General features: G+C 45.3%; 1 protein-coding gene across 6 annotated transcripts; it reads left to right on the forward strand.

Moving 5' to 3' along the window:
- The first annotated feature begins 26,175 nt into the window (after positions 1-26,175).
- On the forward strand, positions 26,176-85,462 carry FERMT2 (FERM domain containing kindlin 2). 6 transcript variants are annotated; one of them, XM_080917004.1, is made up of 18 exons: positions 26,176-26,298; positions 26,577-26,743; positions 51,625-51,858; positions 63,510-63,644; positions 69,819-69,851; positions 70,141-70,366; positions 70,557-70,659; positions 72,385-72,492; positions 75,490-75,624; positions 76,354-76,403; positions 77,096-77,220; positions 79,307-79,413; positions 79,532-79,753; positions 81,093-81,116; positions 81,594-81,614; positions 82,090-82,214; positions 82,465-82,606; positions 84,044-85,461. In XM_080917004.1, exons 2-18 carry the CDS (start codon positions 26,587-26,589, stop codon positions 84,215-84,217), a joined length of 2,121 nt encoding a protein of 706 aa, XP_080773130.1. In that variant the 5' UTR covers positions 26,176-26,298; positions 26,577-26,586; the 3' UTR covers positions 84,218-85,461. The 6 variants fall into 6 exon arrangements, with proteins under 6 accessions (XP_080773130.1, XP_080773132.1, XP_080773131.1 ...); XM_080917006.1 differs by lacking the exon at positions 69,819-69,851 and having other exon boundaries at positions 84,044-85,462; XM_080917005.1 differs by lacking the exon at positions 81,093-81,116.
- Positions 85,463-135,006: the final 49,544 nt, after the last annotated feature.

The following is a 135,006-nucleotide window of genomic DNA, read 5'->3' on the forward strand; positions in this document are numbered from 1 at the left end:
GAGTGGCTAATCTCTGGGGCAGGAGGAAGTCAGGTGCTAGTCACAAGACTAGGCCGGAGTCCCAAGCACCATCTTTGGACTGCCGCCACACCTGCTCTCCACACCTCTGAACCTGCAAGCCGGCAACAATTAAATATTGTCCTTATAAGAGTTGCATTGGTCATGGTATCTGTTCACAGCAGTAAAACCCTAAGACACCTGTATTGTATTCCAGCATGTGGATATGACATGATTAAATAAAATTAAGTAATTAATTAAATTTATTGAAAAACATTTGAATTCTTTTCAGTGTTTTAAAAATAGTGATGCCCATTTATTTTATATAGTCTTAAATGATTCAACATATAATTTTCTTTTTGTTACAGGGTTTCCTTGTGTAACAGTCTTGGCTGTCCTGGAACTCAACTTGTAGGCCAAGCTGGCCCCCAGACACTCAGAGATCCACCTACCTCTTCCTCCGAGGTGGGATTAAAGTCATGTACCACCGAGCCTGTGTGGTGTTCTGTATATGTATGGGCCATAGGAAGTGGTACTGTTAAGGGGTGTGGCCTTGCTGGAGGAAGTGTGTCACTGCAGGAGTGGACTTTGAAAGGATCCTACTAGCTGCCTGGAAGACAGTCTCTTTCCTTAGGTGTAAGACATAGAACTCTCAGCACCACATCTGCCTGGATGCTGCCATGCTTCCTACCTTGATGATAATGGACTGAACTTCTGCACCCATAAACCAGCTCCAGTTAAATGTTTTCCTTTATAGGAGCTTGCTTGTTCTTCACAGCAATGGAGGCCCTAACTAAGACACCTGGCCACATAGATCTTTTAACCTCTAGATTTAATACTTACTTTCAAAAATTTTTTCATCTCTAAGCCAACCAATAAATGATATTTACTAAAGAATAAACTCACGTTGAATCATAAATCAATGGCCTAGAAATTATTCAACACTGTGAGTTCATTTCTGGGCACGGGTCCATAAGAATATTGGCTGACATAGTAAAACATGAGTTCTCAACTGAGCAGGCAGCCTGGTGTAAACGCTGCAGGGTTCGCCAAGGTCATTTGGACCAGGCATTCTGGAGTTTCCCCCAGAAGATGTACGATCGTTCTGGTCCTTCTGAGCATCGAGGATAATTTTACTCTTGCCTAAATGCTAAAGCAGCGGAGTCTTTAAGGCTCATGTCATCAAGTCTATGTGTTCTGAGAGAGACGTTTCGAAGCTGGAACTGAAGAAACCATTCGCAATCATCTCAGCCCATGGGAGGCAGCAGGAGGGGAACACAGAGTTCAAGGTCACACTGGGCCACACAGGAGTTTCAAGGCCAAACTGACCTTCATGAGACCAAGTTTCTAAATACCCTCTCCCCAACAGAAAATAAAACTAAGGTCCTTCTAGCCAAGAGAACAATGTGTGGGATCCTCTGAGTTAATCTTGCTCATGTCTGCTGCTGGTGACTGGTGCTCCATCTGGCCCAGGGGGAAATTCCACCCAGCTGTCCCCTCCCAGGAAGCTGGGTTGGCAGGGGTGCCTAGTGAGAAGAACTCTTAGGCATGGCAAGTCCTGCACTTGCCAAAGGACAGAGCGTCCGACCGCCTGGCTGGAAGGGGCCAGTTTAACTGTCTGAAACTTACTAAAGTCTTTGTAAGATCGCATCTTTCTTCATGAAGAAAGGTCTTCAGGTCTTCATGAAGCTCTGCAGCCCGGACAGGACCAGATTCAAAACAGAACCCGTAAGACACAGAAGCTCTGCAGTCAGAAAGGCTAGACTCCATACTCTGAGAGGTGGATCCAAGTGAGCATGCTCAGTGTAGAGGGTCCGAGGGGAGAAGAGACAAGGGAAAGAAGGAAGGAGGGAGGAGGAGAGAAAGAAAGAAAAGAGGGAGGGGCAGAGGAGGGGGAGGAAAGAAGGGGGAATGAGTTGTTTTGATCCTCAATTATTCTAACCCTTTCTGAGTTTCCAGTAATGGTAAACATTGTATGAGCTTTATGGACTTCCAGAAGGTTCTCCAGTTCAATCAGTGTGGCTTCTTTCCAGTTTACCAGCCATTAGTTTGGAAACCCCAAAGTGGATGAACATTTAGGATGGTTATTTGGTCAAATTTTTGAATGACACGGCCATTCTCATGTGTGGTTCTTCCTGTCCCAAGTGACCCATGAGCCTCTTCCAAGAGTACCCCAGTACCACTTCTGTGGGGGCAGAGCCATGAGCCAAAACAAAAGATGTACGTATGGTTCTGCCCATTTCCATGTGGAAGGATGGAGTGTGGGTGAGCCACTCCAGTGACCAATGGTTGAGCATGGGTTAGTTTAATGAGCTATCGCTGGTGCTTGTCTGGCTTGTAACCCTAGTGAATTCCTGTTCTGGAGAAAGGTGTATCTGATATATCTGACACACATTAAGGCCTAGCAGGTAGATATCTTCTTCCCTCCCTCCTCCTCTCCTTGTCTTTATCCCTTCCTTCGTGTGTGTGTGTGTGTGTGTGTGTGTGTGTGCATGGGTATTCATCCAAATACGAGGAGTTAGCCAGTACAGAGCCTCCCACAGTCAGTCTCCCACCCAGAAAACTGTCACTGTCAAGTCCCTACCACACCTCTGGCAACAGCTTATGTGCTCTCAGCTTCAGCCTTTATGCACGTGTCTATTCCTTGGGACGTTTTCAGGTGCCATTTTACTGTCTGACATGCTCTTTCCCAAATGTCTGCATGCCTCTCTTTCTTACCTTATAAGGCCCCCTTAAAACCATCTGTCTGAATCATAACTCTCACCCATGTTTTATGGTTGTCTCGAAACCCACGTGTTTTTTTTTTTCCATACTTAGCATCATTCTAATGTTTCCTGTGTACATTTCTTTCTTTCTCCTTTCTTCCCCCTATCCTTCCCCTCCCTCCCCCCTTTCTCCCTTTCTGTCTCTGGGAAATACTTAGTCTACATGATAAGGATTTTAGTTGTTTTGCTCAGGGTTGTATCATGGTACCTGGAACCAGTCCCATAAAGGTGCTCCCCAGTGAGGGTGCTCCCCAGTGAGGGTGCTCCCCAGTGAGGGTCCTCCCCAGTGAGGGTGCTCCCCAGTGAGGGTGCTCCCCAGTGAGGGTGCTCCCCAGTGAGGGTGCTCCCCAGTGAGGGTCCTCCCCAGTGAGGGTGCTCCCCAGTGAGGGTGCTCCCCAGTGAGGGTGCTGTGCTTAAACCCTAGAAGTACTTATCATGTGGTTGGCAGTGATTTCTCTTAGAATTTAATCCCATCAGTATATCTGCCTGCAATAATTTCCTCTTGTTTAAAACTATAGTGGGAACAAATGGAAGTTTGGGGTCGTTTTTTAAGGAAACGTTTTTATTTATTGTTCCCCTTCCTTTGTGGGGACTTCTGCATCTGCTTAGAGAACAGAAAAGCCAGGCACCAGTTGATTTTGAAGCCCTGTCCTGTGCTTGCTGAGTCGTTGCACTGAGCTTTGGAGCATTCCTATAAGCCTAAGAATTCAAAAGGTCACCGTGTGGAGTGGTCTTTATCAGGTCTCTTCCTCAGAGGCAGCCTAGGAGCAATAGCTTCCTTACCTGCTGTCCATATGAGGCAAATATGAAATCAAGCGCTTAGGTGGTCCCTGGGTCTGTGAGGAGAAAGTGCTTCCTGGGAACGCACTGACGGCAAAGCCGGCTGGTACAGCAAGGGGCTCTCGGGGCGAGCCTTGCCTTCTCAGTGGCATTAAGTGTGTGTCCAGCAAAAAAAAAAAAAAAAAAAAAAAAAAAAAAAAAAAAAAAAAGAGGATGGGGGAATGATTCAACATGCATTTGCAGGCTCTTTGTTTGAGTGCATGTTTGTGTCCTTATTGGGAAGGCAGCCTTGGTGGCCCTTTCCAGGGGACAGCATCTCCCCTTGGCAGCTGAGCACCTGCCTGCCCAGGTACTGTGAACAAAACCAGTCCAACTTCTGGACCTCTGCCACAGACTGTACACACACATGTACACACACACACACACACACACAGAGAGAGAGAGAGAGAGAGAGAGAGAGAGAGACAGAGACAGAGAGACAGAGAGACAGAGACAGAGAGAGAGAGACAGAGAGACAGACAGAGAGAGAGAGAGAGAGAGAGAGAGAGAGACTTCGCGCTCTAATAGCTGAAAGTAAATACAATGAGAGTACTGATGGATAATACTTTTAATCCCTGTATTCCCAGTTTTTGGGAGGTAGAGGCAGGAGGATCACAAATTCTAAACTGGCCTAGGCTACATAACAAAGAAACTACCTCAAGCCAAAAAGTAGCAAAACCGGGCAGGAAACGTTGCTCGGCTAGTGGACTGAGCGCCTAGTACACACAAGTGCCCCAGCTCCATCCCCAGGCGCGCACCAGTAATCCTAGCACTGAAAGAGAAGGAAGCAAGATCAGAAATCCAGCAAATCTGAGGCGAGTGACGCCTTGTCTGAACAACCAAGGAATGTAGCTAAAGCCGAGCTAAACAGATTCTTGTCCCTGTTCCTGGCACGTGTCACCCAGACATACTAAGAAAGAACCATGTTGCCCAGCGTCCTCCCTAAGCTTCCGGCAGGCCTGCCCCGAGCTAGCTCCCCCTACTGGTCAAGTTAGGGACTACTGGTACCAATCAGAGCTGTAGTTGCTCGCTTGCTCACTCGCTCTTTTTCTTATAAAAGACATTTAATTGGGGCTGGCTCACAGGTTCAGGGGTTCAGTCCAGTATCATCTGGCAGGAGCATGGCAGCGTCCAGGCAGGCATGGAGCTGGAGGAACTGAGGGTTCTACATCTTCATCTGAAGGCAGTTAGTGGAAGACCCACTTCCAGGCAGGTAGGGTGAGGGTCTTATAGCTCATGCTCACAGTGACACACCCACTTCAACAGGGCCACACCTTCTAACAGTGCCACTCTCTGGGCCGAGCATATACAAACCATAGACTTGTCTATGGGGACCACACCTAAACATAGCACAACGCAAAATACATTTAGTCCAACGCCAAAAGTCCCCATAGTCTATAGTCTCAACAATGTTAAAAGTCTCTTCTGAGATCCATCCAATTACTTAACTGTGATTCCCGAAGCAAGACAGGTAACCAGCTGAGCAAACTCCATACTCTGGATCTCCATGGCTGATGTGAAAGCCGCCTTCAGACCTCCATTCCTTTTCATCTGTGTTGACTACAACACACTGATTTCTCCTGAGCTGATTCCATTCCTCGGCACATATCCCATGACTCTGGCATCTTTAATATCTTGGGGTCTCCAAGTCAACTTCACAGCCTCCTGTTCCAGTGTCTGGGATCCACACACGATCTTCTGGGCTCCTCCAAAGGGCTGACATCACTTCTCCAGCTCTGCCCTCTGTAGATCCAACTCTGCTGTTCTTGGTGATCATCCCGTGGTACTGGCATCTCCAATACTCTGGGCTCTTCCACTGCAACCAGGCTTCACCAATAGCCTCTCACAGGCTCTCTTCATGGTGCTAAGCCTCAGCTTCTTTACATGACCCCCTCAGTCCCATCAACTGCAACTGAGGCTGCACCCTCACCAATGGCCTTCCCTGGCCTCTCGCAGTGCCGAGCCTCAGCTGCTCTTCATGACCCCTTCATGGTGACTCTTACACATTACCAAGTCCAGCCACAGCACGAGGTGCAACTTTGTCTATCTCTGAACACAGCTTCTTTGTGCTCTCTGAAAACACTTCCCAGAGGATTTCACCTCAGTGACGCTGATCTCTGCTTCATCACCACAAATTTCTTAGCTCCAGCCGACCAGCATCAATTGTCCCAGTGTCTCCTTCTCCTCCTGAATATAAAGCCAGAGCCACATGGCCGAAACTGCCAATTTCTGCTGCTTGCAGGAGCTGGAACACCCCCCCCCCCCCCGCCCTGGTTGAATCACACCACACAAAATGCAAACTACTAAATGCAAAACAGGCGACATTCTCACAGCATCTCCTTCACGGTGCTGCTCAGTCAGGTTGGTGCAGCTCATGGCTGCCTATTATTTACCAAGAGGCGCTCTGCGAGCCTCGGCCCACTCTCTGTGCTGTTTAGTTTCATTCCTTGGCCTGAGTCAGCTGTGAAGCAGGAGCCTCGAGAGAAAAGCCTGTATCCGTTGGCCTTCCGCATGTCTGTAGGACTTCTCTTCTCAGGAGCAGGGATGTTGAGACAGGGTTTCTCCCTGTAGCCCTGGCTGTCCTGAACTGGCCTGGAACTCAAAGAAATCTGCCTTCCTCTGCCTCTCAAGTGCCAGAATTAAAGGCATGCACTACCGGCCCAGCATTATTGTTATTATTGTTGTTGTTGTTATTATTATTACTATTGTTATTGTTGTTGTTATTACTATTGTTATTGTTGTTGCTATTGTTGTTGTTGTTATTATTACTACTATTGTTATGTTGTTAATATTGTTATTGTTGTTATTACTATTGTTATTGTTGTCATTATTATTACTATTATTGTTGTTGTTGTTGTTGTTGTTACTATTGTTATTGTTGTTGTTATTATTAATGATCTAAGTGGGAAGGCCCACCACCACTCCCTTTGGGCAGTGCCACCCAGAACAGGCAGCCCTCACTGGGAAGAAAGCCGTCTTCCTCAGTGCTCCCTGCCTCAGCTGCAGCTTTTCAGGCTCAATGGACTAAGCTGTTAACTAAGAGTCACCGTCCTCCTCGAGTTGCTTTTGGCTGATGTTTTATCACGGTGACAGAAAAACTCACTGGACACTTTCCAACAGTGTGGGAGGCTGTGCTAAATAAACACCAGTGCCTTTACCTAGGTTTGGCACCAGTGTGCACTGAACACAGGCAGGAAGGTGCACAGGTAATGCTGTGTCTCGAAGGCCCACGTTCACACAGGGTTAGCATCCCCAATCTAAAGATACAAAATGAAAAATGCTCTGAGGCTTGAAATTTCATCTCAAAACCAAGTATTCATGATCTTATTCCAGGCGTGGGAGGTGCATAGGGATAGTCAACTTGTAAGCAAATGTCTCAAAATCTAAAGGGGAGAGGAGGGGAGAAGAGGGGAGGGAGGGGATGGAAGGGGAAAGAGGGGAGAGGAGAGGAGGGGGAGAAGGGAAGAGGAGGGGAGAGGAAGGAAGGAGAGAGAAGGGGGAGGAAGGAAGAGGAGGGGAGGGGAGGGGAGAGGAGGGGAGAGGGACAGATGGAGAAGGATGAAAAGGGAAAGGGGAAAGGAGATGGGGAAGAAAAAACGACAGGAGGTGGAGAAGCAAAATATCAAAGGCTTTGGTCCCAGACATTTCAGATAAGGTTTTGAACTGTTTGTTGAAATGTAATCCACAGTATGATAATGTGAAATGTGCCTTTAGGAAGTAATTAGGTCAGAAAAGGTCCAACTTAATAAATGAGGTTGGTTTAGTGCCCTGTGAATGAAGTTCCAAAGGGCTCCTTCATATGTCTTGCCCAATCGCAGTCCCACATATGAAGAATGGGACCTGACCAGACCTCAGTTCTGCTGGCACGCTGATCTTAAGACTCCCATTCCCAGCTATGGGCAATAGAATCCTGCAAGTAAGGCATTACTCAGTAGGAGGACTTTGGGGCCCCACCCGAGTGCTCGGACACAGAAAGCAAGCAGAACTTAGAGCACCCTGGGGACCTGGATTTTTTTAAAGCAAGAGGATGGCACGCAGCTGTCATGACTCCTTCAGGCCCCCACACACTCCGGAAATCTTCACTCCTTGGGTCAGACATGTTCCTGTTTCCTTGGATCCTCTGATCCGACCTTTACTTGTTGCAGAGCCTCATGGCTCTTCTCCATGTAACTATTCTTTCCACCTGGGCGATCTCTGTCTTTCATTTATTGTGTGATATTAGCATTACCAAGTTATTATGTCTGTATCATGTCATTGTATGCATGTGTGTTTATGTGTATGTGTGTATGCACCTGTGTATGTATGTAATATGTGTATATATATGTATGTGTATGAATGTGTGTATGTATATGCGTATGCGTGTGTGTATATATATATGTGTGCATGTGTGTACAGATGTGTGTATGTGTATGTGTGTATGCATGTGTGTGTATATATGTATCTGTGTATGTATGTGTGTATGCATGTGTGTATATGTGTATGCATGTGTGTGTATATGTATGTGTGTATGTACCTGTATATGTATGTATGTATGTGTGTACATATATATGTATGTGTGTATGCATGTGTGTATGTATGTATGTGTGTATATGTGTATGTCTTTATGTATGTATGACTCACAAGTGTGGAGTTGCAACCCTGCTATGTCCTTAAACTTCAGACCTACAAAGACAATGCCTCCTTTTGTTCTGAAACTTGAGGGTCATTTTACAGTGATTTGAGAGAAAATTAAGAACAGTGCAGGCAAGAGGGAAGTGGATTCAAAGAAGAAAAAACACTAAGACTCACGCCCTTCAGTGAAGGGTTCAAGAGGGCTGGCAGGCTGGCAATGAAGGTGGGCAGCAGTGGCCTAGGGCAGAAGGGGGCGTGAGGAAGTCTCAGGCTCATACCTCACAGTATGCATGCTTATGATTGGTTATTATATGTAAGTACACTGTCGCTGTCTTCAGACACACCAGAAGAGGGCATCGGATCCCATTACAGATGGTTGTGAGCCACCATGTGGTTGCTGGGAATTGAACTCAGGATCTCTGGAAGAGCAGTCAGTGCTCTAAACCACTGAGCCATCTCTCCAGCCCTTCTCAAAGTCTCCTTAACACAGGGGCAACTGAGTGTTTCTAAGTCATCACCGTAAAGTCAGCATAACAAAACTTCAAGTTCTTTCTCAAAACCCAATGTAGGTCCTGATACCACTAACAGGCCTTCCCACTTACCCAGATATCCTAGCTGGAAGCTATGGTTTAGTTCCATTTCCACATTTTTAAACATTTATTTTATTTTTATTTGTGTGTGTGTGTGTGTGTGTGTGTGTGTGTGTGTGTGTGTGTGTGTGTGTGTGTGCTGTATACGTGCTATTACCCTCAGAGGCCAGAAGAGGGCGTCAGATCTCCTGGAGCTGACATGCCTCGGATAGGTTATCTAATCTGCCCATGATGTCTGTCACTTCAGCTACACAGGGACCAAACATCCTCTGCTCTTGTTACTATCTTGTCTCCTCTGCACAGACGTCCATCTGGGTTTCCTACGGTCTCCTGCCACAAGTCAGCTGTAGGCACTGGCACAGAATGGCCGTTCCCTCGGTCACCTCACGGGGCTCGTGAATGAGCGCGGGCTCTGTGCGCCCACCCCTCGCTCTCACTATCCAGACGTTCAGGCTTCTCTGAAGCTTTCACATTGCCTGTCCCAATTTGTACAACTCTCCCTTCTTCATTTTCCCTATTGTCGTCGTCGCTGTTGTCGTCATCGCCAATGTCGTCATCGCCAATGTTGTCATCGCCATTGTCGTCGTCATCATCGCCGCTGCCGCCGCCGCCGCCATCATCATCATCATTAGGAGGGAGGCTGGGAGGCAGGTACCATTACCTGCTAAACAATCTTTCTGGTTCATACCATCTCTTTTTTGTTTAATAAGAAATAATTTTATGAAGATAATAAGAGACTAGAAGAAAACTACAGGCTTGCAGAAAAACAAAGAAAACCATTGGTTGGAGATATTAATTTCTTTTTGCAGACTTAAGGAGATAGGCTGCCCCTTGGGGAGCTGCTGTATACTAATACCATATTTGGAAATTTTTACCTTTCTCTGAGAGGAACTTCATCTCCAAGAGAACAAAATAAATTTAAACATTTGGATTGATTACTGGAAACACTCCCTATCTGGGAGAGAAATATTGAATTATGAAATGGCCTCTGCAGACTTGTGAGAGTCACCTTCCAAAATATTAAAAATTAAATCAGATAAAACATTAGCTGGGCCTAATGTAGGAAATGATCCTGTTCTGGTTTGGGGGAGACAAACTGGAGACCTATCAGACCTATCAGAGCTTTTCTATTATTCATTGCAAAGGTTTTTGCCAAGAATCAAAACCCACGCAGCAGGAACTCCAACGTTGCCATTCAGAGCTCCTGAAAAGCCAGTTCTGAGAGGCTGTGAGTGAGCTCTGGGCTACGTTCATGGTGCCTCACAACCACCTATAACTCTGGTTTCAAGAAATCCAACTTCCTTTTCTGGTTTGCTACAAATACATTTATGCAGATATACCCTCATGAGCGCACGTACACACACACACACACACACACACACACACACGTTTTAGAAAAAGGAAGCTTTGTTTTTAAAAGACAGGATCTTGCTATGTAGCCCTGCCTAGCCTGGAAATCACTCTGTAAACAGGCTGTCCTTGAACTTGGGACAATCCTGCTTCTGCAACCTAAGTTCTGATTTGAAACTTCTCTATAGCTAGATTAAAAAGGCAAATGTTTGGGTTGGAGAGATGCTTTAAAAGATAATTCCATGGAGCTGAAGAGATGGCTCAGCTGTTAAGAGCATGTCAAGTTGCTCTTCCAGAGGACCTGGGATTATGCGGTGCTCAGCATCCACAAGGCAGCGAACTAGAGACCTCGTCTGACTCCAGTAGGCTCCAGGAACATACGTGGCACACACACATAGGTAAAGGCGGAGTGCTCACATAAAATAAACAAATAAATCACACAGTAAATAAACTTGAAGGGAGAGAGTTAAATAGAGAGAGGACCAGAAGGGAAAACGCCATCAAACAGTGCGAACCCTCAGGGGTCCTGCAGGAGGAACAGGTGGTGTTTGGAGGATTGTGGGAGCTGAGAACCAGACAGTGGATTCAGGTCACTCAGGCATGGGGGCCATAAGATTCTGATCTTTCTCCCAGTAGACTTTAAGTTCCTTGTCCCCTGTTGGGCTGCAGTGTTGAAAGCAGCAGAGCAAGTATGGGGAGTCTGTCAGGTGCTAGAGAGGAAGAGAGAGGGACAGAGTTGGCAAAAGTGTAGACGACAATAGTAATAGTGGAGTAAAAGAGGCAAGAGGTATAGATTGCATCAGCACCAACCGAAGTATACGGCCTGGCCTCTGACCCAGAGCTGAGTCGTGTGTGTGTGTGTGTGTGTGTGTGTGTGTGTGTGTGTGTGTGTGTGATGAGTCTGAGGCTCACGTGGTTCATACGGAACTGAGTGTGTGCTCTGGTTAATCTCACCTGCTGGTTTACTTTGGGGAATGGTTAACAGAGCTGGTGTTTGGTACCGTGGGATGACACTCCTAGAAAGAGTCCTTTGAGTGACAAGACAAGGAAATCTTTAGACTCAAGGACTCCAGCAAAGCTGTCACAATGAGGAAAGGGCCTGCAAAGGCAAGACCATATGGTGACACTGGAGACAACAGACGGCTGTGAGGAAAAATGGCTTTCTGTACCAAAGGTTGCCAAAAGGTCCAGGAAAATGAGAGTTGAAAATTTCCTTTGCCATCCTCTGGGAAAAGCCACCATGAGGTTGGCGCCGACACTGGCTATAACTTTCCACTGTGTGCATGCAAAGCATGCTGGGAGAGCAATGGGGCCGGGTCAGCGTGCCAAGGTTGACTGAAGGGCAGTGGGGGAGACTGCAACACAGGAGCCATCAACCGCACATCATTCAAACTGTTGGCTGCTTTCATGGGGTTCATGATGTGTCTGAACATGCCGCCCCCAAACGTGCTGTGTTGACAGCAGGGTAGTTTGAAATAATGGCAACTGAGTCTCAGCAGATGCAGGGAGAAAGTTCTGTTTCCACTACCTACCGAAAGTTGTACACCTTTACCAGGGAAATAAGAGCTCACGAAGATGCACACAGGTAACACAGTCCTTACCTTCTGTCAGCTGATGGCTTCCGTGACTCCTGCTCATCTGAAGCCTGTTAAAGAAATGCAACACCATTTTAAAAAATTGCTTAAAGATTGTATTAATCAGGGCTTTCTAGAGTAGCAAAACTTATAGAATGAATCTCCTTTTCCATACATATACATATAGAAGCTCTTATAGGCTGTGGTCCAGGTAATCAAACAATGGATGGCCAAGAATGAAAAGTCCAAGAATTCAGAAGTTTTTCAGTCCAGAAGGCTGAATGGCTCAACTAGTCTTCAGCAGACACTGGAATTCCAAATGAATGAATGAATGAATAAACAAACAAACAAATAAATAGACTCTAATGCCAGTGAAGAACTGGACTTTCTGGCAAGGAAAGAGCAAGTGAGAGAACAGAAGCTCCCTCCTTCTATATCCGTATAGGTTTCTAGCAGAAGGTGTGGCCCAGGTTGAAGGTATGTCTTCCTGACTCAAGATCTGGATCAAAGATGTGTTTCACCCTACCTGCAAGGTGAGGACTAAAAGTGAATTCACACACTTAAAAACAAGGGGGGGGGGGGGCTCTCACAGGTGTGTACTCCATTTCTGGATTATAGTTCATTCTAGATGAAGTTAAGTTGACAACCAAGAATAGCCACCACAAAAATGTAATATTTTTTCTAGAACCCCTTCAAAAAATGTTAATGTCACACTTCAGTTTGACTCATCATCATCATCACCATCAGTGCAGAGGATTGAACCCAGGGTATTCTACCAACGGGAGATGTCCCAATTCTAGAGTTGCTTGGATGGGGCTAACTCATGGGGACTTTTCGTGCCAGCTTACGTCAACTAGTGGTTACTGCTGAGTACGCTATTCCCAGAAAGCTGGTCAATTTCAAGGTTGACTGCGTGGCACCAGTTCCAGCAACTGCACTCTGGTTTGATCAGGTCAAACAGGGGCTTGCCGTAAACATTGCTTCACCACCTCAAATTTGTTTCCTCAGATGGGAAGTGCCTGTACCTAGCCTCTGTGATTTACAACCTGCTGTAGCAGTGAGCCATCTTCTGTGACACCCTCTGTGCCTGTGACAAAAGACATCCTTTTTTTCTTCCTTCCTTCCTTTTTTTAAAATATCAATTATAGTGGCTTTTAGGCAGTTCATGATTCCCCCATTAACTATGTCTGTGGGGCAGGAAGGAAGCTGATTCAATAACACTAAAACAGTGATTAGGAGATAGAGGTTCGGGGTGCAGACAGAGCTGTAATGTCTCTGGGAAGTTTGACTCGGAAGAAGTCAGCTTCGAGGAAATGGAAAGGGCGGGGCATCCGAGCCATCCTCCACCTGGTGCAAATAGAAAGATCCAAGCATCCGAAATACTGTGAGAGATCTCCAGGCGAAGGGACTCTGGAGTTCTGAAAAGCAGTCCGGAATTCATGAATAGAGAGCAGGAGGGAGTGGGCTACAGCTAGAGGTACACTAACTTCTAACGAAGACATGGATGCCTCTGCGCCGTGATCCTGAAGGGTCTTGAAAAGGAGTTGGTAGAGCAAGGCAAAGGGACTACTTCCTGAAGGCTTCAGTCAGCTTCCATGAGGCGCAGAAGACATTGAGGGGCAGCAGTAGGTGGGAGGGGCCAAGGCTGACCACAGAAGGGCAGTGGAGGGGAGGGTTACAGAGCCGTACCTATGAGGAGCTTAAGGCAGTCTACAGTAAAACCATCAGAAGCAGCACACTTCTGAAAACCCATGTGGCTGGAGAAAGGCAACCACATTTCTCTGTGATGTTTATGTTCTTGGTTCTAATGGTCCTGTAAGAGGGTTTAAGTTTCTTGGAAGCATAGACCCAAAGCAAGGCACACAGCGGGGTTCTTTTACTTCCCCTCTTTGGATCTTTTATTCATGCAGTAAATATTTATTGAGCACTAGCTGTGTGCCAGGCACTGTACTCAACTGAGATGTGGCTATGAACAAGGCAAGAATGGTGCCTGTGGGTTGGATCCAGCATTTCCTTCCTTTTAGGAGCTCACATTATGGATTCAGAGGGGACCGGAGTGTTGTGGAGATGAGTGAGCAAACCAAGTGTGATAACGGCATAGTCGTCTAGGACAACAGAGGTAGATGGGGAAATATAAGGTGAGCAGAAAGGACTTGCAGCTCCTATGGCTTCCAGAGCCGACTCACGGAGCCACAGATCCCAGGAAAGCCGCAGGCAAGGGGATGTGGAAAGACCGAAAGACGAGGAAGCTCGTGTGAGGCCTTTCCAACTACGGCTCTCATCTGAAACATGACAGAAGGCGGTTACTGAGAGAGCTGCAGATTGGGAGGATTGTTCTGGATACTGCCTAGAAAGGAAACTGGAGGGACCTTGGAGAAATCACACAGGAGGCTGCTGAGTGCATAACCACAGAGGGACTGCGGGATGGAAATGGAGACTCACAGATGAGCAGTTAAGTGTCACTGTAGAGGGACAGAAGATGGGAGCGGAAGACCGAGCTCACCACACGTGAGTGTAGGGCACCATTGACGATACGAATGACACTGGTGACAAAGTCCAGAGTCTCACCCTGAGTGTAGTACTCTGAGGTGTTTCACATGAGTCCATGATTCTGGAGCACCAAGAGCAAGTCTAGACAAGAACCCTGAGGCTTATCAACATGGGGATCTTCAGCCTCAAACAAGAAAGTCATCTGGAGAGAAAATTTGGCAAAAGAAGATCACACGCACGTGTGCACACAGATACACACACACACACACACACACACACACACACACACAACTGGAGCTGGGTGTGGTGTTGGGCACACCTTTAATACCAGCTCTTGAGAGGCAGAGGCAGGAGGATCTCTCTGAGTCCAAAGCCATCCAGGTCTACATGGTGAATTCCAAGACAGCCAGAGCTACATAGTAAGGTCCTGCCTAACAACATGGAGGTAACAGGTGACATGGAAAACAGTTTCAGTGTGACAGTTGAGACAATTGTCCAGGGGAAAGACTTTTTCCATAACCCCTTGTAGTTCTTGGCTGAGACAATAAAGACTATCAGAAAGCAAAAACCAACTTCAGAGCTCTGGCTTATACAGCAACTTCAAGCAAGATCAAGAAATTAGAGTGAGGTGGTGGAATACACTTGTAATCACAGCCTGCATACATAGGACAGTGGTGTGTGCCACATAAGGGACAGAGGTAGGAGGATTGTGAGTTAGAGATCAGCCTGGGCTACATAGCCAGATCTTTTCTAAATAAACAAATAATAGGAGTCAAGGGATGGCAGCATTTACAAGCACTGCTGCTTTTCCAGATGACCCATGTTTAAATTACAGCCTCCACAAAGTGGCTCTAACTGTCTTAACTCCAGTCTTAGGGTGCCTGATGTCCTCTTCTGGCTTTCATGGCCACCAGTTACACACACGGTGCATGTTTACATGTAGGTAAAACACTCACACACACAAAATAACATAAGGAATAAATTATACAGCTGGGAATATGACTCAATAATAGAACACTTGCTACTGTTCTCAACACCTAGGTTCAACCCTCAGCACTGCCAAAAAGAAATAGCAGAGAAATGAAATCACAAAGAACAATCTCAGGCTTCCAAGGGTCCAAAATAGTGGGAAGAAATGAACAAATAAAATGTATTGCACACTCTTCTGTTTCTGAAAGACCAGGATAAATCCTGACCCCCAAACAGGTAAAGTAGAAGACCCCTAGCAGGTAGAGTAGAGTCAAAAATGTAGGATAGCCCGTTCAGTGACTTTGTTCCAGGAACTAACTGACCATAAAAGTTACAGCCGGTTCAGCAACTCTGTTCTAGGAACCGGCTGACCATAAACAGATTAAAATCTTGTGAACAATCTTGAGAAACCAGGTGTTTCCCTGGCGATTCTTCACTGGTATTTTTGGCATTTTCCAATGACGTACTTCCTCCCGCCTTGGGTTGTGGTTTTTGCCTTTAAAAACCCCTTCTCCCAGCCACTCCGGGCCGAACTCCTTTCCCCTACGTGAGTCTCGACCCCAGCGCACTGGTTTTGTTAATAAACTTCATGTAATTGCAACAAGGACAGTCTCTCGTGAGTTCTTGGGGGTCATGTTTCCCAAGACTTGAGTGAGGGTCTCCCCTCTGCGGAGGTCTTTCACTTCCAATGTAGAGTTGTCACCTGGACAGGGGGATTTGTGTCCTGCTTGTGTTCTGTCTCCAGACAAAAGGGAGCGGCTCGAGCCTTTCTTCTGCTTGCTGTTTCCTTCTGCTAGAAAGAAAACTTTAAATCAAAGATGATTCGTTTTGGTTTCTTTGGAGCCAGTTTGGGACAGAACTGTGAAAGGTAATAGAACTGCAGGGCCCGGAGATGGCTGAGCAGATAAAGGCACTTGTCAAGCCTGACAACTTGAGTTCCATCCCTGGAACGCACAGAGTGGAGAGAGAGCCAACTCCTGCCAGTTTTCCTCTGCTGGAAGTAGAGGATATGCTCACACACACATGGGGGTTGGGAGGGGATACAGTGAGAATAGATAGTTCTTAAAGAATTGAGAAAGTAGAGATGCTACGTTCAAGCACACCATTGAAACGGTTTCATGTTTAAGGGAACATTATCTGTGACTGAGGCCTGGAAGCATATGTGATCAAGACATATTTTCGCTCCCTGCTTTTCAGCTACAGATGATAGAACCTGCACACACAGCAATGGGGACGATCAGAAGCAGGAAACACCAGCCATGGGGGCAGGTCATCCTAAAGGGAGAAGTTCATCTTCTCCCAACCTTTGTTACGGTAAAATACATATAACACAAGCATCTCCATCTTCTCTGCTTGGATTTGTTTGTTTGTTTGTTTGTTTAGGCTTTTTGAGGGGCTAAGGTTGAAGGGGTTGCACAATCCGTGGAACACTGGGAGGCCAGAGAACAACTTGTCAGTGGGTGGAATTTAGATCATCAAACTTGATGACAAGGGTTTTTACCTGATGAGCCATCACACCAGTCCCTAACACACACACACACACACACATACACACACACACACACACACACACACACACATACACACACACACACACACAGGAGGGGGGAGGGAGAGAGAGAGAGAGACATTCTATGTAACCTTGGCTGGCTAGGAACTCTCTATGTAGACCAGGTTGGCCTCATAATAATCTGCCTTTCTCTACCTTCCAAGTGCTGAGGTTAAAGGCTATGCCACTACACCCTTTGGCTAAATTCCTTGTTAGTTTGATTGTTTGTTTTTAATTTTATGTGTATGAATTGTTTTTGCTGCAGTATGTCTGTGCACCACGTGCATGTCTGATGCCCACAGAGGCCAGAAGAGGGCAACGGATCCCTTCGAACTGGTGTCTCGGTTAGTACTGAGCCTTCACGTGCTGAGATTAGTTCAAAAACGAGCAAAGCTGCAAAGTGACACTTCCCAGTCACCAGATGGCGATGTTCAGCTGCTGGGACGTTCTCTGTCACCTGAGGAGCCTCCTTACGTCCTAGCAGATTAAAAACAACAAAACACTTTTGTCCTTGTAATTTGGCCTCAGGGCAGTTGGATTCCAGGTGACTGGCTTGGCTTTCAGTGGCCCTGCAAATCCTGCTCTGGGACCAACAAAGGGTGTATGTGTTTGCAGAGGATTCGGTGATAACAAAGGACTAAGCCATAGACCATTTTCTCAGAATGGAAATTTAGGCCTGCCACCCAAACTAGGAGAATCTGACTGCACCATGAATATCTTTAGGAAAGAGGGCAGAGCCTAGCTCATTTATTAAGAAACACCCCTAACTCGGGTGCAGTTCCTGTTGTAATGTGAAGGCAGGTCCCTAAGCTCCTAATCAGACACAATAGGAGCCCTACTCACTGCTTCCCAAGCCAGCTCCCGGAGGCCAGGCACATTTGCATGTGTGATGTCACTGCCCGCTTTTCTTTACTGGCCTCTGTCCTAGTTGTGCTGAAATAATCTTTCAATCACATCCTTCCTTCCCTTCTTACATCCCAGCCCAGCTCTGACCTCCTGGAGGAAGTCCATCTGAGCCACACAATGGCCCAAGGAGCCCCACCCTCCCACTGGCTACTGGCCACTGGATCTGTTTAAATGTGTTTGTTCTCTGGTTTGCTCCTTTCCACTGGCAGAAGTTATTCAGAGCCCTCCGGCCAACCAGTCTTGTTGAAAGTTTGTATGTCACCTCTGGCTTGCCAGGATCTCCCCCTAGTCTTCCCTGAGCCTTAACTCAAACGCAGGCTTCTTTTGAAAAGGCGTTGTTCACTCCTGCTCTGCTCCCACATCCCCGTCTTACTTCTTGCTCAGCCTTTCCAAACAAATCTCTCTTTTAACATTTTGCTTTTCTTCAGTTGTCTCTCCAGTTGTCGTGGGCACTGTGCCGCTTTCTCCGAACCTTGCAGCATCATTTGAAACTGCAGATGGCCTTTCCTTTCCTGAAATGAATGCTTGGTTTATACTTCCTTCTCTCCGTGCGCCACCCCTACCCCCAAGCCTGACATTAGACTGACCTCCTTCCCCAAACCTTTGTCTTCAGTCACCTTGAATGACTCTTCTATTTTTCTGCTTCTGCCTTTGAGAGACCTGTTATTCAAGGAGCGGTGTTATTTAGGAAGGTTAAGTCGTCCATTACGGCTCACCTCTACCTTAATGAATACCTTAATGAATTTCTTGTGTGATTTGATCCTCTCTCAAGATCTAATTGCCCTGCCAAATTTCTCACCGGATATAATGCTTTAACCTCAAGACAACATTTTGTGTGTGTGTGTGTGTGTGTGTGTGTGTGTGTGATTACTTTATATATCTATATGTTATATCTGATTACATAGATATTACTTTATGTGTATATACTGTCTGCATATATGAATGAGCACCAGATACGTTGCTGGTCCTGCAGAAAGAGGTCCTCCCAGTGTTGGGAATCCAAGTTCCCTGCAAGAACAGCTCTTACCCATGAGCCACTGCTTGAGCCCCCAAGTTTAACATTTCTTCTCCTTATGAATTCCCTTCAGCTTTCCCCAACACCCTGAAGTTTCTCTCAGCATCTTTCCTTCATCTACTGCTCTTCTCATCATCCATGTGTGAGCACTCTGAAGCATTTTTATCTTTTTCAAACTTCAACTCCATTTTCAGTTCTTCCCATGTGGTCCAAGGTGAGTTGTGTAGGCAGGTAACCTATCAGGGTATGAAACTTTTAAGGTGGGGGAGGGAAGGAGGGGGGGAGAGAGAGAGAGGGAGAAAGAGAGAGAGAGAGAGAGAGAGGGAGAGGGAGAGAGAGAGAGAGGGAGAAAGAGAGAGAGAGAGAGCACATATTATACTCTGTGTATGGGAACTGTCTTTTCATCTTACCTACTAGTAAGAAGATCTTGAGTTCAAGTCCTACCTGAACTAGAGAACAAGTTCAAAGCCAGCCTGAGAATTTAGTATGACTTGGACTCTAAGTTACAAAAACAACAGCAACAACAAAGAGGAAGCTGTGGATGTAGCTCAGTGGTAAAATGCTTGCATGTTATGTCTGAAACCTCAAGTTCAATCCTCTGGATGGGGAGGAAAACATCAGGTTATTTGAAGGAATGTTTCAAATGGCTTCCACCGAGGTTGTTTGTCTCTGTGGGGTGCCCCTGTTCCGGATATTCCATGTAAAAGGAACCATGTAATAGTCTTTTGTATGTGTCTGGCTTTATTCGTTCAGTGTGATTCCCAAGCAGCATGTATCAGTGTTCCGTGTGTGTGTGTGTGTGTGTGTGTGTGTGTGTGTGTGTGTGTGCGAGTGTGTGTGATGACCAAGGTTACATTAGTCACTTTCATGTCAGTGTGACCAAAGTACCTGACAGAAACCACTTAAAAGAGGATTGAGCCTTTTTAAGCGTTGTTGTTTTAATGTGTAGAGGTGTTTTGTCTGCAGGTGTGTCTGTGCACCACAGAGACTCCCTGTGCTGGAGAAGGCCAGAAGAGAACAGCAGGTCCTCCAGAACTACTACATAGTTGTGGACCTCCGTGTCAGCACTGCCAATTGAACCTGACCCTCTAGAAGGCCAGTCTATACTGGGCCATCTCTCCATCACTGGGAAGGATTAATTCTGATCAGAATTTGGAAGTGTGGGGAAGTCTTGGTGGACATCGTGGTGGTGGTGGCAGTGACTGATGCAGTTGTGTGTGGGATGAAAACAGGCTGGGGCTGTGTTTGGAGGCCCACCCTTAGCGGCTTACATTACCCAGCTAGGCACTATGACCTCAAAGCTCCACAACATCCCAAATCAAGTACTTAAACCTATGAGCCAACAGGAGACATTTTATATTTAACCTGTAACAGGGATCAATCCCAGGGCCTGAAACATGGCCGACAAAGTGTTAGATTGTTTGTTTGCTGTTGGCTTTGTTTTTGCTTTTTGTTCTTTTCTCCTTAGGTTGAACCATATTCCTTTTTAGTTCTGAAGAGTAGCCACTGGTGAGTTGCTACCGTCCCACAAACAACCCCTTACCCATGCTCCTATAAATGACCCTGGGAACTCATTGGGTCACACAGACATGTTTCCACATGGAAGTAGAGGGGGCATAAGTTGGGTAGATTAAGGAGTGTCTGAAGTAAAGGGGACAAGATGGAGTAACATGCCTGTTGAATACAACCAAATTACATTGTGTACATGCATGAAAATGTAAGCCACTATCATCCATAACTAATATATACTAATAAAGACATCAAAAATATGCCATTGCCTGGATATACTGTCTTTTATGTATAGATTCATTATTTGTAAGGCATTCAGGTTATTTTCATCATTTAGACATTGAGTATTCACATACAAGGTTTTTCAGATTTTCACACACCCACACACACAATTGTTCCCATTGCTCACGATTGAAGGTAGAGCTCAGGAAACGCAAAGGCTAAAGGCAAACACACAGATGCTGAGCCACACACCCAGGCTATAGAAGACCCAGTATGTTTTATATAGTAAGTATTTTATTATATATCCAGGAGTAGACTTTCGGGCTTCTAAGTGTCTTAGGCTACTTGGACTACCAAGTACCATAATGAGGCAGCTGATAAATAAGAGGGTTTCTGGATGCTGGAAAGTCCATCTGAGTGCGGTAAGAACCCCTTTGTTTCATAGATGGTGCATGTATAAGAGCCAATGATCCAATCAAAGGGAGCCCTTGTGAACCCCCCATTTCAGCACCACTACTTTGGAGGTTAGGGTTTCAACTTAGGAATTTGGTGGATAGCTTTCAATAAACCCGCGTTTAACTTTTTGAGGAATTGCCAAATTGTTTTAAGGCAACTGGCCATTTTGTATTCTTTTCAGCTAAATGTATGAGCAGCAGTTTCTATAGAGATGGGGTGGGAGCTGTGAACATAATGACAGTAATTGTGCTTGCCTGCAGAGGCCTGCATCAGCGGCTGGAGAGATGGCTCCGAGGTCCTGAGTTCAAATCCCAGCAACCACATTGTGGCTCACAACCATCTGTAATGGGATCTGAAGCCCTTTTCTGCTGTGTCTGCAGGGAGCAATGGTGTACTCTCATACATAAAACAAATAAATAAATCTTTAAACAAAAAGATCGAGCCATCAATATCCCATCAACAGTCTTTGGACTTGGACCATCAGGGCCTATTCTCAGATGAGGTACTATTGCCAAGAGATTTCTAGGGAGATTTTTCTTTAGGGTGTAGCTACTGGTAAGCTGCCCATGATCCAATAAATAACCCCACATGCATGCACATTCAAGCAGTCCTACCTAGACTCAGTAAGAGAGTAGAAGAAGTGCCCTGCTTCTCAGAAAGCAGGAATTTCAGAGGGAGTTGGGGGAGATGAGAGAAGGAAAAGGGGTAAATGTGATCAACCAATGTTATTTAGACGTTGTCAGGTGTTCTATACACAAAGGCTTTACGATGTTTCCGGAGCCATTACGTCCCATTGCCATCTTCTCAATTGTAATCCCGTACTAGGTGTGAAGTATGGACTCGGTAGCTCTCTCTGCTTTGCAGTTCCCTGATGACTTAAGCATCTTCTCGGGTATCTGTGGCCATTCGTAAATCTCCCGAGTATTAGTGTCCCTTGCTCATTTAAAACTATTTATCTCTTTCCAGGGGTGGGGGCCGTGCACTCAGGAGCAGAGGCTGGTAGAGCTCTGTGAGTTCCGGAGGTCCTGAGTTCAATTCCCAGCAACCACATGGTGGCTCACAACCATCTGTAATGGGATCCAGTGCCCTCTCCTGGTATGTCTGAGGACAGCTACAGTGTACTCATATAAAATAAATAAATAAATCTTTAAAAAAATAAAAAGGCCAACCTGGTCTACATAGATAGCTCCAGGTCAGTCAAGCCTATACAATGAGATTCTGTCTAATAATAGTAGTAGTAGTAGTAGTAGTAGTAGTAGTAGTAGTAATGATAATATAATACAAAATAATGATAATCTATTTGTCTCATATTATCGTAACAGCTTTCTGTATATTCTAAATAAAATTCCTTAACATATATTATTTGCAAATATTTTATAGAGTTTGTTCTCCACATTAAAAAATTATTTTCTGTGCCCACCTCTATGCCTGTTCCCCATGTGTGCCGGGTGCCCACAGAGGTCAGAAGAGGGTACTGGACTCCCCAAAAGCAGAGCTGCAGATGGTTGTGAGCTGCCATGTAGGTGCTGGTAATTCAACCTATGCACATGCTAAGTGGTGTTTTGCCACTGACTTACTCCAGCCTGTCCCTGACATTGTGATAAAAGCCAACAAGCTATTGCTTGTCTTATCCAACATGTTGGAGGTCTGGCGTTGTGAAGGTTATAGTTCGATGTTATCGTTTTGGAACTTAAATTCAAGTCTACAATCTATTTCAGTTTGGTTGACCTTTGGTGTGAGGTCTATCAAAGTCCATGACCTATTCTGATGCTCAAATACTTAAACTCTTTCCTTCCTTCCTTCCTCCCTACTTTCCTTCCTTCCTTCCTACCTTCCTTCCTTCCTCCCTACTTTCCTTCTTTCCTTCCTTCCTACCTTCCTTTCTTCCTACCTTCCTTCCTTCCTTCTTTCTTTCCTCCCTTCCTTTCTTGTGTAGCCCTGGCTATCTAGAACTCACTTTGTAGACCAGGCTTGCCTCAAACCTGCCTGCCATGATAATCTCTTAAAAATGGAAACAACGACAAAACCTCCTTAAAACAGTAAGTGCAAGGACTGCATACTTCTTGGCATGGCCACCACAGGGCCCTTCGTTTGTTCCGTTTGTTCCGTTGTGAAAGCTTCTACATTTTTTCTTTGCTCCATAGCTTCCTGGCCTTTTGTGTTCCCCTCACCCCTCTCCATACCTCCTCTCCCACCTCACAGGGCCTAAACACAACAAAACTGGCTGTAACTTCTTCCCAGCTACTTTCCTCTCTTTCTGTCTCTTTGGTAGCATTTCATCCCCGGCAATCTACTTACCTGGCACGCGATAGAATAATTCATTATAAGCCATCTTGCTGGCTTCATTTAAAATTTAAGCCTCATCTTACACATTCATGCTTGAAACCTCTCTCCTTTAAACCCCATGATTATGGTTTGCATTAATCTTTTAAAATAACTTTTAAAGTACATCATAAGTAGGTCCAGAGAAAGAGCTGAAGTCAACCTGAGGATTACCAAGCCCGGGGCTGGATCTGGTGACAGAGCTGTGAGGTATCATTTGGTCTAAATCTAAGTCCAGTGCTTGGTACCTTATTTGGATATTGCTGCTTTCAAAGCCTGAGCTGTTCTTCCAAACACTGGAGTTCTCGGCTCCTTTTCCGTGTGATGTAAGTCCCACAAGTATTGAGTTGTCTTAGAGGTTCTAGCGGGGAATTCAGATAGGAGCCTACATTTAAATGCATTAGAAAACATTAGGGAGAAGCAAATATTTAAGAAATGCACTTGAAGACCTCACTTGATGAACTAGAAGGGGGAAATATCCTGGTTTCAAAGGTTTGAAGTTTGGCTCCTCTTTAATTTTCAAAGCAGCAACAGCTTGAAATCCTCAGAGCCAAGGCCTAAAAGAACAGGCTGCACCCACCCTCAGTATTCTTCCAAAGGTATTTATCCAAGGGTCTCTGCCTCCAGTGCTCCATACCACGCAAACATACTACTGCCTTAAAAAGCCAGTAAAACTATAATTGCATTAGGACAGTCATTTATAATATTAACCCCCTGTCCCCAGTAATTGTGGGAACCTTTACTGAAGAAGATGAAAAAAACATGGCTGCCCAAGCCGCAGGCGCTATAGTGGAACTTTGCTCAGAAAGTAGCTCACTTGGAAACAGCTACAATGTGGAGGCTTAAGAGACTATGAACCCACCACACTTGGTTTCAACAAGTTTGTCTGAGGACAAAGAATATTCAGAAAGGACATGGATATATTTGTATGCTAGAGAAGCGCTGGGCTTACTGGAACACACTCGCAGGTCATTAGGAATAATTCCCGGCCTCGTTCTGCATTTTATTCAAGTATATCCCCTACCCCCTAAGCCTCTGCTACACATCTATCTTGTTTTCAGCCACTTCTAACGTTTCATACCTCCTGGCTTATGCATCCTTTTACATTGCCACGGACCTCTTGGAGATCAGGTGAGGAAACAAACAGATGCAGAAAGTGTCACGAAGAGATTTCATGGGACAAACCCCCGATTCTTTAATATTTGTTTTTTATTGTTACTAGTGTGTTCTCTGTATGTTTTGCACCAACCTATTTGTAAATATATAGATAACATAAGGTATAGTTAACTTTGGAGATGCCAACACACACACACACAGGAAAACAAATGCAAATCCTGCCCACAAATCTGGAAGCTGCTCTGTCCAGTCTGTCCAGTCTGTTGTGGCAGTAAACGCATTTCTTAGTAGTGCCAGAAAAGTCCAGGATGTGGCAGGTTTTGAGTTGGTTAGAAAAAGATAGACTAAAGCCAACCAATCAAAAGAAAAGCCCTCAAGACCACAACACCCAATAACTAATATTAATTTGGGGAATTTCCTTCTAGTCTTATTTTTAATCTGAATATTTTAAAATGGGTGAGTTCTTGATTTTACAACGGCAGTACAGTTTCCTACAGATTTTTGTTCATTTGATTTTTTGAGACTGTCTAATAGCCCAGGCTGTCCTGAAGTTCACTATGTAGGCCTGGCTGGCCTTAAACTCAGAAATCTGCCTGCCTCTGCCTCTCAAGAGCTGGGATTAAAGGCATGCACCACTATGGCTGGCTGGAACAGACCTTTCTACCCAAGCAACTAATTCTCTACATTATTAAAAAATATTCTTCTATATTTTCCAACAACATAATTTCATCAATGCTGTTTCCACCTTTGAACAACACTGCTTCTAAGTAAACCACTCACAACGTCTACAAGCAGAAACAGCTGGAGAGAGACATCAGTTTCTCCATGATGACTAGCTAGTGTTAGTAAAGTGGTTTCCCTTTTTTCCCCCCACTCCCAAACCTCTGGCATTTGACTAAGTTTTCCTGCTTTCACTCCCTTTCGGGTGTCCACCCCTTTCTGGAGGCTGTGCTTTTTTTGTTTTGCGGTTGTGTTGATGAACAAAGGTTATTTGGGCGGTAGATTTCCTCTTTGAAGTGTCTAGGGCAGTTCAAGAAGTCCAAGACACTTTCTTAAAACCAGGATTTTTTTTTACGGTGTCCTTATCTGCCTCTCCCTGACTTGCTGATTCAGAACAGTTCCTTTAACAGAGTGTAATAGTTAACAGGAACGTGGAAGTGGGCTGTCGGAGACCGGTCTCGGTCTCCATCACAGCCAAAGTCTGTAACAGGTAAAGTGCTTTCCTTTACACCGGTTCAAAGCTACTTAAAAGGAGTGTGTCGGAGGGTAAGGAAGAGGACGTGCGTGCACCCCAAACACCGAGTCCTCTAAGTTGCGGAGGACAAGTCCCAAGTACGCGCAAACATTTGGCGAGGGTGGAGAAGCGGTCTCGGGTAAACCACGGCCCGGGGCGCGGTGGGGGTCCCCCTTCGCCAGCAGGAGCGCATGGGCCACGCGCTTGCGTCGGCAGGCAGTTGGGTCCGAGGGGTTAGTCACGCTTCGGTTCGGTGCGGGACCCCGCTTGCCAGGCAACTTTGGTGGCTCGTCGCCCCTGTCCTTTCTCCTACTTTTGCGGGATGTTCAAGGCAGACGTCGTGAAGTTGCTGCATCCCAACTTCTCCCCCTAGCTCCCCGGCGCACACGCCCGGGGCTGAGGCTGCTTCCCACGCGCCGGCCCGGGACCCCGCGGCAGGCGCCGCCTCGGCCCCGCGCGCCCCCGCCCCCCTCCCCAGCTCCGCAGCCGAGAGCCCGGATGTTGGATTCCATCCCTGCGTGGTCCTTCATTTCCATAAAAGGGCAGCTCCGCCGGGCCGAGATTGCGGCCGCCGCCTCCCCCCGCGGCGCTCCCCCGAGGCGCACGCCGCCCGGGCCCCAGCAGAGCGCGCGCCGCCCCCGCGGGAGCGCGGCCCGAGGAGAGGCGGGAGGAGGGCGCGGAGGCCGGCTGCGGGGCGGGGAGAGGGGGTGGGGCGGGGGCCGCGGCGCCGGGCCTCCTCGAGCCGCGGCGGGAGGCTTCGCTTCCCTCGGAGCAGCGACGCGGGAGCCGGGCGGGCGCAGCGCGGTGAGGGGCGCGCGGAGGCCGGGGCGCGGGGAGGGCGCGGCGGGAGGAGCGGGGCGCAGCGGCGGCAGGTGAAGGCGCCCCGGTCCGCTAGGCGGGCGCGGCGGGCGGAGGCCACGGGCCGGGTGCCCGGTGCCGGGGCGGCCGCGCTCGCGCCCTCGGGGGTGCGCGCGTGGCCGCGGCTCCTTCGGCCTGGCCGGGGCGGGCGCCGCGGACTCGGTGGGGTTTGTCTTCCTTTGGGGGAGTGACGCTGACGAGAGCCATTTCCTCCGCGCTCGCAGGAAGGGAGCCATGGCTCTGGACGGGATAAGGATGCCAGATGGCTGCTACGCGGACGGGACGTGGGAACTGAGCGTCCATGTCACGGACCTGAACCGCGATGTCACCCTGAGAGTGACCGGGGAGGTGCACATCGGAGGGGTGATGCTGAAGTTGGTGGAAAAGCTCGGTGAGTAGCGCCCTGATGCCTCCAATAAAGACTTCCCAGAATGAGAGGAGGGGGTGGGGAGGAAAGACGGCGGGGGGAGGGGTGGAAGTGGGAGAGCCTAGCAGCCGGCGTGTGCTGAGCCTAAAACGCGAAATCTGTTGAAATTAGGGCGCACAGACTTGCTCCCCTCTGCGTCCTGTTTGTTATTTTGATTTTTACATAAGGTAGTGATTCCAGCCGACCAAATTCTTAGCTGCGGGTTCCCGGGACGACTTGTTGAAAGCCACTGAGTATGCTGTTGAAAGTTGTGAATGTGGTCTGTAGGTGTTACCACCTCTTACCCTCGTTGAACCTGGATGTTTGTGACGGTGTTTACTGGGGAGGGTGAACAGGCAGCCCGGTCTGGAGAATGTGCACCGGCGTCGGTCGGTATGCAGTTTGTGTAGCTGTACTACGTGATAGAGTGCCCTGAAATGTTCCACTCGGCCGCCCTTCACACACTTGGTATCTGTATTCTGACTTGGAAGTAAGCTATTTCGAGCATTGAGAAGCCAATGAAAGAATTTCGGGGTTTTTGTTTTGTTTTTTGTTCTGTTCTGTTTGATCTTTTAAAGCAGACACTAAACTGAGTTGAAGTTGACAGTATTTATTTGAGTACATATACATATATATATATACTAGATTGATTCTGACTCGATTTTAAGTAAGGACTGTCACTCAGGATATTCGAGGAAAGTGCCCTACGAAGTTTGTGATAAGGCAGACCATTTTCTGTCGCAGAAAGACCCGGCTAGATAAAGCTGGATTTTATCTGGAGACTTTTATCGGAGGAGCAACCTTCTAGCCAGCAAGGGGATGGCTCTTTTGGCAGGGTTAGTTGGTTTTAATCAGTATTCATGCTGCAGGCCATCCTGGAAAAGTAAGGAATATCTGTGTCTCAGAAAATGTATTTCTTATCAAGGGGGAGGGGGAAGTGCATATTTACACTATAAACTAAATGAAATCGTCTGGTACAGTTTGGGAATTAGACTGAATTCATGTATTAGGCGAGTCTGCTTTATGCCCCTGCAGGGAACTTAATTATTGGAGGACTGAGGAGCTCGTTGTGGACTGAGGAGCTCGTTGTAGGCTCCGTACTGGTCATTGTTGATCCTGAGACAGCCCAGAAAGAGCCCCAACCAAGTAACTGTTTACCTTTTTTATTTGATTCACGTAAATCAATCACTGTTGGTAAAATATTTACCAACCTTTTTTGCCAGTTCCACTTGAGGATGAAAACTATCCAATATGGTTCCTGTTTGTATCAGATTGGCTTATATGTGATAACTGGGTCTTACCAATACGTTGTAGTACTTAATCGTTTTTTTGGTTAATTGTTGGTTTTGTTTTCTGAGACAAGAGTCTCACTATGTAGCTCTGGGTGGCCTTGAACTTGCTGTGTAGACCAGATTCCCAGAGATCTCCCTGCTCTGCCTCTTGAGTTGAGGGGTTAAAGGGTGCCCTCCCCATGCCCAGCTCTACATTGTAACCTTTCTGAAGTAATGCAGTGAAAGGTCTGTCAGAGGTGATTTAGAGGAGTTGGGATTCTCAAAAAAAAAAAAAAAAAGGCATTAATGAATAAATAATGATTTCTACCATATTTACGGCACTCCACTGATTTATGAAGTCACTATTATAAATAGAATTGTTGGGGGGGAGCTGTTTGTAGACAGGATTGTTGTTACTTTTGAGTACTGTCTTATAATGCTGATGTTAATTACATAGAACAAGGGGAGAGGAATGTCTTTCTGGGTGGGAATTTGTCCCTGTCTTCAGTTGGACCAGTTCTCTCGAGTTTTAAGTTCCAAGTGGAGGAGGCGTTTTTCTTCAAGCTTTTGACAAGTGTAGAGTGTGGGATTCCATTTAACATGTCCATAAACCGGACTAGTCAACTTAGAAAGGGATTTTGTAGTCCTTTAGGTTTGTTCTAACATCGGAATGGGCTGCCTTCTGAAGCCCTACATGTTATCAGCAAAGGCATTAAACGGCCAGCTTGATAACTTGTCAACAGTGGCGGACCAGATCAAAGTGAGTGCTTCTGGGATGATGCCTTCAGATTGCACTGCAGTACTGGGCAGGTAGCAGAAGCATTGGCCATAGAGCATCAGTGACACGGTACTGCAGGCAGCCTTAACCTGTGTGTTCAGCGTCCCACCATCTGCATGAAACCTTTCAGCCTCATGGGAGGGTACAGGATTAGCAAAGGCTTATGATTCAAAGCTATCGTCCCCTACAGTATCTGTGGCACCCTGTGATCCTCTAGCATTAATAGATCCCAGGTTGACCCTCCCCTTCATGCCTGAGTGTGGGAAGCTCTGGAAAGAGGGTACTTTTGCTGTCATTAGGTCCTCAAAGATGCAGGTGGGCAGCCATTGTGTACAGTAGCTTTTATTGTACAGCTACGGTGTCCTAGAGCAGACCAAGTCAGAAGCCTTAATGATGCTTTCTTGGTGTATGTCAGCAGTATCTTTGTATTTGGTTTCAGTCTTTTATAAAGAACATTTGCATTTTCAGGGAAAGTTATCAAAACCTGATTCTCAGATTTATTACTCTAATTCCAACATCTGAAAAGTCTCTTACACCTTAGTGTGATGTACATTTGTCGCTCTGCTTTAGACACTAAAAGAAAACAAGAAGTGTATGCTGTGAACATAATATGGGCTTTAGGGACTTACAGCTTGATAAACTGTGGGCCTGTGCGGGCAGATTGTAGACAGTCTCATTGCTGTACATCTCCGTGTGCCAAGAATTACTATTTTTTTCATTCTTCTTTAAAAGCTATATAGAACACTTTAATTAGAGGCTTTAAATATTAGTCTCTTTTTTTAATAGTAAAATGTTAATGGCCAGCTGTGGTGGGCACACCTTTAATTCCAGCACTCAGGAGGCAGAGACAAGTGGACCCTTTGAGTTTGAGGCCAGCCTGGTCAACAGCAAATTCCAGGACAATCAAAGCTACAGAGGAAAACCTAGCCTCAAAAAACCAAAAACGAATAAGTAAAATGAACATTTAAATGTGCATAGTTTAAATTTTTTGTATTGTGTATGAGTGGAGCTGTTGTGTGAGGACGATGTCATACGAGCCTATGTCATGTGGTTAGCTTGTTCTGAAGCAGCATGTCCCCGAGCTGGCCTGGAACTCACTGTACAGCCCAGGCTGCCCTCCAGAGCACGAGGGTCCATGTAGATTCTTGCACGTTTGGTTGTATAGTTTGGGTTTTGTTTGTTTGTTTTTGAGGTTTTCTTGTTATTTTCAAGAAAAGAATTAAACTTATATCAAGGATAAGCATTATAAAAAGATGAAAGGATTCAATTTAAAACAATTATACCTAAAAGTAGATTTTAAAAGAAGGCTTAATTGGCTGGGATTCCTCTGGAGATCACTGGAAAGCAATTACAGAGCAAAAGACCTGTGCGAGTCAGGGTTCCATCAGCATTGAGGATTCTGGGGAGCTAAAGGATGCTTAAATGATGTTGCATTTGGTTTTTCCTTTTTTCTAGGTACTCTGAGCTAATCCTATCCTGAGCTTTTGTTCACTCGGTTTTAGAGTCACTTTTAGGTGACTTCTTACAGCTCAATTTGTGTCTCTCTAAAAATACTCATTTTCAGTGGTAAGGAATTTATAATAATCGTGGAGCCTAATGAATGGAAGGCTCAGCAGCCAGCTCTGTGAGCAAGGAGGGAGGAGTCCACTATATGACTGATTTCTTCTAGCTCTGAGTCCGAAGTTAAATCATATCGGATAATAGAGATCCAAAGGGAAAGTTGTGAGATTCAGTTACAGCGAAGAAGAAATGAATGGAGCTGACTTAAAATCTGCCTGGTAATGCACACCCTTAGTCCCAGCACTTGGAATGCAGAGGCAAATGGGTCTCTGAGTTTTGAAGCCAACCTGGTCTATGCAGTGAGTTCTGGGTTGACCAAGGGTACATAATGAGGCCTGGTCTCAAAAGGGGGGTGGGAGTGAGGATCCGTTAGGGTTTGAAGTTAGTTATTCACAGATTTCTCAATGTGATCTTTAAGTGTGTATTTATTATACCTCCCAGGAACGCAGGTAGCAAGTTTGAACTCCAGGAACTCTAAAAGCAAGTTTTTAGTTGAGTGCAGGGTGAAGGTGTTGGCACACAGTAGGGGCTTTCGACACTAAGCTGAGAGGCTGACGGCATGCACAGAGGGAGAGAGGCCACAGAACTGGACAGCGCTCTTTCCATCTCCACGCAGAAAGACTGCCACGGTAGAGCGGTGTCCATGCTGGGAAAATCCTCTTTCCCCCTTTGAAGTCTCACAAGTGAGTTTGTGGAAATTAAATGTCTGGATAATGCATCACGGACTCCAGCTGAAGGGTGTTATGAGGCATAACAGTCTTTGGGTGATGAAGCTAAATCTGATAGCAAGTTTCCTAAGTTTCTATACTGTGACTGATCCGTGGGAATTTAGTATTGAATCTTACCTGTTTCTTAAAAAAACTTAGATCATCTTTGAGCAAGAGAGATGGTTTACAGTAGGGAAAGTACCTGCTACCAGGCCTGAAAAACGACAACCAGGGTTCAGTTTAGGGGACTCCAGCGGATGTAAGCCATCAGAGGAGAGAACTCTTTTAAGGTATCCTTTGACCTTCGGACATGTACTGTGGCACACACCCCCCAAACCAAGATGTTTAAAAAGTATATGTTAATTATATGTATATATATATTATATATAGTGGTTTAGAACACTGGCTGCTCTTCCAGAGGTCCTGAGTTCAATTCCCAGCAACCACATGGTGGCTCACAACCATCTGTAATGGGATCTGATGCCCTCTTCTGGTGTGTCTGAGGACAGCTGCAGTGTACTCATATATAATAAATAAATCTTTAAAAAAGGAATGAAGGGCGGGTGTCAGTAGGTAGACCGTGCTGGCCTGGTCTACTCAAGGAAATCTTCCTGACTTTGTCTTCCTGAGTGATGGGATTAAAGGGGTGTCTTTGCTGTCCATATTCCTCTCTGCCATGTTTTATGTCCCAGTTGCCTGCCCCTCCCTCAACGAAAAATTTTGTTAGATTCCAACCAGAACTAAGTTACTTTTAGGGCAAAGACTGCCTTGATTTATTCGGTTATTTACAGAGGACTATGTTAGGTGCCTTTGTGTCATATGATAGAAAATGATGGGAAGTTTTAACTTTAATCTTCAATTCCTCTTTAAAACTACACTGAGCTGTGTGGTCTGGGCAGAGCTGCCTGCTTTTCCGCTCGGTCTCTGTCAGCGCTCACTGGACGGCTCGGCTCAGGGCTGGTTGAGCGGGTTGTTGTCATACTCAAACACAGACTGCCTAAAAATGAAGGTTTCTCTCTTAGACAATTGGATTACATTTTTTATCACATTCGGGGAATTTCATATTGATTTAACACTGTCATTTTTTACAAATACATACTCAAATGCATTCAGATTATACAGTTGTCTCAATGTTGATGGCAGCCAAACTGGCCTGTTACTACTTTAGTGTACAAACATATCTAAGTGCAGAGTTCATAGAGCATGTAACTAAGATGCCAGTAAAATGAGGGTCTTTTTCCAGACTTCAGCGATACACTGTGAAACAGTCCTTGTTAAAGACATCTCTTTTCCTTTCGAAGCAAAGTTATCAATGTGGTACTCAATATTTTTGTAAGTTCTCTTTCATTGACTGCATTGATTACTTGAACTGTTGGGAACATTTTTATTTTAATATTCATTTTGTGATGGAGTCTCCTTAATTTGCTCAGGCTGGTGTGGAATTCCTGGGCTTACGTGATCCTCTGGCCCAGTTTGCACCCTGCACTGAGCTATATTAACAGCATTCTTAGACCTTATTGGCTGTAGATTGTCCCTAATGTTAGCTGTCCTCATATTACTCTAGGTACTAATGGATACTCTGATCAGTAAGAAAAAGAATGTGTTGTTTGTCTGTCAGCAGATAGGATTTCAGCTTCTCACCTCTCTTCTTCTTGGTTTGTGATCCTTGAACAACCAATCCAACCTTCCAAGTGACTTAAACAGAAGTCATTGTGTGTGTGTGTGTGTGTGTGTGTAATACTGTAATCAAGGCCAGAGTTACCTACATAGTGAGTTTGAGTTAGTTTGGGCTCCATGAGACCCTGTCTCAAAACAATATGCAGGGCCTTAGCTTAGCGGGTAACAGGCTGCCAAGCCTGACATCTGAGTCCAGTCCACAGGACTCAGATGGTAGGAGAGAGCTGACTCTTACAAGCTGTCCTCTGACCATCATACATGCACACACCCAGCACACACATGTGCACATGCTCAAGAATAGTTGTAATAAATCGAAAAGACAAGTATCATGGGTTTTGTTGAGACTGGAGTTCATATTGAGGTGCTTTGTATAAACTATTAGCACTATAGAAATACAATGACTGTACTTTGTCAGCATTGGAGATGTCTGGGTATATCCTGGCAGAGAAGGAAGGGTGTCTAAAGAACGGTGGAGAATACTATTTCCTCTCGTGAGTGCAGAGTTGTATGCCTCGAAAGGAGTTTAGCATGGATTACCATGTGTTTCCAGCCACTAGACATCAACAACTTTTGCTTTTGTTTTGGCTTTTCCCTTTACTTTGAAACACATACCTGCCTCTAATGTAACAAAGAGCTATTTAACCACTGTTTCTCTGAGATTTCTGAAATGCAGTTGACCAGTAAGTGGATGGTGGTATTTCAGAGATTTGAAAAATTTGTAGCCAATGTATATTAATTTCCTAGTTAATCTGTTTTAAGAGCAGTGCTTTATGTTCATTTATAATAAAGGAGTGAAATAAGATTATTTCTTGGCACATGAAAATATGAGCCTATTTAGAAAGTCATGAAAATACTTTGAGGGAAAAAAAAGTTCATGTATTTGGATTTCTTGTTTATTTTTGTTACACTCAAAACAATGGCTTCACAGATGCTAACTGAGCAAGAACTATGCTCCTGAGCCAGACCCTCAGTTGAGGGTAAAGGATGCTTATTTAATAATTGTACCCAATTAAGAGTAGTAATACCTGGTGTGATGTAAATATTATGCAGGGCGTTTTTAAGTAACTCCTTCTTAAAATATTTTATTTTATGCATATGAGTGTTTTGTGTACATTTGTGCACATGTGTGTACCTAGAACTGGGTTTGGGGACAGTTGTGAGCTACCATGTGGGAGTTGAACTTTGCTTCTCTGAACCAGCAGCCATTGCTCTTAACTGTTGAGCCATCTCACAAGCTTTCAGCTTTTTGTTCTAAGATGGGAAATTTTGCACTTGGATTTGTGACTCCAAATTCCTACCTATTGTAATTCATTTTTGAAACACATTCAGTTTATTATCAAAATTACTGTATTAGCTGGGTGTGGTGGCCCATGCCTTTATTCTCAGCACTTGGAAGGCTGAGGCAGCTGTCTGTATCTGTGAGTTAGAGGCTAGCCTGGTCTACAAAGCAAGTTCTGGACAGCCAGGGCTACAGAGAGAGAGAGAGACCCTGTCTCATCCCAAATAATACCAAATAGTCTGTAATCACTGCATGTTTTCAAATTTCTACAGTCTGTTTGTCTTAGGTAGTGTCTTGTTTAGCAGAGACTGTCCTAGAACTCTTGTGAAGGGTGACCTTGGACATTTGATCCTCCTTCCTCTGTCTCATGTGGAATTACAGACATGCATCTCTATGTCCAGATTATGTGGTGTGGGCTTCTGCATGTGAGGCAGTTACTCCACCAACTAAGTTATCTTTCCAGCCCTACTGTTTTTCTTAATATGTGCGAGTGTTTTTCAGCAAAAGTAGTTGCTGAATGTAGTGTTTGGCATTGTGACAGACTTACAGTCATGTTAAGCTCTCATAATCAAGAGATAGAAGGAGCCCAAGTTTTTTGTATTCCTCCATAGTCAGCCTAGCCCCCCAGCTCTGGTTTAAGCCACTGCTGGTTTGCCTTTCCTGGGCAGCCTTGTTAGGGGAACATACTGATGTTTGAATGTGGTTTCTTGATACACTGACTCATCAGTTGAACATGTCAATAGTTCTTACGGTGGAATGTTAGATTATGGGATGGATATGTACTCTGTGTTCCTTTGTGGGGGAGGAGATGGGAACAACAGGGTTTCTTGAGTAGCCCTGGTTGTCCTGGAACTCAGAAGGCTACTTGCCTCTGCCTCCTGAGCGGTATTAAAGGTGTGTGCCCCCACCACCCAGCTTGTACATGTACTATAATTTTATCAGTAATTGAAGACATTTGAGCTGTTGTTAGTTTTTGGAGATTATGAATAATGTTGCCATAAAAGCATGCAGACATAATTTCCCATTTCTTTTTTATAAATACTGAATAGTAGGGTAGCTGGGCCTAAAACATAAGCCTAAAGTTGTAAGAAATGGCCAAGTTTGTTCCGAGTCTTTTTGCCTTCCATTCAGCATCGTATAGGAATTTTGGCTAGTCCCTCTGCCTCTGCAGTACTGTCAGGGTTTTCTGTTTTCACGTAACCTGTTCTGATAACCGAATAGTTTTACTTTGGGGTGGTGTGTCTAGGATGATAATAACATTGATGTGCTTTTCAAGAGTTTATTTGCTGCTGTGTATATACGTGACCAGCAGAGAGCCTGGCTCCCACTCCCGGGGCTAGGATGAAAGCGCACCGCACCACACTAGCTGCTTAAGTGGGTGTTTACTGCAAGCATTTTACTGACTGAGCTGTCTCCTCGGCCTCTAGATTATTTTGGATTTATTTTAAAGCTTTCCTTTATTTTACTTGCGTAGAGCTGTATGTGTCTCTGTGTGGTATGTGCGTGTGTCAGTGTAGCGGCCTGAGGGGTCTGGTCCCCATTGTGGGCCACCTGCATGGGTGCTGGGAACAGCAACTTGGGTCCTGTGCAAGAGCTACTATGTGGGTGCTGAGGTTCAAACCCTGGTCCTCTGGAAGATTAGCTAATGCTCTTAAACTCTGAGCTGTCTCATATGTCACTCTGTAACCAAGGTTAATATGACTCAGGCTGGCTTTGGATGCATGGAAACCTGCCTTAGTTTTTTGAGTGTTGGGTTTATAGACGTGAGACCCAGACCCTGCAGTGATTCAGGATTGAGACCTCTCCTGTCTCCATGCATAAGGATCAGCCCAGGGTGACCTCTAAAACTTGTCTAGGTGACCCACCTGAAAAAAAGCAGCAGGAACATTTGCTCTAAAACTTACGATCTTTTCTCAAATTATATTGTAATTTAAAAATACATCAGGTATTTTACGGTTGACATTTAAAGCATATGTATAGTGGTGTTTTTGATATCTTTTTCCATAATAGAACACCCAGAGTTAGGAGTAAAACACAAAACAGTGCCGGGTTAATCGATTGTAGGTTTCTATTGGATACGTGCCTTCTGGTGTCATGTTTCTTAATGTAATTTAAAAGTTTTATAAAGCTTAAAAATAACTTGGAAAAAGGCAAGCGATTGCTGTATCAGTTTGAAAACTTTGTTTTTAGTGTGGTGATAAGTTCTGTTGGCAGGCTCCTGACTGCCGTAGACGAGCTGTAGATCAGATAGGGTGATCTGTAGCCTCACTGACAGTCATTGAAGGGCCACGTTCGCAAACATGGGCATTAACAGAGAGGACACTTTCTGAAGCAGAACTGGAGAAGTAGTATTTGTAGCAGATGAAAGATGTCTTTTACAAAGTTAAGTCAACTAGTACTCATTTGTTCTCTACCATATTGTAAATATAGTGAACTTTTTGACCACCTTGTATCAATATTGGTAATATGAAGAGTTAAGAATGAAGATGTTTTATAAGCGGCACATTTTATGCTTCAGTATGGGCTGTCTGGCATAGAAGGTATTTATATAATTCTGGCATACTGGCTAGACAAATTCTTTTGTTTACCAGCAATTAAGAACTTAGTTTGAAATGTTGCCAGAATTGTTTTGTAGACTAGCTTTATTTTATTTTCACTTAACTTAGATTCGTCGCCTATTTCTTAAAGTCAGTATTTTGACTAAATATCTCTGGCAGTTAGTAGAAAGTCGGTTTTATTCCTGCGTTTGGAAGTCAGAGGCCTGCATATACTTGTTCTGGGTCAGCCAGCTCTCCGGAGAGAAGGGAACCAAGTGCAGCAGCCAGGACGGCCAGAGGTACAAAATGTCAGTAACCAAAATGGCTGCATTGTATAGGGAAGGGCAACTGGGGGAAGGGCAGCCTAGCCCCCAGGGCTGGTTAGGGCAGAGGGTGGAGTATGCCAGGCATACCCCGTAACTGAGAGATGCAAGGAGAACCTGGAGGCCAGGTCATATGTAAAATAGGCCCCTCAGCTGTTTGTCTCGTTTGAGACCCAACAGAAAGACCTCTCAAAAAAAGTTATTCTTTGGGGGCTGGAGAGGTGGCTCAGTGGTTAAAACCTCTTCCAGAGGTCTTGAGTTGAATTCCAAGCAACCACATGGTGGCTCACAACCATCTGTAATGAGGTCTGATGCCCTCTTCTGGTGTGTCTAAAAACAGCCACAGTGTACTTACAAATAAAATAAATAAATCTTTAAAAAAAGAAAGAAAAAATATTCTTTAATTATTGTGCAAACCTAAAACATGAATGTGAGAAACAATTTAAACTATTCTAATTGTGGTGTTTAGTCAGAAATCTTTGATTTAGTTGTTCGTCCAAACCACTTTGGAAGATTTCCCCACCAGTTCTCTTTAATATGTGACATCTTATTGTCTTACTACCACATGTGTTTGGACACTACTTGACATCATGTATGTTTTATGGTCTTGTGCTAAGTTTCTTAGTGTCCATGTGCCTTGATTGTCATGTGAGTGAAGTGTGGATAGTCATAAGTTAACCTCCTTGGGGGCGAGCAGTTCTGATATACATCCAAGTAACAGCTATCAGAGGTGGGTGTAATTTTCTCCAGGGTTATCTTGAAATCCAAGAGTGAAATCCAACTTGTGATTGCAAACAGGGATGTTAGGGTGGGCTAGACAGTTGTGTATACATGCTATACGTTCATGCCATGGCTCTGTTACAGAGCTGCGTAGTCTGAAACATGGAGTGAAGAAGTGGGTGCTTCACCTCTTCCCAGGAGCAGTAGCAGATGTGGAGGGAAAGTGTTCTTTTATCCGTCCTTCCTGTTGCCGCTGAGAGCTGCTTTCTGATAACAAGATGAAATAAATCACTTTGAGTTTGGAGTTGGTAGATTGGCTAAGGAATAAATGCTAAATAACCTTGCCATGGCACAGGAAGATGGTGGAGTCTTAGAAGCATAACTGATGGCCAGCCTTAGGAGGGTCCAGTGGAAAAGGTAGACGTTCTGGGTGGGTGGGGACTGCAGCGTCCTGTGTTGTAGCCCGTCCTAGAGGAGCAGGCTTATCAGAACTAGGACTGAGGGCAAAGCCACCTCACCCTTTGCTTAGTCTTCAGTCGCTCACTCACTGTTGGAGTGAATAGAATCCACTCAGGTTTTTACTACCGTCCCACTTGCAGTCATGGGGAAGATGCTCTTTACATAGTAGTTACTAAAATGTAGCAAAAGTCTGTGTAAGTAAAACAGAATTGTGTAAGGAGAACCTGACCCAATATAGGACAGGGTGTGCGGAGGGAAATGACTTGGAAGCTCAGACCTGAATGTATTAGAATTTCTTAGTATTTTCTTTTGAGAGAAATTTAAAATGTCAAAGCTAAGAAGTCTTATTAAATGATCTTTTGAACTAATTAGCACCTCTGACCACTGTTAAAAAGACCAGTGCATTTAATTTTTGTGAGTTGAACATTATCTAGTATATTCTTTTGAGAAATTGTACGATTTTACTTTGCTTTACTCTGACCTCTGACTTCTAGGAACTAAGCCATATTAAATAAGTTAGCAGTAAGCCTTCAGTGTTGGGTAGAAAGTGACCCTCCCTCCAGAAATAATCATTGTGTAGTATCTACTTGTGTACTCTGTACTTGCATGTTCTGTTTCATCTGAGAAACTTCTCAGCCACCTTGGGATAGTTACATCATAATTAGAAAAAGAGAAATACAATGAACGGACACAAGTTTGTATTTGTACTTCAAAAGGTTATTTGTTTCTAGGTTTTTGTTGCTTGGCTTTGTTTGATTTTAGATAGGGTCTTGCCATATTTAGGGCTAGCCTAGAACTCACTGTCTAGCCCAGGCTGGTGTTTTAGTTAGGTCTTGTTGCATGATAAAACACCATGACCAAAAACAGCCTAGGAGGAGAGGGTTAATTTCAGCTTACAACCCATCATTGAGGGAAGTCAGGCAGGAACTCAGGGTGGGAACCTGTGGAACTAAATGGGAGACCTAGGTTGCTCCCTGCACTGCTGGTTTGTGTGTCAACTTGACACTAGCTGGAGTTATCACAGAGAAAGGAGCCTCCTTTGAGAAATGTCTCTTTGAGATCCAGCTGTAAGGCATTTTCTCAACTAGTGATCAAGGGGGGAGGGCCCAGCCCATTGTGGGTGGAGCCATCCCTGGCCCAGCCCATTGTGGGTGGAGCCATCCCTGGGATGGTAGACCTGGGTTCTATAAGAAAGCAGGCTGAGCAAGCCAGGGGAAGCAAACCAGTAAGTGACATCCCTCCATGGCCTCTGCGTCAGCTCCTGCTTCCTGACCTGCTTGAGTTCCAGTCCTGACTTCCTCTGGTGATGAACAGTGATATGGAAGTGTAAGTTGAATAAACCCTTACCTCCCCAACTTGCTTCTTGGTCATGATGTTTGTGCAGGAATGGAAACCCTGACTAAGACTCCCTATGTGCATTGATGTTTTGCCTGCATGTATGTCTGTATGAGGGAGGATGTTGGATATTCTGGACCTGGAGTTACAGACAGTTGTAAGTTGTCATGTGGGTGCTGAGAATTGCCAGGTCATCTCTCCAGCCCCATAGAATACTTTGGTATTTTTGTTTGTTTTGTTTTGTTTTTTTGAGACAGGCTCTCACTGTATAGCTCAACTCACTGAGATCCACTTGCCTCTTCCTCCTGAGTGCTGGGATTTCAACCTACTTTCCTATTGTACTGAGAACTTTCTACCATATCAAGCCAGGAGTGGTACCGCCCACGATAGACTGTGCCCTTCTACATTAATCGCTAATTAAGAAAAAGTTCCACAGACTTGCCCAGATGTCAATCTTACAGACACACTTTTTCCGTTGTAGTTTCTTGGATAACTCTAGTTTAAGTTTGAGAGGAATGGGGAAGGACATGACAACCAGGACAGCAGGCCTCCAACTTGTAATTTCAAGTGCTGGGGTTACAACTTTGTACCACCATTCCTAACCTTTATTCATTTTGAAGAGTGAATTCCAAATTCTTGTTAGTTAAGAAGAAATACTAGTTTTTATTTGAAGTTTTTTCTTTTTTGCTTATTATTAAAATTATTCTAAATCGTGTGTCTTTAATAAGATTTAGTCCTCACAGTTCTGGTGACAGAGAAGTCTGAGTCAGCCTGGTCTGTTTGCCCTGGTGGGAGGAATGCCCAGCTCTGGCTTGACTCCTGAGGCTTCTGATTCAATTAGCAGAACTCTGCCCACAGCCCTGCTTTCTTCCCCGAAGCCACTTCACACTGGGGAATAGGGTGGCCACATGTGAGATAAAGGTATCCACATCCTCATCTATGGCAGTTTCTAAATATTTCCCACCCTGGGACACAGACCCCATCTGTTGTGGTAAATATTAAAAAGTTCTGTTGTTATCAGCCGCAGTCTCACTCTGGTCTCACTTCGTGGGAGCCATCCTAGTGCCAGCACCTGGGCTCTTTCTCTACCACATGGTCCCCACACCGCCCTCTCTCAGCTCTCTTTCTTTTAGTCTGGAACCACACTGAAAGCACTCACCCCGGCTGTTCCTTTACCAGCCGAGAACTTAACTCATATTCTCCACAGCCTGGTAAAAACATGACTCCACATCCATCAACTTATCAAACAGGTTTATATGTTAAATTCTCAATCCACAAACCCTCTACACAATAAGCTTACAACCAGTGGACAAAGATGTAAACTTCCCATCTATGTGAGGTAAATGAGACCCATAGAAACCCTTAGAAATAATCATGACAACCTCAAGCTAGAGATGCAATGAAACATGCACATCTGCTTCTATCTCGTCAGTCCTCACCTCCTCTTCCGCTTTTCTAGACTTTCCCCGCCTACCTCTCTGCTGTCCACTCATATACCGCCTTAGCATAAACCTACACCCATCAGTTAACCTAAGAAGCCTTAATGTAAACTAATAACATCTTTATAATTGAATACCTTACTTTAATTGAAACACGTTAGCAATTTGAGCAGATGTAAACTTGAAACAGTTTGTGTTTCTGTTAATAAGGTAGCATTTTAAAATAAGTCACAGAAATTTCAAAACAATCTTTGTTGCTGTGACTTCAACTGCACCAGTTGCCTAACAACACACTCTCTGTGACTGATAAGTACAGTCTGTGCCACTAACCCTTAGCTAGAGTAACTGATCTCAGTCCACACAGTTAACAGTGTGTCTTGTGATGCTTCTGGTTCCAGGTGATAAACTCCCAGGATCTTTTATCAGAGTGGAAAACTGAGAGAGGGAATTGGTTGATGACGATAAAAGAACAGACGGTATCGAGGGAGATGCTCCGTAGTGAGGTTCACATCTGACTGGAAAACTGCTTAGCTCAGCCCAGTAGCCTGGGTCCCAGTGTCACTCAGGACACTCAGATGTGGCCGGTGAGACCTGATAAAACTTGCTGACACAGCGAGAAGGTGATCTCGGAAATATTTCATGACACTGACCCTTCCGACTTAGGGATTGCGCCCAGACCCTCTAACTGCTAAGCACGCCACGGAGCAACCCTTTAAAAATGCTTTTATTTTGACAAATTGTTGTCAGTTGTGTGGGCAGCCTTGGATTTGTGATTCTTCTGCCTCAGCCTCTAAGTACCTGTGAATGTAGGTCTGTGTCACCAGGCTCAGATGACAGTGAAAATACAGAGCAGCATTTAGGAGGCAGAGGCAGGCAGACCTGTTTGTTCAAGGACAGTCTGATGTATATAGGAGATCCAGTCCAGCCTGTGCTGCAGTGAGACCTTGTGTTGCAGTAAATATTAAAAAATAAAAATGGTTTATCTGTTTTCCGGCCTTCTCAGGCCGGACCCTAATAAGAAACTGCACGCACCTCTGGCGCCTGGTCCGAGCCACCATGGCCCAACTTGTCTATGAAACTCCCTTCCCTGTCGGTTTTCTACCGCCTGTTCTCTGCCTCTGTCCTGGGGAATTTCTGTACCCCAAAATTCCATGTAAATACAACCCTACAGCCCAATAGCTTTTCATACAGGTTTATATATTCAACTCTCAATTCACAAACCCTCTACACAACAAGATTGCATCAAATAGACAAAGATACAAACTGCCCTTCTATATGAGATACTAGACCTATAAAATCCTTAATGTTTGTAGCTATTTAACGCCAATTAATATCACCTGGGTCCAGCTGGTCCTTGGGAAACTCCATGTTCCCACAACTGGTCTCTCACCTCTGACCTCTCAGCCCTCTCCACCTCCCTCACCCTGCCCAGTCACTGGCTTTCCTTTATTTTACTAATTAAAATGGGACTGTTCCGTTGGAGTCACTTGATTTGACTAGGTATCACACACACACACACACACACACACACACACACACATACAGAGAGAGAGAGAGAGAGAGAGAGAGAGAGAGAGAGAGAGAGACGCAGGCAGGCAGACAGCCATTAAGATACCCTTGTGTGTACCCACACAGAGACACCTACACATTTGTGCTCACCAGGCTCCTAGTGGACTGCAGTGACAAGATGGGTCACAGGAACACAGGAATGCTAAGGTGTTGACTAGTGGGAATAGAGGTGAAGGCTGAGGACACCAAAACCACCTTGTTCCACAAATTGGGCCACAGGCCTGGGATGGAAGAGCCCTTATGTTGACTTTAGATTGGTATGACTCATGAAGGGGGTCAGATACTGCCTGTGGAGACTTTACAAACAAAATGATGAAACTTGCATTGTAAAAGTTACCTAAGGGAGATAGTGAAAATGGGTGTGTAAACTGGGCTTGGTGTGATACAAACCTGTATTCCTAGCTACTAGAACATTGTTTAAATATTTGAAAGTTCAAGGTCAACTGGAGCTATCTAAAGAGATCCTTCTGAAGCAGTGGAAGGGGCTGTGCTATGCTCAGGTAGTTGGGTGCCTTCCTGACCCTTCAGTCTCCAGAGTTTCGGGGGAGCTAGAAATGTTGAGGAAGGAGGGAGGGTTGGAAGTGTGAGGAGAGGAGGGGACAGATATCAGCAGCTGAAGTTCTCTGTACACTTGCACAGAAAAAAACAGAGGAACAGTGAGAGCTCTCAGGTTTCAAAAGGGAACTATAGGCTAATATGAGCTCGCATACCCATGTCGATGACTGTTTTGCTAGGTGAGGTGACAGATTGGGGTCAGTGCTGTCCGGTATTCAAACGCTTGAATGGTAATCCTTCTCATCTTACTGCTAACCGTGCTGTGTGCCAGGTTAAGTCCTAGCAGAATTCACTAGTTTAAGTTCTTGTGTATTTTTTGAAAACATCTGTTTCCACAACTGTTTTTGGTACATTTATAGAACTATATTATAAAAACTTGAGTTCTATTTCTTTAAGGAGCATTCTTCTAGAACAAGATTAATTTAGGAATTTATTTTAAGTCAGTCTTTCTAGAATAATGTGGTTACTGATGAGCAGTCTCAAGGAGTGACTCGTGTGTGTGTGTGTGTGTGTGTGTGTGTGTGTGTATACTTATATATATAAGGATATAAATATATACCTATAAACTAAAAGTAAGTATATATTTACACAAGTTTGTGTATATATGTATACACACAGGCACACATGATGTGTATATATATAAAGCATACACACTAGAAATCCAATTTCTAAGATTAAAAATAGAGCTGACTACTCAGCCAGGTATGTGCCAGTCCCTAGTCACAGCGGCGTGGAAGGTGAAGATGGGAGGTCTGATGTCCACTCTGTCTCAGCCCTGAGATCCTATCCGGCTTGAAGCAGCTGAGGTTTTGTGCATATGCTGCCCCAGTGTGAGTTCACACGTACTGTACTGTGTCACTGACTCAGTCTCCCACCTCTCGTCTACCTCTTGAGCCCTGGGAGGAGCTTTGATGGAGACATTTCGTATTTCACTGAGGACTGAATGCTCCAGAGTCTCTTCCCCTCTGCACTGTCCAGTGAGCAGAGCTTCTCAGGGCTGCGGAAGCAGGGCTCTGAGCACAGCAGTGAAGGCCCCGACAGCTCATTCTCAGGCTGGAGTTCCATCTCTCAGTGGGCCTGAAGGCCAACCAAAAAGTCGCGGTTACTCCTGTATTTGAGCTACTGTTGTACCGGTATATCTTTTTGGTTTTCTTTGGGGTTGGTGTTTTGTCTTATTTGGTTGCTGTTTTGAGACAGGATCTCACGATGTAGCTCTGTCTGTACTAGAACTCACTGTGTGGACCAGGCTGCCCCGCCTCCTCAGTGCTGGCTTTAAGGGTATGTGCTGCCAGTGCTGGTCAGCACCAGAACATTTTCCAGGAGGCTGCTGGTTATAAGTTGCAGACTTTATTTAATTACCTTTTTTTCTCTGAAGAAGTCTGGCTAATCTTTCTCACTCCTGAGTGGCTCCTATTTTCTGTCACTGGGAGCTTTGTGGTTCTCCCCCACTCGTAGCTGTCCTCTCCAGTCAGCAGTAGATATCAGGGAGACCAGTTGTCAGGCCTAAAAGAAACTCCAGTTCCCCAAACTCTAAAGGGCAGTGCATATGGCCAAAAATGGCAGCCTTGACCCAATTGAAACTACTACAGAAGGATTTCTGTGGTTAGCTAAGATAACATTCCTCGGGAGCTTGTGGAGCGGGTCACCCAAAAGGAGTCACTTCCCTTACCTCTGGCAGAAGGGACATATATGGCTCTTCATGGACATATATCTTTGATACCTATCTGAATATGAAAGTCAGCGTTAATTTCCAGGCTCCCTCAGTCCCTCTGTTCACAAGTACTTGGAGTTTGAGGAACTGGAGTTTCCTTTGGACCTGACCTCCCAGCCGCTTTGTTGATAAGAGAGGATAACCTCTAACTGTTGCACAGCTGGAGAGGCCCGGAAAGTCTGGATGCTGGTCAAAGGTGAGGGGGGAGGGGAATCGGGTAATGAGATCTGTGGAAATTCCATCAGAAGTATCTGGCTTTGTTGACCTAGCCTGAGGAAACCCACATTGGCTTTCAGTGCGATTAGGGCTGCTGGTGGGTTCTGTAGTTGATTCCTGGATGCTGTCAACTGAGTGGGACTCTTCAGTGACACACACACAAGGCATGATCACTGACTGTAATGGGCCCTAAAGCCCTCATTGTAGAGTAAGCAGCAACAGCTGAACTACACTCCGCCTCTGAGCAAAACAAAGCCTGAAAAGCTGCCAGTGTGATAAAAGCATACATGCTCATTAGTACTAGAAAATTCTCAGCAGGGAAAAATCAAACAGATGCTTTCAGCACTGGGAAACACTTTTAATCTCTTTTTAAAAGATTTATTTATTTATTATATATAAGTATACTGTTGCTGTCTTCAGGCTCACCAGAAAAGGGTTCCTCAGCATAGCAGAATGTCAGACCCAGATATCTTTCCCACTGCCATTCCCTGACCCAGCCATCAGCATTCAGGACATTTCTGGGCTCTTGCTCACTTTGCACTCTCTCAGTAAACACGCTTTGGGACTATTATGAAGTGCAGATCACCCTGCTGAAAAACAGTCCTAGACCTGTTTTGACATAGTTGATCTAAGGTGGTGGTAGGGGAGACTCAACTTTATCTCTCCACCCTCAAACAAAACTCCAACCAAATACAGACATTTGTCCACAAACAAAATAGCTCTGGTTTACAGATGGGTCCAGGTATCAATATTTTTAAAATACTGCTTACTGCTTAGAATTTAAAAAAAAACAAACAAATGAAAAAAAGACTTTTTTTTTTTTTTAATGCTGCTCAGGAACTCACAGTGCTGACCAGACTAGAAGTCACAAAGTGCCTTATCTCATACTCAGTTAAGTCTGGACAACTCTCTACAGCAGACAAGGCTCCTGACTGTCCCTGGAGTGCTCACTGACAGCAGTCCCACCAGCCTCCTTCAGGTGCCCAGTCTGTAGCAGTGGGGCAGGGCCCTTTGTTAGGAAAAAGATAAAGAGTGTGGGAGGGGGTATGGGGCAAGGGGAATGCCTCTGATGCATCCCTTCCCCCTGAGGGACCAGCCACATGGTATAGAATAGAGTTTATTCAGGGCATGGGGAGGGGAGTTAAGAGGGCAGTGGGGGCAGAGAGAGAGAAGAGGAGTAGAGGAGTGGGGGCAGGCCATGAGCACGGGGAGGAGGGGGGAGGGAATGGTGAGAGGAGGGACAAAGGGAATAAGGGCAAGAGAAGAGAGCAGGAGAGAGAGGAGGGGGCAAGCAGCTCCTTTTATAGTGCCAGGTAGCTGTGGGGGTGGAGCATACAGAATCCCAGCATTCCCCCGTTTGGGTTTAATTAAAGAGAAAAATTAAGGATGATGGGTGGAACAGGAACAGGGTCGTCATGATCTCTGACTGCTTCATGCTCGCTTTGGGGCAGTGTTTCTAGAGAGTCTAGAAAAGTGGGAGTGGGGATGTTTGCCCAGTCTTAGAGTTGGCTGTTTCCTTGTTGTCCAGGGTCTGTGGAACCGTCTGAGGATAGGTCAGAAGGAACAGGTCCAGTTGAATCGTCTGTGTCTTCCAGAGAAGGCTGAGGTATCTGCAGGTTGTTCCTCTGGAGCTGTTCTAGATGTAATGAGCGCCTGGACTTGACAAGATGCTGGAACACACACACACACACATACACACACACACACACACACACACACCCATACCCTTATACATTATAGGTAGAGATTAACTATGTTTGGAAGAAAGACAGTTTTGCAGGAGTGGTCCTAGTGCTGGCCCCTGGCATGAAGTTTAGTGCTATAATGAACTGTTTGACCCTCCTGTAGCAGTGACAATAAATGCTGTGGACTAAGTTGGTAGCCTGTGCTACTGGAGGGGCTGGGGAGACGGCTCCATGGGTAAAAATACTGTGCAGGCATGAGTTGGATCCTGGGGACACACAGAAAGGCAGATCCTTGGTTCCATAAAGTTGTCATGTGAGTCCCACACAAATGCTGTAACTAGAGTGCTCCTGTAATGATACCAGAGTGTCCGCTGTTTACACACGGGCTACCGGCTCCATACTCCCTCACCATTTTTCTTTAGGTAGTGTGTGTGTGTGTGTGTGTGTGTACATGCATACACATGTGCACCAGGCATGTGCTAGATGTCGTATGCATGCCAGATGTTGATGTCAAGTATCTTCTTCCATTACTTTTTTTTTTTGAGACAAGGATTCTGTGCTGGCTAAAGTTACATCAACTTTTAACACAAGCTAGAGTCATGGAGAGGGAAGTTCAATTGAGAAAATGACTTCATAAGATCAGGCTGCAAACAGTCCTATGGGGCATTTTCTTAGTGATTATGGGAGGGCCCAGCCCATTGTGGGTGGTGCCATCTCTGGGCTGGTGGTGAAAGACCCCCGAATTGGGGAAGCCCCCACTCTAGTACCGGGAGAACTCGAACCCAAGAACTCACAGAGACCTATCTTGCTGCAATCAGGCAAGAGGTTTATTGGGGGGTAGGGGGAGAGGCCAGAGCTCTGGGGACGACACATATCTCATGCAGGAGATAGAGGAGTCAACCCTGAACTCAATTAGGGGGACATATTTATAGGGAAAATTACATAGGCAGTTAGCAACAGGCACATAGCAATTTCATTGGTTTATTCAAATTGGCATTCTCTGCCTATGTTGGACCCTGTTTTGGGGCACACTGACCTTCATACGAGTTTTTCTCAGGACTGTGGCGATGGGCTGTAAATGTGGAAGTTTAAGTCACATAAGCCCTTTCCTCCCCAACTTGCTTTTGGTTATGGTGTTTTATCATAGCAACAGTGACCCTCACTAAGACCGTCTCTGTGGAGCCCCAGCTGTCCTAGAATGGAGCTCGCACGTAGGCTGCCTTCCCTCTGTCGTCCAGGTCCCAGGATTAAATGTGTACACAGCATTCTTCACCTGGTACTTTTCATCTTTTTCTAGACGCCTTCTCACTGAACCAGAAATTCATTGAATCCAGCAAGAGTGGCTGGCCAGGGAGCTCCAGGGATCTGTTTCTTTCCCCCACAGTCTCCACATTAGGTTTCTGCTGTGGACCTCTCCTCTTGCTCTGGGGATTAGAGGTCTAAGCTCCGGCCCTTTTCCTGTGGATGAAACACGGTAGCATGGCCCTGGGGGAGGCCTTCTATCATGCTGGGGAACAGAGTCCTCCCTGCGTTGCAAGTGGTTCTTGTTCATGCTCATCCTTGTAAGCAGGCTGCTGCTTCGTGGAAGAGAATAGGATTGGCTGGAAATCAGGCTTTAAAGAGAAACAGCAGCAAGCACTGTGGTTTATAAGCTTGCTGGCCAGTTCTGGTTTTGGGCTGCCGTGTGAGCTGTGTCTCTTTCAAACCGCATCACAATGTGCTGTGTGTGTCTGATGGGAAACAGGAAGCAAGGAAAACGGGCATCAGGGAAGGTCCTGGGCTTGAAGTTTGTTTAAGGAAAGTTGAGGATTTTGTGGTGAAGGGTTATTTTTTGTGTTTTTGTTGCCTTTGTTTTTGCTTTTAGGAGGCTGGGTTTGTTTTGACCCATTACAGGGTACAGACCATTATGGCAGAGATATGGAAACATGAAACTTCATTGCAGTTACCTGAGGAGCTTTCTGGGGAGTGTTCAGAGTCCCCACATGGAGGGCTGCAGTGTGTGCCAGGGCGATGCTGATGTTGGGTGTGGGCCTGTGCCTCAGGAGTCCTTATGAACATGGAAGCCTGTTAGCTCCTGGAAGCACTAAGAAGCCAGCAGATGGTGTATTAGACCCTTGTACTTCACTAACCCTAGTTTTACATCTTATTTGAGGTTGGTTTTCCTTTCCCTTTCTTTTCTTTTTTACTTCAAAATGTGGTTTTGTTTTGTTTTTTGTTTTGTTTTTTTTTTTTTTTTGACCACTTGTAACTTTTGTGGGTCTGGAGCAAGTCGACTGTCAAAAATCAGGGGTAGCTTCTGCTTCAGATTGTTCTCAGGCCTCTGTGCAGTACTTACTTCTGGACCACATTTCCCATGAGTCTGCCCTTTGTTAGGGCTGAAGGAGTCTCTGTCCTGCTGCTCCAGTCAGGCAGCTGCTTTTCACACCAATCAGCATTTCTTTCTGTCTGGGAGCAGGTGCTAAGGAACCACCTCCACTCCCACTTCACCTTCAGCTGTGGGCAGATTCCTAACATGCCTGCAGCTTGTGCTAAAGCGCAGGGTCTCTAGAGAGGTGGCCTTGAAGTGCTAGGCATCCAGTGACCCCAGCACAGTACTTAACCTAGGAATGGAGAAATGGCCTTTTCTTTTCCTTGTAGCGTCAGCTCTCAGTAGAAGAGGACTGCAGTTGTCACATGTGCTACCGAATTCTTCTCTTCCCTCCCTGACTGCTTCCCTCTCCCTCTGCAGTGCTCTTCCTGGGGCCCCTAACCCCCTGCTCCACAAGCAAGCTGCTCGGTTTATCTAAAGTTACTTTGGGGGCAGCTCACATCTTCTGGATGTTTGGATTCAGGGTAACTTTACATTTTACTTGGTTGTTGTTGTGTTTTGAAGACAGGGTTTCTCTGTGTACCCTGAGCAGGCTGTCTTGGAATGGAATTCTCACTGTAGACCAGGCTGTCCTCAAACTCGGAGACCTGCCTTCTTCTGCCTCCCAGGTGCTAGGATTGAAGTGTGTGTAACTGTTGAGCCATTTCTTCAGTCCCCAGAGTGACTTCATCAGTCCTTGCCCACCTTTCTTTCTCTCACTGGAAATTCGAGAGTACATTTTCTTTTTTTTTAAAGATTTATTTATTTATTTATTATTAACTACACTGTAGCTGTCTTCAGACACACCGGAAGAGGGCATCAGATCCCATAGAGATTATTGTGAGCCACCATGTGGTTGCTGAGATTTGAACTCAGGACCTCAGGAAGAGCAGTCAGTGCTCTTAGCCAGTGAGCCATCTGTCCAACCCCGAGAGTACATCTTACTTTATTTTTTCTTTTAATCTCACAGGTCTTTGAGGTTAGCTAAAATTCTGGACTTCTCCCCCCAATTCGAAACTTTTTTTTTTTTTTTTTTGAAATTCTCTGCATTTACATTTTAGATGTTATCCCTTTCGCACACTCCCATCTTCCCTCCCCCTCCCACGGCCTCCATGAAGGTGCTCCCTCTCCCAACCACCCTCTCCACCTTGGAATTCCCTACACTGGGAAAACCAGCCCTCCAGCCTTCCCTGGACCAAAGGGCTCTCCTCCCATTGATGTCAGACTATGCTCTCCTCTGCTGCATGTGCCTTGGGGCCATGAGTCTCTTCCTTTGAACTCACTGGTTGGTGTTTTATTCCCTGAGAGCTGTGGTGGGTTTGGTTAGTTAATAATTTTGTTCTTCCCATGGAGCTGCAGACCCTTTCAGCTCCTTCAGTCCTTTCTCTAGCTCCTTCATTAGGGTCCTCATGTTCAGTCTGGTTAGAGAGTACATTTTCTTAATGGGGACTTTGTCACTAGAGATTTAACGAAGTGCCTGGGCAGAGGTATGGGGAGGGAGGAGTAGTCTCTCTGAATATTGGAATCTCTGTTTCTAAAGAGAAAAGTAACAGGTGTGACCAGTTACTCTCTATAAAAAGCCCCAGCTGCAGCTGTCTACTGTAAACTAATCCAGAATTTAGTACTTCTAAAAGTTACCTTATCTGAATGTACCCAAATCATGTGTATCTGGCTCTTAAAGCTGCCAAAACATTCTAAAGATATTAATGTTCTATATATACTGGTGCCAAAATATGTTCAAAGAAAAAACTTGGGCTCTCTGATTCTTGTTCTGGTTGGGTTTTGTCAACTTGGTACAAACCTAGATGTATCTGGGAATAAGGAATCTTCATTGAGAAAATGTCTCCATCAGTTTGGCCTGTACGGTATTTCCTTGATTGATGGTTGATGTAGGAGGGCTCAACTCACTGTGGGTGGAGCCACCTATTCCTGGGCAGAGGCAAGCCATTGGGAGCAAGCCAGTAAGCAGCATTCTTCCCTGGTCTGCCTTATAGATCCTACCTCCATGTTCCTGCCCTGGCTTTCCTCAGGGGTGGAGTGTGACCTGAGAGTTGTAAGCTGAAATAAACCCTTTCCTTCCCAGTCACTGGTCATGTTTATTTTATCACAGCAGTAGAGACATTATCACCGCAATCCTCAGGATGTGTTTGGGAAGCATATTTGGGCTACAGGCTGTTCACGTTTGTTTTGGAGTTCTTTCCACAGCCCTCACCTAGAGTGTCCATTCTGTTTGATTCCCAGTCCGTGTTTTACCCTTACTACCTTAATGCATTATTTTTTATTGCTGAAGACTTTGATTTTCATTATATTGGGGGGTGTACTAGGGGACTGGTATCCACAAAAGCCAGAGGTGTTAGATTCCACTGGAGCTGGGGTTATGGGTGATGTGCAAGCAACCAGTATGGCTAACCACTGAGCTTCCTCTCCAGCTCCCACTTGCAAACGCCCTTTTATTGTATTCTGTGGGGATTCTATTGTCTGTCCCAGGCCCAGGTGGTCAGTTGGCCTTGGGTATATTTTCCTTTGCACTGGGGTTTGGGGGTAGAGAGTTTTCTGCACTGTTAGTATTTTTTGGTACCTACCACTGCAGTCTGTTTTTTTCTTAAGTGTGCAGTTTTTGTTTTCTGTATTTGATTTCTCTCCAGGTATTCTGGGCTGTTTTTAAACCTTTTTCTTATTTACTGTTTGTTGGCTATAGATGTCAAAAAAGATTGGTCCGACCATGCTCTCTGGTGGGAAAAGAAGAGGACTTGGCTGCTTAAGACACACTGGACCTTGGATAAGTATGGTATCCAGGCGGACGCCAAACTCCAGTTCACCCCGCAGCACAAACTGCTCCGCTTACAGCTTCCCAACATGAAGTACGTGAAGGTGAAAGTGAACTTCTCTGACCGAGTCTTCAAAGCTGTGTCTGACATCTGCAAGACTTTCAGTAAGTGATCAGCCCTTCAGTAAAACGTGAAGCAGATGTGGTGGGCACGTGGCATTGGGCTTATCCTAAGGGTATGTGGGTTGGGACGGACCCTATGTGCTTCTGTATTTGAAATTATTATTTATAGGGTTTTTTTTTGTTTTGTTTTGTTTTGAGATAAAGAAATATTGGCTTAAGATGGAACAGGAAGCTTTAGATTTTTTTCCCCTCTGATTAGAATTGTGTATTATATAAAAGTCTTTTCTGATGACTTGATTACTTCACAGTCATGGGACTGAGCCTGGGCTCTCGGTGTGTGCTAGGTAAGCGTCTTTCCCTAAGCCACAACTGCATTGTTTTCAGAGGGCTGGGGCTCTTCAGTGTTTCCTTCATGTAAGTCACTTTGGTTTTAGTAATTCCGAGAGATGATGTCACTCCCTTTGAAAGCCTCTCCACTCCTAAGGAAACTACTGTGAGGACCTGCTTGCCCAGTGTGAATACTCTGCTTTCTGAAACAAGCTGTGGGTTGCTTTTTACTTGGCTGACATGGTTATGATGTATAACAGGAAGACATTGAGCTACCAGAGAGATGTGAACATTCATCATTACCACAAGCACATAGTTATTAGATACATTTAATGATTTCCCAGGTCTTATTTCCAACTAGAACTATAAGTCTTTTATACATAGGTTACATTTCAGATGATACTAGTAACTCATGAATATATTGGCCCCCAAAGTAACTTTGGTCTACAGTTTGATTTGCTACATATTCAGGCTATGTTATATATTGAGTGTTCGCATGTGGGTTTGCACATGTGTTGCAGGTGTAGGAGACTCCACTGGTGTAAGGATGCTAGAAGGATGTTGGCTCTCTGTCCTCCTCTCCTCTCTGCACTAATTCCTTCAAGCAGGTGTCTTTGAACTTGGAGCTGGGCTGGCAGCCAGCAGGTCTTAGCACTCCTCTGTCTGCCCCACAGCACTGGGGTGCCGTCACGTGCTGGCTATGTAGGTGGAAGCTGGGACTTTAGCTCACATCTTCATGCTTGCAATGCAAGTGCTCATACCCACAGTGCAGGCTCTCTGGCCCCAAGTATATGCATTTTTAATACAGTTTGCTGTTTTATAATAAACGTGTGTAGTTGCACTGGTCTAGAGTTCTGTTAGTGGACATTTCAGTTGTTTTACTCTTAGGGCAAATACCTCAGTGGGATTTTGTTTTGTTTAGCATATTGTTGACAATAGAGATAGCTTTGGGGACACCCCCACCTTAGTTCCTCAGCTACACTCAACTGCTAAAGCCACAGGCATGTACTCCTGCTGCACATGTGCTCCTCCTGTGCAGGTGCTTCTCCTGTGCAGGTGCTCCTCCTGTGCAGGTGCTCCTCCTGTGCAGGTGCTCTTCCTGAGCAGGTGCTCCTCCTGAGCAGGTGTTCCTCCTGTGCAGGTGCTCCTCCTGTGCAGGTGCTCTTCCTGAGCAGGTGTTCCTCCTGAGCAGGTGCTCCTCCTGTGCAGGTGCTCTTCCTGTGCAGGTGCTCCTCCTGTGCAGGTGCTCCTGGAAGGAAAGCTGGGCTGGGACTGTTGCTCCTTAAGATTCTGTTTCTAGATTTGTCCCATGGTTTCTCTATTTTTTTTTTTTTTTTTTTTTTTTTTTTTTTTTGTGGTTCTGATTAGGCCTCTTTGATCAAATCAGAATCTACTTTAGCCCTTTGAAGATTTTTTTTAAAAAGATTAATTTATTTATGTTTTGTATATGAGTTCTCTATCTGAGAATGTATCTGTATGTCAGAAGAGGGCATCAGATCCCAGTATAAATGGTTATGAGCCACCATATAGCAGCTGAGAATTGAACTCAACCTATAGAAGAACAACCAATGTTTTTAACCACTGAGCCATCTTTCCAGCTCTAAGAATTTCTCTTTAAAAGATTTATTTCATGCATATGAGTGCTTGTTTTCACAAACACCAGAAGAGGGCATCAGATTCCACTACAGATAGTTGAGAGCCACCATGTGGTTGCTGGGACTTGAACTCAGGACCTCTGGAAGAGCAGCTGGTGTTCTTAACCACTGAGCCATCTCTCCAGCCCCAAGAATAATTTTTTTAAAACCTCTAAAATGTGTGTTTTTCTTGTTTTAAAGTGATCTTAGAAATGCTCATTTTTCTCCCAATTGTTAGGCATCTTTTGGTGTTATTCCAAAGAACTTGGGGAAACAGATTAATATCACTGTTTTTATGTGGTGTTTCTGGGATAATTCACTATGTTTAACTAGATAATATAGATTAAAACACTGGAAAGCACAAGAACTACGTAAGTTATCTAATACATAATGTTTAGACTCAACGGCTACTGATGCTTTTATCAGGTCTAGGTCACAGTAATACAGGGAAATTTCTTGAATGTCAGTCTCATGACCTCCTTCACGAAGTACATGTGTGGCCTAGTTTGCTTTTTTGTCACCACACATGGCTCAAGATTTTTTAAATTTATTTATTGCTTGTGTACAACAGTGGAGCAAATGTCGTGATGGTCAAGGACGCCTTAGGGAGTTGGTTGTGTCACACTGAGTGGGTTCTGGGACTTGAACCCGAGTCTTACTAGACCAGCTCTTTTGTTTTTCTGCTTCGTGTTCTTTCTAGCTTATCTTGTCTGGATGATCGTCACAGAAGCTAAGCTCTGAGAAACATTTTTCTGTATTTCTTGGGAGCTTTGTAGGTGAGTGTAGGGCTGATGAGTCTGGCAGCTTCTGTGTTCTGTATGCACTGAGCCACCTCACAGCCCTCGTCCCCTCACTGGTTACTGCTGTTAGAAATGTCACTTTCTATAAAAATAGCCACACCTCTGATCGATAATGTACCCTCTTTCTCATTTGTGCACCATGTCCCCCACCTTGTCTCACTGCAATGTGTGTCCTGTGTCCTTACCCTGTCCTGTGTCCTTACCCTGTCCTGTGTGCCCTTCACATCGGAACATGACTTGCTCCCCTCTCTTATTTGTGTGCTGTCGCTGAATCTTGCAGATTTTTTTTTTAACTCGTTTTAAGATGTCTTGGACATTCATCTTTCTTTGTACATTCTCTTGTGAGTGAAGGTAAATGCTGGGATGTCTAGGTTTCTGTGCTTAACTTCTCAACCTTCCTAAGTACAGCTGTGGGAATGTTTGTTCTCACAACCTTTACTACTGCTCATACTGCGCCATTTTTAGCCACTTGCTTGCCTTCTGTTTTATAATTTCATCTCTTCTGGAATGAGACAAGGCCTGGCAGCTTGGCCCCAGACCCCAGAGGTTCTGCAGCCTGTGTTTAGCTGGAGAACAGGCTTCCAAAACCCGAGTGTGAAGGACATCTCGTATTCAGGCTATAGTGGCCTTGGGCTTTGAGGAATCCAGAAAGGGTCAAGGTGAGGAGGGAATCTGTCCTGTGCTCTCCCCGTCCTTCCTACTGTACTGCCCAGGAGAGCTGCAGGGTCGTCTCCAGTGCTGCAGCCAGTGAGAGGCAAACACGGTCCTGGGCAGCCGCTCATACCAGGGCATCACAAGACAGCGTTGAGTAGATCTGCACAAAGTGAAAGGTCTTCTGTCTGCCCTGAGTAGGTGTAGCTTGTCAATCTTGAACTAACTTACTAGAGATTCTCTGTTCATCTTTTCACCACTGAACACCAAACACTGACGTGACTTCGTAACTGCAGTCAATAATTTTCCCAAATTAAGTGAATTCACTCAAGTGCTGGTCACTGTGGTTTCATTAGTTGAACCCTTCTGGGTTTGTTGTTGTGGCTTTTGATTACTGTAAGAGACGTAGAATCCAAAGGGAAAAAAGTGCCATGCCTCTCATTACCAAAGTGTCACTGACATCAGAGCCACAGACGGTCAGCTGAATGGGAGAGTATCTGTTCTTGCTGAAGTTTTTGTTGTTCTTGTCTTTAAAATTGGTTAAAAAGAAGGAAAAGAAAAAAAAATTTTTTTGTACTTTAACTGCTACAAAAATGTCATGGGAAGATTAAATGCCTCTCACTTTCCCAGCAGACATTGCTGTCAGGGTGAGTTTTCATCTAACCTATACAAATGTGCACTCCACCCAGGACAGTGATTCCTCCCACTCCCAGAGTTTGACAGTGTTCCCTGCTTACAGCGCATTAGGTCGGTGTTAATAGATCAGGGTTCAGGTCTTCCCACTAGTGAGTTAGGCCATTCTTTTTTTTTTTTTTAAGATTTATTTATTTATTATATATAATCAGACACACCAGAAGAGGGAATCAGATTCCCATTACAGATGGTTGTGAGCCACCATGTGGGAATTGAACTCAGGACCCCTGGAAGAGCAGTCAGTGCTCTTAGCCACTGAGCCATCTCTCCAGCCCCCTAGTTAGGCCATTCCTAGTCCATTCCCACTTCCTCCTCTGCCCTGCCCCTGGGAAGGGCGCCTGTGTTTGGTACAGGCGCACACAGGGATAGCGATAGCAGGGCCTATTGAAGGACTTCCTGCAAAGATGAAAAGGAAGGAGAATCCACCAGATTATTGTTGGTACTTTGTGCTGTGTATGCCCTCAGAGTTTTTGTTGTTTAGCCTAAAAACTGTTCAGTGCTTCTTGTTACTTTATTTTCAAATTACTTTTCTCTTATATTTTGTTCTTTATAAGTTTAGTTTTGGCTGTAAGTAGTAGAAATCCAAACTCAGCTCTGTTCCAAGCAAGGGTTTACATTTTCACATCATAAGACGTTACCTGAGGAACTGAAGTGCTTAGTTACATGTCTCCAAGACAGGCCCTTCCTCAAGGCCCTGCATTAGTGAGGGCTTCTGGTGCTGTGATTAACACCATGACCAAAAGCCACTTGGGAGAGAAGGGGTATGCCAGCCCACAGCTCTCTGGTCATGCTCCACCAAGTTGCCTTAAACCAGTCAGGGTACGCCCGCTTTGGGGGGGCTGTTGAGTGAAGCAGACACTCCAGACTGTTCCACCTGCTCAGTCTGTGGGCGGCATCGGGAGTGACTGGAGAAATGGAGAGATACTAATGCCTGCAGTTTCTCTGTTAGAAACAGGCAGAGAGGAGCTTTAAAGTGTGGTCAGTGGATTTGCCCTTAAGCGGGTCTGCCACATGCTTCTTTCTGAAGCCTGTCATGGCCAAACAAAGCAAAACATAAAGATAAAGATCAAATGATGTTTTAATTAGAGTAACTAAGGGCTTACAAAAACTTTTTATTTCACTTAACTTTTAAAATTTATTTTCTCTGTGTGTTTTGTTTGCATGTATGTTTGTGTACCACGTATCTACCTGGTGCCTCCTGAAGAGTATGTCAGATCCCTAGGAACTGGAGTTATAAATGGTTGTGAGCTGGCTCCTCTGGAAAAGCAGTCCCCGCTTTTAGCAGCTGAGCCATCTCCCCAACCCCTCACTTAACTGTCTGGTCAGTTTTACTGAGGCGCATCATCTTCAGGTAATATAGAGTGCATTTTTGACAAACCCACGGCAGTGTGGTGAGTCAGGTTTCCTCATTCCTGTTGTCCTCTCACCCTGGAGTTTCCTCTGTCCCCTTTGCTGTTCTTACCTCACCAACCACTGGTCTGGCGTCTGTCACTGTGAGGGTTGCCTTTTCTCAGATGTCATTCTAGTGAAGCCATAGCATATGTGGCCTTTTCTATATGGCTTTTCCACTTAGCATATTCCTCTCAGCCCTGCATGTATAATTTACCTGTGGTGATTTGAGTGAAGTGTTCCTCAGGGGCTCAGACACTACATGGTCCCCAGTAGGTGGTGCTGTTCCGGAAGGACGGTGTGATTATGTTGGACCCATCCAGATAACCCATCTCTCTCCCTAAGATCAGTTGCTTAATAACCTTCACGCAGTGCCCTACATTGAGACCTTAAGGTTTGTCTCTAGAGTTTCTCTCCCCGAAGGCTTTCTTAACCGTCCCTCCCCAGTTCTGTGATGACACACCCTAGGTTTCTGATAGGGAGTTTTGGGCGGGACTTAGCTCACTGCCCTCCTCACACTGAGTTCATCTCATCAGCTCAAGGCTTTACCCTGTGCTGCTTTCTGTTGACAGGAGACTGTGGCAAAGTGTGTTTCCATCCACAGAGCTTTTTGGTTTTGCTGTTTCTCCGCTCCTAGCGTTTGGCCCTCACCTGAGTCCTCGATACTTCGCCACATTGGTCAGCCAGTTCCTGCTGTTCTTTCTGGCTTATCGTTTGCTTTGTATTTGTTCGTAGTTTGGTTTCTTGGAAACAAGATCTTGCTTTGTGGCCGGGGCTGGCTTTGAACTGGTGCACAGCCTGCCACCTCAGCTTCTCAATTGCCGATTATAAACTCGTTCCTGCTGCTGTGCCCTCCCTCCTTTTGAAAACTTACGGGTAGGTATTTCTTTGTCATTTTGGAAAAGAAAAACCAACAAATGCACAGACTCATGCTTAACAGAAACTCACAAGGAACTTTAAAGAAAATCTAAAATTATTTTCACACCCACAGCATACTCATTCTTAGTTCCTCTATCTTTAGACCCATAATTATATATGTGTATGCATGTATACACACACTATGTCATACATACCCGTACAGTATTTATGCAGTCCATCTAGATTATCTGTTTGATAACACTGATTCCATAAGCATTAAATGTTCTGTAGTTTCTAGAGTGTCAAGTGCACAGACGTGGCTCTGTGTGGGGCCTCGTGACCCAGCTGTGTCTGTCACTCAGTAGGACGTGTTCTGTGTGATGTTCTCATGACTCCTGGTGCTGTATTCTTCTCCAGCCCCACTCTTAGACTTAGATGTTTTAGATTTCCTAGTTCCTGAGAAAGGGCTCAAAGTAAAGTCAATAGATTATATTAAAAAAAAAAAAAAAAAAACAGATTGTGTAGGTGGGCACCTGTCAGCTTATGCATGTAAGTGCAGTAGTGCCCATGGAGGCCAGAAGACGGGTCGGATCCCCTGAACCTCGAGTCACAGGCAGTCGTGAGACAACTGGCGTGGGTCCTCTGCAAGAGCTCTTAATCCCTGGGTTCTCTCTAGCCCATAAATCGGTAAATTCTGAAGTTCACTAGTAAAACAGTCTCCTACAGAAATGATTAGGTTTACTTCTTGTCACCATTATAATTTAATGAAAATCAACTTCTCACATGTCCTGTGCAGCCAGTGGCTTATGCAGATCAGGGGTGGGAGGGACTGTCAGCAGGCAGCAGACTACTCAGGGAGGAGTAGGGATAAAACTCAGCCTATTTATCAGAAGCTCCTGGGCGTGCTGAGTGTCCAGAACCCTGTAGACGGTGGTCTCCAGGCATATTGTTTACTGTTTTGACTGGACAGGCAGTTTGCATTGGGCCAGTTGGTTAAGAAGTACTTGTCTGCTATGACAGACTGAAAAGTTAGTTAATAGTATTTACTGCTGCTGTCTCAATTACATTTATAGCTGTGAGCTGGACAGGAAATGACTTAGGAACAAAAATCTCAATGTATGAATGTGCAGTGCAGAAATTCTCGGGACCTAGGAAATATTCCAGAAACATTTGAGATGACACATACTTGATTCCCCTCCCAGCTGGACAGTGACGCAGAGCTGGTGGCAGTGTGTCTCAGCTCAGCTGTGACTCATTTTGTGCCCTCCAGTGTTTTGGATATTTTCCCATACACTACTGTAATTTATCCACGGGGGAGAGAAAGCTTCCCCCTCCTAGTACTGAAACATGAAGTGAGCTTAAATTTTCTTTTTTAAAAGACTTACTACTTTAATTGTGTACATTGTCTGTCCATTGGGGGTATATGCACATGAGCACAGGTTCCCTCAGGCCAGAGGCGTCGGGTCCCCTGTAACTGCTGTTAAAGGTGGTCGTGAGCTGCCTGATGCGGGCGCTGGGAAATGAACTCAGGAATTTCATTAGTGAAACTGTAGATATTAATCATAATTTTCTCCTTTCAAATTAGCTTTTTCTACTTAATTTAGAGTCATTCACTTTATAGTGTGTGTCAATAGGCTGTTTCTTTCTATCGATGAATGGACTTCATTGTAGGAACATTGTTTCCGATGGTATGCAAATTCCACATTTTTTTTTTATCCATTTGAGTTACTCCCAGTTTATGAATAAAGCTGTTGTAAATGTGCTGTTCACTTTCCTGGGTATTTAGAAGATTATCCAAGTAGTGTGTTAGCTACATGTTTAAACTCTTAAGAAACTGAAGAACTGTTTCCACATATTTTCATTTGCCATTCCACCCGGGTGTGAGAGCTGGAGATTGCTCTCCCTTGTGTCATGGTTCCAACCCGTGTGTCACTGAACATGCTTTTCTCTGTCCAGGGTGTGTGGGATGCAGTAATAGTGATATTTCATTCACACTTCTGGGTGGTAACCCATTATCTTTTCATGTACCTTTGGGCTATTTTTTGAAGAATTTATTCCAGTCTTTAGTCCCATGGCCTTATTCTTGAATATATTTTGAATGCAAGTCTCTAAACATTTTATACCAATATATTGCTTCTCTCCTTATTTTCTGAACAGTGCCTTCCAAAGTTCAGGTTGGTTGTTTAAATTTATTGTTTTTGTTTTATGTGTGTGTGTGTTTTGCCTGCTTGTATTCAGTGCACTCAGAGGCAAGAAGAGAGTATTGGATTCCCTGGAACTGGAATTAGAGAGGTTTGTAAGCCGCTGTGTGGTATTGGGACCCAGACCTGGGCTCTCTGGAAGAACAGCTAGTGCTTTAACCACTGAGATATATTTCCATCTCTCTTGTAGTTTGTTTGAAGGAAAAGAAATTTTTAAAGATTTGTTGTGTTTTTATTTTATGTCTGAGTACCTGCCTGCATGTACCCTGTGTGTGCCAGAGCCTCTGGTTAGTAGAGCTACGGTTGGCAGTAAGCCACCTTGTACGGGTGCTGGGAACTAAAGGCGGGTCCTCTGCAGGAGCAGTAAGAGCTCTTAACCGCTGAGCCATCTCTCCAGCCTCAAAGCTTTGTGGGGTGGAAGTGGGAGGTATGTATTTAGTTACTTTTCTGTTGTTCTTACAAAACACTGTGAGCAAAAGCAGCTCATGGTTGAAAGCATTTATTTTGGCTTACAGACCGTAAGTGCCATCATACAGAGAGGCAAGATCCCAAGCAGCAGAAATATGGTAGCAGCTGGAAGCTGACTGAATACTTCTTACACACGTGAGGCAGCCAGAGAACTGCAAGTGGGCAAAGCTATAAGCCCTTAAAGCCCCCTGTGAGGGCCACTCAGAGAGATGTCGCCCTTCATCAAGACTTCCACAAGTCCCACAACGTCCTCAGACAGCACCACTAGCTGGGGACATTCTCAAAGTGTCTAAGCAGTGTGTCTACCTGTGTCTTCTAGCTTTACTCAGATGTAGGTTCACAATCCACTAAGAATTAAATTGTAACACATTGAGTTAGGTAAATGTTAATGTTCTCTTTTAAAACTCTTGAGTCTTTTATTGTTTAATAGTATTTGTTGAAGATTTTCCTGTCCATTTGAATTGCCTTGGCACTTTTGTCGATTTTCTGGCCACCTTTTTATATTGCTGTAGTTTTAGGATGAACTGAAATCAGTTAGTCTAAGCTCACCAGTTTTATTCTTATTTTGGGATGCATCGTCTCTTCTAGGATTGTTCCATCCTCATGTAAGTTTATAAACTTAACTCATAAGCATGGAACCTGACTTTGGGTCCCTGCCGTCCATGGAGAAAACCAAACATGACGGCACTTTATTTGATTATACAACTTTATTTCAAAGAACAGAGATAAATGTACAGATTTTTAAAAGCATTTTTGCATAAAACTATATGAATATATTTTTGTCAGTACTTGATTCTTTTAGAGGTTTGATAGTATGCATTAAAATCTTACTAGTTACCATAAGCATAAAGTACATGTAGAACAGAACGGAACATGGACACAGTCAAAGTTTCATGTATAGATTAGACATAATGATTTTTAAATACCAAGAATTGCCACAAAGCTACATTCTTAGCTCTTGAGTTATCAATGATTTAAGGTCTAGGTGTACCACACTCTGAGAGGGTGCTATACACTTTTTTTCCTAAGAAGGACTGAGGACTCCACTTTCTGGCCTTTCTTCTTTTTGAGCTTCACATGGTCTGTACGTAGTTTCTTGGGTGTTCAGAGTTTTCTGGGGTTAGTATCCAATTATCAGTGACTGCATATTATGTCTGTTCTTTTGTGACTGGGTTATCTCACTCAGGATGATATTCTCTAGATGCATCCATTTTCCTAGGAATTTCATAAAGTCATTGTTTCTGATAGCTGAGTAGTATTTCATTGTGTAAATGTACCACAATTTCTGTATCCATTCATCTACTGAAGGACATCTGGGTTCTTTCCAGCTTCTGGTTATTATAAATAAGGCTGCTATGAGCATGGTAGAGCATGTGTCCTTGTTATATGTTGGAGCATCTTTGGGGTATATGTCCAGAAGTAGAATAACTGGGTCTTCAGGTAGGACTATGTCCAATGTTCTGAGGAATCGCCAGACTGATTTCCAGAGTGGTTGTACCAGTTGGCATTCACTTTTAACATCAGCATTGGGAGGTGGAACAGGAGGTCATGAGGGTTCACTGGCCAACCAGCCTAACCAGTCAGTACACTCCAAGTGGTCAGACCTCGTCTTAAACTATAACATGGGGTACAAAAGAGGAAGATGCCTGATGTTGACTGACTACTGTTCTCCACGAACGCATTCATGGCCACACACATGCACACACAATTTTTAACCTGGTTAGCAACCATGGGGGAGTTGAGTGAGGTCCCACTAATTTTGGGAAAGGGATGATGATGGTTCTTGCCATTCAGGATAATTCTATAGATAAGAAATATAGGGCTGGAGAGATGCCCAGTGGTTAGAGCACTGACTGCTCTTCCACAGATCCTGAGTTCAAATCCCAGCAACCACATAGTGGCTCACAACCATCTGTAATGAAATCTGATGCCCTCTTCTGGCATTTCTGAAGACAGCTACAGTGAACTTACATATAATCAATCAATCAATCTTAAATATATATATCTGCTTGGGTCTGGAGAAATAGCTCAGAGGTTAAGAGCACTGGCTGCTCTTTAGAGGTCTAGGGTTCAATTCCCAGCACCACATGGTGTTTCACAGACATTTATGCAGGCAAAGCACCCATGCATATAAAGTTAAAAGAGAATGTCTGTGTATTAGTTTGATCTACCGCGTGTACTTTATGACATAGAGACTGTCTGATACCAGATAGTACAAAATCTTGGAGTTCTAGGACTTTTTTATGGTTTTGGACAGCGTTTTTTAGAGTATCTGTTATGTGGCTCTGGCTGTCCTGAAATTCATTGTGTAAACTAGGGTGGCCTTGAATTCACATAAATCTGTCTGCCTGAGATAAAGGCATGTACCACCCCTTCCACTGTATTTTCCTTCTGTGTGTGCCCTGGGATGCTCTGTTCAATTTGAAGTCATTAAACTTAGTAGCTAATGATGAATTAAGGGTACTTTGGATTTATTTTCTCTAGGACCATGTGTGAGCTAGACAGACAATCTCCTGCTGTAGTTTTGAGGATGTTGACCTCGATCTCCCATGTGGTGTGGGTGTTGGGCAGAATCCTGACATGCAGAAATGCAGAAGTGACAAATTCATACCTCAAGCCAAATTAAATGAATGTATTGTTCTAACCTCTTCATTTAATCCACTCTTTAACAGATATAAGACACCCTGAAGAACTTTCTCTCTTGAAAAAACCCAGAGATCCCACAAAGAAAAAAAAGAAAAAGCTAGATGACCAGTCCGAGGATGAAGCACTTGAGTTGGAAGGACCTCTTATAATGCCTGGATCAGGTGAGACCCAGACTCAGCAATGACAGAACGTGAGGCTCCTACACTTTGTGACTTGTCAGGAGAGTGGTCCAGTCCCCTTCAGCCTCTCTCCTCTGCCTCAGTGCTGTGCGGTCCTGCCTGTCACCTTATCCTGTGTCACTGACTGAATCCCTGCAGAAGGAGCCGGGCTCTGCTCACAGAGTATAAAAGGTCTCTACAACTGGACTCAGTTATTTAGTTTGCAGAAATTGAAAGCTTTTTTTATAGGTAGAGTGTAGAGGGAATCACGATTTTGTTGATACATTAGTGTCTAAAACCTTACTTAACACCTTTCTGTGCATTGCACATCCTGGTCTCTGTGTCCCTGCCTTTTTCTTCACAAGTTCTTCCTTTGACGTGTTCTCATATCTCCACCCGTTCCTCCCCAAGCTGAACTCAGACTTTGTGTTTATAGTGAGCTGTATGCTTTAATAATGGTGCATTCCCTGCACAAAGTGGGTTCCTCATCCTTTCTGCTTTAAACTAAAACCTACTCAGCATTTGGCATCATCGGGCAGTTGGTGATTCTCATCACCAGAACACTAAATGGGTTAATGGTTCTTTAGTCCTGGACGTGGACATATCAACATCATGTAGGTTTTAGTTTAAAGCAGAAATGGTGAGGAACCCCCTTATGAGGCACAAACCATGCATTTTGTCAAAGGCTGGGTGATGGACTTTGGGAGCTGGATTCCCGCCCCAGCCTTTGAGGTAGATGTGTAACTACCCACCTTTTATCAAAGTTAGAAAAGTACTGTCCTGTTAATACTCAAAAGACAGTGCATTTACTACTGAAGTTGCTTACGGGCTAGTTTGAAAATAGATTTTATATTTAAAGGAGTTGTTCATAAATGCTAAATGAATTAAGGAAACATGCTAGGAATTCAGAGGCCAGTATTACTCGTCTCAGTTGGGGTATATTCAGTGTTATGGGTTGAAGAATTTAGTTTGTGAATTAAGTTTGTTTGATTTTTAAGACAGGATCTCTCTCTTTCCCTCCCTCCCTCTCTCCCTCTCCTCACCCCCCCCAGAGGTAGAGGGTAACCTGATAGCAAGTCACTGAAGTTAGTAATGTGTCATAGAGAAACTGGTTTCTGAGATTTCTTACAAAAGATTGTTGAGTTCACTTCTAATCAGTAACTTTGGAGGAGGAAATGGTGGTAGAGAGCTCACACTCACACAGCAAGAAGCATTTCTGATGGAGGCCCTAAAACTGGTAATAAAATCCACGAAGGAGGTTGTTGCTTACAAGGGCCTTCTAACCACACCTGAGTCTGTGCTAATGAGGTAACTTAGAAGGCCCGAAGAATGGGGAATGGTTATCCAAGAAGCCAACTATAAGATTAGAGGTTTGGTGCCACCCAAACCTCCCAGGGAAGGGCTGGAGATTGTGTTGGTCATTGAAGTGCCTGTGGCTAGTGGCTATTAAAGGCATTTGTTTAGCTGGTAGTGTGGTAGCTGAAGGGTGTGAATCGTGGGCAAAGATCTTTGTCTGACGACGGAATCACCATTCACAAGGAAAGAGTTCAGAGTAGGACTCAGAAGTCAAACCTTTAAAACAAACCCTTCAAAAGAACTTAGTGAAAATCCTCCAAGCGTTATCTCCTTCTGACAGCAGATCCCTGATCCTGGCTCTTACCGGTCCTGCTGCTTCTTAACGCTGCCACAGTGGGAGCAGATTTCACCACTTTGTCCATGGAGAGCAGTCACAGCCAAACCATAGTGATAACAGGAACCATCGTGCCTTTGTGATTAAGCCTCCATCAAAGTCCAGATGTCTTCAAAAACTTACATACATACATACATAATACACACACATACATACACATACATAAATACATACATACATACACACATACATACATACACACACACACATACACATACATACATACATACATACACACACACATACATACACACATACATACATACATACATACATACATACACACACACATACATACATACATACACATACATAAATACATACATACATACATACATACATACACACACATACATAGCATGCATACTATTTTTTCACTTTTTTTTTACATGGCTAAAAGTGTATGTCTTTAGTGTGTGTCTGCTGGCCAGAGCTCTGAATCCTTTTTTGTAAGTGTATGTGGGGGAAGGGCACACACGTGTGCAGTGCCTGAAGATGCAAAAATACTGTGTCCGACCTGGATCTGGAGTTACTGGTTAATGGTTGTGAAACACCGGCGTGGGTGCTGGGAACAGAGCTCGGGTCCTGGAAGAAGAGCTGAGTAGTAAGAGTTCCTAAGCGCTAGGCCATCTGTCCAGTGTCCAGAGTCCAGACTCCTAGCCCTCGGCCCTTGTGGTCTTTTGCAATTAGTGCTCCTCACTTCCTGCAGCAGGTTGAATCTGTCAGTTGGATGAAGCCTTGATGTAGCCTGGCTGGGGCTGTGTACATCATTCTGACCTCACAAACTGCAGTGGTGACCCTCAGCCCTCCACTGCCTGCAGGCCTGAGCCGTATGGTTTTCTTCTTTGTGGGGGACAGGATCGCGGTCCACTGTAGTTAGAATCCATGCTCTCGTCCCTTGCCTAGTACCGGTGACTTCCTTCTCACTCCGACTATGGCTGATCTATGGCTGATCTTTATCTCTGGATCATGCGTCGACCTGTGGTTGGCTTGTCCTCTCTCGCAGCTCCAAGCGTCCTCAGGACACCACTGAACCGCTTTACAAGAGACCATTTACATTGTTTTTTCATTTTGGGATTGATTTTTCATGTGTAGGTGTTTTGCCTGCATGTATATTTGTATATGTGTGTGTAGTGCTCACAGAGGCCAGAGGAGGTTGTCAGAACCCTTAAAGTGGTGTTAGACACAGTTGTGAGCTGCCATGTGATGCTGGGAATCTCTCTGGGTCCCCTGGAAGAGCAGTCTTTCCCACCGAGCCACATCTTTTTAAGGAAGGAGAACCAGGGTCGTGTTGAAAGGCTGCAGCTGTCGAAGGCCATGTTCCTTGAGCAGCTTGTTTCCCCGAACAGTACATACGGAGCTAATGTTTAACTCACTGCTCAGCTCTGAGTGACTGGCATGAGAAACTCAGGCTGAATCAGTTGCCTGGGACCCAACACCGTAAAGGAGAGCTGAGGTCTGTCTGTCCTTCCCAAAGCTATAAGGCTTTGACCATGTGGACACGCCCGCTACGGAGGACATAGGGCCAGGGTCTAGCTTTTACTGATTTGTTTTTTAAACTTTGATTACTATAATGTAGGATGATTTCACCGGGCTGTGGGGGGAAAGTTCCTAGCTGGCAGAGAGACAGCCGGGAGAAGGCAGCTTGCGGAGCAGACATGGCAGAGAAGCAGCCGGGGCACACAGAATATCCTTGTACTGTGCCCAGTGTGTGTAGTGGTCAGAACAGTGTCCATCCACACTAGAACCTGCACACAGGAGAACTTGTCAGCCTTGAGTGCTGGACTCTGGGGAGCTGAGTGAGCTTTGTAGCCCAGAAACCAGTGGTGAGCATCAGTGTACACAGGAATTCCAAGACACAGAAACGCCTGGAAATAGCCTGAGTGTGAGAGGTGGCGAGAACGCTGTTGATGTAGACAGCAGTAAAGCTGGAGCAGTGATAGTTCTGTCATGGTTATCGTTCTAGGATCTCTCTCCTCTGCTTCTCCCAGAGCTAATGGTGACTGTCGGAAGCTGGTGGAGCCCTGGTCATTTAGATGATACCTCTCTTTTAGAACACACTCTGGTTTGTTAGATAATCGGTGACAAACAAGTCACACAAGGAAGCTGTGCAGGTCCTTCCTCTGCAGAGCTGTCTGATTTGTAGGCAAGCATGGATCTGTGTTAGCAATGCGAACAGGTCATCTCATCGCGGTTTTACATGTATGTACAAAAGCAGTGTGTGCACAAGTGTCCGAGCCCAAGCTGCCTGGCCAGCACATACACAGACCCATAAACTCTAACAGCACATCACCCGGCTTGGCATGAATTCACTCTGTTGCCAGAGTTGGCCTGGGGCTCTGGGCAGCGCTCCTGCCTTACCGTTCCCCCTGCAGGGTCAGCAGCTGTGCACCACCACGCAGACTGAAAGCAGTTTTTGAAAGAAAGAACACTTTTGCAATGTAGTCATTAATTTTCAAAGAAATTTATATCAGTTTATTATATAAGTGGAAAGATCTCATTAGAAACTTTCCTTGAAAAAAATCAGAAGGCATTAGGAGAGAAGAAAATCTAGGTTCAACATTAATACTGAATATACTGAATATAATCAATATTTTGTTTACTAGGAAAATTATGCAGGATGCAATGTCTTTTCTATCTGGATCATAACCATTTTAAGTATTGAAATACTTTTAAACCTATTCTTTAAAGAACAAAAGATATATATATATATACACACACACACACAGAGTAAATATTCAAATACTAAAGGTTGAAATTTTCTTCAATTTTTTCTCCCAACTATAGATAGAGCATTTTTCTTTCGATCAGTACTGTGTTCTAATGAGCTTCATATTTTCTATTACAGAAGCCAGATACTGAATATAATTTCATTATAACAAAGTCAAGTAATACAGAAAATAAGCTAGGCTAATAGTGAAAGTTACTTTTAAACTTACTCTTTGGCTATTCCCTCTCAAGAGCCAGCCATTTCTTCCTTGTCTTTCTTTTCAATGTTTTCTGTATAAACACAGGCAAAAGTAGGAAAACAAGACAGTTAGTGTTGGCCTTTGAGCCGAACCTGAAAGAATTTGAACTATGTGTGCCCTCTGACCCAGCAGTGCAGCCGGGGTTGGGAAATAAGTACAGAACTATTTACTGAAGCCTCTCTTTCCGTGACACCCAGATTCTAAGCAACAAGACGCACCAGGGTTGGGAATGGTTTGAGTTGCAGGACATGAAGGTCGTGTGCAGGGAACCAAGACAGGCTGGTTCCTGGTGTGGCTCTCTAGCTAGCTTGGTCATGACCCTTGGTGCTATAGTTTGTTCTTGAGGATAAAAATAGATTTGTTGGGACACTAGATGAGTTGTTCTCCTGTAGTACCCATAGGACAGATAGAAACTGTGGTATGTAAAATACAGACTGTAGGGAATTGAGAGTGAAGAGGCCTGGGCATGTTCTGTTCACATACTTTCTGTGTTGGGAACTCCACAAAGAGTGGCAGTTTTAATTATACTAGGTTCTAGATAGTTCTAGGATATTATTTTAGGAGGGGCAAGTTGATATTCTGACATTTCTAGTGAAGGGTTTATTATTCAACGGTTGTTTTAAATAAACAGGTTTTTCCCTAGCCGTTATTATTTTCCATACTGTATTTCTCTTTACTCCCTTAGCAGAATCACTCTCTGCCCAAGTGAGCTGGGCAGGCATTCCTGCCTTTGTAAGTACAGACACATAATTTTAAGTTTGAAAATGATTCCTTAGTGACCAGTGCCTCCTCAGGGCTGTATCTCAGGGTCTGCTTTAAAGGTGAACAGAACTCAGGCCTCCTCTGCCTCACAGCGTTCAGATGCACAGGTTGTTTGAGCACACACAGCACACAGGACAGCTGACGAGATCCTCGTGCCTTCAGTGAAAGTTCTTCCACTGCACTGTGACGTCTGTGCTCGGGAGGGAGGAGGTTCCCAAGCACAGAGCACGGACGGCCTCTCCTTCCCATGCCCAGTAACAGTGTAACAGCAATTGCACATCTTCTTTTTAAAACCATGACCATAGCCAGAAAATGAGTCAAGTTTGAGCCCAGCATGAATCATGCTGTTGAGACCCTGTCCCAGGAAAAAACCAAAAACCTCCAGAACAGGACCAAAAATAACAGACTTAAGGCAGATATTCTTCTTGATGTCTTTGATTGCCTTAATTCTGTTATTCAAGCCATTATCGAGTCGTTAGCTAGTGTGTTTTCTCTGTGGCGCCTCTGCTGTACCCGTCACCAGGGCTCTGAGGTCACCAGCTGTACAGAACCAAATCAGAGCATGCTTGATTGGATCATAGCTTCATTTTTCATTGGACAATGTTGTATTTATGTTGAAGCTCCTGAGGTTGTTGACTCGTTACGAGTCACAACTGGGGCAAGTCTGTTTTCCTTTTTCCTGTTTCCTTTCATTCTTTTGTCTTCTATTGTTGCCTTTCCTTTGCCTTCTGAACTCCTTTCTTTCCTCTCCTATAGGCACCGATGTTCTTTACATTGGCCCTCTGAAAGGTGAGCCTCACCACAGTTTACACACACAGTGTGTCGGTCTGCGCTTCAGCCATAGCCCTACTTCCTAGTTCCTTCCAACCGGCTTTCCTCAGAGTTTCTGCCGATGTAACCGCACCTCACGGCTTGGGCACTGTGTGTTCTCATGTACGGGCAGAGCTCTTTGTGTTGTGAGGCAGGCAGTGTCCTAAAGCTCTCCTTCCAGCCTGAAGCTTGTGCTCAGTGCTTCCCACCGTGTGTGTGTCGTTGCTGCTCTGAGCGGCTCCTCACAGCATCTCTTCTCACTTACCAGGAAGCGTATACTCAAGCCCGGGACTGTATAGTAAAACAATGACCCCTACTTACGACGCTCATGATGGAAGCCCCTTGTCACCAACTTCTGCCTGGTTTGGTGACAGTGCCCTGTCAGAAGGCAATCCCGGAATACTTGCTGTCAGTCAGCCGGTAACATCACCAGAAATACTGGCAAAAATGTTCAAGCCTCAAGTTCTTCTTGATAAAGCAAAAACCAACCAAGGGTAAGTTTGGGGTTTTCTGAGACAGGGTGTCTCTTTAGAGACCAGGCTGGTGTCAGACTGCTTCCCAAGTCCTGGGACTCATTTTTAAAAAGGCTCACAGCACGCGGCCCGGGCAAGGGTAAGTTGGAGTTTCCGTAGCGGAGGATTTGGTGGGCTGTGTCTGCAGCGTTCAGCGCTCTGCTCTGTCCAGGTGGCTCGACTCCTCGAGGTCTCTAATGGAGCAAGACGTGAAGGAGAACGAGGCCCTGCTGCTCCGGTTCAAGTACCACAGCTTCTTTGATCTGAATCCCAAGGTACCCAGGATTTAAAGGGTTCTCTACTTCTGCCTCTCTTCTCATCTGAGTGCCACCCTATAGCAAGTTTTGAATAATACTCAGAGCCAGACCTTTAGGTCTGAATAGATCTGGTTTTTTCCTAGGTTAAGACCATGTTTAAACATTTTATTTCTCTTTTGCTAAGGTAATTATATTTTCTTTGATGTGTGTTTCAAAGGTACTGATTACTTTTTTTAAAATGTATCATCTGCAAGTATATTGCAAGATAAAGAATAATTTTCTGGGGATGGAAAGATGGCTCAGCAGTTAAGAGCACTGCTTTTCTAGAGGACCCGGGTTCAGTTCCCAGCGCCCTCATGGGAGCTCACAACTGTCTGTGACTCCTGCTCCAGGGGATCCAACACATTTACATAGACATACATGTAGACAAAACACCACTGTACATTAAATAAATGTATTTTTAATTAAAAAATAATTTCTGAAAGATTACTTTTTGCACTATATTTTGGTGTTTTGTTTTTAATTGGTTAGCTTTTTTGGTTTTGGTTTTTTGTTTTTGTTTGTTTGGTTTTTCTTTTTTTGAGACAGGGTAGCCCTGGCTATTCTTGAACTCTATACATAGATAAAACTGGCCTAAACTCACAGAGATCCACCTGCTTCTGCCTCCCTAGAGCTGAGAGTGAAGGTGTCTACCAACCCCCTTCCCTCCTCTTTATTCTACGTTTGGTCTTTGAACCAGTCCAGCCATTCTGCATAGGCTGCTAGGAACTTAATGTGAAACCTAGACTGGCCTCAAACTTGTGATCCTCAGACTCTGGGTGCTGACTATAAGGCTGTAGCAATACCCAGTTTCAAGGGGTTTGTTTGGATTCTGAGACAAGATCTTGCTGTGCAGCCTGGGCTGACGTAGCAATGAAGAATCCTCTTACCTTAGCCTCCCAGGTGCCAGGGCAGCAGACATGACCACTATACCCTGCCTCAAGTCAGAGTCTTACAGTGAAACTAACACGTTTGCCTTCACTGATGGGGGTTAAATTCTCTTGTCACACTAGGTCACTCCCTCTACCCACTGAGTAATTCTCTCATGTTTTATGTCATGCCTAACACTAATGGATCTCTTCCCTTTTTTAGAATTATTTTGATCCTAGAAGGCTGACAAAAACATACATTCACTTTCTGACATGCTTTAAAAGTGGGTGTTAAGGGCGTTGTGACTTATGCCTTTAATGGCAACAATCGGGAGGCAGAGGCAGGAGGCTGAGTTCAAGACTAGTTGCAGGCCATCCAAGGCTACATAGTGAGACTCCGTCCCAGAGGTGAGTAAGGGGTGCTAGAGAGGTGGCTCACTGGGTAAGAGCCCTTGCAGAGGACCTGGGTTCACTTATCAGCACCCACGTAGCACCTCACGACCACACCTAACTCCAGTTCCAGGGGACTCAAAGGCATGCATGTAGTGTACAAACATACACAAGAGCAAAACATTCTTAAAATATTTTTAAAAGAGACTAAAGACTTATTATTTTAGAATTTAGGTCTGAGTGCCAGTGTCCACAGAGGACAAAGGTATGGGAACCCCCTGGTGCTCAGATTGCAGGCAGTGCTGAGCTGTCTCCCACAGGTGTGGGACTGAACTTGGTTCCTCACAGTAGCAGTGTGCTCTCTTAACTGTTTAGCCGTCTCTCGTTGAGAACTTTGTGGTATTGAAAACACTGCATTACAGACACTGTCTCCTTCGTTCTGCAGTATGATGCCATCAGAATCAATCAGCTGTACGAGCAAGCGAAATGGGCTCTTCTCCTGGAAGAGATTGAGTGCACAGAGGAGGAGATGATGATGTTCGCAGCCTTGCAGGTAGGCGGGTTGGCGGCTGCCTGTGGCAGGGAGAAGAGCAGCGCACTGATGGTTCGAGCATTTCTGCTGTTCCGTTTGCCGTGTAGAAAGTAGCACTTAGGGTTGGTAAGATGGTGCGGCACGTAGATGCTGCCGTGCCTGGCAACCCAGGGTTGATGTACAGGACCTGCTCCTAAACACTGCCTTCTGAGGCTGGCACGTGGCACTTGAGTCCCAGGCCCGGCGAGGCAGACAGGTGGCCTTCTCGCCCTGTAGCTCAGGCTCTCACAGAACTTTCTCTGTAGACCAAGCTGCCCTTGAATTTACAGAGATCCCCCTGCCTCAGCCTCCTGGGTGCTGAGATTGAAGGTGTGTTTTTTTCTGTTTGGTTTTAAGGTAAGTCCTCTCAACTCCATGTGCAAACACAATAAATGAATGAGGAATTTTAGGTACCGAAAGTGGACATTTAAGAAAGTAAAACAAACATGACTTTGTTTTGTTTTAAAATAAGAATCAGTGATGCTTTTGGTTACCTCCCTGTATCTTGTGGGGAAAAACTGGTCTTTTCCCTTCCAGTGTCTACTAATTTTAAGTTAACTCAGTTTTTTCTTGGAAATAGAAAACTGACAACATTAACTTGATAACGCAGCACATTTCCAACTGGCTATGGTGGGTAGAAATAATGACTTTTAAGTAATAGGAGTTCAAGAGACTAAGATACACATAAAAGCTTTTGTGGTATTAATAAGTGAAAGCTAAATGTTTCTGTAAACTAGTATTTTTTTTCAAATGTGAGCCTTGGATACCACACGCTTCTGAATTATTTAAAAATTAATTATCCACTCCCATTGCTGATCCACCAATCAGATTTCTTAGAAGCAGTGACGTCCATTGTCTCCAGGTTGATTCTCTTTCAGATTTCAGTGTGTCTGAGTGGGGCTTTGGCAAGAACGAGTTTTGCTGGGAGTCGAGTCTTCCCTAAGGTCCCAGTATAGTTGGTTTTCTTTATTAGAAGTGGGGAAAGCTGGACTGACCCTCAGTTAAGAAACATTCTACTGTAGAGATTTTACTTCTTTTCTCAGAACACAGAAGTGCTCTCAGCCTTCCAAATGTGCCAGAATCCAGAACGTTCACGGTGACAGCCAGAGTCACTGTTAGGAAGCGAAAGAGCATGAAACGGGTTCTTGCCGACTGACGAATTCATCAGTTGTTTTAAAGAGATGATTAAGCATCTAATTAAGAATCTTACACTGTTTCTGGGTGGGTTCAACTGTCTGGAGAATTTCCTGAATTAACTTCGGGCACCGATCATTGGGAGCCTCACTGAGTGACTTGAATTTCTTTTGCACTGTGCATACAGACTTGTCTTCTGGCAGACGTTTTACCAAAAGCAAGCATCAGACACGTGAAGTATATCTGTCTTAGGACCGTAGATGATGTGGTAGAGCTTTGCTCTTTGTCTCTTTGTGGTACTGATAGTGATTGAGCCCAAAGCCTTCACGTTGATAACCATGCATTCTGCCACTGACATATATTCCAGCAAGACTGAGATTTGATTCACAGTAACTGAAGGCCATCAGGGGATAGCCTTCTTGAACCATTTTGGAATATATAGATATATACAGTGAGGGACTGACAATCCAGAATAAACCGGATACAAAGTTTTAAAGCCTTTGGATTGAAGTGCATGCTGTAATGTCTGACTCATGCCACATGTGCCTTTGGAAACAAAGATAGACTCTAGAGTCTGTCCACAGCCAGGGCCTCACCGGTGGACTCTCCTGTGGTGTCAGGATCAGCCAGAGGGCTTTGTAAAAATGGAGATTTCAGGCTGAGTCAGGATCTCTAGGGTATCTACGCTTTTTAACTGACTCTCCACATGATTCTCAACTTCCTCCATGTTTGGGCGCTACATCTGGCAGTCTGAGTACTTTGCTCTTACCAGTCACTGTGGAAGCTTCTGTCACCTTACGATCTCACACTTGCCTGGCTTGAAGGTGTAACCAGAAGGGTTACTACTGAGTGTTAGAATATAGAGCACTGTATTGGCTGCAGGTCTGTGCACTGGTGTCCCTATAGATAGACTTCACTGGGTAAATGGATTCTTCAGAAGTTCAGAGCCGTGCTTACGCTTTGAGAAGCAGCTACACCAGATTCTGTTGGTTGCTGTATAAAATCTTTCAGGTTTGACATCAAAATGTATTATAGTGTTAGTATTTTGAGCCACTACATGCATTTAAAATCAGCTATTTTATATGCTAGGAAATTCTCAAAGACTGTTTCCTCGCTAGATAGAAGGGCAGTCTGACTACACCGGAACTGGGCAGAGTAGAGCTGGCTTTCTCTTTGTCCTGAGTGGTTGGGATTATAGGGCAGCGAGGGTTCATTTTCTTTAGTGATGTAAAACAAATAGCTTAGTTCATCTCTACAGAAGCCTTCATGAATGGCCTGAGCACTCATCTGTACAAGGCCCTGTTCTAGTCGGTGGACACCAACAAACCAACAACAAGATAACAAAAATGTCCGTGTAATGTAGCAACAGACCCATAAATTCCCTTCACACCAAGGGAACCAGAGCCCCAGTTCATTTGTGTGTTTATAGAGACTGCTCGTTTGACTGAGTCTGAGTAGGGCTGTCACAATGATCCCAGGTGCCGTGGCCCCTGCTTTTTACCCTTCCAGTCCCAGGATACTTTGCTTACTTTGATGTGAATAGGTGTCTGCATTTTGTCTGTGCACGTGTGCATGCAGTATCTGTGGAGATCAGAAGAGGGCGCTGGACCTTTACCTACCGTTCCAGACAGTTGTGAGCTGTGTGGGTGCTGGAAATCAAACCTACGTCCCCTGCAAGAGCAGCAAGTGTTTTTAGCACCTGAGCCTTCCTCTTCCAGCCCCCTCAGCCTGATCTTTGCAACTCAGATGACAAAAAAGTCTAATATAGAGTCAAATAATGATTTCATCTTAAAGTTTTGCAGTTAAATAAATAGTCATTTCAACAACATGTTATTGTGGTTTCAGTATCATATCAATAAGCTGTCAATCATGACATCAGAAAATCATTTAAACAACAGTGACAAAGAAGTTGATGAAGTTGATGCTGCCCTTTCTGACCTGGAGATCACTTTGGAAGGCGGGAAAACATCAACAATTCTGGTAGGGTGGATCTTCAGCTAATGGACTGATTTTAGTGGAGCTTTACTTTGATGAGGGTTTTCCTTTGCCAGATAAGGCACTGGGGGGGGGGGGGGGGGAGTGGCTTCTTTACAGAAGTCAGTCATAGAGTCTCGGGAAGTTTCAGAGACTGTGTCTGTGAGTGCGTGCGTGCGTGTGTGTGTGTGCTCGCGTGCATGCGTGTGTGTGCGCGTGCGTGCGTGGTGGGAGGATTTACCCCAGGAAACCTTTTGTGAGGAAATAGTATTACCAGGGCTCCCAACACAAACACTTGTTTTGCAAGTGGTGAGAAGGCACTTCTCCAGGGGAAGAGTGATGGGGTAATGGCAAGGCTGGGGCAGTCAGTGTCCTTTGAGGAGTCTCACAGTTGCGGTTAAACACGGCTTATTTTTAAAGCTGATGAATGAGTTATTGCTGAAGAAACATGTCTCAGTGTCATGATTTGTAACATTTCCATGTGTTGCTACAAACAGTTTCAGCCATATTTAGAAGTGACATTATATTCTTGGAGTTGTACAAATTGTCATTTTGTTCAAATTTTTAACTTTCTATAATATTCCAAAATGCCTTTGTAATAAGACCATGTTATATAGTGATATCATCTAAGTCTTTTACATATGTGTTTCACCTTTTAAATAAGCAGTTTTTTGTATCAGATACCAAACTAGACTTTTTTAATTGAGGGAAATATTGTTTGAATTCTTCCCTTAGGGTGACATAACTTCAATCCCAGAACTTGCTGACTACATTAAAGTTTTCAAGTAAGTGTAAAGTGGGAGTGATTTCAAATGTGAATCAAAACTGTCTGTGTTACAGTCGTGTTCGTAGTAGTTAGATTTCAGTAAGTTTGCCAAATTTATTTGTAAAGCAAACCTGTAAGATTTACCAATTAAAGACTTTAAATTAAGGTAATCATGTTCATTCAGTTAAAACCACAGCAATCTTTGTAGTCTTTGATCTTAAGACTGTCGAGGTGGATTGATCATATAGTTGCTGCCCTTGACTGCCAGGCTGCTCTTTGCTAAATGTACCATGGCTGCTGAACCCTGCCCTGGAGGGTCCCAGTAAATCTTTCTAGACTTGAGCAATCCACCTTAATCCTCAAGTGCTGAGGCAGAGTGTGACACAAGAGCAGGATTTCCAAATGTCTGTGTCCGCCATCTTCCTCTCCTTCACTGTGTCATCGGTGTGTGGCACCGGAGTGACCTCCCTGCAGTCGTGCTGAACACAGGATGCACGGACCTTTCCGAGCTCTCCACCCTGTCACTGTCTGGGATGTGAGGCGGAATGAGAGGGAAAAGCGCACCCGCAACCTGTACCAGAAGAAAGGTGGCCCAAGGGACATGATTTCAGCTGTAAAATTGGCCTCAAGGTTCTCAGCCCTTGAGAAATTAAAAGCATAGCCCTGCAGTTACTTCCAAGTGGTCATTTCTCAAGTCTGTGTGACTTCCAGGCCGAAGAAGCTGACTTTAAAGGGGTACAAGCAGTACTGGTGCACCTTCAAAGACACGTCCATCTCCTGCTACAAGAGCGGAGAGGAGTCCAGCGGCACGCCTGCCCACCAGATGAACCTCAGAGGTAGGGCCTCCTGCGACCTGTCGCCAGTGCCTGCCTGGCACTTTCTTTACACCTTTGGGGCTTTCTAGAGGTTTTCGGTTCTCCAGTCTGGCCTTGGGTTGCATGTGGATATTTTGTCGTGTTCTGTGGGCCGACCCGGGCTGAAGTATTCGATTATTGGGCCACTTTTCCATCTTCAGCATTAAGAACGTTAGGATTCCCTCATTTTCAGCCTTGTGGTTATCAAGGCTGCGTTTCTGGTCTCTCCCCTGGTCACTGGCAGCCTGCTTGTGAAAGCCTACACTTGCTCTGCCTCTGATCACAGGCTGGCTCTGGTCAGGGTGCTTAGCCCCTTTCCCTGGCCACAGTCTCCCGTTTCCTCACCCACCTGGGGTTTTGTTTGTTGGTTGGTTTGTTTTATTATTTCAGTTCTGTTCTGTTGGGGTTTTTTTATTTTGTTTTGTTTTTCAAGACAGGACTTTTTTGTGTGGTCCTGGCTGTCCTGGAGCTTGCTCTTTGGAGCAAGCTGGCCTCAAACTCACAGAGGTCCACCTGCCTCTGCCTCCCTAGTGCTAGGATTAAAGGTGTGCAGGACCACCACCCACCTATCCACTTTTGTTATCCTTACTTTCTGCTCGCACCTAGACAAGCACAGGATGTCCCTGTTCGGCTCCAGCTTGAGTCTCTCTTTGCCTGGTCAGAGCTGAGATGTAGGGGCTGGAGCTTAAGATGTGCTTCTCCTTACAGAGCACTGCAGGCACTTGCACCCGAAGCTGTTAGCTCTGCTTTTTTACTTATTATTTTTTAAGGCTTATCTCATTTTTTTGTGTGTGTGTGTGTCTGTCTGTCTGTCCATCTGTCTGTGTACAGATATCTGAAGAGTCTAGAAGAAGGTATCAGATCCAAATAGTTGTAACTGTGCTCCTGCCGAGCCACGCCTCCTCCAGCCCCTAGCTCAGTCTATTTATTCTGGCCTAGGGATGGAGATACAGCTTCCTTTGCCTTGTCGGTGGCCTCTGCCACTTCTTCCCTTCTTGCTCCTGATGGTTGCCCTGGCTCGGGTAGAAGGAGCCTTACCCCTCCATCTGGGAATCGGTAACATGTGTCACACTAGGTTAGTGTAAGGCCCTAAGTTCAGTACTCTGGAAATTAGCCAGTTTCTGAAGTGACGGTTTAGAAAAGTCAGGGTGGGGTGAGAGTTGCTGTTTGTTATTGTTCCATGATGGTGTGAAGGAAGGTCTTGGGGTAAATGGGGTCCAACTCAAGATGCAGAGAGGGATCCTAGTAGAGTCCACACGTAAAGTGTGTGCTGGCTGTGCCTCTAGGCCCTGGTTCCCCACTGCACACCAAAGTAAATAAAATAAGCCTGTGGGAGGCCTGTGGAGCAAAGGCAGGTGCTGGCAGAAACTCCCAGGCCAGTGCAGTTGGGCAGAACAGGGATAAGGAGATTGGAATATAACAGGGTTTAGGGAGAGAACAGTTTTAATGTGGAGAATGGGTCAGGGGAGACCTGTGTGACAGCCACATGCATGTTAGATGTACCCACTCAGTATGGTTAGCTCAATATGAGAACTTCCTGGTTCAGTTTTGGACATTTTTTTAAGGACTGATGACAGAATTATTAACTCTAAGTCACCCAGAGTAGATCTGTGTCCTCACACATTAGTTTAGGTCACCTAGAGTAGTTGTATGTCCTCACACACTTGTCTAAGTCACCCAGAGTAGATCTGTGTCCTCACACGTTTGTCTAACTTCACCACATAACTTATCCTTGTTTGAAAAGTTCTACAAAAGGCCTTATAAGGCGACTTTGTGTGTAGTAATATTCCTGGAAAGAACAGGACTCTTTACCTATGGTGCCCTTTCTTTTAATGACTTAAACATTTCCTTGGAGGTGAAGCGGAGTTGTCTCACCTCATAAGGTCAATATTTCTGAGTCCTGGCTCTGCGGCCACTTGAATGCCAAAGCTGTAGCAAGTCACATCCACCAAATAGGAGTGTTCTTAAAATGGGCACAGCTCAGCACAGTATGACCTCACAAAATGAGGCTATTGTGTTGGCTCAGAATTTCTATTATTCATTTCTGTTATTAAATTTATTTTTCCAGGATGTGAAGTTACTCCGGATGTAAACATTTCGGGCCAGAAATTTAACATAAAACTCCTAATTCCGGTTGCAGAGGGCATGAATGAGATCTGGCTTCGTTGTGATAATGTAAGTTTTCCAACTAAACATAAACCTTACCTTTCTGACTCTGAAGTGAGTCGGCCCGCTGGCCCCCATCCTGTACCTGGGTCCTGAGCACCGTGTGGCTTCCTCTCCGCTTTAACAGGAGAAGCAGTATGCACACTGGATGGCCGCTTGCAGACTAGCCTCCAAAGGCAAGACCATGGCAGACAGTTCTTACAACTTAGAAGTTCAGAACATCCTTTCCTTCCTGAAGATGCAGCATCTGAACCCGGACCCCCAGTTCATCCCTGACCAGATCACCACCGACATCAATCCCGAGTGTCTGGTGTCCCCTCGATACCTAAAAAAATACAAAAACAAACAGGTATTTCATTCTGCTTAATTGGCTGGATTTATCATTGTGTGCACATACTTTAAATGCCGTCTCTCCAATTAAATAAAAGATACCAGCTTTGCTAGAATATAAAACAGGAAATGGGGGAGGTGTAGGTCAGTTTAAACTGGTTGTTAAGATCTGTAAACTTGACAGATAGAGACAGAAATTACTCTGTCCCTTGTGGGAACGGGGTCAACAAGGTCATCCGGCTCTTCCCCAGAAGAGCTCGTTCTTGGGTTTGCTGAGGGAGGTTTTTCCAGCTTTAGAAATAAACTGTTATGTGGTAGAGATGGTTTTTCCTACATCGCTGTCCTAACAGGAGTAAAACCTAAGGAATCTGACACGAGGTTACAAAGTTTGATCACTTTTAATGTAAAACTCACTCCCTTTGTCCACTTTAGAATTCCCGTCCTGGAAATTAATACCATAAAAGGTTTGCTATTCAGGAAAGTGGCTTTTTGATGCATCACGAAAGGTCCTTTGCAGGGGAATTTGACTCAGGAGCCCCCAGGGTTCCCTTCACTGAACAGCACTCCATAAAAGGAAAGATTCAGATTAGGTGGAACAGAGAAGGCTTCTAAAATAAATCATTTTTACTGAGTTTACTCTTTATCTTTCAGAAATAATTTTAAAACATTAAGGTCCAAACAGAACATTTCCTTCTTTAATTTTAAACATAGCTTTATTAAATGAGTCTAAAACAGTTTCACTCTGTGAAGAAATGTTCAGAACCTTAATCAGGACTAGTTTGTCTGTGTGGGCCAGAGGCCGTGTCAGAGAAGGGACATTGTTTACCCCGCAGTCCTAGGCTGTGGGAGTGTTTGGAGGAATGGCGGGGTGCTGCTCTGGGAAGCTGTGGAATGCGGGTGAGTTGGGAAGGAGGCCTGTCTCCGCACTCAGAGACTAGTTCTTAGCGGGAACTGTCTGCCTTCACGTGGCCTCACACCACAGCAGTTTTCTGTCTTTGAGTTGCAGACAGAAATGTGACCTAGACTCTTCTGTTTGGTGACAAGAGCCTGTGTTAAGGACCCGCGCTCCTCCAAAGCCCTTCATTCTCTGAGGAGCCTCTGAGGCGTGTTCCCTAAAGGTCTTCACGTGTCTCCGTGGTGACACATGAGGCTCAGTGCAGGTCCCCCTTGGCCACGACACAGGACAGTCAGCATAGTCTGTGAATATCAGTTAAACCTGCCAGGAGTATTTTGAGTAAAAATTAGTTTTTAACTATAAATGAAAGAATTGCCCTGCAGCCCCAAACTGAACAGACATGATACTTGTGTGGCCACAGCTCCCAGGGCCCTGTATGGCAAACTTTCGTTTCTCCTTCCAGGAAAAAGGATGCAAAAAGCAGATGGTAATGAGGGCCTGTGTGACCACCTTCACTCTCTCCTGGGGAGAGTGCATGTGTCCCGTCATCCGACTAAATCTAGAAAGGCTGTGATGGCTTTTGATTAGTAATTGTTCTTTTGCTACTAAAATAATTAGCTTTGCCCTCACCACAAGAACTGACTGTGAGGAGAGTGAGGGATTGCCACTTTGTGCTTTCTTCTGTAAGCTTCCGTCTTGGTCTGAGTGACACTCACCGCAGTGTGGCCCCTCTGTGCACTCCGAGTGGACAGCGCTGACTGCTTGCTCATCTGTTCTCGTTCTTCCTGTGTTTCATTTCCACCTGAGTGGCTTTTTTTTTTTTTTTTTTTTTTTTGGCATGGTTTTCTGGAATTTTGGGTTGCAGGTACCACAGCCTTTTCTTTGCTTCATTGCCATTTCCTGATCACCTCTTTTTTTCCTTTCTGCTTTCTTCCTTTTTCTTCCCTCGCATTGCCATCTACAGCCAGGCTATATAAGAGATTTGGTAAGTTCTCCATATTTACAAAGAGAAAGAAATTAGACACTACAAAGCCATAACCACAGCCCTCTGTACCTCTACCATCCTAAAGCAAATACAGGTCAATTATATCGGCTGTTTGATCACCATGGAAACATGGATGACACTCTGTTCCTGAGCCCTAGCACACTGTTGCTCTGCAGAACTCCGGCCGGCGTCTTTGTGGCCGTCTGAATATGTTTTTTTGTCATTGCCCATCAGGATCTCCTCCCTTGGAACATTTCTCAGTTTTGGAAGCTATGCTCTAGAATCCCAATAACGCTTCTTGTGTGGGACATAAAAACAGAAATTAACATTTTTACTTTGTTGGAATTCCCAAATGAAGCATTAGATAATTTTTAATTCAATTCAGTATAATTTTACGGTTGCACATAATTTTTAGGTCTTTTATCAAAGATAATAATGTCTAGTTATTTAATAAAACATTTAAAATCGTGTTTAGATCACAGCGCGGATCTTGGAGGCCCATCAGAATGTAGCCCAGATGAGTCTGATTGAAGCCAAGATGCGGTTTATCCAGGCTTGGCAGTCTCTGCCTGAGTTCGGCATCACACACTTCATCGCGAGGTCAGTGCACTGCTGTGGTCTGTGTTCAGTTTTCCCACTTTACTGACTTAGGTCTTCACCACGGAAGGCAAAGCTGCTTAGACACACTAACCTCTTCTACGCCAAACGTAATGGTATCCTCTAGGCTTTCGGTTTTCTCAGAACAGCTCAAATGATTGAATTTCTGTCTTTACTTATAATAGTTCCATTGTTTTTAGGGTTAGAGAAAAGCCCTTCCCGCATCCTGAGTGGTTTTTCTTCACTATTACAGATTTCAAGGCGGCAAGAGAGAAGAACTAATTGGAATTGCGTACAACAGATTGATTCGGATGGATGCCAGCACAGGAGACGCCATCAAAACATGGCGGTTTAGCAACATGAAGCAGTGGAATGTCAACTGGGAGATCAAAATGGTGAGCACTAGTGTCCCCTTGGGTTGTCACTCAGTACCAATGCTTGAGGCTGGAGTTCAGATCTGGATTTGATCCCCAAGACTTGAGACAAAAGGGAGACCCTCATTGGATTACGGGAAGTGATTTGGTTGTGGTATTTGACACCCCCGTTAACTGCTAAGGCTGATTTGGGTTATCTGGCTGGTGGGTTTTAGTACCCCCTTCCCCTCTCATACAGGTGGGAACAGACAGCCTTCCCCAGGGGAGAAGGACCTTCCTTCTGCTAAGGCTGTCCAAGCAGCAGTGTTCCCATGCTAGAACCATCAACACGCTTTTAAAGGCCGCCAGTGGAAAGTCAAGAAGACCCCAGCCCCATCCGTGTGAGGCCCTGCATAGGGTAGTCTGCTTACAAGTAATCAGAGTGGAGATGGCTCAGAAGCTGAGAGCTGGTGTTGCTCTTCCGGAGGAGCAAGGTTCTGGTGTTAGCACCCACCTGGAGGTTCACAACCTGCAGTTCTAGTTCCTGAGAATCTGATGCCCTCATCTGGCCTCACAGACATCCGTGCAGACACAACACCTGTAAAATTAAAATAAATACATACATACATAGATAAAGGTGATCCCAAGGATGCCGTGCAAGTACTTGTAGAGAATTTTGTTTGTCTAGCGTTCCTGAAGCCCTCGTTGGTGTAGCATACCCATAACCTAACACTTGGAAGGGGCAGAAATGCGAGTTAGAGATTAGACTGTATGAACCACGTGGTTGGCTACCACTTGCAGCACACCATCGTAATTAAGGACACCTTTCCGTAACAGCAGTCAGAGGCCATGTCCTGTGCTTCTTTGGGCCAGATATGACACGTCTGCATTTATGCTCGAGAGCCTCGTCACAGCCTTCTGAGGCAGGCAGGTCACCTGCCTTCACAAATGAGGACACGCCCACTTAGAAGCAAGCCTAAGGGCTGGTTATTGTACATGCTCTCACACTTGAGGACTGGCTTGGCAGCCGTGTGTCCCACTGTATAGCTTGGTCCCCTTTTTGTCACATTGTCATCATATAAAACAGTCTCACAGGTAAGCTTTTTGGTGTGGTATTTACTGGATACACTGTATCAGCTGCTATCAGAAAAATAGAACTTTCTGAAATATTTAAGCTTGACCCCCCCCCCCAGAGGTTAAATATTGAAGCACATGTTAAATAAAACACAGGAAGTAGGTTTTCTCCCAGGACCTGAAGAGGAACATTCTCACTAATTACATCACCAGAGACCACTTGGGATCTTAATGACTTAAACCCCTTGAGAACTCCACAACCTAAAGGAATGGGGGATTGTCACACTTTTCTTACTGTTTAGACTGTGCACATAATGTCTGTCCCTGCAGTAACTGGGGTGGAGTAGCAGAGCTTAAAGCCGGGAAGCTTCCTGAGGGACTGACAGCTCTTTGTCTTTGCTCCAGGTCACTGTAGAGTTCGCAGACGAGGTCCGGTTGTCCTTCATCTGTACCGAAGTAGACTGCAAGGTTGTCCATGAGTTCATCGGTGGCTACATATTTCTCTCAACTCGTGCAAAAGACCAAAACGAGAGTTTAGATGAGGAGATGTTCTACAAACTCACCAGTGGTTGGGTGTGAATAGGAAAGCTATGTTATAAAACTCCATAGCCGTAACAATATTTAACTTTAAAGCTATTGTTTCTTATATGCTGCTTAATAAAGTAAGCTTGAAATTTATCATTTTATCATGAAACCTTTCTGCCTTACCAGAGCAGTTACATGTGCGCTAACAAGCACGGTTGTTAACCTGCTGCCTGCCTTGATGCCATATGTGGACTGTGGACACTGACAGTCCTTAGGGCCACACACTGAAAGCTGAAGGAGTGGGTGGATCAGGAACTGGCCATCACTGATTGTAGCCATCTACTACCAAGCCACCCAGGGCGTACATACAACCTACATGAAGTGTTTATCATGTGCAATGCATGTGTTTATGTTTAATTTGTTGCCCTCCTTTATCGAACTTCGGTGCCCAGTTAATCTCCCTATAAAAGTTGGGTCTGCAGTAGATGCTCCGTATTTGATGATACCATTGACCTTGAAGGAAACGCTGTTACCTGTTGTTATCGGTGGGTTTCGTCCTTGAGTAAGCATGGTGTACATTGTGCTGTGTTTATTTTTACACCAAGCTGTATTACAATACTTAGTGTTCACCAGCATACTCACTGTCTGCCTAAGATATGCAACCTTGTGTTACAATATGAAGTAAAGATCTATGAAGTATGCATCTTGTGTAACTAATGTACAAACACAAATTTTATAAAATTGTACAGTTTTTTAAAACTATTCACAACTAGGAAATGGCTTAAATGTAGCATCTTTGCATTAATTAAATGCTTTTAAAGTATATAATTAATATGCAGTTTCAGTATGTACTACATTACGAATGACTTCATGATGCTCGTGACTTGCCGTGATGCCCTTAAAACTCCAGCCTGGACTGGCTGTGTTCTAGTCTGTTGCGCTGTTACAGCTGCGTTGGTGCTAGTTAGACAATTCCTAGCTCACGAGCCCAGAAGGGCACAGGGAGGGGCGGACTTAGCAGTATTGTTCAATAACCCATGAATTAAAGACTGTATAAATGCATTTTATTTTAAATAAAAGTAAAACCTTTTATTTAATTTTTTTTTTTTTTTTTGTACTTCTGATCTCTCAACACTCCCCACACCATGTGTTGTTAGAACAGCCTGCCAGTCTGGGCCATGCACCAGATAAAGAGCTCTCTCTAGGAAACATTGTTCCTCCTTCTCAGTTAGACTCCAGCCTCTGCCATTGCCTTCACCATTTCCACGTCCCCCCATCCCTGCATCTTGCCTACTCTAGAACATACGAGCTCTTTCCCATTTTAAAAGATGGGATAATCTATGTGTCATCACTTCCTGAAAGCTTTCAAATATACTTGTGTTGAGGCTGCCCAGTGTCCTGTGCTACTTCTCGGACCGCCCCCTGCCCGCCACGCCCCTGCCTGCCACGCCCCTGCCCAGAAATGGCGCCTGGAGCAGCATTGCCATCCAGCTTTCAGCTGTGGGACAGGAGCTCATGTCCCCACCGGCTCCTCCAGGTCCTCTGAGGTGGGGGTACTTCCTGCGGACCCATTCGTGTTTAAGTCTGGGCGGCCACACTCGAGACCAGTGGTTCTCAACCTTCTGAGTGCTGCGACCCCAGCCATAAAGTTATTTTCATTGCTGCTTCGGAACTGTAAGGTTGCTACTGTTGGGAATAATATTGTAAATACCTGTGGTTTGCCGTGGTCTTAGGTGACCCCTGTGAAAGGGGACCCAGAGGTTGAGAACCGTCTGTGTAGCCCTTCACCCTATTGCCATATTCCTAGCCCTGTGCCCTGTCCTCACCTGCCCGAATCTATGTCTCCCTTTGGAGATTTTAATTTATAACTGTTCTCCCATAAATACCTGTAGGTTTCCTTGGAGCCAAGCATGTAGTTTGCCTTCTCTGGCCTGACAGCTGTAGTCAATGAAGACAAGGCACAGGGAGAAGGGGACCCATCCCCCCCCTTTCTGGTCACGTGTACGGAAGCCTTTGTGAGCGCCAAGGAAGCCTGTGGGCCGCCTCAATCAAGAAAGGCATTTTGCAAGAACACTGTCTAGGACTCCCAGAAGCCTGCATTTCCGTTTCCGTTCCTTGCGATTCAAGTTCACCAGGGCACAGGAACAGGGTACTAACCAAACTCCATCCAAATCCTGTTATTCTCAATCAGACCAGTGGCCTGTTAGAAATGGCCTAGCGATGCCAACTCCACAGAAACTAGTTTTCTTTGTAACCTTGAAAGGCATTTGCAGTTCTTGTCTCTTCATGTAACCCGAATCCAGAAGGCAAAGACAGGGCAGACTTTCATCCTGTGTTGGTTATTGAAGTTTATGCCTTAGTAAAAGCTTTTGAAATTATTAGTGATGAAGCCTGGGTTCCTGACCCTCAGCTCAGTACCACAGGCTCAGTAATTTAAAGTCAACACTAGCAATAGTGAACTTATCTCTCTCTACTATGTTTCCAGTCCCTTGAAACTTGGGACCATCCCTGGCATGAGAGCCTTCTAAACCTGTGCCTATCCTCTGTGCCAGCGTGTGTCGGGACTGCCTGTCTGCACAACCACCACCTCCCAGGCTCCAGTGTTTGTCCCGTCTTGTGGCCACTGTGTCAGCTCCTCTTTCTTGCCCTATAGCTGCAACACAGAGGCAAGGAGGAGTTGACCTACTCGATGATGGGTCTAGAAGGCAAGGCGGCCATAATAGACGTGGGTCCAGTTTTTATCCTGCAGAAGAACACAGCAATTCAGGAAGCCATTTCTTCCTGAGAGCTCAGAGCTGCTCAGTAAATTAACTGAGGCTTTATCTGTTAGAACTGATTTGGTTTGGCAGCTCAAGAATGGGGGAGGTGGGAGAGAAAAGTAACAGGAAATGGGAAATCGGGCTTAAGGGCCGAGAGATTCTCAGTAGCCTGCAGAGCCACCCAGAACAGGAAACAGAAGCCAGCGGCTTATCTAGTGACCTGATTTCCCACTGTGCGATTCTCCTCCACTGCATTTAATTAAACCAAATCCGGTTTCCCAGGACAAGCATATATATGTCAAGTGTCCCTTCTGGTAGATCCACTCCCTGTCCAGGGCCCCTTTTGTTCTTTGTGCTTTGGCCTATCTATGCATTACTAAAAACTACAAGCACTTAAAAATAATTTGAGACCATTATCTCATGAGATCTAATTATAGTCTCCTGTGGCTTTGCTGCTTTGGCATTATTCATAATACTGCTCCGGGAACTGGTCCAGTTTCAATGTTGATTAAATTTATGATTACAAACAGCACAGTGGACCAAACAACTCTAAAGTCATGTCTGAATCAATGTGACTGATGCGTGATACAGAAATGTTTCCGTGAGCACAGAATTCCAACGTCCAGGTTTCTAAAACCAAGTGGACACGCGGACTCCGAGCCCCACTCACAGCTACACAGCCTCTCAGCTTTTCGCCTAGTTACAGACTCAGAACACTTGAGCCAGAATGTTCCTGAGAAATAACAGCAAAGAGGACCAGCTTTGCCAACTAGGACAGTGAGGGGTGCAGACAGGAGAAAGCGTGAGTATGGAATGCCAGAAGAACCCTTCCCGGCTTGTGTGCTAACGCTAAACATTAAAGTCTCCAACACAGTGCTGGATGGAGTGGTGTGCGCCTTACATGCCTTAGACCCTGGCACGCAGCGGCCAGTCTGATCTACAATCGTGAGTTCCAAGGCTATACGCAGGGCCTGCCTTAAAAACAACAAAAACTCCCTACAAACAAAGCATGATACTGGCAGAGATGATGGAAACTGCAGGCAAAAGACGAACCAAGTATGTAGGGACAGCTACTTGCTTTTGAGGTCATCACAAAAGAGGTCCCCAAAGAGCTTGGACCACAGCCCCATCTCGGTTATGCAGTCATTGAAGTCAGTTCCGGGTGGACCAAGGTCTGAAGTTCAGGCAGGAAAATGCTCTCGGGGTCTGAGTTCAGGAACCCTGGCCTACAGTCCGTGAGGGACACAGTGCATTGTGAGGAGCACTCTGAAGTGCTGAGTGGAAGGCACATCAAAGCTGGGAGAGCACCGGAGAGGCAGGAAGATGCTGGGTTTGAAGCCAGCGTGGGCTGCGTAACAAAACCTTAAAACAATCTACAGAACAGAGAATGTGGAGAGGGCATTTGTAACACGACTGAAGAAGAGAACCCAGACTATCAACAGATGTGTGCATGTGTCTGTGCTCACACACACCAAGCCAAAGGACAAAACCCTAAGATGCTCATTTCACCAGAGAGGAAAGGAGCCTGAAATGAAAACTGCCCAACTTCACAGCATTCTGGAAAATGGGCGCTTTGTATGTGAAGGGCAGAGGGCTGAACCAACCCAGGGCCTATGACACATGCTCTACACCCCAGACACCAATGTTACAGTAGCCTCTTGCCTATGTATTAGTGAAACGGTTACAGAATCCCAGACACCAATGTTACAGTAGCCTCTTGCCTATGTATTAGTGAAAGGGTTACAGATTGAGGAGCACTGCTGAGATAACAGGGTGTTTATTGGTGCAGTTATAAACTGTAGCATCCCCAGAAACAGTTGTTGCCATCTCGAGAATTTTGGGAACTCCCAATTCCACTGTGTATGTAGAGAAACTAAATGTGTCCTTGTGCCCACCAGGAAGCACATTCTAGTGGCACAGGTCTGTGATCCCATCTGCTTCTGAAGCTGACGCAGGACAGTCAGTACCAGCTTGAGCAAAAAACCTTACGTCAAAAAGTCAAGAGGGCGGGGAAAGGAAGAGAGCAGGTTGGAAGTTCAAGACCAACCTGGGCTCCCCAGGAGTCTCTCCCCACTTCCGGCACCACACCACACCACACCCACACAGTCCTGTGGTCAATACCCAGCACTGAACTAAAAATAATAATAATAGTAATAATAATAGTAATAACCGCTCATTGCATAAAGCAGCAATGACTTGGAAACAAATACATGAAACAGTAGAATGAAGAATGACATGCTCCACTCTGCAGAAAATATAATTAGCTTTTAAACACGGACGACTCGAAACCATGAAAAAATGGCAAATGTCTGTCACTGTAGCAGGCAGGCTGTGCTCTTAAATTTTTATTATTATCGAGGAAGGAGCAAGCACATGAAGGTCTTCCACTCCCTCCCTTACGGGGTTTCAGGGTCTAAGTCAGGTTGTTAGGCTCATGTGGCAAGTACTTCAAGTACTTCACTGTACCACAGCGTCTGGACAGCCTCCAAACTACTGAAGAACCATTCCAGGTCCCAGTGTCCCATACGTAAGGGTGGCACTAAGTCACTAAAGGCAGAGGAGGGAGTGGCTGTAGCCGAAGCCACTCTGGTCCTGGATACCTGTTGCCTAATCGGTGGCTCCCTGGCTGCTGCGGTTTAAGAGAGCTAATGAGCCCAGGGCCAGACCTAGCTCTGCTTCATACTCAGGTTATCCCCACACAAGCCGCAGACCCAACAGGACAAAGCAGTGGGGCTCAACTCCAGTGGGAAATCAAGCTCAGAGCTTGCCTCGGCATACAACTGTGATTTGTGAAAACCAGCGCAGTTCTGCCGAAGCCACCTAAGCCATCGCTGAGAAATCACAGACAAGGTCTGATCCCTCCTCCCGCAGCCCCTTACACTGGGGGACACCAGTCACACCATGAAGTGCAAATGCCTCCTGCTCAGAGCTTGAAACTGGAACTGCTCCCCGCTTGCTTGCTGGGGTGAGTGGGGCCCATGCTGGGAGACTGACCTCTTTCACACGCCCCAAATTCTCACTGTGAACATGTTTAGAAAGGAAACTGGACAGATGTCTCCTTTCATCCTCACTACTTAAGACTCAGTGGCGGGATGGAGACATTTTAAGTACTTTCTGTTTGGTTTTTGTTTAAGCAAATATATGTCCAACAGCCTTTCCTCTAACCCTAAGCACTGCTTCTGGTCAAATCATGTTGATCTCTGAACAAAAATAATTTCTAAGCCTATGAAGTGTGGTTAGAACCCCTGCTCTTTCATATTTTGAGCAACTGGGCTAAGAAGCTCAGTCTCAGCAAAGCCTGCGGCAGTAGGCAGGGCCGCCCTGATTTCCGAATGGGGAGAGACAAGCTAATTAGCTGTTTGGTACCCAGTTAATTGGGTGTCATCTCTAAGCAAGGTCATGAGGTCGATAAAGAAGCCAACAAGCTCATTTGGTTCCCAGAGAGTTCATTCTCCCAGAGGTCTCTACATTCAGACCCAGATATGTCACTGCCACCAGAGGTGGGGTAAAAAGTTTGTTGTTGTTGTTGTTGATAAATCTTGGTGCTTGGTCAGGAGAAGAAACAGTGAAGTCTGTAGGGCTCAGAAAGAGAAGGCGGCAGTTCTACCGTTAATGACTAACTGCAGCCAGGAGAGAAGTGATAAGTGCTCACGAGGCATAGCCCTGGGAAAACCATGTGACCAAGGGGACACCAAGGGCCCAAGGGAAGCCATGAAGGGAGGGCGTGGAGACCAGATGGCAGGAAATAAGAAAATCCAAAACCCATCCCCCAGGAAAGGAAGACTCAAGAAGAAGCCCTCAAAACCTCAATGAGTGGTTGAGAAAAGAAAAAGAAAAAATTATGGGGAATAATGAGGTCTGTTCGAATTATTGAAACGGGGCTAAATTTAGCTGTTTTTGAAGTACAGATGAGGAAACCAGATTTCCTGGGCGTGGAGCCATTAAAAAAAGTCATCCTGGAGAAACAGCCCAATCAGTCATGTCCATAGAAATATCATATTAAAATTCAAGTCAGCTTAAACGCCTGTGGCTTTCAGAGGCAGTGGAGGAACAGGGAAGAAAACAGCCAGAAAGATTTTATGCCTGAGTTACAGGAGCCCAGAACAAAGGATTCTAGGAGCAAGAAGCTGCAGAGGACCAGTGGGAATGCCAGCTTGCATTTTCAAAGATGCTCTCCACTGAGGATGAGGGACATCCTGCCCAGAGCACATCCGGTGGGAGGGGAAGGGATCACAGCCTGCAGGGAGACAGAGCATCGTGGGAATCTCCCAACAGAAGGAGGGTGTGGGGACCTTAGACCCAGAGCAGCTGTGCCTGTGTCCTCTTGCTTCTGAAGTGACTGAGAAAGATCACTGTCATATATGAGCCTTCAAAGTCAGCTCTTTCTAGCCCATTTGTGTAGTCTCCGGAGTGGGTTGGTCTGGGGATGTTATGCATTCAAATGCTAGATTCCATATCTCACAACCTGGTTGCTCCTTGAGCAGGTCCTTGGGCACCCAGCTTTTGTTGTATAACCCTTGCCCTCCTCCCATTTATCCCTGATTAGGCAATAAAGATGCCTACAGCCCGGGGTGGGCAGAAGAGGGGGCTGAGTGAAGGTTCCCAGGCTTGGGGTCAGAGGCAGGCAGGCTCCAGGAGGAAGAGAGAGTAGGAAAGAAAGAAGTCACCATGGGTAGGTGGATTGTGAGGATTGGCCTGTCACAGCAGGAGTGGCCCAGGCAGAACATGGCAATCTCAAGTTTACTAACAAGATAAAAATAGCAGAGGGTTGATATCTGCCCAGCTTTGATAGTATACAGCTTATTATAAATCTAGAAGGTTTTGTGCCTTTTATTTGGAAACTATATGGTCAAAGTGGGATAAAAAGAAAACAGAATAATATTTATCACAACACATCTCTAAAGAACCAAAACTAGGAAAAAGGGCTCTTGTCACCAGACAGGATCTGTTCTCATGACTTCTTAGGAGGCTGACACTGACCACAGCTATGAGGTGTCCCCACACAGCATTAGTAGCAACTCAGAGCATCTCCACCAGGAAAGCAGACCACAGGGCCACACAAGACCAGAGCCTCACAAAGCCAGGCGTGCAGAAGTGGCTTGGCACAGACTTCTCTGAAGAGAGAGCAGAATGCAGATACAAAAAAGAGGCTCGGCTTTAAGAAAGCACCACCATGGTGACTTGATTTAAGGTCGCAGAGCTGGTGTACCGAGCATGTGCAAGGCCCTGAGAGAGGGCTCAGAGGAAAAGCAACATTCTGGCTGAAGTGGGGACACAGGCTTCATACTTACTTTTGTCTTTGTTTTGTTTCTGCTAGCCAACTAGGGTTTTTTTTCCTATTATTTTTTAATTCAAATATCTTAGTCTCTCCTCCCTGCTGTCATTTTGAACCCAGGAAGTGTGCTGACTTAAATAATGACCCAACCAGAACTCACTGTACACAGATGCTTCCAACAGAAAACCTATGTTCTAATTCAAAACCCAAACAAGAAAAAGAAGAAAACAAAACAACGGCAACAGAAGGGGCCATTTGGGTTATTCAGTTATGTATTTTATGCAAAAAGGCATTCTCACTGGGGAATGGTGGGCTGTGTGTGTAGACCTTTGATCTCAGGCACAGGCGGAGGCAGGTAGACCTCTGAGGTTGAGGTCAGCCTGGTGTATACAGTGAGTTCGAGGGCAGCCAGGGCTACACAGAGAAACCCTGTCTCAGGAAAAACAAACAAACAAAAACAACAGCAAAATGCATTCCCTCCGAATGGAGGCGTTTCCTCAGTTAAAGTCCCAAATAGGCACCCACTACAAACCCTTTTCTAATTTCTTCTCTGATAAAGCGCCCAGAGAGTCCAGCGAGCTCCAGCACCGGCCGCGCCTTGGGAAAGATCCCACTTCTCAGGGGGAACCCCACCTCCCCAGCACCGTGCTGTAGCCAGACCTGAGGTTTGGGCATCTGTCCTGGCCAGAAACTCCTGCTTTCCCACTTCTGGGATCTCAGGGCGGCTTCACTGCACTGGCTTGAGGAACCTAACGTGGCCCGGGAGAATGACTGAGCCCTAAGCGGGCACTGGTGCCGGAACGTGGAGGGAAAAGGAAGATATTCTCCCCGAGAACCAGGAGACCTGGATACTTGCCCTTTTAGAATAAGGACTGACAGCAGGTGTCCTCGTGGTCCACCACCCCACCCCTGCCCGGTCCAGGCACATGTCACTGACAGGAAGCCGAGGGGACACCGTTGCTGTTAATAGCCTGCTCATAGGGCCACACTTGGAGACCTTGAGCAAATCTGTGGCTACGCACGAAGCTAGAGAGCACAGAAAGCAATTCTGCCCAGCCTGAACCCGGCTCCTACCGAACCCTAGGAAGGCTCAGTGCTAAAGAATGAGGGGAAGCCAAGCAAACACCCTGCCCGCCAGGTGAGCTCCAAAGAGCAGCTTCACCCCCCGGGCCGCTCCTAGGTGGGACTAAGGGACACCACGCTGCCTTGTGGTTCCTACTTTCCCACCCAGGGATCTGGTCTGAGCACTGCTGTCAGGAGAGGAAGCAGAAGCGACTCTGGCTCCCCCACCGGGACCCTGCCCTACCAACCCATCAGAGACCAAACACTGCTGGCTCCCCCACTGGTGCCGAGGCCCTGATTAATACCAACGCCGCAGGAACAGAACCCAAGGACATTCTCTCCACCTCTGCAGGCCACCATTCTCCTGGAGAGTATCTACCCTGCGACAACCCAACACCCAGTGCTTTCCCCACCACGCCCAGCTGGGTGCTAAGGAAGCCCCCCCCCCCCCCCCCCCCGCTAGCATAGCCCACAGGGCAACAGGTCTGCCCGGCAGCACGTCGCACCTGTGTTGGGTCCAACATCACTAACAGCCCCCAAAGCCATAAGAGACACTACAAAGCCAACTCTGCCCAATGAGATGTTCCAAGACACGCCTTCGTGGTGGCAGCTGCTGGCGGAGCACCTGATTTACAACCGCTTCCAGCCTGAGCTATTATGAGTAAGACCTCATATCCAAGCTTTTCTCGCTCTCTCGCTCTTTCTCTCTCTCCTCTCCCTCTTTTCTCCCCACCCCACTCCATGTATGTCTCCACGTTTCCCTTTCTCCTAGGGCTGGCAACTGTGAGTCTGGAAGAAAGATGTACGCCTGATTTGATGTGAAAGTCCTAAACATTCTTCCAACGTGGACATGTTACCAGTGTTCTGCATAGGTGAGCGGGCTGGATTTCTACCTACCCTAATCTTGCATGTCATCGAGGGCAGGTGACAGAGCAGCAGCTTCCTCTTCAGGTGACCTAGCCGAAACCACTTGGATGTAAGATGTGGCCAAATAGCTTCCAACGTCATTACCAAATTTCCATATTAAGCAATTACACCTACCAGCTGCCAAGGTGAGAAGCGCCAGATTGGAAAAGGAGTCCAGGCGTCCACAGCACCTGAGGACAGGCCTGCCTACCTCCTTCGGTGGCCCGCCCTCCTTCCGCAGCCCGCCCTCCTTCTGCGGCCCGCCCTCCTCACCTTCCACTTTGTGCTCATAACTTCCTTTCCTCAAAGAGCCGGAGAAGGTGTCTGTGGGCCCCACCTGCTGTTTCTCCACTCCTGGGCCTCCTGCAGAAATGTGCGCTGTTGCTGGACTTGATTTTATCTTCCTGGCTTTGTGATATCAAAGACAAAGCTCTCATCCTTGCTAGGAGGTCTGGCATTGGCAGGCACCAGAGGTGCTGTTGTAATGAGTGTAGTGTCAGGTTACTAACATCAGGCTGTCTTTTTTATTTTAGCCACCCCAATGGGTGAGAAGTGACTCTAACTTGTATCTCTCTGAAGAGAGAGGATTCTGGGCATCTTTAGGAACTTGCTGCTCACTTTAGGAAGTGTCTCACACTTTTGCGCATTCTTGAGAAATTTATTGTCTCTATTCTTGAATTTGTTCTCCAGGGGAAGAGAGGAATTTCTTCATTCAGGAAGCAAACCTAAATTGACTATGTGCCCATATCTCTTTCCAGGCTGTGGAAAGCTTGTTTTCTTAAAGGTGTTTCTGATAACTAGAAATACTTCTGGGTATCCTGAAAGTCTCTGTGTATACTAGGACGGTCTCAAACTCACAAAGATCTGACTGCTTCTGCCTTCCGAGTTCTGGGATTAACGGTATAAGTCACCGTGCCTGGCATCCATCTTATATTTTTGAGATAGTCATGTTTCCGAACCATAGGCCATACCTCCATGTCTGCTTCATGGGTTTTTGTTTTGATAACATGGCTTAAATCACAAATCCTTGTCACACACAAGTCTTCCATTGTCGCTCCATTTTGTGTATATGCAGTCATGTGTGTGCAAGACATGTGACTATGAGTACACATGTGTGCTATGTGGGAAAACCACAGAGCAGCTTCAGGTGGTGGACACCTACCTTGTCTTTCGAGACAGGACCTTTCTGTGTGGTCTGGAGCTCCGTAGGCTGGCCGGCCTGTGAGCTCCAGAAAGCAACTGCATCTGCTTCCCGGGCCCTGGGGTCACAAGTATGCCCTGCCGTTTCCACGTGGGTTCTGTGAATGGGGCTCAGGGGGGTGTGTGTGTGCACACGTGTGTTTTCATCCACTGTACATGTGGAGGCCAGAGGCTGATGTCAGGAATCTTTCCACCTTCGTCAATAAGGCAGGGTCTGTCCACACTCGGAGACCCGCCGTGGCTGACCTTGCAGGGTCTCCGTCTCCACTTCCCAGGGCCCGGATTACATTCAGGCTCCAGGACCACGCAGAACTGACACGGGCTTCTGGGAATCCCAGTCCTCACATTTGTGTGGTGAGTTCTTTCAGGCACCAGCCTATCTCCCCGGGCCAGTCAATTTTCAAAACCATTTTGGCACAGAGGAGGACCACTCGGTCTGCGGGGAGGATTGTGATTCATAAAGCACTCGACATCATGAAAAAACAAACAAACCAGATACAGAATATGATATGGAAGGGGGGCTCAGCTTCCTAGAGATCAGAGGAGAGGCCTCCCTGGCTTCTGAGTCATGTGACTTGTTAGAGACCAGGATTAGCTGCAGCGCTTTCCTGGATCAAGTTAACTTTTGTAACAGGATGGAGACCAACAAGAGAGGCGTGAGCAGCTGTGCAGTAGGAAACTCTCAGTGGGAACGTAACAGGGAGACCTTTCGGCCTCCGGGGTATGAGCCTGGCTGTATTAATAATAGCTGAGGCCCTCAGGGCCACATTAATGATTAATGAGATATTAATGACATACCAATTCTGAGTGTAACCCAAGTAAAAGGAGCTTCAGAGATAAACAAAGCGCTTTGCTTTTTGTTTGTGTGGGTTTTCCTTATTGTTGTTATTTTAAGCAGCCTCACATAGCCAGAGCTGACCTGGAACTGGCTATGCAGTTGAAGCTCTTCATCCATCTGTCTGTACTTCTCAAGGACGGGGCCTACTTGTAAGTACCACCACAATGGGCCCTTCCCGGACAAAGTGCTAGCCTGTGGCACTCTAAGAGAATCCTGTTCTTGAAAGCTATGAACAGACCATTGAAGTGTTACCCTCAATATCAGTGACGCGTCTACATTGTAAATATCTGCTATTTAGCTGGGCACGGTGGCTTTTAATTCAAGTATTTATGAGGTAAAGGCAGGTGGATCTCTGTGAGTTCTAGACTAGCCTTGTCTACACAGTGAGTTCCAGGACAGGCAGAGCTATGTAAAAAGGCCCCATCTCAAATAATAATAAATAAATAAATAAATAGGTAAATAAATAGATGGATTAATTAATACATTTAAAAATGAAATCCATACATACCGTTTACCAGACAGCTGTTTGTACAGAGCTTTGGAGGCTCACACAGGAAGTAGATTGTAAGCCAGCCTGGGCTGCAAAGTGAGTCCCAAGGGAGGCCACATAACAACTCCTGTATTAACTCTGCACCCGCCCCTTTGGCTAAGTGCAATTAATTAATTTAACTAGATTATAAAATCATGACAACTTGCCCTTCCCTAAAACAGAATCTTGTGCATTCGTGTGTTAGAGGTAGATGTTAGAGTCACAGGAAGAAAAAAGTTAGCACTTAATTTTTTTTTTTATTTTAGCACTTAAACTTTTCTTGTTCCCCTTAAAAGTCAGACGGGTCAGAGGACAGCCAGCAGCAGTACTGAAGGCTGACCTGCTCAAAATAAACACGGTAGGGTGGGTCCCGAGCACATCAGGATTATTACACCTACTCCCAGTGCCCCTCCCTGGTGCAGCTGGGTGCAGACAGTCTATCTTTAGTCTCTCCTGCTTCCCCCTTTGGGGCTTGGTCCTGTCTCCTGGCTCTTGCTGCCTCAGAGCAACCAGAGTGGCACCACACCCTGGCCTGCCCTCCATGAATATGCCTTGACCGCAAAGCAGAATGTCTTCTCTCTGCTTTCCTCTCGCCAGTACTTGATAAAGATAAAGACACACAGGCTCCTGAGTAACTGAGGCTTTTCTCCCTTTACACTGGCCTTCTAGAGGGACGCGCTCCTTAGGAGGGAGGCTTCAACCATGGAACTAGAAGGGGGTGGGGGTAGTTTTCTACCATTATAACTGAACAGCTGAGGCTGGATTGATTTATTTCAAAAAGTTCACACTTGTGGAGGTTGAGTTCACTATGGTGAGGTCTTCGCAGTGATGGGGTCACAATAGGGGAGTCCAGGTGAGAGAGGAGGTCAGGGGTGGGGTGCAGGAGATGCTAACTAGGCCTGGGAGGAGCCAGGCCAGTTCTCTGAAAGGAACTCTCTCCTCAGGCCTAAAGACTCAGTAGCCTCCCATTAGGCTCCACCTCCAAACCGTGGGACCACCTCAACACCACATGGCTCAGGACACCCTCCAGCAAGGCACATGTGGGAAACCCACCCAAACCAGGCAGACTCCTTCCTAGGGATACTGACCAACTTGGTAGGGCCTGCCCTTCTCCACAAGTCCTTCTGTAGATTGCATTCCTAAAGCTAGCCCCCAAAGTTCAGCAACCAAAAGTCCCCTCCGACTCACCTAACTAACATGGCTGGTTAAAGTTAAACAGTGCATCCTAAAGGCTCCTCTCTGACCTTTACAAACCACCATTGTCCCTTCAGCCACATCTGCCTCCTCTTTATTCAGGGGCAGCCTTTTGTCTCTCTGCTCACTCTCCTTGTCCCTTGTTCCCTTCCCCTGCTCCCTCTGTCCCTCTGGTACAAATAAATCTCCTTTGTGCTGTGAACCTGGCCTTGGGTCCTGAGCTGTCACTTTTCCTTTCGAGACCTTCGTGACAGACAAACCCACAGCTCTCCTTTTCCCCTTGAAAAGCTGTGACAGACGCATAGATTTTTAAAATCTACCAAAATTGGAATGGCAGTCCAGAAGTCAAGAGGTAACCTAACTTATGCAGTTTTCTTTCTCAAGGAAAAACAAAATAAGTGACAGTGAAGGTGACAAGACCAGTCAATGCCACCAAGTGCCGAGAAAGACAATCTTATCCATAAACGGTGCTGGAGAGCTGGTATCCTCGTGCCGTGGAAGGAAACAGGACTCTCCTGCCACATATAAAGTATGAGCTCACAGTGGGTCGAAGGCTTCTAACTCTGAAACACAGGTCAAAAGCATCGTGATGCTGGTTTGGCAATGCACTTCCGAAGAACACCACACACTCACCATTCACTCTTGTGCAACATAATTATCCTCAGTCCCCCAGCCCCTCCTCACAAGACACTTTGCTTTGGCTTTTTGTGGCCACAGAGCAGGGTGTAGTCTAGACCTGCTCTGAGAGACTGGAGGAGGCTGCTGATGCTGATGCTGATGCTGCTGATGCTGATGCTGATGCTGCTGATGATGATGCTGATGATGATGATGCTGATGATGCTGATACTGAGATGCCACTATTGTACAACCCTCTGTGCTTAGCAGAGCAGACGCCTGGGCATCTGATTCACTGCAGATGCTGCCTCTTTGGAAGGAAGTGAGGAACAATTTCCCTGAATTCCAGGTAACTTAAGGAGTAGAAAAACCACAGAAGTAGGAAGAGTAAAGCCAGAACCTCCCCCTGGGCGCCTCATCCCAAGAAAACCGTCATGGCCGCCAGTGAGACAGAAGGCTGCCCCAGGCAGAGTGTGTGTCTCCCTCACACCACCGCCAGTGTGGTGGCGAAGTGCCTGGAGACCGTGGTTCCGTCAGAGAGCCTAGCCCTTGGCCAGCAGACGTTTGGCTCAAGGCCATCTGGGTTTCCAGAGCAAGGGGCTGTTAACGGGATGGGGGCAGCTGCCATCTGTCTTCATAAACTTTATTAGCGACTTCCTGGCTTGGAGTAGGCCCGTAACTAGTTGTTTCTAAAGAATGGCTGTTACTCTTTTACGTGGTCTTTTCCTTGTTTTGTTTTGTTTTGAGACAGGATCTTATGTGGTTAAGGCTAGCCTTGAACTCCCGTCCTCCAGCCTCTTTCTTTCCCAAGTGCTGAAGTCGATTTAGGTCACCACAAGCAGCTTCTAAGAAGCAATCATTGTATTGTTTTCTGAGTACTCCCCATACACACACATAGACACACACACACACACACACACACACACACACACACACTTATATATACTCACACACTTATACACACACTTAAACATACATGTACATACACATTTACATACACATACACACTCATATACACTCACACACCGCATACCCATTCTCACACACTTTCACACACATGCACACACTCATACTGCAAAGCTTAGCTCAGATGTCCCTTGACTGTCTCTTTCTGCCGTTCTCTGAGGCAGTTTCCCTCAGTGTGGTAAACCTTCTCCATCTCCTCTGCCGGAAACCCATGTCATGTGTGCCGGCCAGAAAGACCAGGTTACACACACCAGTCACTGCTGCCTTCCGTTTTTGGATGAAAAAAAAAATCTCTGACAAGTCATTTTGTCATAAACTCATAATGAAGACAGCTTCTCCTTGTTCGTGTGTGTGACACCGTGTGAGTCTTTGGCCCCAATTAACTATTCAGTATATCCATTTTTGATTGATTTAATCAAATGTTCCTCTTTCTAAAAACCATACTCAGCATTTGATTTGGCTAAGTCTACCCTAACTGCATTTTTTTAAAGACAAAATATATTAAATAAAGCTTACAAGAGCATATGCTTGAAAAGCCTGTGCCCAGAGACTTCAGGATTTTCTCATTATTTATTTAACATGCTCTTAAATTTTGTTATGAATTAATTAGGAGAAAAATGGATCTGGTTCTAATTTGCAAGACCGTCCCTAATTCAGAATAAGCTATTTGTCACAGAATTTCAGACAGGAAGGCTGAGATATTTACTGACTGTGCCCAGAGCAAGGGGGACAGGAGCCCAGGAGAACAGGTTAGACCTAGAGATGGCCAAGAGAGGCTTCCCAAGAGCCCCCTTCATGTTCAGGGTTGTGAATGGGCCTAAAGGGGTCTAGTAAGAAAACTACAGCTTTTACTGGTCTGTCTACAAAGCTAAGTTTTATGAAAAAAAGCTTTAAGCTAGTCATCTACATTGTAACTCATAGCACATATCATAAATGACAAAGAAAGACAAAGAGAAATTTCCAGATTAGGAAAACAGGGCAAGGTACTCCTTTATTAAAGAAAAAATAAAATGCTTTTAAAGAAAATGCCACACCAAGAGACCCCACTGGACCACGGATTCTGGAATAGATGTGTTTGGTCAGTGTTAAAATCTGTGAACTACTAGGGTATCTCCATCCTTGAGAAAGACAGACAGCTACAGTATGCGTTGCTGACTTTCCAACAGTCTGGAATGTGTATGCGCATGCGCGCTCTGTTCTTATCCTTGCAGGGTTTCCACACGCTTGGGGTTACAACCAAATGCAAAGCCAAAATCTGTGACAGCTAAATTTAGTCAGGTTTGGGGAAAAAAAAATAGCTTCTGGAGTAGGCAGGGTGTACCTGTTTGCTTCTGGGGAGTCTGACTTTCTTGAGACGGGAGATCATAACGGAGCCCAGGCTGGCCCCAGGCTGGTGCTGGGATTAACGGGTGTGCACCATCACATACCTGTGATCACGTCTGGCCTACATGGTAGCTTCCTCCAAGGTCTAAATGAGGCAGCTCTGGGAGCTCTTGGCTCTTTCCTTTGTGTATGTTTTCCATACATTTTATTAGCTAGAGTTTGCCAGATAAACCAACATACACACACTCTCTCGCTCTCTCGCTCTCTCTCTCTCTCTCCCTCCCTCTCTCCCTCTCCCTCTCCCTCCCTTCCTCCCTCCCTCCCTCTCTCTCTCTGTCTCTCTCTCCCTCCCTCCCTCCCTCCCTCCCTCCCTCCCTCCCTCTCTCTCTCTGTCTCTCTCTCCCTCCCTCCCTGTCTCTGTCTCTCTGTCTCTCTCTCTCCCTCCCTGTCTCTGTCTGTCTGTCTTTCTCTCTCTGTCTCTCTCTCATGTGCGCGCGCACACGCACACCCCTCCACCCCACGTCCACCCCGACGAGATTATTTTGGGAGCTTAACTCAGGTGATAGATAGTGAGGGTGGGCTAGTCTGACCTCTGAACACGCCTGGCCCACAGGCTGGAGATTCAAGAAGAGCTGGAGCCACGGTGGCGTCCGAGTGCCACAGAGCCGAGGGTCCTAGCTGTGGGGTTGAGCAGGATTCCTCCACTTCGGAAACCCTCAGTTCATCCAGGTCCGGCTTCCTCTGGGTGAGGCCCACCTGCCATAAAAGCTTTACTCGGTTTCTACTGAATTAGAGGTTATTTATGTTTTCAAAACACCTTCAAGGCAACACCGTGTTTAAGCAAACAACTGGGCGCCTTAGCGGAATGGGCAAAGGAAACGAGCCGGAGGGTCCTGGTGAGCATTGTGAAGTGAGGTTAACCTTCGTCTGCTTTAAAGAAGAGGGAGATGAACCTGTGCGGGCACCCAGAAAATAACCACGGAAACGCGTGAAACGTCAGTGCCCCTTTTACCCCGGGGGCTGAGAGCAACAGACAGCGGTGAGAAGACACTGAAGGCAGCACCCCACAAAGGGCTGGGGCGTTTTTAAGGGTGAGGCTTCTCTAAAGAAGAGGGGCAAGGTTCTTCCAGATGAACTCAGTTAATTCTTCTGTTACTTAAAAAACAAACAAACAAACAAAAAACCCCAAAACTTCTGAGAATATTAAGACACGGCATAAAGGGGGTCCTCAGCAGGTGACGTTGTCTGGAGACTTTATGCCCTATCAGTGAGCATTCTTGGCTGATCCAGTTTACAACAGAACCTTCCTACTATAAAGGACCACAGACTCGAAGCCTGGTTTACAGTTGTCTAATTGTCTTAATCATTTAAACATGTGGGAAACCTTGAAGAGGATTACCGCATTAACTCAGTTTTGCTAATATTTCTTCCAGAGTAAAAAGTTTTCAGACCTCTGAAACTTTATCTGCGGCCTATTGTTTTACAGCTTTGCCACGGCTTTCTTCGTGGGCAACTTGAACCTGATTTAAGAAGAGGATCCAACCACCACTGCTAATCAGCAGGAGAGATGGGTGCTCACGTTGTTCCAATTTACTTGAATTCAAGACTTGGAAATAATGACCCCCAGATGGGCAGCTGGAAGAAGTATGTGCCATTAAAGGAGGCTGCTGAAACCTAAAACAACTCAGTGCACCTCCAGCTGTACTTTTAAACACAATCTTAGAATGACAGGGAATATTCTGGAATCATAGCCCCTGAATTTTATGTCGCCAAAATTAACAGCCCTTGCAGAGGAGAGGCGAAATTTTGTAGCACCGTGGGAGACATGAGAATGTTTTTAAAATCTGAGGCAATGTAGTGAGTCAAAGGGACTCACTGAGCAGTCTCGTGACTTACGTATGCAATGCACAACTTTAAAAATGCCTGCGCTACGCTGTGACTTACTTGGAAGCATTTGCTCATCCACCAGTCACTTGTGTCTGGTCGTTGCTAAGCTCCACGTCTGTTGTGTGCATGGGGTTGGGGATGCAAGAAGATCTTTTGACAACCTAGTCTTAGGAGTCACACTTGTCACTTCTGTGTAGAGGGCAGAGTGTACTTGTGCTCACAGTTAAACACCAGGGAACATACTGGTTCTTACGTGTCTTACGAGTCTGTTTTGCCTGAATGCATTTAGTGTATCACATGCACGCAGTACCTGCAGCAGCCAGAAGAGGGCATCAGATTCCCTGAAACCAGGGTTACAGGCAGTTACGCTCTACCTTGTGGGTGCTGGGAACAAGGCTCCGGTCCCAGCATACGCAGCCAGTGCCCTTAGTGGCTACCCCTTCTCTCCAGCCTCACTGGAGGTCACTTATAACCCCAGCAACGTTTTCATTTGAACTTCACTTGCTCTACAAGCATTTTTGTTCTTTTCAGGTTGGGTTTCTTTGAATGTATTAAAAATTGTCTTGGGCTGGAGAGATGGCTCAGCAGTTAGGAGCACTGACTGCTCTTCCAGAGGTCCTGAGTTCAGTTCCCAGCACCCACATGGTTGCTCACGATTGCCTTATGCGGTCTTCTGGTGTGCAGATGTACAGACAAAGGGGCCATACACACAAAATACATCATAAATAAATCTGGAAAAAGGAAGAAAACGGAAGTTAACGGTGGCCTCTACACTACACTTCTGGGAGAAGAGTTAGTGACAAGCCCAGGAAGATCTGCAGACACTGTCCCCAAGAGATCCTGAACATCGCAGCACTGAGCACAGTGTCTTTTCAACCCTGCTGCCCCATCAGACCATGGGTCACAGGCCATCTGGGCTACCAGCTTAATTTTATAGGCAAAGAAACAGGATAAATAATTTACCAAACACCACACTAGAATCATTGCCAGATGGAATGCCACGTTGTTAATTCCTAACTATCCTCGGACCACCCTTTGACCCGTCCTTGCTAGGTCAGCAAGGCCCTGCTGCCTACCGCCAGACTGATTACCCGGACACTAAACAGCACATGGATTAAGAAGGGGGCGTCCAATGAGCAAACATTTCTGCTCACAAATGCTTGCGGTGACTTCATTTAAACTGACGACATTTTCAGTAACTAATTTTATGATCAACTGAGGAGCGACTGAGTTCGTGATTTGTAGTCATTAAAAACTTGGTGTGAATTATTACAACACAGACAATTAAAATCCAAAGCTTCATGGGGCATACCCGTGTAACTCCAGCATTAAGGAGGCTGAGGCAGGAGGATCAAATCTGAGAGTCGCCTGGGTTACTCACTCTGTTCCAAAAACAATACAAAGCAAAAAATGGCGTAGGGGCGGAGCACTAAATTTAAGTTTGAGTGAACCAAAGGCATGAATAAACTGAACAGAAATGTGAAGCGACAAAGTTCCCCACCGTTTAACGCGAAGTTTGGGAGGTGGTGGCACACACTTTAGATCGCAGCACTGAAGAAGCAGAGGCGGGCGGATCTCTGAGTCGACATCTACTGAGATGATGCTGTGTTTGATGTCTGTCAGTCTGCTTGTGTGGTGGATTGCATCTATCAGTTTACGTTTGTTGCACCATCCCTGAGTATCTGAAACGAAGCTTACTTGATTGTGACAGATGATCTTTTGGATGTGTTCTTGGATTTGGCTTGAAAATATTTTTTGGAAGACTTTGCATTTATGTTCATAAAAGAAATTGACCCTAATTTTCTTTCATCATTGGGTCTTTGTGCAGATAATTAATCAGGTATTAAAGAGAATTGAGCAATGTTCCTCCTGCTTCTATTTTGCAGAATAATTTGAGGAATATTAGCATCAGTGTTTTTCTGACTATCGGGTAGAATTCTGGAATGAATTCCTGTGGAGCCTGGCTTATTTCGCTTGGGACAGTTGACTGTTTGTGTACCACTGTGGTTCTGGATCTGTTTACATTGCTCACGTGACCCCAACTTCACTTTGGTAGTTTGTATGTATCAAGAAATTTATCTTTTTTTTTTTCAGTTTGGTGGAGTATAGATTTGAAAAGAATGTGTTTATGAGTTATGAGTCTCTGAATTTACTTGATGTCTGTTGTGATATCCCCCTTTTCATCTCTAATTTTATTAATTTGCATCCTTTTTCTCTGTCTTTTAGTTTATTCGACTGAGAGTTTATCAATCATATTGATTTTCAAAAATTCAATTTTTGTTTCATTCTTTTGTTTGTTTCTATTTTATTGATTTCAACCGTGAGTTTGACTATTTCTTGCAGTTCACTTCTTGTTTTTTTTTTTTCTTTGCTTTTTTAAAAGATTTATTTATCTATTTTATGTATAAGTACACTGTTGCTGTCTTCAGACACACCAGAAGAGGGCATCAGATCCTATTACAGATGGTTGTGAGCCTCCATGTGGTTTCTGGGATTCGAACTCAGGACCTCTGGAAGAACAGTCAGTGCTCTAACCACTGAGCCATCTCTCCAGCCCCACTCCTTGGCTTTTTACGACAGGGTTTCTCTGTGTATCCCTGGCTGTCCTGGAACTCTGTAGACCAAAGCTGGCCTTGAACTCGAGTCTGCCCGCCGCTGGGATTGAAGATGCGCCCCACCAGTGTCTGGGCTGTTCTAGGTTTTGTACATGTGTTGTTAGGCTCCTAATACAGTTCTCTCCAATTTTTTGGTGTAAGCAGTTAGTACCTCTTAGAACCGTATTCGTTGGGTCCTATACATTTGGGTATGTTTATTGTGTTTTCATTTTCATTCAGTTCTAAAAAGTTTTCAACTTCCTTCTTTATTCCTGTCTTGACCCATTTTTCTTTCAGTTGTGAGTTGCTCAGTTTCTATGTATTTGTGAAGTTCCTCTCGTTTTTTGTTTGTTTGTTTGTTTGTTTTGTTTTGTTTAGTTTAGTTTTCTTGTTGATATCCGGCTTCAATCCATGGAAGTCAGATAAAATGCAGGGTGTAATTTTATTTTATTTTTTATCTGCTGAGAATTATTTTGTGTTCAAGTATATGGTTGATTTTGGAGAAAGTTCCATGAGGTTCTGTGTTTGGGTGAAATGTTCTGTAAATATCTGTTAGGTCCGTTTGATTTATAATATCATCTCTGTTTAGTTTTTGTCGACTGACCCGTCTATTCATGAAAGTGGGGCACCTAAGGACCCCTCTATCACTGTGCGAGAGTAAATATATTATTTTAGTGTAGTAGTGTTTTTCCTTTGATGAGCATCTTAGTTAGGATTTCTATTGCTGCAAAGAGACACTATGACCAATGACAAGTGCTAAAGGAAAACATTGAACTGGGGCTGGGTCACAGTTTCAGAGGTTTTGTCCATAATTGTCATTGTGGAAGCATGACAGCATGCAGGCAGACATGGTGCTGGACTTCTCCATCTTGATCCACAGGCCCCAGAAGGAGACCTTGAGCTACATTGGGCATAGCTTGAGCATAGGAGACTTCAAGGCCCGCCTCCATGGTGACACACTTCCTCCAAGGCCACACTCACTCCAACAAGGCCACACCTTCTCGTAGTGCCAAACATTCAAACACATGAGTTTGTAGAGGTCATACCTATCCCAACTACCACATGAGTGTGAAGTGTCTCTATCTCTTCAGGTCAGTTTAGATCTGAAGACCATTTTGTCAGATATTAAAATGGCCACACCTGCTTGCTCTTTGGGTCCATTTGCTTAGAATATCTTTTTCCATCCTTTTACACTGAGATGATGTCTAGCCTTGATGTTAAGGTGTGGATGCAGCTGAAATCAAAATCTTGTTTTCAAATACATTGTTATTCTGTGTCTTCTTATTGGGGAATTGAGACCATTAATGCTGGGAATTACCAATGAGCAGTGATTGTGGATTCCTGCTATTTTATTAATGTGAAGTTTTCCCTCCTCTCTTGATTTGCTGGCCTAGGACTATTTATTTCTTGTGTCTTTTTGGGTGTGGTTAACCTCTTTATGTAGGCTTTGATTTTGAAACACCTACTTTAAACAGGGTTCTTACACTCTAGCACACCATCCACTTTAGTTGGTGGAAAGGAAGGGTTAATAGGGCAAAGGGGGATGTGTAAATGTTTAGAAATAGCTCTTTGGGGGTGATTCCAATCTTCAATGTTGGGATATTAGCAATTCAGTTCACAAGAATCATCAGTGGTAGCTCGATCCACTTGCAAGCACGATTCATGAATCAGCAATGGGAGTTCAATCCAGAAGAAATGGAGAGTCACCCCAAATCTTTGGAAGTAGCAATAAGCCACCAGAATATCATAAGAAGTTCTTTGGTGCATTTCTATGAAGTCATGACAAATGATGGTCAGCAAAGAAGGCAAGGTGAACCAATGCTACAGCATTGTCAGAGAAGACCAGCGAAGAGTGGCAAGGAAACCCAATGTGACAGCGTCACTCACTGTCTTTTGGGTTATTTTTATATGCTTTGCAAACATCACATGTTCTATTAAGCATCCACTCTAGCAAAATATCACATGCCCCCTTTCCAGGAAGCTTCTCAGCAAAACATCCTCTAACAAGACAGTTTCCAGAAAAACATCATGTAACACAACCGAGTCTCCAAAGAAACCAGAAATTTCTACTTCATTTTTAGGTTACTATTTTCTGTCTAGAACCTTCTGTAGAACTGGATTTTTAAATAGATACTGCTTAAACCATATCATGCAATGATTTTTCTTTCTCTGTCTATTTTGACTGATAGTTTTGCTGGGTATAGTAGTGTGGGTGGAATCTGTTGTTGCTTTGAGTTTGTAGAACATCTGTTCAGGCCCTTCTGGCTTTTAGAGGTTCATTGAGAAGGCAGATATTATTCTAATAGGTCTATCTTTACATGTTACTTGATCTTTTTTTCTTGTAGCTTTTGATATTTTTTCTTTGTTCTATACGTTTAATGTTTTCATTATGTGTCATGGGGAGCGTCTTTTCTGGTTCTGACTATTTGGTATTCCATATTGTTTTTGTATCTTGATAAAGACCTCCTTTAGGTTAAAGAAATTTTCTTCTATGATTTTGTTGAAAATATTTCCTGCACCTTTAACTTTTGTTTTTTTCCTTTCTCTATTCCTATTACTCATAAATTTTGGGTTTTTTTTTCATAGTATCCTAAATTTTCTGGATATTTTGTGCCTGGAATTTTTTTAATGTTTTCTTTTTTTAAGATTTATTTATTATAAATGAGTACACTGTAGCTATCTTCAGACACACCAAAAGAGGGCATCAGATCTTATTGCAGATGGTTGCAAACCACCATGTGGTTGCTAGGATTTGAACTCAGGACCTATGGAAGAGCAGTCACTGCTCTAACCACTGAACCATCTCTCCAGCTCAATATTTTCTTTGACTGAGGCATCCATATCTTCTACTTTGTCTTCAAAGTCTGAGATTCTCTGTTTCATGGGTTATATTCTGTTGGTGAGTCTTACCTAAGATTTATTGTTTGACTTCCTAAATTTTTCATTTCCAGTTTTATTTCAATTTAGGTTTTCTTAGTTTTTTTATGTCTTGGATTTTTTAAAATTATTTCATCCAACTATTTGTGTTTTCACAGACTTTATTAAGGAATTTATTCATATCCCCTCTAGGTAATTATGAACATACTCATAATTACTGTTTTGAAGTTCTTATCTTGTGCTTCAGCTATATTACATTTCTCTGAGCCTAGTATAGTATTATTACTGGATTCTGGTGAAGGGATATTGTCTTGGCTGTTATCAACTGTGATTTATTCTTGGGTCTAGGCATCTGGGCTTGGGATTCTAGGTGTTGATTCTAGGTCTGGTTTTTGTCAGGCAGGTCTTCCATTCCATAGTTATTACTGGCCTCTCAGGATCTTAGGGAGGCTGGTTGTCTGGTAGGAGGTGCGCAGGTCAGTGGGTGGGTAGAAGAGAAGAGAGGTGGCCTAGAAGAAAAGGCTGAGGGGTGCTAAGGGGATCCTGTTCATATCTAGAAGTGGGGTCCTCAGGGATTTGAACGTGTGATGAGAAGAGGTTATCTTGCAAGAATGTTACAGTAAGGCAAAGAAGTTTCTAGAGAGATAGGGGTGAAAGGAATAGGGGAACCCTGGATCCTAGTCAAGATTTGGAGTCTCCTGTGACTTGAATGAGGTCTGAGGTAGGAGGAAGGGTATCTTAGGCATGTTGTCGCCGCAGTGAGAGTGGGAATAGAGAGATTGTAATGGGGGACAGAAAGGATAGTGTGAGTCACCTACCTGAGTCCCTGCTAGGTGTGGATACTGAGAGTACAACATATAAACTATGTCTAGGTATGGGGGACAGCTGACATGAGGAAGGGATGGAAAATTCTAGAATAGGGTAGCTGAGGGGCTCCACAGGAAGGAAACATGATTTGTTTACTTCAAGGTTAGTGGAATCCCCCAGGAGTGCAGGTAGACGGTGTGGGGGGGGGGCAGTGGGGAGCAAGAATGAGGGTGAAAGTCACCTACTGAGTCCCATGACCGGAAGGGAGATGGTCCACTGGGAATGGAGGGAGGAGGAGGGGACCCTGTAAGGGGTCTGACAGAGGGCTGTGAGTGAGGCTGAAACGAGAGGAATAGAGGACGGGAAGGAGAGAGGAGGATGTTCCTCTGCCTTTTAAATTTTCCTTCTGTCATTTAAAATTAGTTCCGAGTTTGTAAACGCAAGTCAAGTAGCATATGCACACACTAATTTATGCAATAATTATATATAAAACACTAAAATCCATTCCCTTATCTGTGAGTATGCCCGTGCTCTTGATTATCGACTCAGAAGCTGAAGTGCTAGGCTAAAGTTTGGACATTTTAAGATCTTTGTTTCTTTCTTCTTTCTTCTCTCTCTTTTGACAATGTATATAGTCTAAGTTCTGGAATTACAAGTTTGTACCAAGTGCCTTTCACTGCTGGCCTCTCAGGAGGGACTTTACAAGACCTGTTCCTGTTGTTTTAGTTCTGAGTTGACAGTGAGTTTTTGTTTATTTTCACATAGCTATGTGAGTTCGCATTTGTCCCTTGGAAAATCTGCCAGTTCTTTCTTAAGAGTCTGGTATAGTGTACAGAAAACAATGTCCTAAGTAGAACAAAACATTTTCTTAGGATAATTTTATGAATCAATAAAATAAATTCTTTTTTTTTTTTTTTTTAAAGGACTAAGGCTTTATTACAAAAGGAGTTAACTGCTAGAGAGGGCCTCTCCAGTCTTTGTGTCCTCTTCCTTCCCAGTGTATACCTCCAGGGGAGGTCAGGGTCCATTACAGAAGAGGTGCCTGGGAGAATGAAATGCGATAATATTTTTTCAAAGTCCTCCAAATCCTTCTGGGTGCTGTTGAGAATCTTCTGGCAGAACAGGTAGGAATTTTAGCTCTTATCTTCGAGATCCTCCACATCTACGTCCTGGGGAGCTTTTGTCTTCTTTTGTCCTTTGGGCTGTGACTAGTCCTGGTTGACTTGGAGGGGACGTCCACTTCCATGGCTTCTTTTTCTTTCTGGGCAAATCGAATCTGCTGCAAGAGTTTCCTGCGCTTCTTCCCAGACAGCGTGATGTTGGCTCGCGCACTGGACGCCCGCTTCCTGAGGTGGTGTCGAAGTCAGCCCTCCGTCTGTCACAGCCCCGACCTCCTGGCGCTTCCGTCGCCGATCCCGGCTTAGCACCCTGGCGCTTGAACACCGTCTCCTCCCGGAGGTGCCAAAGCTTCACTCCAATAAAATAAATGCTTAAACCCACCACAGGAGGGCAATACTGTTTGGGGCAGAGATGGCTCAGTGGTTAGGGACAGGCAATGCTCTCAAAGACAACCTGAGGTCATTTCCTACATCAATCAGCGCACAGCCAAGTGTGACTCCAGCTCCGGGGGCGATTTCAACTCTCTGAGGGCACCTGCATTCATAGGCACACACACACACACACACACACACACACACACACAAACACACAAACACAAGCACACACAAGTACAGTCATCTGCGTTCATGTGCTCACACATGTGTACACACGGGCACAGACACACACATGCACATTTACACATACTTGTACACTCATACACACACATAATTAAAATGCTAAAATACTGTTTTAAGTAATTATAGAATGACCAAGTTTTGACAAATAAGTCATCTATTAATATTTAAATTGTCCCACAAATTTTCCTGTTAGCTTTTGAGACAAAGACTAAATATGTGACCCGCGCTGGCCTCAAACTCTCTATCATCCTAAACATTAGTGTGACAACTATGTTTCATCAGTCGCCGCTCCAAACCCGAAGTTTTTACTTTAAAAATCGCCATAGCTAGTTTTTCAGTAGGTGGTTTGAGCTAATTAAAAAAACGCTCCCACAGTGCCCTCTAGTGGTGCTATAATTTTCACTTGTTTAAAAAACTTATTAGAACTAGTGTAGTTTGATGAAACCCTGTGTTCAGTGCCAGCACCTGAGACAAGCATTCTGACACCTATAATATCAGCATCTGGAAGGCAGAGGCAGGAGGACCAGACATTCAAAAGTATTCTCAGCCACATACATGTGTAAGGACATGTGAGACTGTCAGAAATTATTATTATTGATTAATAATACTTATTATATTTGGAGGACCCAAGTTCAGTTCTCAATTCTCACACCAGATGGCTCACAATCACTTATAACACACACTCTCTCTCTCTCTCTCTCTCTCTCTCTCTCTCTCTCTCTCTCTCTCTCTCTCACACACACTAAATATTAAAAAATAATGTTTTTAGTTTTAAAACCAAATTGTCATGTCAATATATTTTATATTCACAAATAGTCAATTTTTAAAACTTTTATTCTTTGTGAATTTCACATAATGTACCCCAATCCCACTTACCTCTCCATCCCTGTGTATTCCACCCTTGCAACCTCTCCCCCAAAGAAAATAAAAACTAAAATAGAAATAAACAAAACAAACGAACCCCACCTCACAGCGGAGGCTGCCGTGTGTCTCACAGGACACCCTTTTGTCTCCACGTCTTTGCAAATGTTCATTGCACTGAGTCGTTGGTCTGGTTTGAGGCCTCTGGCTTCTGCTCCACTATCAATACTGGATCCTCACTGGGACTCCTCTCAGACGTCCTGTTGTTGCCCTGTGTCACGGAGGCCCTGCGGCCTTGGATCTAAAGGACCTGTCCCTCACTCGCTCCAGTAGCTTATGAACAGGGTAGATGTTGGGGTGAGGCGACTCCAAGCCCTGAAGACGGGCTGGGTGGGCTGAGTTGCTCAGTCTATGACCTCTCCTGAACCCACACCACAGGGCCAACTCTCCGCCACTGTCCCGGTGAGGGGCGCGGCCCAGGCAGCAGCCCAGACCAGGGATGTCCTCATGGCCTTTGGTGGTAACATGGTCCATGTTCATTGACACAGACCCCCTGCCGCTGCAGTGCCAGGACTTCACCATGACCTTGAATGGCAGAGCAGGCTATTCACAGCCGGCTGTTCCTCACTAGTGTCCGGTCTTGAGTTCCACCTTTCCACACGTCCTGGTGCACACATCCTGATGCACACGTCCTGGTTCTCTTTCTCTCCCATTTCTCCACCACGTACTTGTTTGTCTTAGTAGCACCCAGGTCTCTGGGCAGCTTCTGCTATACGCACACTTGGTGGTAGCAGACAGGGTTGTCTCCAAATGTCAGAGTTTGAATAGCTCTGTCATGTAAAATAGATCTGTGTGTATATGGGAGGCACTGGGATTGGATTTAGGGGTTTCGGCATGCTAGGTTATCACTACCACAGGGCTGAATATAGGCTCTACCTACTGTTTTTTGAAACGTCTCACTGTGTAGCTGTGGCTAGCCTGAAATTTGCTACATAGACTAGACTAGGCTGGAATTTGTGATGTCCCCTCTCCAGTGCTGACACTACGCACAGGGAGAGCCAAGGATAAAGCTTTCTGTTGTTGCTTGAGACAGTCTCTGTGTGGCCTTAGCTGTCCTGGAATTTACTGTATGAACCAGACTGGCTTCCGCTCATCTACCTGCCTCTGCCTCCCAAGTGCTGAGATTAAACAGTTGCTCCAACCCATGGTCAAAGCTTTTACAATGTATCAGTCATAGTAGCTACAAGAACTCTTGGTTCTGGGGAAACTCTCTCTGACTTTTTTCCATATTTGACTCTGGGAGAAAGGCCATTTTTCTCAGTCCTCTTTACAAGTACCAGGGACATCACTAAGGCAATGTCACAGGTGTCATGAGGGTTGTGGGCAGGCATGGTATGTGTGTCTGTGGGCATCACACATGTACAGAGGATAGACGGACCATGGAGGACAGGAGAGGGCATCAGACCCCCTGGTGCTGGAGTTACGGGCATGTATAAGTAACCAGACTTCATGCTGGGACTCACATTCAAGTCTTCTGTAAGAGCAATTTTTAACTCGGAACGACTCTTGAGCCCCTCCAGCCACCATTTTCCCCATGCTTAGATAGTTAATGTTGTAGGCTTAGCTTCAGAGAAAGAATGCCTGAATTAGAAATATGGAGAAGAGCAACAGAAAATTGCTGATACGGTGCCCTGAATCTACTTAGACTTGACAAAAATCATAATCTATGTAGACATAAGATCTGTGGCTGCCGAGACACCGTGAACACACAGCTTATCAGAACACGGTTTACTAGCTGCTGGTAGCTTTCTCCCTATGGTCCCCTTTTGGAATCGCATTGTTTCAGTTTATATGTCTAAGGTTTTCTGGGTTTCTTAATTTCATCATGGTTTGTTTTCCAACTGAACAGGGACCTCTTCAGGGGAAAACACATCCTGGATCTGTTCTCCCGGCCCCCAAGAGCATCCTATTATGAGCATTCGTGTGAACCGTGTGATAAAGCTTGCTGATGACTAGGAAGACCCAGTGTCTCTGGCAAACTTGAGTATACAAGGTCCAGGAGCATTTGGATAAAGAAACATTCAGTAACTATGACAAAGGTCAGGAAGTGTTGCTTCAGATCTGTTTACTCTTGGGCAATGGTTTAAAAGAAACACACACAACCTCTTTAAAAATTCCTCAGATTTGTATGCTTCCAATTTCTAATTCATATTTTGGAAAGGGATTCCCTTTGGGGAATTATGTAATCATAACTTGTTTTTGACAGGGTAGAAAAAACTAATAAAAATCTTCCCCAAAGTTTTTATTCTGAAAAAAATTAAACACCCAGAAAAATTAAAAGGAGGAGACCCAGCTGGGGATATAGGTCTAGGCACAGTGTTTGCTGAGCACAGCTCAGATCCTGGATTCAGTCCAAACTACCACTGATCTGTATGACTATTTAAAAATATTTTTATTTTTTATTGTGTCAGGTGGGCAGGGTAGGCACATACAGCACAGGTGCGGTTGTCAGAGGACACCTTCTTTAAGAGACTTATTTATTATTTGATGTACATGAGTACTATGTCTTCACGTACACTAGAAGAGGGTTGTGAACTACCGTGTGGTTGCTGGGATTTGAACTCAGGACCTCTAGAAGAGCAGCCAGTGCTCTAACCACTTAGCCATCCCTCCATATCCCCTGTCTAACTACTATTATCCATTGAATAAAGTCTGCCACCCACCTATATTTAGCTATTCGCTAGGATTAACAGTCTTCATTTAACCAAGGTTTTTGTTGTTCGTTTGTTTGCTTGGTTTTTTTTTTTTTTTTTTTTTCTTTGTTCATTTGTTTGTTGGAGGTAAGGTTTCTCTTCACAGCACTGGCTGTCCTGGAATTCACTGTGTAGACCAGGCTGGCTTCAAAATCAGAGATCTGCCTGCCTCTGCCTCCTGAGTATTAAAGGTGTGCGCCGTCATGCCTGACTTTTAACCATATTTCTGAACAAGTGAAAGTAAGTTGTAGGTTGTCATGACATTGTATATCTAAATACTTCCTCACGATTCATCTGGGAGGTGCACTGTCCTTCAAAGCTGTTGTTACACCTAAGACAAGAGACAATGCCCTAATTTCCAGCTCAAACCCAAATGTTGACAATTGTTCTGAGAGTGTGTATTACATATGGTTTAAAAATTATGATCTAGTCAACACTTAAATTAACATACAATAGGTGCCTATGCTGTCGGTGAAGTTCTCCTGTACTAGGTACTTACAGTGTCCCAAAGTGCATAGCTCTCCTGTTTGTCACAAGAAAATTGGGGAGGGTTGCGTTGTGATGTAAAATACTGGTAAAGTGGATATTTATCTCTGAATACTTGGATAGATTGTAATGATCGGCCATTCCAGTCATTAAACCTTGACCAGTTCTAGGAACTCATTAACCGTGGAATGGTGTCCTTTGCTAACCCTGGAGAGACAGAGTGTGTGAACAGGATACGACATCACCTGGGTTGTTGTGAAAATGCTTCCGAGAGCCGTGTGGTGCAGCAACAGACAGGCAGCAGGCAGAGTGCTTGGATCAGTAGCTCAGAGCTCACATGTTGAAATAACGAGAGAGAGAGAGAGAGAGAGAGAGAGAGAGAGAGAGAGAGAGAGAGAGAGAGAACAAACTGACTGGGAAACCACAAAGTCCACCCAAAGTGACACAAAAAGCCTCCAACAAAGAGCCACATCTCTTACTCCTTTCCAAACAGTTCCACTAACTGGGGACCACTCTCACTCAAACCACCGTAGCTAGTGTTTAAGGTGAGTAATGAAGTCACTCGCTGTATTCAGACCTTTTATAACACACTGTGGCATCTTTTCCTTTTCTAAGGAGCTCAGCCTGAATTCAAAGAAATCCCTTTCCGCTCCTTCCCGTAAGCTAGCACACAGCTACCTAAAAGAGCAGTGTTGGTTCTCTCTTTGTATTGCTAACTGTACGAAATAGCCAATGCTTTTTAAAAACAGACAGCTGGGCTTGGTGGTGCCCGCCTGTGACAAACAAAACCCCAATTTGACATGACTGAAGTAAAGAGATCAAGTGGGCTTGGCGGCCAGACCTTTAATCCCAGCACTTGTCCTGGGCTGTGTAGAGCCCTGACTCAAACAACCAGCAGAAGAAAAGAGGCCAATTCTCTTGGCTGTAGTAGCCCCAGGGAGGGTGCAGGTTGGATGAGACTTTGGTGAGAGCCATGTTTGTTCCCCGGTCAGAATCTAGCCTCCATTTCTTGTCTCCATTTTCCCTCTGCACGATGATACGCTCACTAACTAAAACCTCAACTTGGTCGAGGAGTGTAGCACACTGGTTCAATGCTTATCCAACAAATGGCAGGCCCTGGGGTCAGTCCATTAGACAACAAAGCAACTAAAACTTTTTTTCACTTTTGCTGAAGTTTTTGACCCAAACAACAAAGCATGTTTTCAGATGAACATGTTCCTATGGCTTGGCTGTTTAAGCTTGTCCTTCTACAGGTCTATACACAAAAAGGCTTAGTTCTCAGCTGGACAGCATTGGAGATGGTGTCAAACTTTAAGAAGCCAGGCCTCTTCATCAGAGAGGGAATGCTGAACATCGGAGGTAGAGACTGCTTAGGCAGCTTAAGGTATAAAAGACCCCAAAGAGAAGCAACCGGTTTTCCCCTCGGCAAACGGCTAGTGTGAGACCAAAACAGGAAAAAATATACCTTGCAGGTTGAGAGTTCTGTTTGCAGCTAAACATGCTTTCCTGCTGATCCTATGTTCATTTGACACACCTGCACACACCTGCACTGGATGTGCTTGATCACATGTGGGTGGGAGGTATGTGGTCAGAAAATGTCAGGATGTACGCTTGCCCCTGATTGGATCTGATGGGACACACGCGTGCCCCTGATTGGATCAGATGGGACACACGCTTGCCCCTGATTGGATCTGATGGGACACACGCTTGCCCCTGATTGGATCAGATGGGACACACGCTTGCCCCGATTGGATCAGATGGGACACACGCTTGCCCCGATTGGATCTGATGGGACACACGCTTGCCCCGATTGGATCAGATGGGACACACGCTTGCCCCTGATTGGATCTGATGGGACACACGCTTGCCCCGATTGGATCTGATGGGACACACGCTTGCCCCTGATTGGATCAGATGGGACACACGCGTGCCCCTGATTGGATCTGATGGGACACACGCTTGCCCCGATTGGATCTGATGGGACACATGCTTGTCCCCGATTGGATCTGATGGGACACACACAGCTCTGTGGTTTTGCCTTTGTAAGCTCTTGCATGTTCAGAGCCCATCTTCCTGGCTAGTTTTAAATTAAAGTTTGATTCAAATTTTAGATTAAAATTGTGGTAGCCATCTAATTCTCTCCCAGTGGGATTAACAGTAAAACTGTCCTTGGACCACTTGGCAGAGGCCAGAAATGCCAAAACTGTTCCAGGCTCTGATCTCTAATCTGGTGCCTAAAAGATTTTAGAGTTTCCTCTTTAGAAAGGGTTGTTAGAACAGCAATAAAGGCCCAAAAACGTCATTAACTGCTGGACAAATGGCTCAGCACTTAAGAGCACTGACTGCTCTTCCAGGGGACCCAAGTTTAATTCCCAACACCCACATGGCAACTCACAACTGTATATAACTCCATTTCGGATAATCTGACACACACACAGACATACGTGTGGGCAAAACACCAGTGCACATAAAGTAAATAAAAATAGTTTAAAAAGTATTTCAAAGCCTGGTAGTGGTGATAGATGCCGTTGATCCCAGCACTTGGGAGGCAGAGGCGGGTGGAATTCAGGTTGGGGATAGCCTGGTCTACAGAGATAGTTCTGGGACAGCTGAGGCTACACAAGCAAACCATGTCTAGAAAAACCAAAACAAAAATACATAAAACAGAGACAGAAAAGACAGGAGGGAAAGATTGGAAGCAAGAAACTGTGGGGGCTCACATTCACACCCTGCACACTGGCACACTCGGGGGCTCACATTCTCACCTCGCACACTGGCACACTCGGGGGCTCACATTCACACCCTGCACACTGGCACACTCGGGGGCTCACATTCTCACCTCACGCACTGGCACACTCGGGGGCTCACATTCTCACCTTGCACACTGGCACACTCGGGGGCTCACATTCACACCTCACACACTGGCACACTCTCACCTCACACACTGGCACACTCAGGGGCTCACATTCTCACCTCACACACTGGCACACTCGGAGGCTCACATTCTCACCCCGCACACTGGCACACTCGGGGGCTCACATTCTCACCTCACACACTGGCACACTCGGGGGCTCACATTCTCACCCCGCACACTGGCACACTCGGGGGCTCACATTCACACCTCACACACTGGCACACTCTCACCTCACACACTGGCACACTCAGGGGCTCACATTCTCACCTCACACACTGGCACACTCGGAGGCTCACATTCTCACCCCGCACACTGGCACACTCGGGGGCTCACATTCTCACCTCACACACTGGCACACTCGGGGGCTCACATTCTCACCCCGCACACTGGCACACTCGGGGGCTCACATTCACACCTCACACACTGGCACACTCTCACCTCACACACTGGCACACTTGGGGGCTCACATTCTCACCCGCACACTGGCTGAGGTAGACAAGCGCCAAACTCACTGAGGAGAGATGTCACGAGCTACTGGCTAAGGATTCTTCTACTCTGCTCAGGTACAAGTCGCCAACAGGCAAGGATCATGTTTCTTAGTGTTAAGGCTCCAAGCACTACCTTCCAGCAGCTTGCCAGCTAAGCTCACAAATCCCAGCGAGGCTCTAGGCCCCACCTGCCACGTGCCTGTGCTTCTAGGTGCTGAAAACCAGAGACTAGCTAACTTGGAATGAAGAAAGGCCAATTTGAAGCCAGTCTGGGATGAGATCCTCTTTCCAAAATAAAGGACGAGAGAACACTAGCTGCTCTTGGCCCAGGCCGGATTTCCCGCACCACAATGTCTGGTGACATTAAACCATTCTAGTGACGTCCGATTGTCACACATCTACAGCTAGGGTTTTATGTCCTCCTGTATGCTGAAACAGAGGTCTGGACAGGATAAAGCTGTGCAGAGAAAGAGCTTCCAGATCTACAGAGGGGACATGAGTCTCTGACTAACAGTCTTCGAGGTCCTGAAGTGGATCTCTGTGAGGCTGAGCATAGATCAGCTGCCTGGTGCTGAAGTATGTGATCTCACTGCACCAGAGGCCCATGAGGGGTTCAGAGTCTACACAACCTGAAGAGAGAGCTCACGGGCCATAGGGAGCCGGCAGGAGGAGGCTGAGAAGTGCTAATCCAGCCCTGTTGCAGTAAACACACTCCCAGCTGTCCGCCACAGAGTCAAACATCACCTTTGTAGCCAAAACATGGGGGCACATGCCTGTAATCACAACACTCAGAGGCTGAAGAGGGAAAATCACAAGTGCTAGGAGAGGCTGGGCTGCACAGCAAGACCCTGCTCAATTAGAAAACAATAACAAAAAGCAAAGCCTTAAAGTCATCTCGATGACCCACAAGGAAACTAAGCACTAACCTGATTATCAAAAAAAGCCTTTCAAAACTCTGTAAAAAATAAGAATATTCAAAAACAGTGGAACACTTGTAAGGTCTGATATTCAGTGCAAAACTACTAGAACCATAAGAGGATCTTAAAATTATACATATAATATGTAAATAATGTTGGGGCTGGAGAGATGGCTCAGTGGTTAAGCCTGTTAGAGGTTCAAGTCCCAACATCCACACATCAGCTAACAGCTCCTCTCTGTAATTACAGTTCCAATCCCCCAACACCCTCACACAGACGACACACCAATGTTCATAAACAAATTTAAGTAAAATATTTTAAATTATATACATGCATATATGTGCCTCAAACTTGAAACGTAGTGAGGATAACCTTGAATTCCTAATTCTCCTTTCTCCACCTTTCAAGTGTTAGGATTCTAAGTGTGAGTCAGCATACCTGACTCAAAATTATGCATTGTAATACTTAGTAATATGTAGGATACAATGCTCAACTCCATAATTATATTCCTTCTTACACTGGCTCACCTTAAGTACTAAGGAATAACACTTGGTTCAAGAAAGTATGGGGAATTAACGAGGTAGAAAAGTAGGGGGACCCAAAGTATATTTTGTGCTTGAATTGGGAAACAAACATCAAGGTGTGTTGTGATTGTCCTTAAGTTTTAAACAATGAGCTGTAAGAGGACTCAGTGCTGTCCTTCCCGAGGACCCAAGTTCAGTTCCCACAACCCACATCAGCAGCTCACAACTACCTGTAACTCCAGCTCCAGGAAACCTGTCTTCCACTTCTGCTCTCTGCAGACCTCCAGCCCCTGCACGCCCCTGCACGCCCCCCCACTCGTACAGAGACACATGCACACACATACACACACATGTGCACACACACATGTACACACACACTTGTACAGACACACACACACACACACACACATACGGCATACACTCACACAGATACATATGCAAACATGTAAATAAAACTCCTTGTAAAGGACTGGAGAGATGGCTCCGTGGTTAAGAACACCGACTGCTCTGCCAGAGGTCCTGGGTTCAAATCTCAGCAACCACATAGTGGCTCACAACATCTATAATGAGATCTGATGCCCTCTTCTGGTGTGTCTGAGACGGCTACAGTGTACTCATATATAATAAATAAGTAAATCTTTTTAAAAAATGCTTGTAAAAATGCCTGACATGGTGCATGCCTTTAATCACAGCACTCAGTAGGCAGAGGCAGACAGACCTCTATAAGGTCGAGGCCAGCCTGTTCTACAACGTGAGTTCCAGGACAGCTAAAGCTGTTACACAGAGAAACCCTGCCTTGAGAAAACAAAACAAAACAAAACAAAACAAAAACTTTTAAGAATTTGAACAAACCATCTCCCATTAGAGGGTAGATTCTATCAGAATCCCAGAGAGTCTTACCGAAGTGCTTGAACCCTTCTGAATGAGGCCATGTTAAAAGACCGGCTCCTACTGTCTGTGGAGCAGGACTAGCACTGGCGATCTGAGGCGGGAGGCTGGGGCAGGGGGAATGCTGGGAGTTCTAGACAATGCCGGATACACACCGAGTCTGAAGTCAGTCTGGTCTGTATGAAACCCTGTCTCAAAAAGTAAGTACAAACCCCATAAACAAATAACCAACAGCAAACATCCTCTGGTCATGTACTATAAACCCCCTGATAGTGTTTATCAGTGCCATTGATCTCAGCACTGGAGAGGAGGCGAGAAGACCAGGAGTTCAAGGCCATCCTCAGCCATAGCAACTTAGAAGCCTGGGCTGTATGAGACCCTGCTCCTCCCCAAAAAGATAAAAAATAGGAGGTTGCCGTTTCAGATTACTCTTACAAGTTGCTGTATTATCCCCTCCCTCCTACAGCGACATAGGAAGCGACCCTCATCTGAACAGCGCTTCTGAAGCCTGTCCTGGAATACTGTCAGCTTTGTGTAGGACTTTATCAGGAATGCAGATGCTCAGACTTCATTCTCCTGAGTCAGGACTCTGGGATCGATTGCTCCGGTCTGTGTTTTACTAATCTCTAAGGGAATTCTGGCGCCCACTCTGTGGTTGAAGATCTAATGAAACACTGGTGTGTTCAGGATATTAACATCACAAGTCCACAATATTTGTCAGAAAATTTTGCATGAAGACTGGAAAAGAAGAAGAGGAAGAAGATGATGAGGAGGAAATGGGGGGGGTGCACAGATTGAAGATGTGGTTACATTTGGTTGTATAACACTTGTCTAGCATGGACAAATCTCAGCATCACATAAAACCAGGTATGGGGACACAAGCAGTAATCCTAGTACTCTGCAGTTGGAGCAAAAGGACTAAAACTCAAGGTCACTTTTGCTTATCAAGTGAGTTTGTGGCCAGTCTGGACCTCATAAAACCCTGTCTCAAGAAACAGAACAACAGCAACATAAAAGGAACAAGTTCAGCCACAGGAAGTGCTGGGGAGAGGCAGAAGTGCACTGCACGTCACAGATGCTCATGTCCACGCTCCCTCTGTGAGACTTCGCCTTGCAAGCCAGGCTTCTGGAGCAGGCCTGTCACCACGGCGACTCGGGAAGAGGTCCTCGCTTTGTGTCACTATTAAAGCAAGAAAAATTAAAGGACAGAAAAAGACAATGGACGCACTGTCTTTTTCCCATTTTTATTTTACTTTATTTATTTACTTATTGACTCTCTGAGATAAGGCTTCAAATGTCTTTGAGATAAAGCCTGTGTAGCCTAGGCTGGCCTGAACTTGTTATGTAGCCCAGGATGGTCTTGAATTCATAAAGACCTGCCTGCTTCTTCCTTTTGAGCACCCAATATTTTCTTTAAAAGAACAAAAAGTGTTTAATAATTTGCATCTGGAGCAAGTGAACTGGTTCAACGGGTAAAGATGGCTGTCTCATGATAAATGAAGAGACTCAGTTCCCATAGACTGTCTTCTGACCTCCACATGTATCACATGGCATATGCTTGTGCACACACAAACACACACACACACACACACACACACACCAATAAAAGGAAATGAAATAACTTGCATCTAGAATGGATAGTTGATATCTGGTATCTGCATCTGTCTTGCAGCCTCTCCTTCTCCTGAATCAGGAGGACGAGGAGAGAAGCATTAGAGGGCTTTTCTTTTTACTGAGATGCTGACAGAGGAGTGTGTTGGACATTCCAATCACCGGGTCTCTGTCAATGCACAGGGAAACAGCAGGATCATCAAATTTATTCTTTGTCTTTTGCCACTGTGGTGGTTTGAATACGCTTGGCCCAGGGAGGAGCACTATGAGGAGGTGTGGCCTTGTGGGAGAGAGTGCATCACTGTGGGAGAGGCTTTGAGACCCTGCTCCTAGCTGCCTAGAAGCCAGTCCTCTCCTGGCTACAGTTGGATCAAGGTGTAGAACATTCAGCTCCTCCTCCTGCACCATGTCTGCCTGGATGCTGCCATACTTCTTGCCATGATAATGATGATGATGGACTGAACCTCTGACACTGTAAGCCGGCCCCAGTTAAATGTTGTCCCAGTATAAGAATTGCCCAGGAGGGGATGCTGCACTGTGCTGCTCGGAGTCCTGCTGCCTGGCTACTTTGTCCCATTTTCCTTCCGGCCGCGTTGAGGGCACTGAGTGGCGACTGCGAGGCCCAGGTAGAATGCCATCTCTACCTGAACCAGAGCAAGCTATTGAACTACTGCAAGTAAAAGGACATTGTTCTAGTTGCCTACTGTGTTCTTGGTTCTCAACAATCTAAGCGATGGGTAGATCCAAGTACCCCAGTTCTTTCGAATGATCCAGTTCTTTACGACATGGCAAAAACCAGTCAGCGAAGCCCAGCTCAGATTGCCCTTCACTACCATCTTCAACGTGGAATTGTGGTTCTTGCCCAGAGTTACAAAGAAAATGAGATAAAAGAGAACTTACAGCTGTATACTGACCAGGGCCTGGTATGCGAGAGAGAATATCACGAGAAGAAAACAAGTCAAGGGGGACCTAAGGAACCTGCTCCTGAAGGCTGCCTGAGCCACATCTCAACATGGAGTTGTGAATTGCCCTTATTTGTCAGTACCCTACAAAGACAAAGTAGTGGCATCTTTCAAGAATGGAAAACGTAAACAAATGAAAACAGGCAGGGCTTCATTTGTTGTGCCTGACATAGGAAAAATAGTGGCTCTTACAAGTAACTGAGGCGTAGAAAGGGTACCTTTTCATCCTGATGTTAACATACAGCTGGAATGGCAGTATTACCAGAAAAAAATCCCGAAAGGAAAAGCAGGTACACGTGAGTTTTTTAAAACCATACTATTCCTATGGATGGCCTCTGAATGTTCTTGGTGGTGTTGGTGCTTTAGAAGTAAAAGTAGAATTAGAATAATTAGCTCTTAAAAACCGCATGGTACTGGTACAGAGATAGGCATGTCGATCAATGGAATAGAATAGAAGATCCAGAAATGAGCCCACACATATACGGTCACCTGATTTTTGACTAAGGAGCTATAAACATTCAATGGAAAAAGGACAGCCTCTTCAACAAATGGTGTTGGTTCAACTGGCTGGCACTCAGCATGCAGAAGAATTAAAATAGACCCTTTCTTATCTCCTTGTACAAAGCTCAAGTGCAAGTGGATCAAAGATCTCCACATTAAACCAGGTGCACTGAAACTATTAGATGAGAAAGTAGGAGAAACCTTAGAACACATAGGCACAGGAGAAAATTTCCTGAACAGAACACCAGTGGCTTGTGCTCTAAGGTCAAAGATTGACAAATGGGACTTAATGAGATAGCAAAGTTTCTGTAAGGCTAAGGACACTCTCAAGAAAACAAAACAGCAACCAACAGAGTGGGAAAAGATCTTTACCAACCCCACATCAGATAGAGGCCTAATATCCAAGGTATACAAAGGACTCAAGAAGCTAGATGCCAGAGAACCAAACAACCCTATTAAAAAATGGGGTACAGAGCTAAACAAAATAATCTCAATTGAGGAATATCGAATGGCTGAGAAGCATCTAAGGAAGTGCTCAACATCCTTAGCCATCAGGGAAATGCAAATCAAAACAACCCTGAGATTCCACCTCACACCAGTCAGATTGGCCAAGATCCAAAACTCAGATGACAGCAGATGCTGGCGAGGATGTGGAGAAAGAGGAACACTTCTTCACTGTTGGTGGGGTTGTAAACTGATACTCTGGAAAGCAGTCTGGCGATTCCTCAGAAAATTGGACATAATACTACCTGAAGATCCAGTTATTCCACTTCTGGGCATTTACCCCAGAGATGCTCCAACATACAACAAAGACACATGCACCACAATGTTCATAGCAGCTCTATTTATAATAGCCAGAAGCTGGAAAGAACCCAGATGTCCTTCAGTAGATGAATGGATACAAAAATTGTGGTATATTTATACAATGGAGTACTACTCAGCTATCAGAAACAATGACTTAACGAAATTCTTAAGAAAATGGATGCATCTAGAGAATATTATCCTGAGTGAGATAACCCAGTCACAAAAGAACAGACATAATATGCAGTCACTGATAACTGGATACTAACCCCAGAAAGCTCTGAACACCCCAGAAACAACTCACAGACTATATGAAGTTCAAGAAAAGAAAAAAAAGAAAAGAAAAAAACCATTATGCTTAATCCTTACACACCAAGAAAACTTTGACTAATTCCAGGTTACATCATGTTTTACATGTACTTTATGCTCATTGTAACTAGTAAGATCTTAATGCACAGTATCAAACCTTAAAAAAAAAAACAAGCACAGACAAAAATGTATTCATATAATTTTATGCAAAAATGCTTAAAATTTGTACATTTATCTTTGTTTTTTAAAATAAAGTTGTTAAAAAAAAAAAGAAAGAATTGCCCAGGCCATGGTGTCTCTTCACAGCAATGGAAACCCTAACTAAGATAATGACCTACTAACACCCACCCACTTTACTTTAGCACAGTGAGGGGAAATGGGATCTCTGCCCTCAATAATTTTTTAAAGAAACATTTTTTTTCATACTATGTATAAATAGGTGTTTTGCCTTTGTATATGTCTGTGTACCACATGCATGCTTGTTGCCTATAGAGGTCAGAAGAAGGTGTCAGATCCAACTAGTTATGGATGGTTTGAACCACTGTGTGAGTGCTGGGAACTGAATCCTGGTCCTCTGCTAGAGCAGCCAGGTGTTTTAAGTGCTGAGCCATCTCTCCAACCCAGCCCTCTAGACTTTGATAGTGTAATTTCCTGTGTGAAAGTAGCACTCATTGAGTTCCATTAGTCTGAATACAGTCAAGTACAGTATGTTGTGACAGAGACATTAGTGCTGTGACATTCGGGGTACAGGGTCTGGACCTGCCAGTCACATTTGCAGCACTATCTTCTCAGCCTGGAACTCAGAGATAAGGATGAGGTAAGTGCCCACATTCCTCATGCAAATGCACCTAAGCAATGTGGCTGAAGGGAGTGAGATGCAAGAGCTAAAGAAAGGGAAGGAAGGTGGAGAGCCATATTTGAGTGCAGAAAACAAAACCAAGGAGGAGTTAGTGTATTCATTCATTTCTATTAAGAAAACTATATTTTGTATCTAACAGAAATGTTCTAGGGGAAAAGCAGGAGGAAATATTAGTCCGACCTGAAAAAAGGAATCTGGTGACCATTGGGCACAGTGTAGGATTTTCAGCTGGGAACACTGGGAGTGTTAGAGCACTCACCCAACAGGCATGAGGCATGGATTTATAGTTTAGCAACAAAAAGGAGAGGAGAGGGTGTAAGGATCCATGATTCACCAAAGAATGCCACCCTGGACTCAAATAGCATGTAAACACAGAGTGTTTTATTTTGCGGAAGTCCAGCACGCTGGGGACTCCCATGATCAAAATAGAGAGATAACCAAGTGAGCTGCAGGCCTGATGTAAAGCACATTAGGGAATTCCAGGGTAGGTGACCTCTATGCCAATCTGTCAGGTCCATTTCTAGAAGCATTCCCTTATAAGGTGTGCAGGCTGGAAACTCGCTGGGGAGGTCTGGAAACTGTTACTGAGGAAGTAGCTGAGGAAGCCTGGAAACTGCTGCTGACCCACTGTCCTTGCTTCAGGCCAGGAGGCTGGGGCATTCCATTACCAGGGCATGAATGGTGGAGCTGGGGTTTTTTTCTATTAGTAGTTGGATTGCCTGAACTTGTCCAATTCTTAGACTTAGTCTCTTTAACTGCCAATGTGAAGTCTGTCATAGAATCAGCCTAGCCTTCTCATTCCCACTTTCAGTAATGAGCCATCTTGAATCCTTGAGATGTTCCTGAGGGCCCTGCACTAGCAGCTACAGCCAGTGCTGTGTCAAGGAAAGAACCTGGCAACACAGTTAAACTTGATTGCTTGGTGCTAGCTGGCTGAAGACATAAAAATGCTCAGTCATATTCACAGCCAGGTAACGGCATGGAGTAAGTAAGCCCCATGGTACTAGCCACCAAGCCTTCTCTGGGGAACGGCATGTATCCTGCAACAGGAGTGGTTACAGTGTGGTTGCAGAGGTAGGAATAGGCTGGGGGTACCTTATTTCCAATGCAGTCTTTGTCCAATAACCAACAATTCTGTGTTGTGTCTGAGGAGGAAGGAGTTAAGAACCAGCAGTCCAATCAGCCCACTTGCCAGCCATAGTGAATCTTATGACAAGGTTCTTGCATTGTTTCTGGGGGGGGTATCCAGATAGTAATGGGGCTAGCAGTTGGTGCAGCAAAGCGTAAGCATCCTTTCTGTGGCGGTTTGTCTGGAAGTCTTCTCCACCGGGACCTCATCTGTCCCTCTCCTGACAGGACTAACATGGGAGTGGTGATGTATTCAAGTCCTGATCCCGCCCACCTCAACAGCCATAGGTGTGGCCAGGATCATGGTGTGAGGTCATTTTGAGCAAGAGTCTAGAGTCTTGTGGTTATGTCTCTTAAGCAAGACTTCATCATTTGGTTCCAAGTAGTGGGGTTAGGAGGAGAAACAAACTCAAAAACCTGGCAGATGGCAGGCCAGAGTTGCTTCTGGACCCTATGGAGGGTTTCCAAGGATTTAAAAAACTCACGTTGGTCATATTTAGCTAAGATATCAGACAGGAGGTTAGGCAGCATGGGAGGGGGCCTCCCATATAGGACCTCAGAAAGGGGGGGGGCTAAAGTACAGCGGTATTCCTAGGCATACGGTCTCCGCCAGTTTCAAGGGTCAATGGGGTCAAGGCCTCCTTCAGGGTCCCATTCATCCTCTGTCCTTACCCTGGACTCTGGGGTCAGTATGCACAATGTAAATTCCAACTGGTCCCCAGAACCTGTGCTGGAGGTCCAGTCACCTGCGAGCTGCGTGCCGGTCCGTTGTCAGACCCCAGCAGGGCGGCCATACCCGGTGTAATGTCTTCTAGAAGTTTCTTTGCCACTACACTGTCAGTCTCCTTCTTTGTAGGGTAAGCTTCCACCCATCCTGAAAAGGTGTCTATAGAAACCAGCAAATACTTGTATCCATATGTCCCTGGTTTTATTTCTGTATAATCTATTGACCTATTAGCCCTTGGCCATTGACTCCTAATTTTGGTTCCCAGAGCAGCTCCTTGATTAGGGCCTGAGGGGTTCACAGCCTGAGATTTCCTCATCAGCCAAGTGTCCCGAGTCAAACGCTTTGTACCTTGCCCCTCACAGCCTTTCCTTCAGTTTTCGGTGACCAGGGGTGAAGCTTGGTGAGTCTGATGGATGAGTGGCTTAGCAAACTTCTCAGGTAGGATGGCGTAGAGGTCAGCAACCTCATGTTATTTGTCTTCAGCAGTAAATTCAGAGATGGCTGGGAGCTCAGGGGTGGTAAAGCTACCAGAACATTGGCAGTGGAAGCTTGGGTAGCCTCCCTTTGGCTTTCTCAGTTAGCCTGTTCCCTCGGGCTGTTTCTAATGTCCCTTTCTGATGTCTGGCAATGAATTATGGCCACTTTGAGAGGAAGCCATGGTGCCTCCAATAAAGCAAGTATTCCTTCCTTATGTTTGATGTTTTTTCCTCCCGCAGTCAGTACTCCCACCTGCTGGCAGTGTACACAGATGTTAGCTATGGCTCCGTTTGCCAGTTCTAAAGCCTGGGTTGGAGCCTTTAGTTCAGCTTTCTGGGCTGAAGTTCCCGGTGGCAAAGCAGTTGCCCAGATAACAAAGTTCAAGTCCACTACTGTTGCCCCTGCAAACCTGATTCCACTCTGGATGAAGCTGCTTCCATCCGTGAAGTAGATAGTTCTACATCTGGCCAGGGGACGTCAGGTAAGTATGGCCATGATGTTCTGGACATGCCCCAGAACTATAGAGCGCTCATGCTGTATAGATTATATGATGTATAGACCATCAGGACGGGTCGAGTAGCAGAGTGGCTGGGCTTAGGGCAGATGATGGGTTATTTCTTATGTGAGGGGGATTCAGAAGTAGAGCCTGAAAACGCACCAGTCTGGTGTTGGACAGCCACCAACTGGGTGATTCTTGAGGGTCCCCTCAATAACATGGGGGTATCTTAGTTAGGGTTTTACTGCTGTGAACAGACACTATGACCAAGGCAAGTCTTATAAAAGACAACATGTAATTGGGGCTGGCTTACAGGTTTAGAGGTTCCGTCCATTACCATCATGCATGGCAGCATCCAGGCAGACATGGTGCAGAAGGAGCTGAGAGTTCCTACATCAAAGGAAGCCAGGAACAGACTAAACATCCCCAAGCAGCTAGGAGGAGGGTCTCCAAGCCCACCCCCACAGCGACACACTTCCTCCAACAAGGCCACATCTTCTAATAGTGCCACTCCCTGGGCCAAGCATATGCAAACCATCACAGGGGGTGGTCATAGCAAGTTCCTGTCACATGGTTATTTTCCCAGCATCCTTGACTGGCAGGGTAGTAGCAGCTATGATCCAGAGGCAGGCTGTTCATTCTTGGGCCATGGGGTCCAGCTTCTTAGATAAATAATCCACAGGTCTTTTCCAGGGTCCCAAAGTTTGGGTGAGCACCCCCTTTGCTATTTCTTTGATCTACATACAGGTGGAAAGGTTTGCGAATGTCCAGAAGAGCCAAGACCGGTGTCTCCAGTAAGGCTCTTCCTTGAGTCTTGAAGGCCATGGTCATCTCAGGGGTCCATTCTATTTTGTCCTCTTGGCCCCTGGTGGCCTCATAGAACAGTTTGGTTATCTCAGTGAACCCTGGCACCCAAGTCTGCAAAACCTGGCAGATCCCAGAAGTTCCCATACTTGCCTTTGGCTTGATGGAACCGAGATGCTGAGAATGGTTTGCTTCTGGGGTGTCCTACAGCATGCGTTGACCAGCTCCCCTACCTTGAATATGTACCCCAGATAGGTGACATCGAGCTGAGAAAGCTGGGCCTTCTTAGCAGATACTCAGTAGCCAAGTTGACTCAGCTCCTGTAGCAGGTCTCTGGTGGCTGGTCTCCTGGCATGTCTCCAAGTTGGGAACCGGAAATACATACATACTCGAGCACAGTTAATTGAGGGTAGACCTGCTGGTACTCACCCAAATCCACTTTCAGTGCCTCGTCAAAGGTGGAGGTGAGTTCTTGAATCCTTGAGGCAGGAGGGTCCAGGTCAGTTGTCCCCAGAAGCCTCTCTCCAAGTCTTGCCATTCAAAGGCAATAAAGGCTGGCTTTTGGGTGCCAGAGGCAGGCTGCAAAGCCATTCAGTGGCTGAAGCTTCCAAGGGATGTCAGGGGCAGCTTAGTTAACAAAAGCCATGTTCATAGCAGACTGGTGCTCTCTGGCTTCTGGGCCAAAAGCAATGTAGACCCTAAGGGCTTCAGAAAGTCTTTGTAGATGTTCACTTTCTCTGAATCACCTGGCTCACCTCAGATAAATGTGTGGGCCATCTGTCGTCCTCTCTGACGTCCCCATCAGAATCTGGTAGACCCAGGGGCCTCTCCTTTCCTTCAGCAGTGTTAAAGTGCCAGCCGGGTCCAGCCAAAAGAAAGGTTGTGCACTATGTCATCCTGGACTGGAGTGGGCAGCCGAGTCAGCACGACTGGATCTGTGAGAGCCACTGGTCTTTCTAAAATGGGGGGTTCTGATGTAACTTCCAATGTAAAGACCATTACTGCCAATGACACACATGCCATGAATCCCCTGAGCAGATGTCTGGGGCGGGGCATACCCTGGAGGGGTAAGTAGAGTCAGCCCTCTGGGCAGTAAGGCCAGAATGTGAGGTAGACACCAAATAGAGTCAGGGGCTGTACTTCCCTCTTGCCTCTGCTGGCTGGGCAGAAGCAGTAGCAGGAGCAGGAACATAGGAAGGGGACGGAAGTCCTCCTCGGGAGCAGAGAGGGGGAGCGAGGCAGGGGACTGACGCTGACCGTTCTTTAGAGGAGGAAGGGTGGGGAGCAGTGAGGCCACAGCGTTCGGTCTCATCAATTAAACCTTCACCCTGTAAATGATGGGAGACGGAAAGTCCCCTCTAAAGGCCAGAAGTGGGCCTTTCATTCCTGTAGTTTTAGGGGATGAACAACCAGACTCAGCAAAGTCCTTAAAATGGTTCAGGACCCAGCCCACTAGGGTACATTATGCCTGTCTTACCCCAAGTGTCAAAGAAAAATTTGTACAAGAGGACGAAAAACATAAGCAGAACACACACAGAGACACAGAGGACATTCTCTGGAAAACAAAAACACCCAGAAGGTTGTCTTCCTCCCTGTGCACGGGAGGCCATAGACCCACAGCCAGGTGAGAGCTAGCAAGTTCTCCAGCTTCTGTGAGGTGGTTGGGAGCATCCTCTGTTGCTCCTGGCCGGGTGACAAAATATTCATCAGTTTTGTCCCTCTCAGCCTCCAGATTAAACCAAAACAGAAACAGAGATGGGCAAGACAAAAGATACCTGGGCACCGGGACTTACTGATCTGAAAAACACTCCACTATTTGGGTCAGGTGGTCTCCAGCAAATCCCAGACGAGAGCCACCAAATGTAAGAATCCATGATTGGCTGAAGAACGACACCCCGGACTCAAATAGCACGTAAACCCAAAGAGTGTTTTATTCTGCGGAAGTCCAGCGCCCTGGGGGCTCCCATAATCAAGACAGAGACACCACGTGAGCTGCAGACCTGATGTGAAACACATTAGGGAATTCCAGGGTAGGTGACCTCGTCTTAATCTGTTGGGTCCATCTCTAGGGAAAGTTGCTGGGAAGACCTGGGAACTGGCTGAGGAAATAGCTGAGGAAGTCTGGAAACTGCTGCTGGCCCATTGTCCTTGCCTCAGGCCTCTATTACCTGGGCATGAATGGTGGGGCTGGGGTTTTGTTTTTGTAATATGTGTGTGTGTGTGTGTGTGTGTATGTGTGTGTGTGTGTGTGTGTGTGTGTGAATACACTGTTGCTATCTTCAGACACACCAGAAGAGGTCATCAGATCCCATTACAGATGCTTGTGAGCCACCATGTGGTTGCTGTGATTTGAACTCAGGACCTCTGGAAGAAAAATCAGTGCTCTTAACCACTGAGCCATCTCTCCAGCGTCCATCTTTTTCTATTAGTAATTGGCTTGCCTGGACTTGTCCAGTTTTTAGGCCTAGTCTCTTTAACTGCCAATGTGAAGTCTGTCATGTTATCAACCTCACCATCTCAAAAGGAACTGGGGAGAGGATGAGGGGGAAGGGCAGGGAGAGGGAGGAGGGAGAGAAAAGCCATTCTTTACTGAATATTCATCTGTATTGGGGGCTCAGGGGAAGGAGTGAGATATGTAATGTTTGTGCTATGTGGATTTTTGTTGTTGTCTCTTGCCCTCTGGCACGTGGCGTCCTGCGCTGTCACTTTCCCACTATCTTCTGGAGTCTCACTGAAGCTGGAGCTAGGCTGGAGATCATCCGGCCTTAGCTGCTCCCTGTGCTGGGGCTACAGGACCACATCTCACCGCCCATGTGAGTTCTGGGGATCTGAAGGCAGGTTGCTGTGCTCTCCTACTGGCCGAGCCGTCTCCTCAGGACCCGTATTTGGTTGTCTTGTTTAAGACTCAGTGCCAGCAGAGACCACAGAAGGGCACTGGATCCATCGGAGTTCGAGTTGTAGACAGTTGGGAGCCAGAAGACGAGCATATCGGGTCCTCTGGAATTAGTGAGTGTTCTGAACCACTGGGCCGTCTCTTCAGTCCTGTATGTATGCGTGTCACCCTGCGTGTGAGCATGTGCACCATGGCCTGGTCCCCACAATAGCCAGAAGAGGGAGCTGGACCTGCAGGGACTGAGTTACAGACAGTTGTGATCCGCCGTATGGGTGCTGGGAAGTGAGTCTGAGAACAGGAAGAAGTATAAAATAGTGACACGTGTGGGCTGGAGCGATGGCTCAGCAGTGAAGATAAGTGGCTGCTTTTTTCTAGTGAACCGAGGTTTGATTCCCAACACCCACATGGGTCCTCACAACTGTCTATAATGCCAGTCCCAGGGGGTCCGACAGCTTCTGGCCTCCTTGGGTACCAGGCACACATGTGGGTACACAGATGTGATGTAAGTAACACACACGCACACATACACACACAGAGAGAAAGTGATCAAGATGCACTTCAAGGAAAGCAGTGGTTTTTGTTTTTTCCTCCAGTGTTGAGATCTTATCAGGGAGTTAAACAAGCTGCTGGCAGCAACAGAGATCTGCCTGCCTCTGCCTCCCAAGGGATGGGACTAAAGGCCCACACCACCATACACAATACCGTAGGCTATGCAATAGGATTCTAATGTTACTAATGTTCTGAAGTTCGCCTGCCTAAGTCACTCCCACATTCTCCTGCCCCCACCATGCTGGGAATGGAGGCTAGCATACACCAAGCCACACCCTTCCTGCCAAAGCTCATTTAACACAACTCAACAAGTGGTGTGTTTTCCTTCAGACACCAAGTTTTGGTTGTATGACTAACATGGCAACCATGTCTGTGACAAGAGTTCTTTCTCATTAAACAACCAGCCTGTCATCATTTCCCTTAAGCACCGAGTCGTTCTAAAACAGAGATCTTTCCACGACACTCCCTGTGCATCTGGGAGTGACTCTCGTTCAGCCCAGGCTGATCTCATTTTCTGTCTCAGTCCTCACCATCTAGAGCTCTTGAGACTCTTAGTCATTTTAGCCAAAACCTGATGGAAGTTACCAAAATGTTTGTGTGATACAGCTTATTTCTATGACAACAGAAATCAAAGCATGAAAGAACATTTTAAAAGGAGAAGAATCATAAATATGTGACTAAGAAAACTTTCCATTCAAAACATCCAGTGACTTGCAAGAACACCTCAAGAATGTGGGTTTTTTTTTTTTTGTAAAATGCCAGTTAGTTTTATTAGCTTGTAAATACTTTCTTCTTCTTCTTCTTCTTCTTCTTCTTATTATTATTTATTTATTTATTTTATTTATATGAGTACACTGTATCTGTCTTCAGACACACCAGAAGAGGGCATCAGATCCCATTACAGATGGTTGTGAGGCACCATGTGGTTGCTGGGATTTGAACTCAGGACCTGTGGAAGAACAGTCAGTGCTCTTAACCTCTTAACCGCTGAGCCATCTCTCCAGCCCCTTTTCTTTATTCCTTTTAATTTTATTATTAAGCCCTGACATTGAACCCAGACCCTTGCATATGTTAGACAAGTAAGTGCTCCACCCCTGAGCTGAAGGCCAACCACTTACTGATATTTACAAGATTTACTCCTTTCAGAATCAAATGGGATTCCAGAGAAGTCTTCAGTGACCATCACATTTTAAACTGCAAACCAGGTATGGTGGGGAGAGGTGTGTGTCAAAAGTTCAAGGCCAGCCTGAGCTATGTAGTAAGAATGAATAAATGAATAGACCCCAACATTGCCTTTTCTATGTTTTTGTTTTTGAGACAGTGTCTCTATGTAGTCCTGGAACTCACTCTGTAGATCAGGCTGGCCTTGAACTCACAGAGATCTACCTGTCTCTGCCTTCTTAAAGTTGTGAGCTCCTAGGATTAGCCTTTTTTTTTTTAAATCTTTTTTTAAAAGATTTATTTACCTACTTTATGCATGTTGAGTACACTGTTGTCCTCAGTCACATAAGAGGAGGGCATCAGGTTCCATTACAGGTGGTTGTGAGTCAACTGTGGTTGCTGGGAATTGAACTCAGGACCTCTGGGAGAACAGTTGGTGCTCCCAACCACTGAGCCATCTCTCCAGCCCCCTTCTTATCTTTTTTTAACCCTAACATTTTTGCCTCTTAATAAAAATAACTTGTAAAGAGTTTTGTTTCTGATCTTTTTACAGTCTAATAAAGCCTATGAAGAAAAACCTTAGCAAATACATTATCCAGACACTACAGCACTTGCAGAGGGTTAGTGAACAGCCACAGTGGAGTGCGGAGATGTCCATGGTGCTCATAAACCATGGTGTTTTCCAGTTAACCAGCAGTTTCAGGCCAGGCTGTACTGACTAACTGACCAGTCGTGAGTGGGGCATCAGCCTTGAGTTAAAGCAGGAAATGTCTCCCCGTGATTCCCTAGTCTCTTTTCATTAAAGATCGAATGTATTTCAGAGTGTTTTGTGACTGGGTGGCCATGGGATTGCATGGAGTAATCACACTGCCCATGTGTAAGGCGTGCACTTAATACATACGTTTTTGGCACTGGAATTTGGGGAGATGTTTGCTATTTCACCATACTGTAGTTTATCCCGTCAATACACACATACATGTACACAAACTAGCATCTTAAGCACATATTACAGGCCAGGAGACATGCTCAATGTTTATATGTCAGATTAGGTGCTGGATACCACACCAAGGTAAGGAAGCTGTGTCACATATGTTCACAAGTTAAACGGAAGCACAGTAAAGGAAAATTTCGGCACTTCGAAGAACTACCTGCCAAGCTGTTAACAA

This window comes from Micromys minutus (assembly GCF_963924665.1).
Source record: "Micromys minutus genome assembly, chromosome: 5".
In the NCBI taxonomy this organism is placed as follows: domain Eukaryota; kingdom Metazoa; phylum Chordata; class Mammalia; order Rodentia; family Muridae; genus Micromys; species Micromys minutus.

Bases quoted from the DNA above. Each gene is read 5' to 3' on its own strand.
- FERMT2 (XM_080917004.1), top strand. From the start codon at position 26,587: ATGGCTCTGGACGGGATAAGGATGCCAGATGGCTGCTACGCGGACGGG. The intron at 70,367-70,556 runs GTAAGTTTGGGG...TGCTCTGTCCAG, and splicing joins AAAGCAAAAACCAACCAAGG to GTGGCTCGACTCCTCGAGGT. The intron at 76,404-77,095 runs GTAAGTGTAAAG...TGTGACTTCCAG, and splicing joins GACTACATTAAAGTTTTCAA to GCCGAAGAAGCTGACTTTAA.